We start from the raw sequence: 144179 nt of genomic DNA, 5'->3' as shown, positions 1-144179 counted from the left end.
TAACTTGGGTTGCGTGCTTTGGTTTTTCTTGTTGGATTATTCTTTGGTTGGTTAAGGTAGGCTCTGAGTTTACTTACTTTTGCCTTAGATTCTGTGAAATTCAAGGCTTATTGTCTGAACCTTGCTTGTTAGCTGTAATTACTCACTACAGGTATAGGTTCACCCTAGCCTTAGGTGTGAATTGAGGGGCAGACTCAGTACTTATTGAACTGACTTAAATTCGGATGACTCCGCTACAGACGTAATCAACATCTGGGAAGGCTTTGCTTTTGCTCTCAATCAGTTCATCTACATCGCAACTACTGGACTTCACAAACTCATCTAAGTATCTTCTCATATTCTCTCAATCTTTAATCTCATACATCCATAAATCAAGCATCTAAAATGTGCCTCTCAATTCCTGTCCACATATCCCCTCAATGCTAACATTATAGACATCACAAGCTCAGCAACGTCACTCATGTGCAACATTCAGCACCATCACAGATCATGGTGCCAATCTGTTGTCCAGAAGGATGATTTCATCTCAGCACTAGCATCCCTCCACTCCCTGGCTCTAACAGAAACATGGATCACCCCTGAGAACTCCTCATTTACCAATTCTCCAAGGCATCCCAGCAGGGGTGGTGGCAGATGCTTACTATTGTCTCTAGTCTTTCCATCTCCTCTTTTGAATTTTCCCAACAAACTTATCATGGTCATCTATGGTATTTTAGCTAATGCATTTATCCAAAGTGGATTACGAGTGAGTACAACTTGAGTAATTGAAGGTTAAGGGTCTTGCTCAGGGTCAACAGTGACAACTTGGTAGTGGTGGAACTTGAACCAACAACCTTCCAATTACAAGGGAAGTATCTTAACCACTGAACTACTACTGCCCTACCACTGTTTCCTCTCACCATACCATTTCCTCACCCTAAAATAGCCTCTCACCCTACAATCTCCTATCACTCCATAGTCTCCTCTCAATGTAGAGTCTCCTCTCACCCTACAGCATCTCGTCACACAGTCCCCTTTCATCTTACTGTGTCTTCTCACTATAGTGTCTCATCTCCCCCTACAGCATCCTTTCATCACACAGTCTCCTCTCATTGTGCAGCCAGCCTTTGTGGCAGCTACCGCTACAAGTACCTTAACCACTGAGCTATGGCTACTGCACTCCAGGTTCCCTAGATCACTTCATTGATGAGCTCGACATCCTCCTGAGTCAATTCCATATTGAAGGAAATCCACTCATTCTCCTTGGAGACTTCAACCTTCCACCAAACAAGCTACATTCCTCCTGCATCCTTCTGCTGTTGACAGAATTCGACCTCATGCTCAACCACTCTCTTCTGACTCACAAAGCGGGCAATGTTCTAGACCTGATCTTCACCCACACCACTACAACATCAGACATCGCAGTCACCCCCCTCCACCTCTCGTACCATCACTTTTTATCTTTCTCTTTCTCTCTTCCTTCTCTTTCCATCCAGTCCTCCCCAATGTGTTCCTCCTCCTTCCATCGCAATCTGCACTCAATAACTCTCAATAACACTCAATAACTCTTACTTCTATGATTTTGTCCACCCTGACTCTCTGTTTTCTCTCTCTTTGGATACAGTTACTAATTCTTTCATTTCTACACTCTCCTCATCAGTGAATCTTCTGTGCCTTCTCTCCTCTAGACCTGCTAAGTCCTCGTCACCTGCCCGCTGGCTAACAGAAACACTTCGCTGCCACAGGAGAGAACTAAGGACTGCAGAGAGGCAGTGGAGGAAATCTCACCTAGATTCAGACGTCAGCTCATACCAGTCTCTCCTTTCCAAGTAATCACTGGAAGTGAGAGAAAAATTCAAATCATCAGCATCCAATCCATGCAAGCTCTTCACTATTTTTGCTTCTCTCCTGAATCCTCCCCCTCCCCCTCCCCCTCCTTCCTCATCTCTTACTCCAGAGGATTTTATCACCTTCTTTGAGGAGAAGGTTGCAGCAAACCACCAGTCCTTTTCCTCTGTTCCCACTCCTCCAACCAGTGTACATTCCCCAACATCCAACTGTCTGACTTCTTTTTCTCTTCTCTCCTCAGATGAAATTCTTCAACTTCTGACATCCAGCAATCTGACTACATGTCCGCTGGATCCAATTCCTTCCACTCTGTTCCAGACAATCGCAATAGATCTGCTTCCTTTCATCTCTGTCATCATCAACAACTCTTTATCTTCTGGATACATGCCAACTGCATTCAAAACTGCCATGGTGGTACCAATCCTCAAGAAGGCCACACTTGACGGTTACGATGTTACCCACTACAGACCGGTATCACTTCTCTCTTTCCTCTCAAAAACCCTTGAACGAGCAGTTTATAATAATCTCTTTTCCTCACCCAGAACCAGCTGCATGATCCCAATCAGTCTGGCTACAAACCAACACATTCTACAGAAACAGCCCTCATAGCAGTAACAGAAAAACTTCATGCTGCTAAAGCTGCCAAACAGTCATCTCTTTTGATTCTTCTAGACTTTTCAGCAGCCTTTGACACAATGAACCACAACATTCTTCTGTCTGTTCTCTCCAGGCTTAGTGTGACTGGCTCTGCTGGGAGATGGTTTCAGTCCTATCTGGAGGGACGGTCCTATTGGGTGACATGGAGAGGATCCACATCCAAACTGTGTAGACTCTCCACTGGTGTTTCACAGGGCTCAGTATTAGGCCCCCTTCTCTATTCTTTGTATACTCTTTCTCTTGGTGATGTAATATCTTCACATGGTTTTTCCTACCTCTGCTATGCCAATGACACCCAATTATTTCTTTCTTTTCCACCCTCTGACACACAGGTTTCCAGATGTATCTCAGCATGCTTGACTGATATTGCGTCATGGATGACAACCCACCACTTGAAGCTCAACCCCAGTAAAACAAAGCTTCTGTTCATCCCAGGTACTCCCAACCCTTACCATGGCCTCATAGTTTCCTTTGAGAACTCCCTGGTATCACCATCCAAAGCTGCCCATAACCTGGGCATAACTTTATAGAACCAGTTGTCATTCTCAACTCATGTTTCTAATCTAACTCGGTCTTGCAGATTTCTCCTTTGAGAAAGAGACCACACCTGGGTAGGTTATGTTAATAGGTAACCTTTGCCGAGGGCTATGCAGAGTATGGAGAGAGAAGCAGGTGCAGTGATATCACTCTGGAGTTGGACAGGGGGTCCGATTGCGAGGAGGACCCAGTGATGGAGGTGGAGGGGGTACCTAGGGAGGAACGACCCTCTACGGACGACGTCACAACCTCCAAGGACGACGAGCCCCCTGCACCCACTGCTCCACCTAAGGCTCTACCCAGAGCCGGGCACTCTGGAGCAGGCAAGCAGCCTCTGGTAACTGCTAGAGCACAGGCGCTGACGCCTAAGCTGAGGGGAGGAAAGAGGACAGTGGCACCGGGGACTGCTTCACAATTAGGCAACACAGCCAGGATGCTCCCCCAAGCACATGCGCCTGGGTCAGGACAGCCGCCACCAGTCGAGCCTGCGAGGAACACTCCCTCCCAGGCTGGTTGGCAGCCACCCCAGCTGACAGCTGGGGTTCCCCCACTCTTCCCCGGACTGTTTAATTTGTGTAATGTAGTGCCTGTTCCCGTCACCGTGTCTGTCCCTGTTACGGTTAATGTGCCCGTCACTTTGTTCCCCTTTGTCTGTGTCTTTCCCTTTTAGTGTGTGTGTGCCTGTGTCTGTCGTCATGTTAGTCTCGGTGTTACCCCCCGCACTCCTGCTCGCGCTGGCCCGTGGCGGACCGCCCGGTTCTCTGGCCTCGCCTCGCCGTTTGGCATTGGTCTCAGGTCCACAGCCTGTTAGGTTGGTGCGCCGGGAGTTGTGCCCTTCAGGAGGGGCTCTGTTACATTACGGCCCCGCCCCCTCCTCAAACGTGTGTGTGTGTGTTCGTCTGTATTGCCACGTCCTCTTGTGTCATTTACCTGTTCTGTGTTAGGTGTAATCGTCTTGAGTGTATATATGTCTCCTGTGTTATAATACCTGTTGTTGGTGTTTGAGTTGTGTATAGCGTTTGAGGTAGTTGTATGTTTTGCATGTTCGTATGAATAAATCTGTGTGTCATCGTGTCTCGTCCCCGCATCCTGCTTATCCTCGAAATGTTACTCATATATTAAAAGTGACTCCATTTAAAAGCAATTTCCATTTCTTTGTGAATAATTTCATTACAAACACTGTTCTGGTTGAAAAAAAAGAGGAAATTTTAAATTTGTTTTAATTATCTAGTTTATAAAACAGAATGAGGTATCTGTAAAAAGACAAACACCCAGTGGCCTCATCTGTGGATTACTGACACATGAATAGGACAGTAAAAGTGAATAGGATAGTCAATCTGTCTAAAACTGACTGCAGAAATAATCCTCCCTGACACAGTATCAACCCACAGATATGCTTTGTAAGATGATGTCTTTGATAAGATGTCTTCTATCATTTGGGGAGCCAAGCATTCCCTTTGTAATAAACCACATAGCCACACAACTTTAAAGCAATTTTCTGAATAACATTTAGCTAATTTTGACAAGTAAAAAAAGCATGTAACCCACATTAAATGCTCACAGTGTGCAACCCATATTATATGCTCCCAGGCCTTATTCTTCTTGGGTCCAGATTTACACTAGAAGTTGTTAAAATGAGCACAATCAAGGAGTGTAGCTGCTCGGAAGACCAGTTCTAATTACTGAGGCATCCCTTACATTACTGGTGCTTCCATTATATGTCTTCTTCATAAGCAGTCAATACATGAATAAACTTTGTAGGTTTGGTGTTGGTAAATCATATATACCAAATCTGCACACATAACATGATATACTTCTTATGTTGGGTGTGTCTAACAAAATAATTTTTATTTCTTTTTTGCTTTTTATAACACTATTTATTAAAGTGCAAGCTACCTTCTTCATCAAGGCACTATTGTTCATGACTATTTTAATTATTTCAGCAGTCAGATTATAATTACTGCTTTCAATCAATCTTCATTCACAATTAAATGCCGGGAAATTTTTAATATCCCTAGTCAGTAGATACTGGCAATAGGATGTGGTCTGCTGGGAATATCATGAAATGAGCACAATTCTGCCCAGTCGAAGGAGCTCAGAGAACCAAAGACTAACAGTTTTGATAAACGAGGACCTGGGTGTGAGAGTTTAGCAGAGACAGAGAGAACTGTGACTTACATACATATCACAAACAGAAGCTGTGACAACTATGGATTAAAATGGCCAGAGATTCTTATTTTATTTGAAGATATCATATTGAAATACAATTATCTGAAAAGTGATTCGTTTTGTACAGCACTGGGCACTGTATACAGAATTGATTGGATGCCTATGTAACTTTAAGCAGATTATTCTAATGTAAAGTATTATTCTAATGTAAAGTGATTTTCATGTACAATTATCAAACCATTGTGGTTTAAATTAATGAATTGTGAGCTATTACATGTTCACTAGGGATCTGATATTTAAAAAAAATCCTTTTAACAATTTGACATCAGCCATAGACTAGCTGGGAAGTCTCAAGTATCCAATTTATATATGTTTATGTGTAATTTTTTACTCTACAAATTTTACATAATTGTAAAAAAAAATTGTAATCTAATTTAGTAGATGCTGTATGAATCATAATAGAAATAGTTCTGTCTCTATGTGAATAAATTAATCTGTAATAATAACTATCTCAATGTGTGTTTCTCTATTCATGCCACAGTAGCAAGTATGTGTGTCAATAGCTATGCCACATCAGCAAATGTGTGTGTCACAATTCATGCCACATCAGCAAATGTGTGTGTCACTGTCCAGGCATGGAAATCTTTCTGAAGCACTCTGCTGGCTATTTTGACATGCAAGGTAATAGGAACACTGCAGACACTATCTATGAGTATTATATGTTTGCAGTGGATGGTGGATGAGTTCTGTCAGCGGCCTCGCTGCCTTGTGTTTCAGGTGGAATAGACAGCCTTGTCCCAGTCCATGCCCTGCGGTTTTACTAGGACTGCGTGGCAGAGGCTGTTCCACATAACTCTGGAAGTTATCACCCCTGTTCTCAATGCTGCACGGAACCACAACTGTGCTATTGAAGTCTGATATCTCAGACTTTGTACTAAGGTGCATTCTGGTTTCTTGTAACTTGTGATGTCATCTACGCAAACACCATACTCATACCATCCTGTGGAGGCAATATAATGTACAACAAATGTACATGGAGCTGTGTTAATTCCACATAGAAATTGGTGCTTTGACATGTGATATCGGTTCTTGTGCTCGAGAGTACTATCTCATATATTACAAGACCAGGGTTCTTGATTTGCACCCATCCCTGCCTTCCTGGCAGCCAACTAGAATTCAAGTAACCACAACTGCATTAAAAAAATAGCTTCTTGTCAGAACTTGGAGTAAATTTACTGACCTGGAATGATGATTGTTTGAAGCCAAATACAGACTGAATTAAGCATAGCATTACTCCAAATGTTTTGCATGCAATATAAGTTTATAGATCTACATATCTGGCAAGAGGTTGTCAGCTAGTATAAAGAAACTAAACATCAGGCTAGCATCTGCTATCTTGGCGGCACATTTTAGGATACGAATATTCATGTTATTATTCAAATATACATGTTAGAGTCACTGAGTGTATCATTAAGTATGTAAGGTCAGTGAAATATGGATCAGCAGAAATGGGTCTGTCCAGAGGATAGGACGCCACCTGGCAGATCTGTCATCTGTAGCAGTGCTGCAGCTATCCTTAGGACAATAAGCTGAGAGCTGGGAACAGCATGCATGGATATAGAATCACCTAACACTCTCTTTCCAGAGGACTCAGGCCTACCGGGAAAGTGTCCTAAGTGTCTGAGTAGTTCATTAAAATGTAAAAAAAAATGTAATCAAAGACAACTGTTTAATGTGAGTGCTTGGACATCTGCACTTTAGATTTTTTTTGCATAATGATTAAGCAAGCACGCCTGGAATTAATGGGCTGAAATGGTTGAAACACTGAAAGTAATGCTAGATGATCCCTTAGCTTATTGTTTATTTTATATTCTCACATATATTCAATAGATCTAGAATATAATTTGTTTTATGAAAATGTTTGCAGCTTTAGTCATTCCAGTTCATAAGCATCACAACTACGACAAGTAAGCAAATCACAACTCAGTTCACTTATACGGGCATGGATCGATGTGGAAAGCCATAGGGATTTCAGTCTGTTGAGAGTTTTTAAAATGGAAGCAATGAACAGTATGGGCTGAAAAGAACATCTGCTTCGAATGGGCACTACCTAAATTGAATTCTGGGTCTGTCTGTAAATTAATCAAAGACTGGTTCTCTGAATAATCATGTTTTACAAACCATGTATTCTAGAATTAGCCCAGCCTAGCCTGGACCAGGACAGGCTAAATATGCCTGCATTCTAGAAAGGCAGAGTGAGAAATGGACCATGTCCGAATAATGGAGATGAGCTGAACAATGGGGAATGAACAGCCAGGCTGTGGCATATGATAAGAAAGCAAGTCTGTCTTTGGGGGTTGGTTTGATCTCGTGATTTCTGATTATCTTGTGCAGAACAGGGAGCTGCTGCCAACTCCTACCCCCTCCCAAACCTAGCAGCCAAGACACAACTAATCTTCCAATGAAGTGCAGCCACAGAAACGATGGTGACAATAAGAAAGAAAGTAGGGACACATCAAAACAGCAAGAAAACAGAGCAATCAGCAGCATTCAGACTCTCGGGGTTATCTGGAATTGCTCTATTGCCTGCCGACCTTTCTTGGTCCAAATTTTGACACAGGGCTATAAAGGCCTTACATATTGGTCATTACTCAAATTCTGAAGATTCCGAGAACGCTGAAAGTAGAAAACACATCACTGGCTTTAAGGGAATGAAGAACAAGTAACTATAAGTTCTATACATCAATGACATCTGTCTCCTGCAAGTACATTACATATTACCCATAGATAGAACACATCTAATGTTTTATGATGATGATGATGATGATGATCATGATGATGATGATTAGTAGTGTCACGGTACGGCCTCTCCTCCCAAGTGTCTGTGTTTGTGTGTGTGCGCGCGCATGTGTGTGTGTGTGTGTGTGTGTGTATGCTCGTCCATTTGGCCATGCCCCCCATGTGTCTTACCTCTTTGTAATTGCTTTTTATTAACGTGTGTGTATAAACTCCTATGGTTCTATTGTCTGTTGTTAGCTCAATGGCTACGTAATCCTTTTTCTTTGTGTAAATAAATGTATGTTCTTGTTTTCTGTAACTCGTCCCCTCATCCTGCTTAACCTCCTATCATTACAGAAACACCGACTGATGAAGGATGCCTGAGAAAGGTAAAAGAGGAAGGGAAAGAAGGGAAGTAAACGCCCTCCTACAGCCCTTGCAGGGAAGCTCCCCGTGTTCTTGGGCACCCTCCTGACTCCCTCAGTAGGGGAGAGTGGTCCATCTGAGTGGGGTCCAGGTGAGTGTGGTCCAGGTGAGAGAGGTACAGGTGAATGTGGTCCAGGTGAGTGTGGTCCAGGTGAGAGTGGTACAAGTGAGCGTGGTCCAGGTGAGTGTGGTCCAGGTGAAAGTGGTACAAGTGAGTGTGGTCCAGGTGAGAGTGGTCCAGGTGAGTGTGGTCCAGGTGAGAGTGGTCCAGGTGAGAGTGGTCCAGGTGAGTGTGGTCCAGGTGATTGTGGTCCAGGTGTGGAAGCAGAGGAGTTGTGTGGAACCACGTTGGGCTACTGGGAGTGGTATAATGATTTCCAGTCCTCAGAGTCGGATTCCGTGGACTCCTCCCATATCGCATAGAGACCTTTGCTCATCCTGGCCTCGCTCCATGGGTCCACAGTGGGGGAGTACAGTGTACAGTGACTGACATGCGGTCGGACTTGGGGTCCGATTATGGGGAGAATTCACTGATGGAGGTGGAGGAGGACCCCCATTGGGATTCTCTCATGGACAGTCAAATTCACTCTGTCATTTCCGGGAACGAGCATCTGGCATGTACGATACCATCCAAGGCTTCTCCCAGGAGGTTTTGCCTAGGCGCAAACGAGCCAGTGCACACGGAACTCCTAGAGGCGACTTCGTCCGAAGAGGAAACTCCCTCTACCAGGGCATACAACCCCGGAACTCGTGCACTTGTACCTAAGCTTTGTACAGGAAAGGGGGAGGTGACACCAGTGCCCACCCCAGAGACTGGCAAAGTAACTCCACAGGCGGGTAGGACTCAAGCCCCGCCGACGACTGGGGGACAGGCCGGGGCTCCTGCCGGCTTGCCTGGACTCTTTAACAGCCCTTTATGTAGTTTTGTTCCCGTCCCCATCACATTGTCCGTCCCAGTTGCTTTGTCTCCCTTTGTGTCTGTGCCTGTGCCTGTCAGTGTGTCTATACCTGTGCCTGTCAGTGTGTCTATGCCTGTGCCTGTCAGTGTGTCTGTGCCTGTGCCTGTCAGTGTGTTCGTTCCTGTGTCTGTTGTTGTCCTGGTCCCTCTCCTTCCCCCCTCTGTCCTGCTTGCACTGGTCCATGTCGGGTCTCTCGGTCCTCCAGCTTTGCAATTTGCAGTTGGCTTTGGGGCTGTAGCCCGAAAGGCTGGTGTGCTGGAAGGCGGGGCTCTGTCATGGTATGACCAGTCCTCCCAAGTGTCTCCCTGTGTGTGTGTGTGTGTGTGTGTGTGTTTGTCTGTGGGGCCACGCCTCCCAGTGTGTCACACCTGTTTGTAATTGCTTTTCATTAACGTGGGTATATAAATCCCTATGGTTCTGTTGTCTGTGTTTGATGTTACGTTAGCTTAATGGCTACGTAATCCTTGTTCTTGGTGTAAATAAATGTATATTCTTGTTTTCTGTAACTCGTCCCCGCATCCCGCATCCTACTTAGCCTCCTATCATTACAAGTAGTAGTAGTAGTAATATTTATAAGTGTTAATCAGGTCACAACACAAGACTGGTCAGAATAATAACAGGTGCAAAACCATATTACAAATTCCAAACACAGGCAGGCAGTGTCTTTTATAAACTGCATAGGGCCATTTGAAACCTCAATTTTGAAAGGTGGGATGCAGGCATGCAGTTAACATTGAACTGGATTTGACACAATGCCAGTTTAATCTCATCTCATCTCATCATCACTGCTTAGTCCATTTCAGGGTCATGGTGTCTAAAGGGGGAACAGAGAAGACCAGTAATCACCATCCTCAGGCGCTTCCTTCAACTACTCCTGAGGGATCCCCAGGTGTTCCCAGGCCAGCTGAGAGACGTAGTTCCTCCAATGGGTCCTGGGTCTCCCCCAAAGCCTTCTCCTAGTTGGCTGTGCCTGGTATACTTTGAAGAGGAGGTAACCAAGGGCATCCTTTAATACCAATATAATGCCTAAACTAATAATATCCCTAAGAATACATACACATTCTAAAGCAAATCATGTATGGTAATAAGTAAGTTAACCAACTTACAATGCATTTTTTTAAAGAATTATCATGCGAAAACAAAAATCTTGTTCCATATTGTATTTGTATTTTTATTGTATTGGTAAGCAACATCAAGCGTAATCATCAGTGTATGACTGCCTTTTCAGTTGGCTAATATTATGTGATAGCACTGGAAATCATGTTTAAAAAAAATCAAATAATAGATTACAGTTATTTTCACACATATGACCAGTTGGTACTTTTGGCCCCTATACGAGTGAATGGAACAGCAAAGCCTTTATCTGGTAGTGCATCCAAGGTTGTCTCCAGGAACCCTTGCACACTGGCAGTGTAAAGTGACTGCACTTAACTTATAGGACACAGCACATTGTGTCACACAGTCACCAAGACTCAAGACTGTGAGTTACTGCCTTGTTGTTGTTTCTATAGGTTTGTGCTTTTTCATCTAACCATTAAACAGGCCTACGTTAACTGTAAGCTTATGCATGATTAAGAAGTCAGCACATTCATGCAGGCACTAGAGAATTAAGAAAAGTGCATGCACAGAAAAAGCAATTGGGTCAAAGACTTTTGATTAATATTCATTTCTTTAACAACATATGCATACATGCTAAACAATGCTTTTGAGTGTTTTCTGAGAGCTCACTTTGACCCTGAAAATCTTCAGATTAAGCTGTTACTTCATCTTCTGGCATCCATTTAGAGATGAAACTCAAATGAGCTGAGCTGTGGTATGTTCATCCTGCCCATCCCTTTTGGCCTGAGCACAATAGCTCAGAATGGCTCAGTCGAGGATTCTGATATTAACTGACCCAGAGGCCATTAAATGAATTCATTTTTGCCCTCCTTGCATTCTTTTCACTTTTATGTGTATTTGACCTCATATCTCTCCCAGGCTGTCAGTGTGGAACAGACAATGACCACATTACACTATGAGGAGTTAAATGAATGGTGTCAAGATGATTGGATTGGCTTGTGGGACCATGTGATTGAGAGTGATGATTTTCAATATTTGAATTAAACAAAACCTTTCCATTAATGTCTGTGTTATAAATTCCCTGGGAAGCTACTTTTACGACTGCTGATTGAAAAGAAAAACCTATTCAGAGTGTGTTTTTATTATTGCTGTTATCAGTGAGACTGCAAAATAGGACTTGCGGACGTGACAGTTCCTTTTCTTGTTGTCTCATCTGTGTCTCATCTTGTACTCTTGGATTTGCCCGTTGAGTGTCACAACGACTCTGCTTCTTCCAGATGTCTCTTCTTCACACAGAGTAAGTAAAGGAAATGTTTGCTATGCAACTGTTTACAGGTAAACTGTCATACTGCACAAATTACTACATTTAAACACATAGATTTGTGAGTATTATTTATTTACTATTACATTCATTAAGAGCATTCATTTAAGAGCTACTTTAGGAAAAGGAGATGAGACCATTTGGTACATTTAGGTTTTAAATATGATTGTCCTTGTGGTTGCTCCCAGTGGCTTTGTGCCATACAAAATGCTTTATGATAATGATAAAGTAGGAATGGCTCTACATAGCACTAAAGTGCTCTCACAATCCTAGCTCACAAATGGGAACTTTTATCATCTTGAGTTCAGAGAAAGGGCCAGAGAAATGTGGACGTCTGAATGTGGAGACTTGCGGTAGCTTAATGGATGCTACTTGACTATTTCCACAATATAAATGAGCTTCTAAAGTTAATAATAAAACATTCTGAAAAGACACCATACTCTTCTTTTTAAAACAACTTTATTGCTTTTACATAAGAACAGTGAAACACACCTGTGCAGCCGTACACACACACATACACGCACACACACACACAAACACTATGACAATGACACACACACAAGGACACAAGAATGCACAAGAATCTCACACTTGAGGTAATAGTAAATGGAGGTGGGTATCCTTTCCAAAAAAAAACAAAACAAGGTATAGGTATACAAAATTTAATAAACAATAATATGGTACATGCAAATATACTGTTATACATTATTTGGCAACAAATAACTACCTACTGTCTTTTTCAAGTAAGAACATGTGTCAAAACAGAAAATAAAAAATCTACCCCATCTGATGTAGGTTCCTACCTAATAGGGTTGATAGCAAATGGGACTTGTCCACACAGCTTCAGCTGTCTCCTCCTGATTCACATCTGTGTCTTTGTTCCTGCATGGCATTTCCCACCGGAGTAATGATTATAGATGGTTTGTTTGCACTGTCGATTCCTGGGAGATCAGAATAACTTAATCTTATCCCACCTACCGAATCTGTTTACTAAATTGGAGCATTGGAGGACCCTGTATGCCTTTAGCTGCTCCTGCTGTGCTCAGCACTGGCTGCTGATGGATTCATCAAAGATGACATTAGCACAGGTCCTAGAGGGCCTGGTCTTTTAATAGACTAATGAGGTCTTCCACGTTCTCGTGGAAGACTTGCTCATATATTCTCCATTTGAAATATGTGTTTACTGTTACTTTTCACTGAGTGAAAGTGTATGTATGATATTTATGATATTTTTATGATATTTATTATATTAAGTTGTAGGCAAAAATCATTCCCTGTCATGCATACCGCAGTCTTCCTGTCAGTCACCTTGTCTTTTATAATATGGTGATTTAAAGTAATTTTACAGAGGCACCCTTCATATAGGCATGAGTCTGGGACTGAAAGATTGTCTTGGGAAAGCTCTTACTTGGAAATATGCAACCATGAACTACATGTGACAAGTGTAATTTTATGTGCAAACCACTGAATAAAGCATGGTTTCAAACCACAGATGCTGATGTGTGAGAACAGACATACTGTGTCATTTTTAACAAAAAGGAACAAATGATAATTGTAGTACAAACTAATTGCAAAGCAAATCTTAAATTAATATCTTAAAAAAGGACAGAATCATGCACTGTTTTTTAAGAACAGCACATGGCCACCAGATTCTTTTAGCCTTCTGTCTGGCTTCTTCTAGATTAATCTGGCGGTAATTAACACCTTTTGCACCTCTCTGTCATCTCTCTCATCAGCAAGGTGATAAGATTTTCTGTTTTTTTATTCTCTGGATGTGTTATTAAAACAAGTATCTGGAGACTTATCTTGCATAATTGCACAATACATAGATGTTTCCATTAGGAAATCATGGACTTTTAATCCATATATAAAAGTCATACAAAAATAGACATATAGACATATAGAAATGCTCCACAAGTATTCGCAAACAATTCAAGTTTCCACATGTGAACAGAAAAGCTCTGTAGCTGTGTCTCATCCAGTTAGTACTGTAAACTGCTTACCAGTACATTTTGCCTACAAAGTACTGTAGCATGTTTATCAGCTCAAGTAAGACTAAGTAAAGATGTAAAGAGTACCATCTCTGACATGCTTTTTCAATGGCATGTGCTGCTACTCAAGACCTGTGCTCCCCTATGGTTTTCCCTTTCATAGGATTCGAGGAAAACATGGGTTACCTTTTCCAGTAGCCAAACCCAAGATGTGAAAACACATCTTACAACTTACATCAGGCTTTGTCTTTTGCATCACAATCTACCCTGAACGGGGTCGACACGTTATCTCTGGTCCTCTGCCTGAACAGAGTCGTCATCTTGCAATTGCCTCGTAATGTGTCTGTCCGCTAGTCTGACAACACTTTGCTCCAAATACACCAAGATCAAGAGGTGAGATCTGTCTCACTGGAGGTGTGCAAATAGCTTTGGAATGTTCGCCTGAGACTACAGCCGCCGTGGCTCACACTCCGGTGATTGAGTAGCACTCGAAAGAGTCACACCTCATTCACATTGAATCAAAATGTGTTTTTACAGCAAGTGCGTTACCCAGGCAGGAGCGAGACCCTGGACACTGCACAGAGCAGAGCTGAGTGAAATGTATGTTATTGTAGCAGTAACCACAATAAGTCCATTTTCTTTTAAACAGTCTACTTATTTGAATTTAAAGGTTTTATGGAAACAGAGCTATATAGGTGACATTAATTCAGAAATGTAATGTTATAAATTTGAAATTAATTAAAAAAGCAAATAAGGAGGAAAAATATATGTATGCATAAGCTTGTGTGCTTTTACACACTTCGCCTTCCGAAGCAACATTCTGTTACACACAATCTGATATCAACAGTTACACACTCTCTGTCATACACACTCTGTTATAGACACTCTGTTATTCACACACTGTTATGCACACTGTGCTGATAATAGAAAATTAGATCAACTTTCTAATAGCAGTTAAAGGATTACATAATCATACATTTTTGCTTTTGGAAAATAAATTAATTAATAAAAATACATTTAATAATTTATAAATCAGTACAAGTGTAGTTTATTTGAAAAGCATGGGTCTATGAATTTAGTTACTTGGGGTTTTATATATATATATATATATATATATATATATATATATATATATATATATATATATATATATATATATATATATTGCACTCCTATGTTTTCAGTCATCTAAATGAATAAACAGCTGCACCCTTTATAATTCAGACCAAGTAGGTGTTTTATGGATGACAAAACACATCTAATCAGGGATTAATAGAGCAATAGAAAATCATTTATTACCTACCTCTGTACACAATCAGTATTCTTCATAAATGTACCTCTATACCCCTGGAGTTGCACTATATTTTGTTGTATTGTACCTGAAATTCATAATTGTACGAATGCTACTAAGGGAAGGATGCTACAATAGTGATCATTTTTTTATGCGATTCTGCTTTCATTCCAAAGGAATGTGGAGTCTCATTCTAAGCACTCACCCACTTGTCTTTTTGAATAAAACTGCTGCTGAAAAAAAGAGTACAGTGAAAAATAGTCTGTGTTGTTACTCTACTTTGTAATTAAGGCTCTGATGAAGGATGGTTTGGCTTTCTTTTCTTCTATGAGGAGAGCAATCAGACAGGCGGAAACACACCTACTTTTGCAGCCAACGCATCACTGGCAGTAAAATGCTGCACTAAAAGGCTGTCTCCTCAGCTAAGGACAGCTTCCCCTCCACTGTTCAAACCTTAACCCCTAAAGGCATGGGAGCTTCCCTAAGCCCTTCAAACCTTAACCCCTAAAGGCATGAGAGCTTCCCTAAGCCCTTCAAACCTTAACCCCTAAAGGCATGAGAGCTTCCTTAAGCCCTTCAAACCTTAACCCCTAAAGGCATGAGAGCTTCCGTAAGCCCTTCAAACCTTAACCCCTAAAGGCATGAGAGCTTCCCCAAGGCTCTTCAAACATTAACACCTAAGGGGATGGAAGCTTCCCTTCCTCACTTCAAACCTTATGCCTTAAAGCCATAGGAACTTCTTCTAATCCCTTCAAACCATAACCACTAAAGGTATGGGAGCTTCCCCTAATCCCTTCAAATCTTAACCATTAAAGTCATGGGAGCTTCCCATACCCCCTTCAAACCTTAACCCCTAATGTATTGTAGATTCCTCTACCTCCTTCAAACCTTAAATGTTAAAGCTATGGGTATCTCATCAACAGTATGTTTGTACATACATCAGGATGTTAGAGACAAATGGACAAATTTCTAGAAACACTTTGTTTTATTTTGAAATCTTGCTTGTCATAATAATTTTATTACATGCTACAGAACATGGTTCATAAATAATTTATGTATATTTATTTATTCTGCATCTTTGGTATTTTGTTATTGGTAAGTTATTAAAAACAAAAAAGTTGAGGAGTATTAAAAACATAGGGGCTTAACTGACAAAAATGGATGATGTAGATGGAGGTGGACATGAGGTCATTGCTCACTATGGCCATTAGCTATGCATTTATGTGTTAAAGGAACTTAAAAAAACAAAGCAAACATGGATGCAAATGACTTACTACTAATAAGAACTAATTAGTCTCAAGTTATAACAGCACGTGAACAGGGTTTCTGGGAGTCAAGGTAAAGGTTTCAAATGTTTTCAAGAAAATCAGATATGATAATGCAGCATTTGCTTCCTTCATCCTTCATGCATGGTGCATGAAACCAAAGGCTACATTCTCCTAACACTGAGGTCTCTCTATTACAACCAATCCATTGCTCTGAATTGCCAAGCAGGATAAATGATTCATAAGCCATTGGCCTTGTTGACGTCATGCCTTCTCACAGCTGTATGTAAACACTATTGATTGTTATTCCCTCTCTACTCTAAAGGCAGACGTTTTTTGCTACATCGTCATTTACCCTGATGAGGCCCTTCAGCTACTCCCACATAAACCCCCTCAGCCTTGAGATGTCAACAGGGAACTGAAAATGGTGATCTGGAAGGGCAGCTGCTTGCTCTGAAGTGAGACTTCATTGCTTGGCGTGTTTGACCGGTTCCACTGAGATGTTCTCTCCACACCTTGGCCTCTTTTAACAGAAAAGGTCAGGACTCATGGCCCACCTGCATTGATTGGACACTGAAAGCACTCTTGGATTATCACTGGCTCCTTTCATATTGAGCCACTGTGATACAGCTCTTCATAAGTCTTTGGCCTTTCACCAAATGTGACAAAAATATCTAAAATCTGTTTGCTATTGGTTTCTGACTTGCTTAATAATGTCAGAAGAAAAGCATGATCTATAATAACAGATGGCATAAAGCTGCTGACTAAAGCCACAAGCAGGAATTTGTAGACAATTATTGTTTACATTCAATTTAGAATACATTGATCCTCAAAGACATTAATCCTTAAACAAATACAAAACAAAAGCAAACACAAACATAAACAATGCAAAAAGCAAAAAATGCAAAACAAGAAAACATGATCAAATCAAATTAAAAAAGCAAATTATTGTAATCGTATTGATTGTTGAATCCTGACTTCAGGTTGATTCCTGACTTCCTATTTCAAAATTTATATTAAAGAAATTTTTGGTGGCAAAGAAGAAAAATCTTGTGCCATTACTGCAGTTTTGAAATATCTGATTACTGAGAGTCTCGTAATATGTTAAAATCCAAAAGAAAATGCCATAAGCAATATTTAAGTGTAAACAGTGTAAACAGTAGAATTAAACAAGAAGTAAGGATTCCCCTAGCATTGACTGAGCAGTGTATCTTTAACTTGTCTCTCAATTACACTGGAAGTACATTCTTGTATCTGGATTAGAAAATTCTGTCTTCTGCTGGCCAATGCAGGACTAGCTGTACCGCTTGAGATATTCAACTGCCTGGGGATGGAGCTGTCCACGGTGCTGAAGAGGATCATTATTTTTCATAGCTACTGGCACAGTGCTGCTGAGAGAGCTCACAAGGCCAGTATGGACGCTAAACAGCAGCGTGTGTGCTGCCAAAAAATCTGTGGCCAAGAGATAACATCTCGGAGGCACAGCATAGAGTCCCACACCTTCACAGAACACAAAGAACTTTCTGAAAAGGTTACCTGCTGTGTACTTCAAAGGTGCCTTTTTTCATAACAAGGGCAATATATTGGAAAACCATTTCATCTTTACATAATAACCTGCTGTTATCAGATCCTTCCCTTTGGAAGTATATTCATTTGCTTCTTCCGTGCTGGCTCTGCACCTCGCGCACTGTCTCTCTGACATTTCCGTGCTCGGAGCATGACATTCACTGCCGTGCATTTGGATGTGCTGGTAGATGGAATGTTTGCAGGGGGCTGGGGGTTCGGTGGGAGGGTTTGTAGAGGTACCGTAAGTGGCTTTTTAACATTTACCTTGAGTCATGCCTTTATTTTCATCCATTAGCTGGAGATTCACTTTTGTGCCATGCTGTCGATGCCAAACTCTTCCGTATCTCAGACGTAACTGTAGCATAGAGAACTCTTCCACTGAAAGCCTCCATAAGGCAGACAGCCTGATAGGAGATGGGGTTCATGTTGCTAACTGGAGTTGAAGCCTTGATAAGAACAGAAGTTCATTTGCATGAATGTATGGTTGTGTGCTTACATAGAGTAAGTGTGGCATACAGCAGCTTATAAATCAACAGGCCTACATAAACTTTTCAGCTAAAACCTTCTAGCACATTGCCAGAGATTTTGCTGGTGCAATGTAAGCAACGAACAATTTACCACATTTTACATGTTTACCACATTTGTGTTTGAATTATTTACATTATTTTTAATTACATGTTCTCTTTGACCATATGTAGAAATAATCCATTCTTAAATTGGAATAATTCACATCTATCATATTTGTTTTAAACTGGCTTCCTGAATTAATAGGACAAGATAAATTACTTAGGAATTATCCAGTGAGCACTGTACAATGTTGTGCCCAAAACACTAGCACTGTTAATAATTCTGCAGAGGATTTTCCACATTCATATCCTCATTCCTCCACATTTATTAGACATTGAACTTCTGCATCAAACTTATAATGCACACAGGATCCTTGATGGTTCACTTCAATCAGTCCCAGTGCAGACCCTTATGTTTGTCCTGTGCTGAAACCCCAGCAGATGAACATGTGATTGCATGCTGCTGTAGTTGAGGGGGACCCAATCTTCCAGATGCTAAGTGACATACAGTTTTAGCATGGGGATGTTCACACCACAGATGGCTCCATTCCAACTGAGTTCTCAAAAGACTGAACTAATGGAACATTACATTAATAAATGAAGTTGCTAAACATGAGAAAACTGTGATTCACAGCAGACCCTTAATGGAAATTCATTTAACACTAATCTGATTGGCCAATGGTTGATAACCTTAAAATAGATTGAACAGCCCAACATAGTCTTTACCCAAACATTCTATATTTTCTATATTTTACATTATATGCTTTATATACTTTACATTCTATGCTTTAAATTAACTGGTGAATGGTGTGGTACTGTATTATGTTTAGGGTAAGGAAATTGTGATATAGCTAGCAAACACTTATATGCCACCCAATTCAGTAGTGTTTACATACACTGTATGTGTATGTTTTCAGTGTTTACATATAGTGGAGTCCATTATTTAGTGACAAAGCAACATAGTGTTTGCTGTTTTACCTCTAGACTCCAACATTATTCATGGATTTAAAATGAAACGATAATGAATGAAATGACTTTTAATTTTACACCTGTATAGGGTTAACCACATTGAGATCACAACCCCTTTTAAACATAGATCCTCTTTTACCAGACACTGGGTATCTTCCTTGGTATATTAAACAGCAAATGGAGCCATTTGTCTCCTGAAACTAAATAACTCTCCCAGTTTCATGAAGACAACTGCACAGTTCATTTATGTAAATGCACTACACTTGAACCTCATGGTCATCATAGGATAGTGGAAAGAGTCAGTACAATAGGATGCATCACTGCTGGTTACGCACAGGATAGCCTGTCCAGTTACGCACAGGACAACCTGTCCAGTTACGCACAGGACAGCATGTCCAGTTATGCACAGGAGAGCCACTATGCTTTAAAGCACTAGCAGATGGTGGTTCAGCACAACACAAGAAACCAAATGAAGCCAAGGGTCACACAATTACATCAGTTATCTCCAAAATAGCTCCAAAATAACTCTTTACCCACCCCCACCCCCACAGGAATACAAAGGCAAAGCTAAATACTGCAATTAACTGCAACATTTTAATACATTAGTCCTGTCTCTCCAATCGCACACATTGGAAGATTACATCTCATTATCATGTAGATCTAAACAGGCATCCATAGAAGTACTATGCAGCATAAAGGACTAGTAATACTACTCTAGACCCACCCCATCATGATGGGTTTTTATGTGGCAATGGACCATCTCATATAGCTTTAATGCCATCATTACCAGATCATTGTAAGCATAATGACAACAATCATGGCTCATGTTAGTGAAATTAGCATGCGTGTTCCTGTCCTCTTCTAGATCCATATGGACAGGTCATTTAGGTTTTAATGGTACAGTGTGTCATAGGCCTCATTTATAGCTGCAAAGCAGATTCATAGTAATCTTTGAATATAAAGACTGGAAGACGGGGCAGATAAAAGATGGTCGTCACACTGCTTTTGTTTCAACCTGTGTTGTGTTTTGTCCCTTTTCCCCCAAGGGTTCATTGACCGGGGAAGACATGCAGGTCAGCCGTACGTTGGACTAATCATATTAACAATGTAATTATTAGCACTTTTGTACAATTATTGTCATTTAATGTGTTTCTTATGTGGACTAGTTAGCAACATTTGAATTGTACACATGTTAAAAGGAAACATGTGAAAAGGTGAACAACAACAGATGAAGCTGGTACATTAGGTGCTGTAGGCTCCCAGCAGAAATCAGAGCTGCTCTCCATTTTTTTTTCCACAGTGTTTCCACTATTCCCAGTGCACATCAGAAACACATTAAATGAGATGGGGGTTTAGGGAGGTGGGGGGTGCTGTGTTCTGAATCTGGACTGACATCCAGAGACACCCACCAGATTCAAGGTTTCTTTGGGATGTCTGGAGCTGATTCTGTCTCCTGGGGAGGTGGGGAGTGGGCGAGGTGATGGGGTGTGGGTGGAGTTCTGTCACACAAGTGCAGAGTAAACAACAGAAGCTTTACCTCCTCATGCTTAAATGGACTCAGGAGAAAAGAAGCCAAGAGAAGGCACAGCTGCTAGCTATTCCCACGTCTGTATAATACCATTACACTGGAAAACCTTTCCAGAAGATGTACTTGTTACATAGGCAGCGAGAAAGATAAATGACCCACCTGCTTGTAAAATGAATTAAGGCCTATAGCATGGCAGAAAGCAAAACTAGAGTTTGATATGGATTATTCAGTGAAACCATTATTCAGGTAGAACTCAACACAAACAGATCCTCTGTGAATTCCTCTTCTGTTTTAATACTTGGATTTTTTCCATCTTATGGGCATTGCTCATACCAGGCAGACTAGGGTGCAGAGAGACATTAATGTTAAATTACCTCTGTGCATGTAAACCTGATTCTTTTAGCTAAGCAGCATGATATGATCTCTCCAGAGGTCAATTTATCACTGGTTATTTTACTGTGTAAGTCACTGCTTTCAGAATATGTGCTGAATATGTATTGACCAAATGAGTGTGGGTTCTAGGACTGTAATATAAACTATAGCAACATCCTGCCAAGATATCAGTATTTATGAGAAATCAATAGCCTGGACTTTTATTTAGTGTTTGTAACAACAGCAGCAGCAACAACAACAACAACAATTATAAGTTTTTATGAGACTTGGATCACTAAGCACAAGAATTTTTTTACTTGTACTATATTATAGATAATTGTTAAATGCAGCATTTCACAGTTTGTGAATCAATACAGGTCTTTGGAGATGAAGGAAATTACCTCAAAAACAAGAATAATTTAATTCTGGGCCTACTGTTCCTATCAAACTCATTTAAAGGAAGCATTTCCTGGGCTTGTGCTGAAAGGTGTACAGTCCCCTCTTTTCTATCATTGAAACAGTAACAAATATGACTCAAGCTGCTACCCCATAACCACTACACAGGTCATTTCTTTTTTCCCTTTCTCTTTGGTAAGCTTACAAGAACAAACAACAATCCTGCAAGGAAAAACCATTGTAAGAATGTGGAAGTTACTTAGTATTCATACCCTACACTATGTAGAGACAAAACAAGCCAAAAACAAGAATCTGCTTATGACACACAAGCATCTGGTCCTCTTCTCATTCCAGGTTGGACTTCCTCTTAGTTCCTAGGGTTACTCTGAGCGTGGGGTTGGACAAAGGCAGATTTATATTCCTGGCACAAGGACAGAATCATCCAACAGCTTGTTGTTTAGCCTGTGGTGGGGGTGTGTGGGGGGGGGGGGCAGGGCACACATGGCAGGGCAAGGCAGTGCGAGCCCTTACACTGCTTCTCACATACGGCTGGGTTCCTCCTGAGATTCAAGATGCTCCTACACAGTCACTCTGCACAGGGTGACCTCCTGGAGCAAGTGAAAATTAACCACAGGGGTGCAGGTTCAGCTGCACCTGCCCCAGTGCAAGGGTACCTTCTGACCTTTCGAACTTTTGATCTTTGTGTTCAAGCATCTTAGTTCAAAAGGTGATTAAACAAAAGTTTACACAGTCTGCAAGAGCTTGACCTATGAGAAAGTAGCAAACATCGGAAGTATTTGTTTTACAGCAAGTGTTCTGCAGCAAAATTTGTGACTTTATGCTTAAATCACTTCACATTTACATTTTTAGTTGTCATTTTTAAAATAAAATATAAAAAAAAACTGATTGATATTACAGTTGCCAGATGAGTGTATATAAATATTGGGAAAAAAATAAAAACAAGTAAAAAGAGAGCTTGGAAAAGACCCCTTGTGTAATTATGTGTATTTACTGTGTGCTTATGCGCTAAGCATCATTACTAGCAGAAACTAGGCCCTCTGGTTGGGCCTTTGGCTACAAAAATGCAGAAGATTCAGTGACTCAGCTCCACTGTACCATCTGCTGGACCAAAACTGATTTAGTCTTTTCTTCCAACATATTGTTCCTTTAAGTCTTCCACAACTTTATAACACCAATGTACCAATAATATGATTAAGGTGGTTTTGCTTCAAGCATATTGGCAATTATCCCAAACCTGTTGTCTGAATATAAGAGATATAGAGTAGCCAGCTTGTATAGATAACTCACCAGTATTCCACCACACCACCACTGAGGTACGACACAAAAAACCCTAGTTTAGCATCAAGCACTCCATATCAGGGTCAATGACATTTATTGCATGGAGTGTGCGAGTAATGTCAGCTGATATTATCTAGTGCATGTTAATTAGCTGTAACATTCTATGAAGCAAGGAACTTCGGCTCTTTAAGCCTCAGAAAGGTTCTTGAAGACCAGGAACAACGGGTCACTTTGTATTTAAAGAAGATTATGGTATAAGAATGCTAATAACAGAGATTGGGAGCATTCTATAGAGATATGGAGTACAGTGTAGATATATTGGGTAGTGTGTAGCGATATGGAGTGTGGTATAGTGGTATTGAGCATTGTGTAGAGCTATAGAGTAAGGCATAGAGATATTAGGTATCGAAATTTGGAGTATGGTATAGATATTTAGCATAGAGTATGGAGTATGGTATAGATATTTAGCATAGAGTATGGAGTATGGTATAGTGAAACAGGCTCAGACACAGCACCTTCAGTGATAACAGACCTTCCATCTGGTATGCACGCGCGCACACATGCACTCACTCACTCTTTCTCTTCTTCACGTTTTGCCTCCCTCCCTTTTTCATTCATATAATTTTGTGTATGACATGCAGATTGTCAATGCATATGCATCTTGAGGTTGAGGCTGAAAATATGCATTCCATGTAGCGAGAGCCAAATATTTATATTTTGGCATGATATGCATAAACCACTGAGATGTGAAAAGGCAGTGTGTGACAAAGCTTGCTTTGCCAGTCAGCTGATGGTGAAGTTTTTACATCTCGTCATTTGATGTATCTTTTACATGAGACAAAATAGATTTAGACTGAACACTAGTCAAGCAAGAGATCATTCTTATCAGATTACCAATCTAATCAATTGAATGCCACTGCTGATGGCCTGTCCGTCATTTTGTGAACTGTAGGAAGATCAGATAACTTGGCTGAAGTGGGAGGGAGCTGACACTTGCACTTATCGATATAGGAGCCTGTGTGATCTCTCAGATTCTTAAAAGGATATTTTGATAAAAGCTGCAGGAAAATGCTAATGCAGTCGTTCCAGTTTTAAATATCTACATTCAGAGAACCAACTTTAAGAACCACATAATAAGACATTCATAACACCATTATATAATGCATACTTAATCTGCCCTTGTGATAAGAGCAGGGATATAAAATGTAAGTGTGTAGTGCCTTTTTATCCACATCTTCAACATAACCACTTGAACAACTTGAGACACAACATGACACAACTCAAAGACAGGAACAACAGGAGAATATATATGGAGCTAATATGACAACTGAATTACAGATAGGTCAGGGTTATCAAAGAAAAGTTATGTTCACTTAGAAAAAGATGGTGACAGGGGTTGTTCATGGTACACCCAGGCCAATTACATGTCATATAGAGATATTTATAAAGTCTTATGTCAACAGCTGCACATATAACCCTATTTGCAGTTGCCTATACTGCGTGCAGTTGTCTACCCAAATGTAAATATTATAAGGAATATCTTACTGTGAATTACACAAAAATGAGACTGTAAAAAGTAATGTAGGATGCACTGGTACATTAAAAATGAGTAAGATGCCTTTAAGGTTGATTACATTGTATTTTGCATAAAAGAATAACGTGCTCAGATGTGCATAATGTGTTGTAAATCTGTTTATGTGAACTTTATTCTGTGACTGATCTCATAAAACTGTCTCCAAGAACTCTAAATGGAGTTATATATTCAAAGATAGTAAGGAACCAGTGAAGATATGTGTATACTATAGTATGCACACAAGTGCTAGCACCACAGAGTGAAGCAGTAATCACTACAATATTCCAGCCACATGTGTGGCCCATGAAAGCAATTCCCCAGTAAAAGGGTTACCAAGCCTTGATTGACACATATGACCTTTTGCGTCTCATCACAAGTCCCCACTTGAGAGTAACGTCTGAGTGTGCATATGTGCCTAGGCATGCATGCATAAGGGTGTGTGTATGTGTGTGTGTGTGTGTGTGTGTGTGTGTGTGTGTGTGTTTGTTTGTGTGTGTATGTGTGTATGTGTAGATTCTACATCAAATTTGTTTCTAAATACAGTAATACAATAGATTGGCACTTCTTATCCAATGGCTTGTGTCATTCAACATTTCATGTGAAATGTCCAATGTAAGACACCTGGCCTTGTCAAGCTATAGACAAGTACACAGTTCATTTTCACAACCTATAGACATTAGTTACAGTGGCCACGAAGACTCATCATGCTGCAAATAAAAAAGCTCTGTACTTACACAAAGCATATTCATCAAAATGAAAATATGTGCTTTACATTTTTGAGAAGCTGTGCAAATTCAAAAAATTTATGCAACTTCATAAATGCCACAAATACAGCCACAACATAACAGAAGTGTTCCCAGAGTACATGCAGATGGACTCCTATGAGACCAGCGGTAGCTGATGAAAAATGTTTATATGTGTGATTACCACTGTTAATATCATTATATTGGTTAGGAAAGAAGGAAAAACTGACCCATTCATGCTCTGCCATCTTGCATATTTACTGTTTCTAGGTTGTGCACAATACAGCCTTAAAGAATGCTGATAAACATCCCATTAAATACAACTAAGTTTCTGCCTTAATACTTAGTTAATGCTAGTTAGTTAGCTACATTCAGTTACTAATTTACAGCATAGGCTATGTTTTCATTCAAGTTTGATAGTTTAACTGGTCTGCTATAATGACCAGTTTGGTTAGATGGTCTGATACAATGCCCAGCTGGTCAATTGTTTTATTCTGACTATCTTATCCTATTAGCTACATACAAAATATGTTATATTAGACAGTATTTCATTAGGTTGAATTGGATTGTAAAATAGTAACACACTCTGAATGTAGGTTAGCTAGTTATTTACTGGCAGTGTCAGGTTTATATTTGTATTAAATGAGATTTTGTTTTATCAGAGTTATTTAAGACTGCATTTTTATAACATAGCAGTAGCAACATTTATAAGAATGCAAAGCAAAAATAGGCCAATTGTTCATGCTGTACCATAATACCAATTGACAAAACCATGGTAATTGCAAATTACTTACAAGTTATTTACTTTTCACTAGCTGTAAGGTTGTCCATCCCCTTTTCATGTCCTCAGGAAACAACACTTCTGTTGTGTTTTGGCTGGATTTGCAGTTTTTGAAGTTGTATGTGTTTTCTGAATTTCCACCTCCTTTCCGAAATATAGCGCACCTGTTTTCATTTTGAATACAATATTTGCATGGCATTTCTGAAATGTAATGTATGTGTTGTCATTTCGATTAATATGTTTTATGTGGTTACAGCATGTTTTTTAATTTGCAGCACAATTGGTAACTTGCAGTGCAATGAGTCTTCTGGGCCACTGTAATTAGTGAATTTAATTTGCTCCATTATATCAAATGCATGAAGATACAATAGTATACAATGGATTGTGTAAAGACATATATCTGCTTATATATAAATATAACATTTATGAATGTTTACTGAATGTAAACAACCACAGGCATTGCAGTCAATTGTGTTATGTTTGCTGTTGCTGACATAGCGGTTCAGAAATGGAGATGTAGGATCTATGAGTGATTCACAGTCTTTGTCATGAGTGATTCGTGAAGTTCATAAGTAGAGACAAATCCAAATACATCATCAACACATTTTGCTCAAGTCAATAACACACAGCATAAACACTAGTTACCGACATCCTATCAGTGTCACTTGGGTCGCTGCACTGGGCAATGCTGACAGGAGGGAGACCCTGACAAGCTGCTTAAAGTGTGGTGTCCAGTGACTTATTGATCCTTACTCTGCCCTCTCAGAGCCATTAAGAGTCACCCTGCCCTGAGTCTGACAAGCATGGTGAGTAACTGTGAAAAAGAGTGTCTCCGCTAATTGAACTCTGTGGTGAGGGCAGGGTTGGGGGTGGGGGGTGGTATGCATGGAGAACAGCAGCATGGAGAACAGCAGCAGGGAGACTGGAAGAGAAGGGAAGAACTTTAATGCAGGAGAACCAACAGACATGAGCACATTGGCGTGGTGCTGCTGAAATGCTGGTGCCATGCTATGCATTACTTAAGCACATATGTACTACAAATATGAGTTGCAGGAAAGTGGAAAATGGCAAATCAACTGGTTGAGACTGTGTTAAACCCAGTAGGATTTTAGAAACACTTGAACTTATAATAATGAGTTCCATAGGGGTTCATAAACCAAAAGGGAAAACCCTTTGGCCAGCCTCCCTTGCTAAATGTCTTATCTTTTCTGCTTGCTATAGACTGAACCTGAAGGCCAGTTCGAGTATTTCACCTGTATTTCATGTGCTCAAGGATTAGTCTTTGGAGCCCATCGCCCTACCGCAGCACATACGATTTAGCTAATGAAGGGCTTGATAATTATCTGATAGACTAGATCAGGTTGGACTTTCAGGACTAGAGCCGAGCGCTCCTGATCTACAAAAAGGCAAGTCAATAAAATTAATGTGTAATATTGGCATTCGTATTCAATTCTAGTGTAGCACAAGTAGGAAGGGGTGGGACTTGCAAGGCTGGATGACCAAAGGCATTTTTTCACACTCAGAATGTGATCAATTGATCCAATTTAAATGTAATTATTTATTTATTCCCACAGGTCTAAGTCTAAATATGTTGCATCTCAGGATATATAACAGCCCTATTGGTTTAGTGAGTAGTAATCTGATGCAGTTACTCACTTGTTTGTGCCTTTGCCACATACTCAAAGAAAAAGGTGGGAAAATGTCATCAGATACGACATTCCAAGTCCATCAAAACCTGAAAGGCCAATTATCATCAGACACTAAACTAAACAAGACTCTTTTGTGGTATTTTGTTCTCCTGAATAATCAAATAAATTTACAGAGCCTTGAATGTACAGCTAATGTTTTACTTAGCCAAAGTAATCAAGCTGAACTCCACAGCTTTCAACAAAAAGCGAAGGGGTATTTTAATGACAACAGATTTGGGTATTGAACTGGAGCAGTGAAAGTTATCGGAACACACTGGAACATGGAACATCGCTTAATTTAATGAACCACTGAAGCATCCCGTTTGTGAATTGTTAATCCTTTCCTCCAAGTTGGCTTCCACATCCTTTGGGCTCTTTCTGTAACGAAGGTGTTCAGCTGGGGTGCCTACTTCTTGTTCTTCAGTCAAAATCGTAGTCTGAATTATTCCTTTGGTGCCATTATGCCTTCAGCTGCCATATTGAGTGTTAATGTCAGTGCTTTTCCTTCTACAAGTGCACTTGTCTTGAAAAAATTAACAATGAATACAGTGCTGTTGGCATAATTGCACATAACTGTGCTGTTAAATAAGTATTTGTGTTTGAAGGATCCAAAACCATTGAAGAACTGCCTCTTTTTTGTGTATGAAAGAAGCAACAGAAGCATTTTATATTTTGACTGTCACATGTCTGTCAATGTCTGTCTTGTTTAAGTTGTTGCCATTTCTAATGATTCTTCAATCATTAAGCTAACTACAAAAATCCATTCGCTTGTCACTGTCAAATATTTTCCAAAAAATAGTACTAGATTTAATTAGGTAATTCTGTTTATTCAAATAGGAACATGTTTTAGGGTTGAAAATTTTTAATACCGCAACATCAGAGTCTACACTGAAGCAACACTGCAAAACTTGTTTTTTATTAATCCAGTTGACCAACACAAGCATATGTGGTGTTTTAACTTTTTTTTTTTCTAAAGGAATGTGTAATATAAATGAATTACTACCTCCTGAAAATGTGCTCCAAGATCCTGGAACAGAATCCCACACACTGTGATGCAATAGCCTGAGGTGTATGGAACTTTTGCCCATTGAAATCCAAAGCCAACTAATTAACTTCATTTGTAATATGTCTTGCTAACTGCGCCTTATTGTGAACAAAATGTGTCATGCAGAATTATCATAAACACCCGAAGGAACCAAAGCACAAACATATCTCAACTCAGAGAGCCACAGTGCATTACAAAATGTACAGTGCATTTTTTAAATAAGTAGCTTCATTCATTTACCTGCACTTAAAAAGGTGATTAACCATGAACACATAAACAACACCAATAATAATTAAACAATATTTTTTTCCTTGCTTTGATATGTTCTGATTTCTGAAGACTATAGTTATAGCCTCAAACAAAAGGCTTCTATGGAAGGGCTTTTGAAATGATATGACAAAAATAGATAACATGGTTATAAGTGAATGAAAGCTGTTCTACTTAGAATTAACTTATTAACTTTCCCCCAATTGCCTTTCTTCATTATTTGCACCTCTACTTTTTTTTGTCATGTCAATTTGATGTAACGTTTTAAATCTCATCAGTGCATCATTTAAGTGAAAGCTGAGAAGTATTGCTTATACAAGTCATACAAGGTGTATAATTTCAGAGCTGCTTCTACTCTACACATTTTCCCTGGCATATGAATGGCTCCCTTGTTGAGAGATTATTGTAACAATCATTACGTTAGTGGAAATGATCACTTGAGTGCAGTGAGGACAAGCATGGCATAGTCTGAATGTAAAACTTTGATGCCATAGGTTGCTCTTTTGGTTAAGTTAAATGCTCTTTGGGCTTCATACAGGGACAGGTGACCTCTTCTCACTTGTTTTAATTTTTGCATTATATGCTATGATTTTGTCCTTTTTGACTGAGATAAGAACTATTGTTATTTCATTTACTATATCCTTTTACAGAAAAATAATAGGTTCAGTATGGAATATGTAAAAACTATATTAATATGCAAAAAGTAGATTAGACTTGAGTGATACTATTGGATTGGATTGGATGAAGTTGGTTAGTGTGTCTTTTTAGATAAGAAATACTGAAGAAATACTTTGCCGAGAGGCACATTAATCAGTAACTACTATATATTATTCAATGCATAATCATGTAACTATAATTAGCAGTTATTCAGGATTGACAAGTTCCTTGTGTGTAAGGAGTTAAATGGAAATAGAGAAAAAATTACATGTAAATAAAACATCTGTCATGAGCATTGTGCCCCGTGCACATAATGTGGAACCACAAACACAGTGGAACACCGCATGTGTAAAAACAATTCTCTGTACTGCTCTCGAAACCATTTGTTAGTGCAGAAACGATTGTTTGCTCCAGTTTTAGTGTTCTTAGGGGATGGGAGTGGCAGTTGTTCAGTGAAACCTGCTGGTGTCAGCAAATTCATTTTTGGACCCACTGGTTCCCTCTGGGCTTGGTGACAGCTACATATCAGTACTGTGGTCTTTGTAGTGTAGGTCACTGGCACACACGCTTTCATACAGAATCTACTTTATAGACATGTGAGGATCTTACTTTATGTGTAATGAGAATGTGTAATGAGATGATGCACTGAGATCTCTAAATCATTAAAAGTGTGACCGAAACATACTTATGCATAGGACAAAGGAAATACCAGTAAGAATCGGTGTGCAGTTTTAATACACACAGGATCTTGACACATGGATTTTGATTGTTTTTACCCCCCTCAAGGATCGCAACCTTGTCATGGTGATGGTGTTTGTGTACTTCAGTGAACCACAGGTTTATATCATTGGTAGGGTATTCCTTGGTAAACAGGTCTGATGGGAAATGTCAAACAAAAGAGTGGTCCAACAGACCCCCGTGGATATGATCTCATGTAAATAAGAGTAACCTGCCCAGATTAGGGACATGCAGACATGCCCCTGGAGGTAGACCTGAGGTGGTGTCCACAAGCAAGAGTCTGGTGGCCAGGCTTAGCCCAAGAGTGTGGAGGAATCACCACCTGCACGGTGAAGGGTGGAGTTCAGTTCAGTGCCAATCGGGAGTCAGGCATGGGTTAAATAGTTTCAGATGGACTAAACCTTGATGATGAATAATGACTCTGGGAAGGTAAAACATCACTTCATTAGCAGGGAAAGAGCCAGTGGTGGTGTTTAAAATGGAAAAGTATATACTAGATATAGTTAACATTATATCCACACGCAGTAGGGGATCCAGTAATAAATCTCTTAGTTGAGGGTGGTGTCTCTTCTACTCCAGAGTTTCCAGGGAAGATAGGTCCCAGATGGGGGTGAGGATACTCACAATTCCCAGGCTGAGGACCACTCAGCTGGAGTTCATCCCGGTGGACAAGATTGTCTCAATGACATTACAAGTCTCCGAGAATAATGCTGACTTTTGTGTGTATGTGGTTCAGAGTACTCAGTCTTCTTAGGGAAGATGGGCCAGGTGCTAGAGAGAATATGTCCTACTGACTCCATAGTCCTGCTGTGTGACTTAAACACCCACGCTGAGAATGGCACAGTGATTTTGAGGAATGGCCTCCTCAATCTGAACCTCCTTGAACTGAACCTTAATCTGAACTGGAAATTAGACTTCTGCTCAAGTCATGGAATGTCAATAATAAACACTTTGTTTGAACATAAGGATACTCATAAGTGTACATGATAACAGAGCACCTTGGTTTTCATTTTTCTGTATGCAATAATTTATGTCATGAAATGTAAATATCATGAGTACCTAGGCATGGGTGACCAAACAATCATCTGTGTGACATTTTATGAAGACCATGGCCCTTTACTTTCACCTTTCTGTCTAGATTAATCTGTTGTTAGAGTGAAGTAGTAAGACACTTTTGTAATTTGGTGGCACGGATTCAGTTGTGGATGATTATGGAAATATAGCAATGGCAGGCAAAGTGAAGGGTTAAGCTCAAGACAAAATAGCTCAGACAGAATGGAAATGGATCTTCCTGAGGCCATGTATTATGACAAATCTCCAGAAGAATGAGAACTTACTGTGTAATACATCAGAGAGCAAGATTAGTGGGGTACTTCAGACCAGAATTCAATTGAGAATGCCAAAACTTTGAACCCCCTACCCCTTTTTTCTTGTCTTTAAAAAGCTGAGATGCCAAACAATGGAAAGAAGTCCATCAAACAAACATTTAAATCTTTGCTGTGGCCTTGTACATAGGACTGGCCACCGCAGGTGGCCCCTTAGAGGAAAGGAAAAGGTATAAATTACCTTTTAGCATCAATGAGGCCTGAAAGCTCACTGGAATAACATTTTTCATTTCTTTTGTCTGCTTCATCTGTGATATCCACAATATTCTGGGGTAATGATGCTTTTCTTCAAATGTGTCACATATCATTCTGTTTACAGTGATTTGAAAACTAATAACATATTCTTATACATTTCTATTGGATTATATTTGAATTATACCTTTCTATGATGTATACTTGAATTATACAGTGAATTCTCTTACTGAATGTCTGAAGTGAATCCTCAGTCTCATTTGTCCAACAGTGACACAGAGGTTACCAGTCCTGGTGCTGATAATTAGCTGATGACTCAAACAAGACATGTCAGGTGTAGGAGTAACTGTGTAGACTATAAAAATATGTAGAGAAATTGCAGACCACATAAAATAAATTGTGAAAAAGGGACACTAGTTGGCTGATGAATATCCTTTAATGCTTGAATATACAATAACTACAGTGCAATTGTGGAGATTATCAGGTTTTGCTGCATATGGTTATTCAGTAGAGAATGCATATTTCCACACTGGGTGAGCTAGTGCAGCAAGCAGCACTGTGCAAAGCCAGATATTTAGTGCATGTGATCCAAGCTGAGGAGGCTGTATTGAGTCACACGGCCTCAGATTCAAACTGCACACTCTCTTGTTGTGCAACATGACAGGCAATATGATGGCTTTATTGACCATCTGCCAGTGGGGACCTTCAGATGCCACAGGCTGAGCCTAGACTTGACTGACAGTTCTTCTCTTGTGGTGCTCATATGACGGTGGCTTTTCCTGTCAATCGATCATGGACTGAGAGAAAAAAAGATATTATGATCCTACATATCGTGTGATATATGTAATGTAGTGGAAAAGCCAAATATATTATGCAACGCTTTGACAATGACAGGGACAAACGAGGCCAGTTCTCTTTCAGGCATGAGTGTAAATAGGCAGACATATCTTCACTCTCTCTCACTCTTTCTCTCTTTCTCTATCTCTCTTCTCCCTCTATTCCTTCTCCCTTTCCTTCATTTGTTGGTCAATCAATTAACCCATGGGATAGGAAACATGGGAAATATAACAAACTTGTTTGTATAAGGAACTGGTTTATGAACTAATGTATAAAGGTCTATGGTAAATTGGGGGAAATCCTTTAGTTTCCATATGGAATATCATGCTTAATGTATAATCCTGTTTAATTTATTTATGTCATCTTAATTTATATATTTCATTTCTTTTCCCATGTATACTGAAAATGCTGACTATAATGACTTATACCTGTTCAGTGTACTCAAGTATATACTTATACCTCTACAGTGTAATCATCTTAAAAGCAGTTATCATACGAGATAGTGATTTTTGCACAATCAGCCACATTATTTGCAAGGACACATAGCCAGGTCTTGAAAACACCAATATGTTGCCATGCTATCAATATGTCGCTGTCTTTGCACATCCATGAAAAAAGCAAACTGAATCATCCATATAAAATAATTTGCCTTCAGATACCATAGATGAAACAGTAACAGCAGAACAGGAGCTTCTTTATGAGGTACAAGTCTAGGGACTGGTAGAAGGTCTGATCTCAGCTTTCCTGGTAAAGTCGGTGCTCTAAGTGGCAGGCAAATGTATTTTTCATGTACCAATCAATGGTTGTTCCACCCTTCTTCCATTATCTTTCTTAAAACCATTCTGATTGTTTTTATGATTAAGACTTGACAAACTCCCTAATGTGTAAAAATGTCACAAGTTATTTAAGCACTTAGTGAAATTAGTGGTGAGAATGCCTTATATACTATAATTACTTTGTATCCTGCTGTACCTTTAATAATTAAATCTCAGTCATTAAGTCTTCATTTCAACGACCATACTGTGTGCTTGCATGTGAAATATGAACATCACTGATAAACTGCTCTGCTTCTTAAGTAATTTACGGGTTGCCTATGAGAACACTCACCATGCAAAGCTCATCCAAGATGTTCAAAGGAAAACACACATTACATAATTATTGAATAACAGCTTGCTTGCAGTGTTTCGCAAGAGGCAACACACAATCAGCCTCTTGCACTGATCATGCATGGACTAAGTGGCACTATGACAGACAAATAATAGCCCCGGTATGGGGCCAATAGGCACATTCAGGATGTGTGAGCAGTACACATGCAAATCAGCAAGTATGTTCCACTGGTATAAATAGCCTCTCCATATATGGTGTCATATAGTATTATGCTGCATATACAAACACTCATGTTCATGCATTAGCATTTCCTTTGAAGTTTTTACTTTCCCTGCATCATTCTTCACCCATTTGTCTTGAAGGTGTCTTAATATGCAAAGTAGGCCTATCGGTCCCGTGTTATCACAGGATGCGACGTTTTGCATATTCAGGGCCTAACTGCAGCCCTGTCAGCAATTGTATGAATATTCATCACATTTAGCTGCCAAATGACCTGTAGGAAGTCACATCTCACCTCACAGCTCCCTTTTCCTTGACTGATCACTGATCAGGAAACAGTCCTAACAAGGATAGGAAATACAGTCCAAAGACCATCATCAAACAGAAATAGTGCTGGGCTCTAAGTGAGGCAGAGTCCAATGTATGATGCCCTTTCAGAGAATTTAAATATACATTGAGACTCGAACATTTGTAAAGCTGCTTTGGGACAACATCTGTTGTAAAAAGCACTATATAAGTAAATTTGACGTGACTTGACATTGAGTGGTCCCTGAGTTATCACATACACTATACCTTCATCTATAATCTACCAAACCTTCTGTTGGTCAGGTCTGTGTTCCCAGAAGCTAGCTGACAGATAGCATTTCTGTGCTCTGTCCAGTTGTGCTATGTTTCCAGTGACCTCATTTGTGAACAACCTGCTTTGAAAAGCAGCACACGCAGTGTCTGGATATTTTTGTATGCACAGTACCAGTCAAAAGTTTAGAGACACCTTACTGAATGTTAGGTTTTCATATTCTTAAAGGCATAATAATCTAAAGGTTTATGTCTAAATTAATTTTTAAAACAAATTTTAATACTGAAGTTGCTAACCTATATATAAATTGAGTATAAAAATAAAAACAAAATAAAATATATATTTATATAAAATACAATTATAAAATGTAACAGCCCGAGTGCTGCAAGGCAAAGAGCAGGACGTACAGTCTCCCTTGGCTATGATGTTGATGTACGTTAAAGACAATGGCATTCACAAAAACAGTAAACACGAACACAAATAACTTGGAACATCGTGAACGTGAACACTAACACTAACACTAACACTAACACTAACACTAACACTAACACTAACACTAACACTAACACTAACACAAGCTACGACAAATGTAATGACTGACAAAGACGCACACACCAACAATGGTTTAAATACACACAAACATCACAACACTTAACCGTATGCAGGTGTGCGCTGACAAAAGGGGCGTGGTTACAAACAAGATTAACATAAAACTCCCATTGCATGTGACGGGCTGAACCAAGCAACCAGTGGGAAAGGGAGCATTCGGTGACATAAAATAATAATACAATTAAAAATGTATTAATTTTAAACACTCCCTCAACAAACTGTTTTAAACAATAACAATATTTGTTTAAGAGCATAATCATATATGTGCTATTTCATAGTTTTTATACCTTTGGTCTTTTTGTAAAATGTAGAAAATAATAAAATTAAATGACAACAAATGTGTCCAAACATTTGACTGGTACTATATATATGTAACATTTGGACAATCGTGCAAGTGAGATATAGCAAAGAAAAAAAACATTTTAATGAAGAACATAACAAGAAAACAAAGAAGAGCAAATTGAAGGCAAGATATAAAGAAAAAATACACAGGATAAAAAATCCAACAGACAATGGAGAAGACTCAGAGTCCTTTAGGCTTCGTGGGCATAATCTCAAAGGTGAGAAGGTCGACAGGAAGCATTGACAGGAGACACGTCTGGTCTTAAATAGGGGAGCTAAAACAATATGGAGGTGTATGTAATGATCAACAAGTGGGTAATTGGAATGTGGAAGTAAATGAATGACTGGTAGATGGGCTGGTGATTGACAGGTTGAAGGTGGCTGTCTGGATAATGGAGATTGGCATAACTGACACAATTGTGTGGGTGATTACAGACTATGTGTATGTTTTGGGCTGGGTGGGGGCTGGAGCTTGATAATATATTTGCAAAACACAGTAATCAATGTAAAATAAATGTGCCAAACTGGCTAATTAGCAAATGTAATTCCCAAGGACTCATGTTATGGTCCAAACACAATGGACATTCTATATAAATAGCAAACTTTCAAAAGAGCAAAACTGTTTATAGTTTATAGACACACACACACACACACACACACACATACACACACTAGTAAACTATTTTCCTTCGCATTGCCCTGACCTTGTTGACCTGGATGACATCCAAGCCAGTGTGACTCTTTTGTTTCTAACTCTCATTGTTAGGTGGGCGGCTATCATAAAGAACCTTGCCTAAGAAACCATGCCGGGGATGCAGAAAGGCATTGGCAAAGAACACCAGCAACTGGTGCATAAAACAATCACTCGAGACTGTAAGACCAGACAGATCAATCTGTGCACCAACAAGACTCAAGAACTCCATGGGGCTGTGGAAGACGACCCTAAAGGCCAACTCCAGGCCAATAGCATGAGTCACCATCAAGTGTAGGATTTACCAAGGAGCTGCACAGGCCTGAATCCCCTCCGTGAGATCATCACCAAGCGTGGCTATGGATACTGGCTACGGAATGTAGCAACCATCAGTCACCTCCTGTTCCTGGATGACATCAAGCTGTATGACAGAAGTGAACGAGACATGGACTCACTAATCCATCTCACCAGGATACACAGCAATGACATCGGAATGTCATTCGGACTAGCTAAGTGTGGTCGTATGGTTACAAGGAGAGGAAAGGCAGTCTGAACTGAGGGGACCGGACTACCAGAAGGTAACATAACAGATATTGAGGGCAGCTACAAGTACCTTGAAATCCCACAGGCAAATGGAAATTATGAAGAGGCCAGCAGATCCCAGGAAAAACATCCAAGATCTCCGTCCAGAAAAGTGCAGTCCTGGAAACAGCAAAGATACTACATAGGAACCCCAAGCTGCCAGGCATCTGGTAGATGTAACGCAAGGAGGCAGAGCAAGGTGCTGGGATGATTCGTGTGAAACAGAACGAAACATTTATTCGCACAAAACATCGAATGTAAGATTAAATACTAACAATATTCACACTTAAACAAAAGACATATACTAACACACTAACAATACACAACGAGGGGCAGGTGTGAAACACGGGGGGCGTGGCCATATGGATGAACACACACACACACACACACACACACACACACACACACACAGGCTGACGTCTGTATACCCCTCACTCTGGTCATACTCCCTGTAGCTCTCCCAGTAGTCCCAATATGGATAATAGGACCCTGCAAAGTCCAGACCTGGATACTGGTCTTCATCGTATTAGTTCCTATAGTCTGTCAGGGGCCTGTAGGACTCTTCTGTACAACACCCAGGCCCCCCCAAAATGTTCCAGGAACACTGTCCCCTGTTGTAGCAGTTTGTTGTAGTATGGGGGATTTATTCTTCTTTTTACTCTTCTTTCCTGACATCCTTCAGCGGTCGGTGTTTCTCTAACACAAGGAGGCAGAGCAGGATGCAGGGACGAGTTACTTGAAACAGGATGAAACATTTATGCGCACAAAACATGGAATGTAGCTCTCAGATTAAACACTGACAATATTCACCCTTAAAAGACTTATATACTCGTACAATGACAATACACAATGAGACACACACACACCTATACACACACACACATGCATACACACACACACACACACACACACACACACACGCATACACACACACGCATACATACACACACAAACTCACATGCATACATACACACACACACACACACGCATACACACACACAAACACACACACACGCATACACAGACACATGTACACTCACACACGCATACACACACACACACACACACACACACGCACACACACACACACACATACACACACACACACACACATATACACAGGGTGACGTTTGGGAGGAGGGGCCATACCGTGACAGTAGAGAATCTGAGCTTAAAGGAAAAATACAACCCAGGAGTTTTATACATATGTATAGCACTAACCTGTATTAGGCTGTTTAAGAAATATTAAAAAGTGTTTGCATAAGCAGCATTTACAAATGGTTTCACAGTTAATATAAATAAAATGTTATATTCAGCCTACACCTGCCGTTTGACCTCAACCAAGTCATGAAAGTATGTTTCATTCAATGCAAGAATCATATTTTTCCTATCATGTTGTAGTTTTACAATGTTTTATAGATGGTTGCTTATTTTGAGTTTGCAAGTTTTTCAAAGAAGTTTTTTTATTCTTTTCTCCAGCAATCTGATATAATCTTCAGATCTGATATAAAATAACTGGATTAAGGCACAAGGACCATGAGGTTTAATATCAGGGTATTTATGTTTCAGATGGACAATATAGCAACCATAGCTCTTTTTATGAGTCATTAATCCATTCTAGGGCCACAAGAAACCTGAGAATTAGCTGCTTCACTTGTTTCTTGGTCAGCTGTGTGCCATTGCATTATTAATTCACATAACCATGCTATCAATACACAAAAGAGTTGACAAAAGGTAATAATCAAGGCTGACGTTTTGCACTTTAACCTCAATGTCTTTTTTATTTATTTGAAGCTTGATGTGCTGAAGTGCAGAACCAAAATAACAAGAATTGGCCAATTACTTTACTGTGGATAGGGAGTTAGAGTCAGAGAATTACCTTCACATGTCACAATTATGCACTTGGATTCACTTCACAGAGCTACTCAACATGTCTACAAAACATGATGATTTCCATTGAATTATAGGTCCTTCATATTAGACCTACTAGCAAACCTGGCATATAGAAATGGGGAACCTTTAGTGTGTGTGTGTGTGTGTGTGTGTGTGTGTGTGTGTGTGTGTGTGTGTGTGTGTGTGTGTGTGTGTGTGTGTGTCAGACTTGCAGATTAATTTGACCTCTTTCGATGCTGATAGTACTGTTGCTAAGGCACAATTTACTTTCACTATGTGCTAAATCAGATTATTAAAAACAGACATTCTGCTTAGAATGCAATCACTCAGAAGCATTTAAGAAATGTGTAAAGGATTGTGAAATGCAGGTTTGGAGGGGTTTATAATCATGAGGAAGAGGATGAGGAAAATAAAAAAATCAAATATAAAACCAAAAATAAAACCCATGGTACATACTCCTCATATGGTTTATTCAGGAGAAGTGAAATAATTTTAAATTGGTTCATTGGCAAAAGTTCAAAATAGAAAATTCCTGGGCTTACAGTGAATTGAAAAAATATATACTTTGTGTATTGAAAAATATTTTAATATTTAAATCTATGTCTATATTCAGTTTTATTAGAACATCAAAACCACATAGTTACCTTTTATCAAACTAAACATTCCACGCTCTAGATAATGACATTTTATGAAACCATAATGGCAAAAAATCATAACATTTCCATACACTAAAATAACTTTATTGTCTGAGTGAGCATAACTGTAAAATTATAAAACCCTGCAAACAAGTCTATATTTCTTATATTCTTATTTCTTGTATGATCACCAGTAGACATCAATATAGATCTTTCCATGGAACAGCCCTTTCTGTTAACTCATTCCTCTTCTGTTAATCTATGTTAACCTAGTCGTCTTCTGTTAATCTATGTTAACCTAGTCGTCTTCTGTTAATCTATGCTAACCTAGTCCTCTTCTGTTAATCTATGTTAACCTAGTCATCTTCTGTTAATCTATGTTAACCTAGTTGTCTTCTGTTAATCTATGTTAACCTAGTCCTCTTCTATTAATCTATGTTAACCTAGTCATTTTCGGTTAATCCAGATCTTTTCTGTTAACCCAGTCACTCTCTGTTAAATCATTCAACCTTTGTTAATCCAGTCCCTCTATATTAACCCATTCCTCCTCTATTAATCCAGTCATTCTTTGTTAACCTAATCCTCCTCTGTTAACCCAGTCACTCTCTGTTAATTCAGTCCCCCTCTCTGCTTGGTCCCCTTGTGAGTGATTGTTGGACATATCTGCTTCTCTCTGAGAAGCCAAACTGTCATACTCCAGGAGCTAATATGAACTCAGAAGCTTTAAGGCTTTCACCTGTAAACACACACACTCACACACACACACACACACAAAACATACACCGGTCTGTTCATGGGCAGCAAGTTCTGGTAACTGTGCCCATGGCAAGCAATTACAGATTGTGTGAGGTTGTGTGCTGGAGGTCTCCCCAGAGGGCAAGCAACAGGGCTATGGACAGAAGCAGAATCAACAATAATTTCTTCTGCCACCTGGAAAAATGTACTTAAAAAATGGTCGGCTGGATGATGTTCTTTGGTGGCTCTTTGTGTAGCTACATTAGTGCATGTAAATGTGTGTTTGTTGGTTTGTGGGCTTGGGTGGGGGTTGGAGTGATACTGTGACACTGTCACGATAACTGACAAAGAACCAGAAAGATCCCCTGGGCTCCCAAATATAGCATGAATATATATTATGGCACTGTAATCAAGACTGACAGTAATGCAATTTGTTGTAGCGCATGTTATCTTGATCCAATTAATTCGACATTTCAGCACCATGCAGTTTGTGGTGTCATGACCCCAATGATTCTTTATGATTTCTGCATGAAACCTTGACACAAGGTCCCTTTATTGAGTGTCAGTTCACTAGTGAAACATTTGGCTTGTGACTCTTGTGTAAATCTTTTTTCACACTTATAACGCTAGTGCTGATCTTTTCAGACAGCACAGTACATGATGAACGACTTTAAAGGTCAAACTCAGCACATCAAAGACCATCACCATCAGGGCAAAGTGCTTCCTGATCCCCAAGCCTCTCTATGGAAATAATTGTATATTAACATGGTGAAATGGAGGGCTTGTGCAAACTTCTGAATCTAATTAATGTGAAGAAGATTTGAAGGCGCTCTGCATCTGGCATTAAATTTGGAGCATTTCTGAAATAATCTGAGAATGAACTCACATTTGAGTTTTTGCACTCTCTGAGGTAATCGAGGTAATTAGGTAAGAAATCATCCACGCAAGGCCAGCTGCAGTCTGGGCTCCAGGGTGAAAGGGGCTGGGAATTAATCATATTGAAGACTGTGATTAAGTGGGCTGGTGGGTTGTGGGTCGTGAAAGTCAAGACTGTTCTATTATAATACCTCTTGCCACCCTAAGCAGCAGTGCTTTTCACTGGGAGGTCGCATTCTCTTCTGAATTTTCTGACTCGGCATTCTTTGATAGAGTTTATGCGGTTTGTTTGGCGGGCCTACATTGTGTCATCATGAATGATTTTTGACTAAAAATAATTTTGCCGTACACACAAACTGGACCCTTGAAAGTGATTCTAAAAAGTAAAAGTAAAACCAACAAATAATGTCTTCAATCCCTGCCAAGCCAAAATAACATAAGAGGAGAAAATATGCAGTCCTCCAAGTAGCGTTTGGAGAAAGAGCCACCTCGTCCAGAGACAGAACAAACAAACAAACAAACAAATACACAAAACATTATGTGGTTCTTCACTTCAAAACACAAGTGAGATACCGCATGCCGATCTCCTGCAATCAAATTTGTGAGTGAGAGCTCTGTACCTTTAATCCTGAAATTTGGCAAGTGGCAGTGGAGGAGGGTGGTGGCACTGTGCCGAGCCACAGGTGTGCGCAGAGGAGGAGGGGAGGCAGGGCTGGCTGGGTCTGTGTGGATGGAGCAGGATCCTCACTGTCTGAACTGCCTCTGGGCTCTGGACAGAGAGAGAGAGAGAGAGAGAGAGACAGACAAAGAGAGACCAGGCTGCATACTACAGGAGCTGAGGGAAGATATAATAAAGAACAAGTTCATTTTTGTGTATGTGTGTGTGTGTGTGTGTGTGTGGTCATTTGTCTTTTTATAGCCATCAAATGTCATTTCAAGGATTTCCAAATTATTCCAAAATGTTGAATAACTTAAGATTTCCTTTGGGTTACTTTAGGTTATGGCAGGGTTTGAAAAGATTTTGAGAATATTACCAAGCAAAATTCACATTACTGTGCAGGTAAAAAAAAAATTGAATGGTTGTTTACCAAACAATTTACTGTAATGATGCTACAGCCAAGCCTCCAACAATTTAAATAATACACACATTTATTTATTTATTTATTTATTTATTTAAATGTGCAATTATAATTGCATGAATCTGAAAATTCTAATTCAATACACATTACACCTATGTACCATGTCACTAACCAAAGGAGAGCCCAGTGGTACATTTTTGTTCATTATCAGATATAATCACACCTCCGCTGTAATTATGACACAATGCCATCTGTGGCATCCTGCTGCTCGGTAAACAGAATTTACCGACGCATGGCTCAACCGAGAAGAAACTGATTCGGTATGATTCCATGGCTGTCATTGTCAATGACAGCATAAAGGGGAGATCCCATCAGCTGGTCTCGAATGCCATAAAACCCATATGGGGGCACACAAGCAAGGCTTATGCTCTCAAAGCAGAAGATATGTAATCTCACTTTCTCTTCTTTTTTTGGGCAGCAGGGTGGGGTTGAATCGGGGTGTGTGTGGAAAGGCCCCATCCGGCTCTGGAGGGTGATGGCAGTAGACCAAGGGAACAGCTGGCAGCCCACCTGCTCCTTTTCCTTTCCACCCGCTCATCCACATACACCAATAGACAAGGATGAACCAGTGCAGTGGCTGCTGAATACGTTTCTGATGTGGAAAGTATCTGGAAGAAGAGTATTTGTTTCCTGCACACTTTAAGCAGTGGTTTTAATTACCATCACAGAATCACTCCATGGGCCAGATAGCAGGCTAATCAAAAGAGCTTGTGAGCAGTTTATTTCTCCACGAAATTTCCATATGACCCTCCACGACAGAAGCAGTCAGTCTACCATAAGAAATCACATATACAGATCAGACTGGATTAAACCGAGTTCACTAGAAGAAGGACAAACTGTGTAGGAACAGATGAGGAGCAGCTTTTTCACATCAGATTGAGACACTGATCTGCATAGGCCATGTCAATGAACCTTTGCTCTAAAGACAAGAATAGGTTGAATGTACCTAACCTTTCAATCAATAGGTTACTTTTGGACCTTTACTGATTAGCTTTCCTTTTTGTGGCATTGATGCCATGAGTGTCTATAAAAAGAAAGATTTATAGTATGTTTGTGAAGTAACTGTGCTAATTGTGCTACTTGACAGTACCTAATCAACAGCTGTCAGTGTAAATACATGTATTATTATACATTAATTGTGTTTTTATGATGTTCTTGAAATAACACTGACGGTCTTACACACTGACATCAGTAACTCAGCATGACTAATTGTTTGTATGTGCTTTGGCTAAGCAAACTTTCACTTGGCTTAGTTATTCATAAGAGCAGTCTTAACAAGAAAGGCCAAATTAAACAGTAGTTTGATCAACTGAAAGCACATGTAAAGAAGAATATTGACCACAGCTCTTCTTTCATTTACAAAGAGTAATAACACTTGGAAGTCTAATGCACTTTGTACATTAAAATATGCCGATGTGACTAAAAGAAAAAAAAAAACTCTGGTTGTACCACTTATCAGCTTTCATTCCTCTTTATGCATGTTAACATTTTTTTGTCCGACTATTCTATTATATGATTAAAGAGATGATTTAGGAAACATTGTCTTTAACTGCATGATGACTCAAAAGACAAAGCAAACTGAGGTTCTACTGCCAAGTCTAACACAACATCTCTCCCAGGGACAGTTTAAAGCTTAATTAATGTTCTAGTAGTCCATCTCTCAGCGTTTTTATTACAACATGGTCAAGGTCGAACACCAGGCCCTTACCTCCATAGAGGGTTCCTTCTGAGTACATTCTGTGTGAAAGAAACCCAGATACTCTGGCTGCCATCAGTGGAAGGTACCTATGGAGAAAGGGAACTCATTGATCACTTGCACTTCTGACACCCATCTGAGGTGGACTTTCAACATTTCTCTTCCCTAAATATCTGTGGGATGGAGTGCAGTGGAGAAGTAGGAATCTGGAGGTCCTGAGTGAAGCTACCTTACTCCCTTTGAATAATGACTCGGAGAGATCACCACACTACACTGTGTTGCAGGATTCAGATAAGGAAATCTGATTGCACTTGGGACATGCTGTTCATGTTCACATTAACTTTGATTAAACTTTTATCAAAATTATATATTCCTTGAGTGTACATCACACTTTCATAGAAAGCTTAACCTTTGATGCCACACACTTTTGAGCACATGTACTTTCCTTAAATTTGACAAAATTTCAGCATTTCAAACAACATTTGCATGCTTCTTTGCATGACGTGCGTCGGCTAAAACTCAGGTCCAGAGATAGTGGTTGGATTTGTCATTGAATCATCCTGGAATTAGTCTCCATGTGTAAGCTCAGCTCTTCCATTCCTGTTAAGGTAAGGTAATGTCATAAAAAGAAATAATATACACGGGGAACTCAATGCAGATGCCTCCATTTAGCACTGCTGTCAAGGCCAACTTTAAGGGAAACATATTTGTTCTTATAAACCACAGGAAATCATGATTTTCTTTCTCAGCCATTTGAGCCAAACTTAGAAAGCATGGCCTTTGTGGCTGCGATTTTCAAGAAATATCCACAAAAGTCACAGGAAAGACTTCCTAACAAAAACTGCTGTTGCTGCTATTTGTGCACAGGAAATGGACCATGGCAGTGATCTTATACACTGAGGATACACTATTAACTATGGTAGTATCAGTTTCATGGATTTTTGTGTACATCTGTCTCTGTACATTTATTTAATTTTTCTGAAGTGGGTGGATGGCCCTTCTCACTTTTTCCTCCTACTTACAACTTCTGCCAAGTGTTGGAATGGCTTACAACTGGTGAAAAAAGCCAAAAGGAAGAGAAGTGAAAACCAAATGAATGCACAGTCTAGCTTGAGACAAAATCTGAATACTTAGAGCACTGTTTGCCTTATACTAAATGATACTCACCAGCTGTGATCGAGCAATCATTTAATTTAGAATGAAATGCATTATAATAAAGAAATACAATCTGCAAATTAAGGAGCACAATAACAGGAACATACTTTGTGGCAATAAGGTGCTTTCCATAATATGCATGTGGTGTGGTACATTAGTTACCTGTACATTATAATGAATTTGGTACATTGGTTACATGTACATTAGTGAATTAGTGAATGTAGTATATTAGTCACCTACCTAGTTTATAGTGAATGTGGTTGCATGTACATTATTGTGAATTTGTATTACAGATAAAAAAAGGATTACAGAATTGGTGTTCTGGTTCTGTGGACAGGGAGGCATGATAGCAGTGTAGGGTTTCAGATTCAGATTTCAGAAATTCACAGATTTATATATAGACACAAGCTTAAATAACTCTCCTTCACCATAGACATACACACAAACATAGGATGCCAAGAACAGGGTATTCATATCATACTCAGATAATCTCACCTAATACTCTGCACTATGACAAAACAAACATGGCTCTGTCCCTGTCACAATCATAATCACATTTTTGCATCATTTCATAACAAATGTACATATTGATTCAAGATTGCAGGCAAATCCACATCGTTTCAGCACTGCCTCAGTCCAACCCCGATACCAGACAGTGTGCCAAGGCTATCGGTCATAAGCTGCTATTATGGCAATGATGGGTGTCACTGAAGTAGCTATAAATCACACTGATGAGTGGCCCTTGCCACATTTGCCCACTTTGAGCTAAGCTGATTTCTCTCCCTTTCTTTAGCCAGCAGGCTGCAGTGAAGAATGAATGGATTATGTTACTGAAAGAGAAGGAGGTTTTATTGCCACATTTAATGATGGCACTTGTCCCATCCTGGAGTTTCTCCATCATTTGGGATGGGCAAGTAGGGACTGTCTGCCCTTCACTGGCTTGCTCACCTGGATATAAGCCACAATAGGGATCACAAATACAAAACACCAGAGGAGACTTGTCAAGGAATCTCAAGGTGCATGCTTCATAAACCAGACTTTATAATTAAGAAAGGCGCTTAAGTAAAAAAAAAAAAAAAAAAAAAAAAAAGAAAGAAAAAAGGGGCAAATGCTACCATTATAAATGCTAATACTGATTAGTATTTCTAATTCGCAGCTTGGTGTACATTTGACATTAGAATACATTCCCACATAAATCCACAAGAAAGTTACAGTTCAAGCATATCACACTTGATAGATAACTGAGCATAATTAATACACTCCTTAAGGTGCCAGGTACTGTTTTTCTATTTATTTAGCACTATGTTCTCTATACATAATGCATATGCTCAAATCCATAAGCCATATGCTTTAAGGTATTGAGGGGACATGGAAAGAGTTGAAGAGGATAAAAGGGCCATAGAGAAAGTTATTTGTCAATCTCCAAATCTATGTATTCATTCTATTAATTTATTAAACATTTTCTGCCAGTTTTCCAAGTCCAGTACTTTAAGCACTGATTGTAAATTTTGATCTCACTTCCAGAGAGGAACTCTTTAATCAAGCCAAGGAAAATTGCTCAACTGCAAATTAGAAAACACTGCTGCTTTATTGAAATGTATATGCACTTTTAAGTACATGCCTGCAAAGTACAGTGAGTCAAAGAAAGCAAAGTTCTTAAGGGTCTTTCACTCAGACATTGTTACCACAGTTGACAGAGAACAAAGTTTGTTTATCTCTTCAAAGTCAAAATCTTCATTTATAAGTGTACAAAGTACAATGAAACTTTTAATTGCCTTATGCTTTATTTCCAAGACTTCAACAATGAATACAACTGCAGATTTCAATCGTAAATTCAATGCAACATGTGTCAGTGCCTGTCTTACAGTGGAAACAACAATAAAATAAACTTTCCTTCCCAGACCTCTGAAACCTACATGAACACTGTTAAAGGGGTTCAGTGCCATCGTAAGCTATTTTTGGCTGGGAAAGATAATGATGAAGTGCGCATGCTCAAAGCTTACTCCCACCATCACTTATGCAGTCCTGATGAATATGGTAGCAGCATTTGTATGGTCCCTCATTGAAAGTGAGGAGATCAAACAAAGCTGATCAGACAAGGCTAGGTCTTCTCTCAGGTTGCCTGAGGTGAGAGGCATTTGCTTTACCCCTGGGGTTCTATTCCATTGTTGGGGAAAAAATACTTTTTAGTTTTACAGAACTGTTAAAAAAAATGTAACACCTCAAAGTAGAGAAAGCTTAGCTGAATCAAGAATAACTAAGTGTTTTGTTTTATTCAGTGGTGCAGTTTCAGACAATACAATAGTGGCATGTGAGAAGAATGCCTTTGTAATATTGTCTGCAGACCACAGACAGTAAGATGACTGTCAAAACAGTGCTATTTTTGAAACTGATAAAATTCTAAGACTACGAAGAAATACCACATACAACTACACATATCAGCACCACACAGTGAAATTTGCAAAAGCAGAGCACTTCATGTGCCTGTGTTTTCCAAGAGCTTTCAGTCCAGATGGTTTTGACTGCTTCTTTGTATTCAGAAGAAACATGTCAACATCCTGGCATGGTTAAAATCCATTTTAGAAGCCTCATTTGTTGTCCACTGTTTTTTTTTTTTGTTTTTTTGTTTTTTTGCTTGTTTGTTGTTGTTTTTTTCTCATTGAAATAAAGTGTGCATCTTTAGAGTGGATTTTCTAAGAACATTTTATTGCCAGGTAGAACCCTTGGTTATTTATAAACAGGAACAACTCACAGATTCAAATAGAAAGGGTTTTATCTGTCTGTATAATATGTATTTTCCCCCTTATAACAAATATCCAAATTTGTACTGAAGGATGTGTACATTGTAGTAGCTTTGATAAGGCATGGACAGTGCTGCAAAGAAGTGCCTGTCAGTCATCTTACTCCTTTACATTTTCATTCATCACTGTGGAGTCACAGAGGGCTTTCAAATATTCAATACCCTGTAACCTTTGAGGGCTTAAAATAAAGAATACATTTTTCATGGAATTCCACACTATGGAAAGCCAGGCACATATTTGGAAGGATGGAACAAGGTGGCCTTGTAATTTAATAGCTCTTCAACATAGACCTCATAACTTGACACCCAACCAGAAAAAGGCTTGGGGTTAGATTTTAAGGGAGAGTCTATTGAGCTGGTAGATAAATGAGACCTGAATGCACTTATGCAGATTGTGGAAACGGAACCTTCTGAAGTAGCAAGCAGATGAATCACTATTTGAGGGTGCATTATGCAAATGATTGGGTGTGACTCACTAAATTCGATACACAGGCAGGGGCTCCAGGATGAAGATGATTTTTGATGTAGATAAAAGCATTAAATGATGTGTAATTATTCTGTGGGTTATCTGTAAGATGATCCTTTTGGAAGATACAGTCCTAGAGACAAAGTTTCAGTGAAAATCTCTCTATCATAGCTGCCTGAGAGGAAAGCGACTGGTAAAAGGAGAAAAAAACAGCATTACACTGTTGTACTGTGACAAGATGGAGCATTTACAGTTTTGGGAAATTGCACCATTAGTGCTATGTCAAAACACCAGTGTTCATGAGGCTCTTACATAGGTTGTGTGGAATAAACAAAGACAGCAATATGGACTTCCCTGCCTATTGATTATTGTGGGTACACATTCACCACAGGGAAGGGAAGAAAAGTGCTAAGCATGCATGTCTTTAGAGGGAGGAAGTGACCTCTTTCAGTGGCTGGCAGAAATGAACAAGAACTGTAGCATTGATTAGAGCAGCTTTAATTTTCGGAGAAAATATACTGAGGGATTTTGACTTAGTTCAGCTCACTTACACTGCAAAACAAGAACTAATATAGAATCCCCTTATGCACTTTATAATGTTGCCCGAGCGCCGAAGGGTGTGGAGCAGGACGCACAAACTCAATTGACATGGACGAACATTTATTACATACAACATAACAGCACTCACATATAACACGAATGATGAACACGAATATGTCTAACAATAATGAGACTAATCTTGACATCAACACGCTACATCAACAATGACCGACGATACTGCACACACTAACAAGGGGTTAAATACACAAACAAGATGAGGTACAGGTGTGGCCGCAAACATATCCTCCCAAGTCATGTGACGGGCCAAACCCCGTGACTCATGGGAGGTGAGCGTTCCATGACAGAACCCCCTCCCAAGGGGCGTGGCTCCCGGCGCGTCCATCCAATGAATGCGAACCTCCAGGGGCCGTGTACACGTAAACACAAAACAGAGCACGGCAGTGCCCGGTGCCCACCCAGTACCAGGTGAGCCAAGTGCCACCAGCAAGGGAGACCTCGCGGTGAGAGGGAGAAAGGCAGCTTCCCTGACTCTCTCAGGGCAGTCCGTTATGCTCCTAAACATTACATTGCACCTGTAAAAACAAAACAAACCCACACACAAACACACAACGCGCTGTGACGTGGCACCTGCCATCCCCACAGGTGCCTTGATGTGTCCGTGGCCTCAATGAACATGCGGGGGGTGCATGTCCGCCCCGGTTCCAAACGTGCTACCTCCCCTAATGGTCCTCCTCTCTCCTGCTGCTCTAGGAGCCTCCCAGAGGCAGTTTGCCTCCAAGGCTTTGGGCAGACCCTTCCAGTCTTGCTGGCGAGTCCGCTGAAGGGAAGGAACTCAGGAGATCCCGCTGGCTCCACCCGACTGCCCTCTTTCTGGTCGTTGTGGTGCCCCTCGGTCCTCCTCGACCCAGGCTCAACAGCCTCAGGCCTCCCCCAAGAAATTACTGGGGGTGTTCCCCTCTGCTTCCGGAGAGCCGTCGCGGTCCTCTCCCCAATGTCCTTGGATCCAGTCAGCAGTGCGGGGGGTGCCTACGCACCTCCCGCTAAGAAGACCCTTTTTAGCCGTTTTTAGCCGTTTTTAGCCGTTTTTAGCCGCGGGAGCTGACGTCCTGTGGTGGTTGGTCATTCTGTAACGTTGCCCGAGTGCCGAAGGGTGTGGAGCAGGATGCACAAACTCTTTATCTATGTGAAATAGGCTGTGATCTGTCTGCCTTCACTGATTAACTTGGATTCACTTTGGATGAAGAGTCATTAATTCATCAACCACCTGCTACACTGATAACACACTTCCTACATTTCTTTAGCCTAAAGATGGGACTCACCTCCTACTCAGCTCCTTATACATGTAATTTTCTGCCCCGTCAGCCACAGTCCAGTGACCTTTAGAATATGAATTTTGTAATTTCATATGCTAATGTAGGCCATTTTATCACTCCTGACTAATCAGACATCTTGTTGGCAGTTAAATGGCAGTAACTTATTAACAAATATCTAATGAGGCTGACAGGTATAATATTGACTGATGGAGAACACAAAGTAGGCTAAATAACCAGTGAGACCTGCAGTTTAACATATGGAGTTACTCTTTGGAGTACTCTGGAAAGGAGCAGGTCACTGTGTTCCTTTTCTATTTATGTGTTATAACTACATATTCATAATTATTATTATGGTCCTTATTACTAAATAATAACCACAAACAAACAAACAAATAAATAAATATTAAACCATTCATAAACCTTTTATGATTTATGGAACTTACTTGGATCTGAACGCCCACATCATGCCAGGCAGGCAGGCACTCCACAACTTTTCTATTGCCTTTGGTATCACACTGTAGAAACTCACCACTAAATGAACAAATATAGAAAGAACACCGACAGATATGAGGATGGGTCATTTTCTGAACAATTAGAGGACAATCCTTAAGATCAGAATCTTAGGATGTGTAGACTATTAGCTCTCTAGGGGCCAAAGTTGAAAATGTTCAATTTTTACCTTTTGGAAACTGCCACCACCTATCATGCATAGCTTCCTCTACCAGCAGGATTAGCCTGGCATTAGCAGTAGCAGATTTAGATTGGCCACCCTGAAGACAGCTGACTTCCTTTCCCCAACATTCCTGGAACAACCGAACTTGTGCAAAGCTCAGCTTTTTTTGTGTGTGTATGTGTTTTTCTATTCTCCAGCCCACCTGAGATACAGCAGACACTGCCTACCTGTCAGTCCAGCCAGTGAAGCTGCATAACACTGGCCCTGTCTGGTGCAGCTCTTAAGCAAGCAGAGGTCTAATGGGCTGCTCTCTAGGAGGCAGCTTGCATGGTGCCTAGAGTGAATTATTCTAAATCTCACCTGGTGCTCCCAGTATGTTATAAAATGCATTTGTGGGCATTTACAATACTTGGAGAGTTTAATTAACATTAGGCAGCAGGAGAGTATTTTAAGTGGCAGAAGAAAAACAGCTGCCATTTGAACTATTCTACTAATATACAATATTCCAGTTTTCCAGTGAATTTCCAGAGAAGTAAGGAAAATACTACACAGTGAAAACCATTTAGTTTTTCATGTGATTCATGATTAATTGCTTTTGAGCACTTCTTATTTTCAATAAAGAATTTCTCACAGCAATAAACATTAATCGATTTCTTATTAAGAAGAATGTTTATCACATGACCTTGAATGCTCAGTGAAGTTAAGTGGCTGTTTATTAATAAATAATCAATAACTGTTATGTCAAATAAGAAATGTCAAATGCACCTACATATAATTAGGAACACAAGTGCGAATTCATCAGACACTTCACTATACCTGAGGACAATATTGTGTCTGAAATGTTGAAATTGTATGTGTTTATTATTATTTTTGAGGTAACATGTTTGAATGTGCATGAATGTGAACTAAATGCATGCATCTACTTTCATGTATAAAATCACATTTTTGTAAAGTTATCAGTTGATGAACCTTAAATGATTTTTCATTAAGTTTCATTCAGTTGTTTCTTTTTTTGCGGGGGTGGTGGTGGGGTGTTGTTTTTTACCAGGTGAATAGTATTTTAATGGCATTGGACAGGACTCGGCATATAGCCCAGGCTATAGCCTCATTTCACTTGCTAAAACATTCGAACATAAAGTCCTTGGCAAAGTTGCTGCCGTGAGCGCGCATTGTCACCCTCTAGGCGATGTGTCACTGGTGATATGTGTCAGAGATAAAACAAATTGAACAAAACCGAAAGCTTTTCCAAATATATAGCTGTGCTATCACTGGAACTCCGCGTAACTATCTATGGTCCTGAAACTGTGCCTCATTAGCGTCTCTACGCGCGACATACCGATGCTCCAAACTGTTTAAATTCGCACTTTTTTCCGTTCCTCTCTGGTTGCGTTTGTTTTGGAACATGAGATAACGTCATATACTCAATAAGTGTGTCTGTGCGTGTGTGTGTGTGTGTGTGTGTGTGTGTGTGTGTGTGTGTGTGTGTGTGTGTGTGTGAGAGAGAGAGAGAGAGAGAGAGAGAGAGAGAGAGAGAGAGAGAGAGAAAGAAACGGAGAGAGAGAGATGCCGATGACGGCGCTTTGGGAGCAGTGGGTGTCTTTAAGAGCTTCTCTCGCGTTTGGTGAGCATTCTGCCCCTTGACGCCTCGCTGGTGGCAGGATAGAGGAACATTAGCTACTGGAACTGAAACGCTCGCCTGCGAATCACTTTGGAAATACATTTATTTTTGTACAGATTTAGGATATACTGCCGACTGAAGCCTTAAGCAACATGGAGTTGGGAAAGTCGTGGTCTTGTGTCGTCACTTTGAGTCTGCTCGCCGTCTTCAGCTCAACAATAGGTGCTATTCATTGTAAGTATTATTGGGTGCATGGGGATAGTTCACTGCCTTGAAGTTTGAGTTTTTTTTAATGAGTCTGAAATTCAGTTGTTTGGTTCCATCGGCAGTTGTATCATGTCATAGATGTCATAGGTTCCACATTAATTACGTTATTTTATTAAGGCGTTCAGTATTTATTCCATGGTGTAAAATGGTATGGTATATTACCAGCGAAGAATTTTTAAATGGCCCACGTGTAAGACTTCCTCGAATGTTACTCAGGCCAAATTAACTTTCAACGAATGTGACAATTCCGGTCCGGTGACCCCCCGACCAGGCAACGAGGTGTGATGCAGAAATTACTCCCTCACCATACGAGGTCACGAAGACCCAGACGGCTCCAGCATAACTGTAGATTTCCTTGGCACATATGTGAGAAACGTATCGAACTGTATAGGCTACTGATATGTGAAAAGAAACACTCCCACGTGTAAATGTGTGTTTATATGCTTGTTTGATGACTGTGAGTGGTAGGTTTAATTCAAAGCTGTTTTTCTTAGCAAACTATGGGAATTGCTTTTTTATGTCTACTAAGCCTAGGGCGTTCTTCTTTTTGTCTTATGGTTTAAATTAGAATCGCAACGACATGTAAAATGAAAAACTTAATTTACGTAGATAGCTAACAGAAGTCGAGATGCTTCTATTAGCTGTAATCGTTGTTTTGAACACTGGTATCCTTAACCAAAATTAAACCAATAATACATTAAAAAATACATAAAATAAAATAAAATAAAATAAAATAAAATAAAATAAAAATAAAATAGTGGCTTTTTAGCAAGCCGTAATCCAGGGACATTAGTAATTAGTGCTGGTCTGAACTGTTTGCTGTAACTAATATAGAATGGAAAACTCTTGTTCTCAGTTAGAGCGCTTCTCAGCATTGATCGCAATATTATTCAGTTACATTGCAAGTTCAGTTTCCATTCCCATATTTCTTCGGTAGTATTCAACTCTAACGCATCGCATTAGAGCAGCAATTTTCTTTCCTTTCATTACTCTCTACAACATCCGCTTTATAAATGGTTCCCTCTGGGGCAGCAATTGTGAGGCTGGAGAGGACATTGTGCGTTTTCTCACAAATCCGTTGAGCTAATGAGAGCACTGTAGGAATCAAGACACTGAGTGTCTCGGGCAGACTGCATCTAAAATCGCGGTGCTAATAATAATCTCCGTAAATCTGGGAACTGTCATGAGACAAATATTCCTCTGTTCACACCTAATATACCATAGTGTTTCCCTCAGAAACCCTTTAATGTACAAAGGACTTGACATGAGATGGACAAACAAACAAGCATGTAATAAAATATATAAAAGATAGAGATTAGATGAATTAACCTGCCATAAGAAACAATTGGAAATGTATTTTGTTTTACAATAAGATTTAGGTTTATAGCCCTGTACATTACAAAATTGCAGAGTGGCTTAATAATCAAGTTACATCAAATATTTGAAGAAGTCTCATTTTTCTGCAAGCCACAGCTTTATGTCCCAAAATATAGCAAAACAGGAATGGTAAAAACCTTTTCAATCATTTATGAGTTATGCATGCTTACTAAGTATGCCCCGTATCTTGGCTGACAGTATCAAATGAAATGGCCAGCTCTTCTTTGAGGACAAGCAAATGGATGGTCTCAAATTTACCACAGAGACACCAGAATAAAGCTGGGGACCCATCATGGCCGTGTCATCTGTGTCAGGTGACAAAGATAATGGCCGCCACTGCCTCTCAGAGGAAAACATCTAACATTTCTGAGAGGAATAACGAGGGGATGTCCTTTCAGATCTGGTGTCCCTGGGAAAGCAGCTACACACCTCTTATTGTGACCTCTGGGACAGCAAAGGGTCCCAACATGACACGAGATGAAAGCCTGGTTTCATCTGGCCAGGACAACAGCAAAAGTGGGTTTGAGTATTCTGTGTTTCCAAAACAAGCTGTCAGTGGAGCAAAAAAAAAAAGATGTCACTAACTTCTATTTTTTGTTGGAAGGTTGAGTATATAATTTTCTAAACTTTTGTTTGTTGATTGTTTCTTTTTATTATTGCTTGAGGTTTTAACCTGTTTTAGCTTTAGATCTAATTGGGTGGGAGGTTGTATTTCATGCAGTATTTCTGCTTCTACTCTGTCTTCTACTGTGATGGTAGAGGTGTCCAGTGTGTATTTCTATTCTTCCAGTGTGTAGAACTGTCATCTCAAGTAAGCCTGGAGGAGAACTCCAATCATTTAACAACAACCAAGTTCTGCCCACACAGTCAAGTAGACATCTGACTGACTTGTTCAGTGATCAGTAGTAGGAGACAGAGGTTCCTTGCCATCTTCGCCTGCCAAGAAGAATTTGATTAGTACCACAGTTGGAGATCCAGCATTAAAATAACACACATTGCTGGTTCAGTGCTAAGCAGTTTGACTGTGTGTCCCAATCAGAGGTCCGTAGAACTGATCCTTCTGATATTAATAGCTAGTAACAGTTTTAAATTTAGGCGGACTATTAATCATACCTTGGATCCCCTTCAAACATCCTGACACAGCATTTTAAAGAGGCAACTCAGATTGAAAACTAAATCCACATTTTTTTCAGGTCTGGTATCTGGCTTAGACCAATATATGGTAAAATGAATAGCATGTAGATTTTGAAAACTATGTTTCATACAAAAGTAAATTACTTGCTTTTTTATTTATTAATTTAGGCATTCAGAAAAGACAGTATACCTACTAACTTAATCTTGCACAGTGTATTTTTATACAACTTGGAACAAGTGACCCAACTATAGCATGTTGATTATAGCATGTTTGGTCTTCTAACATCTTGAATAACTAAATTCTTGAATACTGAGAATATATAATTAGTCTCTGCCTGCCAGGAGCATGTCTGCTGAGAATGCTAAGTTGGTTGCTGGTGCTTCTTCACAATATTGTGCCTTCTTGACCCATATAGAGAAATTAACTTTGAGTAAAAAAATTTGAGTAAGTGATATCACCAATAGGCAAGTATGTCTGCAACGTCCTTTCTGTTCGTTTTACTGGGACAGGAAAAGGTTCTCAGGTTGTGCCCTGTGTTAATAGTCAAAGAGTCTATGAATGGTAGCCGCTGCAAATCATGAGTGAAGCTCCTGCCAAGCTAAGGTCATCTTTGCAATTTAAAAGTCCAAAATTGATTTGGCCCACTGTTACTGTAAAGCTACTAGCAAGCCTGCGCTGTTAAGCAGAACACATCCATAGTCAGTCCTTCACAGGTTTGATTGCATGTCACAGTGCAGCTTCAGTAGAGTTAAGCTAATTTAACATTCTAAATACAACTCTTCCCTCAGTAGGGAAAGAAGGGGGTGGACTTTTGACTGGAGCATTAATGTGATAGAGTTGTTCATTTCAACATTATAAGGTCAAAAGTAGGAGGCTTTTTGAAGGCAGCTTTCTTAGTGAGCAGGTGAGTATGAGTTTAAGGCTTGCTGTAGGCAAAGAACAGCAGGAGACTTTCAATACTGAAACCATGATTACATACCGAATCTTATGACATTCTGGGGTTAAGAGTTGATAGCAGTGGCCCTTTCTCTGCTGGTCTGAGGCCATTTTGGGAGTCTTCTCATAAAGTGAGAGGTAAATGGCTGTGGACCTGTGATGAAGCGCAGTCTCTACCCAGAGCAGCCACACCTCAGCCTGGCTTCACAAACTCTTGCTTCTCTGCTTCTTCTACTCATTTGCTCTTTGGGAAATTGTCTTCTGGAAATTCTGGCTTAGACTGATTTGAAGTGATGAAATACATTGTAGTTTTTACAAAAGCCAGAATGTATTCAGTGACTGGAAGGCAATATGTTGAGAATAGAATCAATAGTGTTTAAGCATACTGTACCTGCCCACCAACAGGTGGTGTGGGCCTTAGTGCATTAAATTATTGATGCTATGAAACATTACTGATCTAAAGTGGAGATGCTATTGTGTATCATATCTTTTTAAACTTAAGATACACTACAACTAATAGGAGTTAAGAAGAGATTTCTTAATCAGAGAATGTGCTTTCCATATATGCATCTATTGTAAACAAGCACAAACTTAGAATTCTGAAGTTAGATTTAATGGTTAGATAGATGGATTAAAGGGTACATTTCTCTTTGGTCTCTTTATCCTCTAGTTGGATTCACATATCACCAAACTGAATCCTACAGTTGGATTCAGATAAAACTGGAACCTAGAGTAGCACTCATTTCATATGATCACCATATTAATGCGTTAATATGACAGTGGGGCACCCGTGGATATAAGAAAATAAACGTATTCTAAGTCGAAGCTGAGGGCTGAAATGAGTAAGCAAATAAACTGATAGACTCTGATGCTAACTGTTATGTGAGATAAATTAATTGAGGACTTAGAATTGCAATGTACATATAAACTGAGATTATACTGTGGTTTAATGCCAAATTTAGACTAAAGCACAGAGCTGAATTTCCCCATGAAGACCTTATCCTTTGAGAGTCACAGATGCTAAAAGGAGACCAGCTCACATATTGAATTTTCTTTGCTAAGCTTCTTCTCTTTGAATGCCACATACTGTCGATGGCTGTTTCGTACTCTTTTATGTCCCACACGCCTTGCTGTAGTTCTCCTTCAATTGCTTTAGTATGAATGCAAAGAGAAAAAAGGGAAAAAAAGAAAAGATCTCTTTCAAATGTCTTTCATAGTGGTTGGATATGTTTTTAGTTGAAAGGCAAGCACTGACCTAGTGTTCCTTCTCTGTTGGGACAGAATTAAAGTGTGACCTACAAGACATGAAATTACTTATTTGCAAACATTATTGTGTGTTTTTTAAATGCTTCACTGCTTCCAAGTCAGGTGTTCCTAGCAATTAAAGCTCATTTTCCTCATTTACATTTAAAATAATTTAAAAAGTAATTTATTTCACACAAATGCAGAGACTGTAAGCACTGTCAAAGTAACAGGAAAATGTCAGGCAATATCTCTTTAAGAGTGGTTTTGCAGATCAAGTAATATTCTTCTGAGGTTGCCATGTCTTTGCCTTTAATGGGCTTTTGAGGTGGACACATTCCAGTTTCAGAGTGGAGGAGGGTGAGGGTCTTGACATACCAGATGTGTGGCCTTTCATTACTGCTGGGCTTTCATCAGATAACGTCTGATGATGGATTCTTGAAAATTATCTTGTGGCTGCAGAATGAAGCAGCCAGCCCGTCTGGGCATCGTCGTGGCGATTTGTGTGGCTCTGCATTTATCATGCCAGTGCTCTCATTTGAAAATTAATTATCGGAGATGTGTGTTAAATTATGCTTGAGCTCCCTTAAAGAAAGAGACAAAAGACCCCCTTGGTGTTGCACATAAGGTCTAAGGTGATGTGATGGAAGCGGTTTTACGGTGTGATCATTCTTGCACAGTCAGTGGATGGGAGGAAGCATCTATTTGATAAATGTATTGCCTTTAGGGGCCTTTAGATTTTCAGTTGAGTATTCAATTACACTAGAAATCCACCACTGGAGGTGCAGGCAGCTCTGTGGTTGATTTTTGCAACCCTCAGTCCTGGAGGCCAGCAACCCTGCCCTGGATCACGATGTCTCTGCTCCAGCCCACCACACTGAAATCATGAATTAATTCATCAAAATGAATTAGGGTTCTTAAAACCGGGTGTCCCAGCATGGACATATAGACAGACCCCATATTCGCTCTGTCCCAGTTCCCAGTGCATATAACTCAGACAACCAGGAAGACTGAATACCTGGTACAGGTGTTCTTGGAGGTGGGAAAAAACTAAACTGACTGGACTGTCTGGGTGTCCCTGTGGAATGGATAGAGAAATTTTGATGAATTGATTTGTGAGTTTTTGGAAAGCCTCCAGCTAGGTATTGGTATGACCCTCCAAGAGAAGGATTTGAAGACTGCCTTATGTTTAGACTGCCTTATGCTTTGTTGATAAATTCATCTTACAGAGGTGAATAGATGTAAGATAACACGTTATTGATCCTTGGTGGAAAACTGAGATGTTACAGTGGCCTGGATTGATTTATTGCACTGGAATACACACACCAGTGTGAATTTTGCATATGGTTCTGTAAAAAAGTCAACCAAGACAATTTTGTAAAAATCTGTTTATCTGGGCAGTATTTGTTTGCTCAAAATAAAAGGACCCATGGTGAATTCTGTCCTGCTGCTTTTTGTTGCATTCTTTGTCCATGCGACCCCACACAGATTCAGTTATACTGAGGCTGCGCTTCTGTTCTGCCTAAACTGTAAATGTGCCATTGTACGTACAAAATTTGATTCAGTGCTTTTATAATCATAAGCTTGAGAACCAAACCTTTCTGCAATCTCACAAGATATCAACAACATTTAAGAATAAAAAAACAAAGACAAAAGAAATCCTGTTACTCTTTTTTTGTATTGATGTTTAATTGCATAATTTCGATTGTGGTAGGTTTTACACTATTTTTAATATATTTTACATGCAAATGGACACTCCCATAAAAAAGAGTAGTATAACAACAGTATACCTCAGTAGACTGAGGTATAGTGCAGAGTCAGTAACCATCTTAAGGTGTTCTGGGATAGTAAGTCTACACTACGAGCACAAAATAACCAGTGAACCAACCCCCTAGTGCACTGAAACAACACAGTACAACCAGAGGCACTGAAACTACATGCACATTGCTATGTCTGAAGCTTCCAAATCAGTACTGATCAGCCTCATGTGACAAAATAATGCTTTGTTGACCATAAATGTTCAAAAAACCAATTAATAGTAATGAAAAATTTAACAATGAATAAATAAGTTAATGAGGGGAAATAATGTTTATTATTTATAAATATTATAATGTTTATTAAACTTGTCATCAGGGGCCTAATTGATATAAATACGGGAAAATTCTAAATCTTGGATCACTTGGAACGCTGACATTTCCACAGTGTACCTTGTCTAATGTTCTAGTTAAATGATGACAATGCCTTGAATGCATGCAAGCGCCAGAAATAATGCTGAATACAGTTCACAAAGAAGGTGGGTCCATGCTGAATTAGAACTGAGTACTCATTACTTCATAAAGGGAGGGGGATAAGAGATCAAAGGATAGAGGCTGACTGAACTCTGTCTGTTGGGACTGTTAAAGCTCACTGCAGAGAGACCACCACCAGTGTGTCCTCCTCCACGCTGAAAATGTCACTTTGCATGAACACTTCAAAGCCCAGATGACACTTCAACTCCACATAATTCCCATGCACTTCATTTGCTTATGGAAGGGAAAGGCCCCTGGCATCTCGCCAGCTAGGCACAGCTGAAACAGTGCCACGCTCGCCTGAGGACTGTGAATACAGTGGAGTTAATGTCACTGATGGAAGCAGGAGTTCACAGCTACCTACAAACTTCTGCTTACTAAGGACAGAGACAGATGTCCCTCATGTAACTAGAGGACAACCATACTCAGATGACATGTAGGAAACAGGTAGTTTTATTATTAGTATGAATAAACACTGTCAGTTACCATTTGAATTACCGCTTGCTGCTGGTTTTGCCTATGTAGCTACATGGTAATGATATACCATCCGGGCTGGCAACAGTCCGGGCTGGCAACAGTTAACAGTCTTGATTTGGAGTTTTAAATTTCAGGAGTTTTAGAAGAGCTGTAGGTCATATGTGGTCTTCTAAATTCCATACTGGTTCTTTTGATATATGTGGAGAGGTGTATAACAGTTTTACTTACTTCCTAAATCTCTATTCTAGTCATATTAATATTTTAGTCATATTAATAGTCATATTAATACTTTCTTTTTTTATGCTCTTTATATTTGCCTTTGCATTTTATGTGAAACACTTTGATCTGTATTTTTATGCATGAAAGTTTGTCTGTACAAATAAAGATTTTCAAGCATTCAGTGTCTCAGTGACTTAACCAAGGCAGTCAGATAGTAAACGCTGGAGTGGAAAAATCATTAAAATGTTTTTATTTTCTGTATTGGGAAAAGGACATAGGATAACAATTATTTAGCAAAATGTTTACACAAATCTCTGAAATTCAGAGAGAGCCAAGGCTGAGATGAAAAGCACATCACTACAGTCTTAACATCTGAATGAACCATCTCCAAAATTATTCCTCCTAACTGTTTGAAAATAAGTCTGCCATATTGTAAAGACTGTCTGTGATTCAGCATAAGTTGTCACTTTGTCCCCAATGCATGACCCCGCTTCTGGCAAATCCCAATCGAGTCCAACTTGATATATCAGCTGAGATGTATCTACTGTGTGGCATCCACGTTTTTCATTTCAGCTTAAATGTGCCATGTGTTGGCCTAGTGACATTGCCATAAGCCACCCGGAGGGGTGGGTGGGGTGGGGTGGGTGAAGTCATCTCAGTATTTGCCCCACCATCTGGGGCTGATGGGATACGAGCACCCCCGACTGTCAGCTTCCTCCCACCGGAGTCCCACTTCCTTTGATATGCTGCTGAGCAGAAGTTAATAGGACAATAACCCCAGGCCTCACTCTAACTGTGAAAAACACAAAGGGTAAGAAGGCATTGGAGCTCAGGGTAGTGCATGCAAACTTGAATCTTGAGACTAGCAATTACAGGAAGCAATCATTTTAGCCCTTATTTGGTTATTGTGAGTTGTACTGTATCCAAACCATGGAGCTTGCACAGATGTCAACTGCATAATGTGATGTGAAAGGATGCATATGTATAGCTGATTCTTACAGCATGCCTTTGATCTCACAAGGTCAAAAACCATAAGTCTCGTATACCACTGACTCTGAATACAAGAAGCTAAAAGGATTTCATGATTGCTTTCTGTTTGGCTACTGAGTTTCTTCCTTGTCAGCTATCAGGTCTGTGAATACTGCACGATTCAGTTACAGCATATTAAAGATAAGCTTTGTAGCCTTGTAATTTATCTTTGTGAATAAGACTGATCTATCACTGGGTTACGAGGCTACGCCTTTTCATTCCATGCACATGCTCTGTCAGCTCCCTTTTACTCGTGTGTGATCCACAAGTCACTCATGAGCAATGGCTTTACTTAGCCGTGCTTTTCGAAGGTGACAGACGCAGGTTCGATAGCTCCTTTCCCCAATCCCGTGCAATTGGCTCGACTCCTCATTTGGGTCCTAAACAAACAGAGAGGTTGATGCCTGTCAGAGCTACTTCTTCAATCTGGAATGAGAAGAGTGAAAGAAGAAAAGACAGAAAAGGGAAATCTCCACAGGGAGACAGAAGGCAATTTGTCTGTGTTATTGAGTCAGATCCCTTGAAGAGCCATGTTTGTTTTGGTGAGGAGAGAGCTGCTTAATGAGAAGATAGAGGGATGCCAATCCACTGTAGGGCTCCATGAGTAGATAGGGCACACAGTAGAGGGTATTTGCAGCTATTAGGCGGAAATGCTGACAAATAACACTGACAGATGTTGTGAGGCTAGTGGCCAAAACTAAATGTGGCTCACCTTGGAAAAAATGGAAACAGTCAATGGAAGCAGAGGCTCATTTTAAGAAACCATGTTCTTTTTTTTCTCTACAAACAATGATCTAAGGAAGCATGAAAACAAAATATCATGCAAAAAGCCGAAATGGACAGCATCATTACTGCCACTGCCCGTTGCTAGGCAATTGTGCATTGCCTATTTATCGCTTCATTTGCCTGAGAAACCACTGTTCACACTGATAGAACCATTTAATAGAATGATGGGTATGTTTATAAACCCAAGGATGCTCATATGGTATGGGACATGAAAAAGATCATCAGAGGGCTGTTAGGAGACCAGCTTTTTCTGACAGGGACATGGTTCCATGTCTTTATGATTAATGTGAATCTTGTAGCAAGGGTCACTTGGTTCCATTTATAAAGCTAGCTGGAACTCACCATTGCCCCTGTGCCCTTCGGAGGCTGCCATTCTCATTAATTCAGAGCTTCACATGAAACACAATCCAACTAGAAATAACCACTGCCAGTGTCTCCTTAGGCTGAAGAGCAGGCTCAAGTGGTATTGGTGCAAACAAAATAATGCTAAATTCACAGAAATGCTGCATGTTTCATCAAGTCACTGCATCTGTCACCTGTAAAGGGGATTGAAAGAGGCTTGGTTCCATCAAAAATCTGCAATATGCTGGCAAAGCCAATGTGTCCTTACTTAAAGGAAGTAGGACTGACCTCTCTAGTTAAAGTCCTGCTACTCTCCTGATTGCTGACGCTAAGTGACAACATGAGGTGGTGAGGGGAAAAGCTGCCATTTTGTTTGGAGGTCAAAAAGTCCAAATGTTTCCACCGTCCAGCGCTTTAATGACATGCCAGCCGCCATCAGTGTCTGCATCTAATGTGCTGACAAAACTGAAACATAATTAATGCAGCCGCCAGCCACTCAGGCTGTGTCGCCGACACAGCGTGCGAAGATAGCAGGAGTCCAGGAGGCTGAAGATCGACGATCACATACAGGTCTACAATGGATAAGGAGCGGTAAAGGATTATCTGATCCAAAACTGTTAGAGTAGCTGATAATGGAGGAATGCTCACAGAGGCTAGGCAGAACAAAACAGACTTTGCTACCATCTTTTATTCCCTCTCTGACTTATATTAGCTGTATTGGTGTCTTGGGGCTATGTATTCAGTTCAGTTTTATGTGAAAAATTGGGAAAATATGCATTCATAATAACCCAAATAAATTTATCTGGCAACAAGATAGGTAATGCATTCAGTCAATGGCAAAATGATTCGCACTGTGATGTGTAATAGTGTAGCAATATGATGTGTCATACGATTATCTTAAAGCAAGATTCCTTTGGGGTAAACCCCTTGTTACCGACGTAACAGAAGGTCATTGGATGTAACAGAGAAGCAGAGCAGTAGTGGATAGTATGATAAAGACACAGTGAATACATCATCATGGGGTGGTTATGTAGTTATGACTGCAGAAATGATGGACTGCCCTGGTATTTGGTATTTTAATAGCAAACTTTGCTCCTCATATATAATTTAGCAGTGGACATTAATACTGGGCAAACATCACTGCATATATAAAACATTATAGTAGCGACCGTATAACATGAACAGTCAAAGTCATTCCATGTAACAACATCTTTCATATGTTTCTTTTTGTTTGTTTGTTTTTGAAAATGCACATGTGGGGTGTTTTTTCTTTTATCTTCATGTAATAATTCTTAATATAACACAACCATGTTGTATTTACAGTATTTGGAATATGCTCTCATCCAGAGAAACTTACTTATTTATCAGTATGAATGTAGGTTTGACACTGTGTCATGGCCCTGGTGTTGCTAGCACCTCACTCTAGATGATCTACCAGAGGAGCTGTAGTAGCAGATGTGGATATGTGCTTTAATGTTTGTGCATTTCACAGATTCACAATTTATTGCCAACAGAGCAGCAGCACATCATATAAAATAATTGAAAAGATCCATTGTCTTGAAGAGGGACAGTGCATCAGAGGAATGTTTTAATCATGGTTAGGATAATCATCATAATCATCTCAAGAACCCGTCCTTATGGAATATTAATACATGACACCAACATCTCAGAGTATTAATTAGATTGCTAGCTATGGTATGAAGAAAAGCCTTCTGGGTAGTCAGGTTTTATATATAAAAAAATGGCAGACTTAGTTACCTCTTTAAATCTTTTTTTATAACATTACACAGATTTGTTGACTGCTCCTTTTTATCTGATCATATGTATCATATCCATGAAAGGGCTAAAAACACAAACACTGAGTAAATAATATTAAAAAAGAACCTGTGAGGGCAATTTAAAATGATACAAAGACAGAAATAAAGAGCAGGAGACAGAGAGGCTGAGGGATTTTCTTACAAAAGTAGGTAAATGGTTCAGCAGTGCATGCAAAAGGGTAAAGTCTGTATGAGTTTGATGAAAGGCTGACATGTACTCTCTGAGGAGTCTGCTTTAATGCTTTAGTTTTTATCACCGCAATGGACACAAGCAGGTAATCATCTGCTTAGACATATAAAACCACCTCCTCACTTTCCCTTCATATCACCATTAGAGACATCTGCTAGGGGGAGAAAAACAAAACATAAAAAATAATTGCCACCAAATCATGTTGCATGAACTCTCATACTACCTCTCATCACAGTGCTGACACACTTAAAAAGCCATATTTGAAAATGTACCATACTCTCCAACCCTCTCCATTGACTCTCCATTAGCCTCTCAATTCTCTGTGGTGCAGGGGTTCCATGATTTGAGACGCATATGGCTGGAGTGTATCCACCTCTCTAATCACAGTTCCAATAATGGCCACATCCATGTTTGCTCCAGGCCAGAGTAGCATGACCTTTGAGCCATGAGTTGGCTAACAGGGTGAGAAACAATAAAGATGGGAAGCACCACATTCCAGCTGCGCTCACCCCAACTCACCACTACTCACCCCAACTCTCCCAGGGACAATGAGGAATGCTTACTTACTTGGATCTGTCTTGTTAATTTGCTAGGTGGAAGGCCTGACATAATCCTAAACTAACCAGAGATTAATCACAGACCCTGGCAAGTATGTGTCTGCAGCACCACTCATCGTTTTTGGGGAATGCTCTGGAAGATGTTTCTCTGTACATACATCGCATGTGGGATTAGGATATTTAGGTGCACCCTTATGTAATTTGCTCAGATAGTTTTGGGTTTAATCTGATTCTGTGATGCTCAGATGGAGTGCATTAACAATAGCAAAAACAGCAAAACACAAAGTGCTCACTTAAAAGCTTCAGTGACAGTTTTGCTTGTTCAGAAAGTTCCTTTTCACACTGCTGGGGTCTTTTACTCCCCATATGAATAGCGGTGGGTGCTTTTAATGCTTACAGTGTTCAAAGAACATTGAGAGCAGCTGCTTCTGTAATTAATCCTTTGTTGCAGTGAGTTTACTGCCTTTCAGCTTTGTTAATGTCAGTGCTGAAGGCCATCACTATTTTTCTATGGTAGGTCATGGAGCTCCAGCTCAATGGACAAAGATGTAAGTTAATTGCTTATCTCTTAGTCACAGAAGACTGAACTTTTTCTAGAACAACATTATCTCGTTTAGTGCAAGATTTTTTAAAATCTGTTCAAAACAACTGACATTTCTTCCTTAGAAAAGATCTCTGATATTTTCACAAGTGATAGAATGAGCAGTGTGACACATGGTTTCTAGTATTGACATTTATAGAGGAATTACATGGGAAACTGGAGCTTTGTCTTTGAATTTCTGTAAAGGTAAACATCGTATGTTTGCTAACTAGCCAAATATATGATGTCTAAATTTTCAGGCATGGGTGGTTTGAGTGTGCTTTGCATTTGTCAGTGGCAATATGTAAGAAGTAAATTATTGGATTCGGTTTGATAAAGACTAAACATGTTTAGGTAACTTAATATAACATGGAAGATAAAAGATGCTCCATACTGACATTTGCCCATCCACAACTATCAGTTCACAAAGACTTTTAGTCTAATTTTTTTCTTTTATTTATTAATTTTGTTTGAATTTAGTTTCTTCAGTCATTCCAAATGTTTCACACTACACAGAGGAAATATATTAAAGTACAATTAACTGGAAATTAATTTAGCAGTTTACATCAATAGTGGACCTGCTTGACCAGAGGTTCCCATCTTTAAATATTGACAAAGGGTTATCCTAGCAGGTATCTCTTTTCCCTGTAGCTGAGACAGGGAGTCTCTCTGAGCATTAAATGATTCTGCCATGCACTGGCATAGTAAACGGCCCCTGAGAAGAGAAGTGGGATGGTCTCTTGTTTGGACACTGGAATTTATTTGGGAATTAACTCATCTGTGAGAGTACAGTGGGCCAAAGAAAATCTTCACTGAGCTTTCCATGTGGTGAGGCATTATACTGAGGAAGACAATGATACTCCCAGGGCTGGGACCTCCTCACGCATCTACATTCTTTCATTCTGAACCATGTGCTTGCACTGTGTACATGTCTGACTGTTGTTGTTGTTGTTGTTTGTTTGTTTGTGTGTGTGTGTGTGTGTGTGTATGTGTGTGTGTTTGTGTGCAAAGTCAGTAGTGAAGACTTTGCACAGTACAGGCCATTGTTAATTAAAAATGCACCACTGAGTGGTTCAAATCACAAATGCGGCCATCTAAAAATATATAGAGTAGACTCTAATCATACTCTAAGCTACTACTACCATACATCTTTCAAATTTTGACCTAGCATTCCACATTTAACAATACAGTCAAACACCACTGGATTTTAACTCTAATTTGTCCTCTTACCAGTGGACAGAGCCATATCTCCCATAGTTTCCATAGCAATAACCTTCTATGCAGCCTGTCTTGACCTAGAAACCTGTTTCTCATTACTTTGTCTCTCAGTTTCCTGTCTGGGGCATTTTTCTTCCCCAAGCCCTACCTTTTAATGCACTTCTTAATAATAGTCTGAATCAGACTGTCAACGATGAAGGTTTAGTAAACAAACAAATAAAATAATCAATTTCATTTGTGCATAATGGGAAGAGTGACAAACACAATAACAATATTGGGATATTGGGTTTCAATTTATTTTTTATTAACATTTAACAGTTACACTTTTATTGACAAATATTTGAAGGGAAAATATGGTATCACTCTCCTAAAAGTAATGAGTTTGCTTTCTTATGTTAGAGTGGTATAAACAGCCTTGAAATAACCTTGAAAAAGAGCTGGTATGGCATACACAGGATAAAACAATCTTCTAATGTAATTTTAATTGTTTTAAGTTCATATTGACATATACACTGACCCTTAAGCACAGACCCTTGACATACAAAGAGAAAAGAGAGAGAGAAAGAGAGACAGAGAGAGAGAGAGAGAGAGAGAGAGAGAGAGAGAGAGAGAGAAAGAGAGAGGCATTTAACAATAAAGAAAATACAGGAAAGGTGAAAGGAGACACTGTGAGCTTGTTGTTGCTATATGTAACATTTCTGATATGTACACATTCACTGATAACTTTATTAAAAATTATATCCTTGTGATAAAATCTTAAGGAGACTATAGATTTGGCCACGCATTCTTGTAATTCTTGCACATTCTTATCTTATTTGTGAAAAAAAAGAATCTAAGGTATCTCTATTAGACTTTAGACTATTTCTATTCATCCATGTAAGAATTTAGACTATTTAAATTAGTCCACTCATCATGAAAGGATGTAAAGGCCACTGTATAAAAGGAAGTTAATATCAAATGATTAAAAAAAATGTTTTCTTATTATAACCATAATATATAAAATGTACTTACATTTCCAGACATGGTTCCATAATTCCACAATGGGTGACCTCTGTAAGCGACCTTCCCAGTAACATAACAGCATAGCCTCCTGGCACCACCTTTAAGGCATATGTCATTCATCACCTGGAACTATTGTATCACCTGCCATTTCCTGACACAAGAAGTGTTTGAGGAGCTGGTGAACAAGTAGAAATGTCTCTTTAATACCCAAGACCTGTCTACGCGATTTGTTCATTTGTATGACCATTCCCACTCAAATACAATCCTTTTTAACCCTTAAATCAAATAATGTAATTAAATAAAAGACTGCCTGGTAGATCACTGCTTATTCTGATGTATATACTTATAGATTCATTATCTATCTATTTATCTGACTATCTATACTGAGTACACCAGAATTTTAAGGATAAAAATTTAATATCAAAACATATAGTCTGGCCAACATGCACTGCACCAGGTGTGAACAGAGAGAGAATATTAGAACAGGTGGTGTGGATGAGATGAGAAATGCTCTTTGATGCTGGTCCTCCCTGAAAATCAGTGATCCTCAATTGAGAAGTCTGCCTCCAGGAATTTGGCTGGTCTTGAAGCCTCTGGGATATAGCTGGTCCTAAAAGGAGATGTTCAAAAAAGGTTTTTCTTAAAGATCCAAAGACATAGTAAGAATAGAGGATCTGTAATTACCTAACAGAAGTGTAGCTGATTGAAGCAGATGTTCCAAAAAAGGCTTAGGCAAAAAAGTAGTGTGAATTCAGCCTTCTGGAAGGCAGCTTGGCTTGCCATGTAGGTGAGGAGCAGAGATCTCAGTAGTAGTACAGCAAGGATGGGCTCTAATGAGGCCAGAGGAGAAGGGAAGCTGGGAAGGAGATCACAAGAAGAGTGGGAGACTGAGCTGAGAAAGAACGGCAAAATCAGGAGTGACGAGCAAACTATGGGAGACTGACATGACAAGTTGGCCTTGCCAGCTTGACAGAGATGCCCTAGACGTGGTGTGCTCACACTTCGAGCAAATCGCTATGGTTTTTCAAGCTCTACCTTCCAGGACTCTCTCAGCTTTTCTATGAACAACCCACTACTGGATCACCATGCTTTCTATCATTAAAAGCAGTCACAGGTAAAAAGATGTGGTGTGCAGGTGAAGTCTGTCTTCGGTCCACGGTGAGACACCAACTATGCCTCCTTCTTTCAACTACAAATAACTTTGTCCCTAACAATTAGGGAGATATAATACAAGCCCTTTTCTTCAAGCCCTTCAGCTTGACTTCAATTTGTAGTTGGTCATTTAAAGGGTCCTTTATTGTTTATTTAGAGGGTCCTTTGTTGTTTCATTAGTGCTCAAAGATTCATGTACCTTCTGAGATAGCAGAAATATAACAGCTCATTTAGATGAATTGGAGCCTTGTTTCAAAACAAATGTAAATGCCTAAGAGCCACTGAAGAAGTTGCAGCATTTTTCTGGTTTTTATATTACAAAAAAAAAAATAGAATAGACATATGGTGTTAAGTTAATGCAAAGTTGCTGAAAGCTCAACAGAGTGTGCCATGAAATTAAAATAGTTGATTTTTATTCCCTGAAAGGGTTTTCCTGTTAGCTTCATAAACTTCCTTTCATTTAGGCTTAGGCATTTTCTCTAACATTTGTTTCTTCTTTTACCCAGATAGCTGCGAGGGATCCCTATCAACTGGCCTGCCTCTAACCTCCTTCCAGAGTTCTACACATTTTTCAGAGAGTCGGGCTGCATACTTCGCCAAGCTCAACAGAAGAGATGGTCAGTGTGCTGTTGTGACTGTTACCATTCTCATTACATTATTATTACATATTAGTTTTACATATTAGTTTTACATAGTTTTACATTTACATATTAGTGTGATTCTGGTCAAGGGCAATTGTAAAAGCAATCTCGAGTTTGGGGGCGCAGTATTTCACAGCTGAAAATAAACTTAGTACTGTTAACATTTGTTTTGACAGAACTCTGAAAAGCACAGTTCATGAAGCTTTCTCTAGTCAGCTAGGAAACAGCAGCATGATGCATTTCCTCTGACAGCTGAAAACAAGTGATGAGTAGCAAATGTGTTAATTACAGCAGGTGTCAAAGGTTTAACGGATGTAAATGTTAACAGTAGTTAGTACAGAATGACATGTTCGCACAAGGTAATCTGAGAAAGCTAAGTGGCTTATGGAAAGCCTTCTTATCATACCCCATCAGTATGTTCCGCAATCATTATGACATGACTTTTAACACAATCTCATTAGAAAAAAATAACGACAGGACTGTGATCAAAGGGTGCACAGGACTGTAGTAGAGAGAGCATAATGACTAAAAAAAAACAACAACTCCAAGGTGCAGAAATAGAGTCAGATCTTTATGTCCTGTGTACTTTCGCATGCACGAGCATAACACCTGACAGCTGTCACACAGCATCAGACGATTCAACAGAACAACCAGAGTGTGACACATGGCATTTGGAACTCAGGAGGAGATCAGTACACCAGCAGCTGGGCTTTGCAAGCGTCATTTATAGTGCTGAACATGCAAAGCAAGTCGAATGGCCAAGGTTTGTGCGTTTGAATGCAGGATTCCATGCATTGTTTTCAAAGCCACAGCAAGGTGCCAAATAAAGAAAGCGACAGGCAGAAACTTGAAAATTAAGTGGAGAAACTACCTACAGTCTGTTGGTTTGTGGACAAGGCCATAACAGCAATAGTGATTTCCACTGTTGTAAATAGACTCTAGGCTGCAGGAACATGGTAATATTTCTATTTTCCCTTGTACGGTGTCTGCATTTTCCTTAAATACAAGTCTTGATAAACTGACACTGGTAAATTAGTGACAAGATACTCTGTTTGTAGCTACATCACTTTTGTCTCAGCTACCATTGTTGGAACCTCATAAACCTTAGCTAAATCAGGGAAAATGTATAACAAGACTTTTGCAATATCTTAAACCGATGGAGTTATTAAAAATCCCAATGAAAACATAAACATCACTTACTAATCTGTCTACCCCTACCACAAAAATGTATGTCCTATTTAATCTAGAACAAAGTGTTCTTCCAGTGCAGCTAAAGATGACCCACAGTAAGAGTTAATGTAGCTACACTTAATGGCTAGACTAAAGTATTCTAACAAAATATATAGCCTACTGAAGATGTACCTAAATCTATTTTTTTTTTGTCTAGTAGATTTCAATAAACAAGGTCATAAAATGCAAATGTTGTCTTTTTAACTGGCAAACAATGTAAGAAAACACACCTTCCTCTGCTTTGAAGCAATTAAAATAAAACAAGAACAACCCCCCCACCCCTGTTCCCAACCGCCCACAGTCAATAGCACATTTGTAAGAGCTAAAAAGAACATCTTTCTTCTTCCCTTGGTCCTCTATTTTCGGCTGTGACAAACTTCCACTGTGTGGTGAATGTGTTGCAGGCAGAGACCAGCTTCCTTCCCTAGGGGTGGAGGTGTTGGGGTGAGAGGGAGGGTGGGTGGGGTTGGGGGAGAGGGGGCAGGTGGCGGCAGCTGTGTAAACGCTACTTCCCATGAGCCAGAGATCTCCAGTTTGATATTCCTCTCTCATCTCCCCATGTAGTGTCAACCTCCGGGTAGCGAAGGTTGAGTAATGAACCTTTCCCTTGGAGCAAGGTCCTCCGCACCACTCCATATGGAAGAGAATAGCAAGAAAACAGGGGCCTCAAGCACATCTTTATGGGCCACGTGCGGCCGGGGGTGCTGGCCCCTCCTTTGTGCCAACACAAAGCAGACCGCTGTGCATGCTAACTAAGGTCAAGATGTCTAGGTTTACCATAGACATCTGGTTTGAAGGCCAGTTTGAATTCCTATCCCTAATTAAAAGAGAGATGTTTGGGTGTAACAACTTATCCATTGTTTTCTATGGTAATTTAGACCAAACTCATTCATTATGGTCATCTATCTATCTATCTATCTATCTATCTATCTATCTATCTATCTATCTATCTATCTATCTATCTATCTATCTATCTATCTATCTATCTATCTGTCTGTCTGTCTGTCTATCCATCTATCCATCCATCCATCTGTCTATCTGTCTGTCCATCCATCCATCCATCTGTCCATCTCCACGTCCTGAACTATCTAGATCGGTTCAGCATTCTCACTCATTCTCTGATTTCACTTATTTCACCAAACTGGCCTTTCAGGAGGAGGAGGGTGGAGCCCTCAGTTGATGGACAGGTCCCCCTGGCTGCAGCTGGATCTCAGGGAGCGGATGGAGGTGACAGCAGTGGCCACTCAGGGCCGCTATGGCAGCCACGATTGGGTCAGTGCCTACATGCTCCTGTACAGTGACACTGGCCGTGTCTGGAAGCAATACAGGCACGAGGACATCGTAGGGGTGAGTCTCAGGTTTTTATTACCTCCTATTGACATTTCCACCAGCAATTTGTGGTGCAATGGGCTTCATGACTGGGTGGTTTTTGATTGCAGTATTGATAGTGATTAACCTCGGAGGCTGCTTGAGAGAGAAGTAATTGCCCTCGTGACAACATCCTTTTAAGATCTTCTTTTAGCGTTCAGCTTTACTCAGCCAATCAATTACACATACCCAGTGCTGGAGTGGAAAATTAAATCAGGTTTTATTATGTAATCCAGTTTATTATAACTGTGTGATTATTGAAAATTAATCAACCAAAAAGAAATACATTTACTCCATATTTAGGGAGCCTATTGTGACATCATAATAAATATGCTAAGAATGCTAAATATAGATTTAGAAAATACTTTTTGAATTTAAAACATTTAGAGGTAAACACTTTCTTTATATAAAATATAATTTTGTTCGCATTGATTTTTTCACCTACCTATACTTAGTTTTGTTTTCTTTTATGCCAAAAGTGCAAACACACCAATTAAAGCTTTTAATATTATACAGTGTTGGTTTTAAAGGTGTTTCATATCATACAGTGTTGGTTTTGAAGGTCTTTATATATAATACAGTGCTGGTTTTAAATGTGTTTTTTATGTCATGCATTGTTGCTTTTAATGATATTTTAAATGTCATATAGTTGGTTTTAATGGTATTTTAAATGTCATATAGTCAGTTTTAAAGGTGTTTTTGTGCAGCATGAATTGTTGGTTTTGAAGGTGTTTTTGCCATACACTGTTGGTTGGATAGCTTGTAGTACACTGCCCTTTGCCTGTTATATCAGTGTTTTACTACCTGCATGCTGTCTGATCACAGCAATCATGTTCACAATCCAATCAGTGCTTTGTCTATCTCATAGGTGCCTCTCTTGAGTTTAACTAGCCAGTACATCCCTTTGAGAGTTTACTGTGGTATGTTATGTCTACCATGGAATATTTACCTTTCCCAATAGAATGAAGTGCCTGTCAAACACAGGCAGTATTGCCTTCTGGGGATGAGGCAGGCTGATTGGATCCAGTTTCTGTGTTCACACATGTTCTTTAAATGCAGTTTCAATGCACATTGCAGACTGATCCCTGATGAAGGACACATTTTAAAACCAAGTGTACATGAGACCTTGCAAAATCCATTGGCAGAGGTCCTACTTTGTGTATTTGTGATACCTTTAAGGAATCTTAGTGTTCATTTTATGATGAATGATAAAGACTTCTTTCTTGCGGCCACACTGCCGTACTTATTTTCTGTTTTATTATGATGGAGGAGAGTGTCTACAGAGAGATTCATTGTCTCATATTGCTTCTAGGCAATTACATTCAAACTGTGATGCCTCTGTTATATAAAAGGAATAATGACATTTAGAAGCTTACCTAATGGCAGAAAGATATTACAGTCAAATAAGAGATTATTTATTCATAAACCAAGTAAAATGCCGCATGAAGTTTCTGTAGAGTTAATTCATTCATTGTTGTCAGTTGGTGTGCCATAAAACTTTCCAGCTGCACAGGAAGTGTTTGAATGCTCTTAAAACTAACATCGCTCCTCTCCACTGTTATTTGCAGGTTGTGTAGGTGCCTGAACAGGCAGCATGTTCCAGCAGTATCTTTTTCTTTTTAAATCATACAGCACAATGCAGATGCACTTGCAGAAAAATAAAGACTAAAATGACAGACTGCTGGGTATGGCTAGTCTGTCACTACATCCGTTCAGAGTGTAAACACTTGCCTTCTGGGAATGTGGCAGGCTGATTGGATCTAGTCTCCATGATCACACCTGTTCTTTATACAGACAACTTGCATTTTACTGACACCTCTTGAAATACCAAATTGGGCATAGAAGTAACTTAAATCTTCAGAAACGGTAAAATATGCTGTAATTGGCCAACATCTGTGCTTGAAATGTTGCATGGGAAAAATATATGTCGTAACACATTTGAAGTGACCAGACTTTGCGGTGGAATTGTGAGGTTCCTTGCCAGAGATAAACACCTTGGGAATGTGTGGCAAAACCTATCCCATGTCACGTACCAGACTTTAAGAATGTCACATTCTCTATTGTCAGTGAAATTTCTTTGTTAAGAAAGTGGTGTCTATTTAGCTAACATAATTCATTTTCCTTTCTCTCCTCATACTTCAAAGGAGAGCTTTAATGAAAACAGGCTTTTTCAGAGAGCAACTTGAGAAAATCCCAAAAAGGTCTGTGGTCAGCGAAGGGGACAGAGTGATACTGTCAAGTGAGCCATATGACTCCTCAGTCAAAACTGAGAGTCAGCACCTACACATCTCTCCTTGGTCTCCCCGAGGGAGGCCTATTAATTAATTTATTTATTAGAACCATGCACTGATGGACAGAAATGTGACTGGCATTTAGACAGGCTGAAAGCGTCATGTTGAATTTTGAGATTAATGCAGGTGAAATGCAACAAGCATATTCTGAATACCACAACCATACATCTTCCCCTAGCTACAGGCTCTTCTTCACAATGGACTCACTAAGGTATCATATCCTGCTCTCTCTGTTTGGCTTAACTTCTGTCTCATCTTGGTGCTTAACAGGGTCAGGTAGTAACTGCGATGATATTTTCACTAAGCATTAATGCATTATGTTATTTGCAGATGAAGAGTTTGGTGTGGGATGAATAGTAAATATTAATAGGCTTGATCCAAATTACAATTCTTTATTATTACTCTTATTATTATTAAAGCAAGTAATTATTTTTAAAGAAAGAAATTGCTGTCAATAAGCCTTGAACTGTGCTTATTTGATAGAGAGTATCTTTTCTGGTCAGTTTATTTATTTTATTTATGCTATTATATTATGTTTTTATTTATGTTTTTAAGTTTAAAATAACCATCAGCGTAATCAAACAAAAATAATCTCTCCTTAATTTTCGTGCTGTTATTTTTAATCGTCACACAGCTGATATGCCGTTATTCCTCAAGCTGTCTTCCCCTCCACAGCTACAAACTCCTTACTTGTCAAACGTTGTTTTAATAGAATCACTGGTTGTGGTTCCTCTGTGCAGCTTTGCAGTAATTCATGCATTTCTTTACTGGTTAAATGATGCTGGGATTACTTGTCTGGTAGTGACAGTTCTGCTAAATTCAGTGGAGCTAGTATTCCCTCTATGTGTCAGAGAAGATCTTCCAAAAGGTGTGAATGAGCTCCCTGAAGAGAGGGATAATTGCAACCACCAGCATTCAGTGCTGCTTCATATGTTTGTATATATTGAAGAGAAACTGAAAGAGAAAAGTTAAATGTAATGCATATCCCATCGGATATAGCCAATCACTGTCTCAAAGAAAAAGTTGATTAACATATAACTGTGTAGAGACTACAGTGTGTGTAGTTCTGCCACATCATGAGACCCCTGTTAAGTAGATCTTGTGGGTGCCTCAAATTTATTTTCCTACTGGGCAGAGATGAGCCCTACTGATGGCGCCTGAGTTCAAGTTGTGCCATATGCTGTCCATGGATCGAGGTCCACCAGAGGTTAATTGTCTGTGCACTCATCAGGAGGAGGAATGGCAGGGTTCCTATCTCCTCTGTAGATGTAAGTGACACGTCATCAATAGCAAGTTGGCCAGTTAGCGTTCACATTCCACAGAGCTAAGCAACTCTGCAGTGATGTGTAGCCAGTAGTCAGCGAAGATACGGTGAAAATCAGAGGAAGGTCCGTTAAAGCTGAGATCGGGGTTGGGGGTGGAATGGTGATAGACTTATATTTAAAAGGCAGAAACAGCTGCTGAGATGGATGCACTCCTGTTGGCATCCCTCCAGCCCCGACTATAAGTGCCAGCCGGCTGAAAACGACACATTTCACTCGGCACCTCCATCGCCTCTTGTCCTGCTTGGCTGTCACCTGGCAGGCTACGGGCTGTCGTGGGGAAACTGCTGAGCAGAGAGGCTTGTGCAAGAGTCTCGGCACACTTACCGCTCTCTTTCTCCAAGCTGCTGGGGAGGATTGAACCACACCACTGCATACACATCCATGTTTGGAGAGTGTATGTGTGTGTGTGTGTGTACACTCCCAGATGTGGAGTGATGCTGAAGAACATTTTCATTTTTTTCAGACTAGATGCAGAGAGCCTTTTCTTTCTTGAGTGGGTTATTAAAGGTCTTTGTAAACAGACTCAAGTAGGGGCAGTACTTTTAGTTATTGTGAAGTTATTTTATTGTAATGTAAGTGAGGTGAATGGTGTAAAAGAGCTGTTACATGTAAGCAGAGAAGCGTAGGAATTTTGGAGATGCATTTAATATTGTACTTGGCAGATTCTAACATGTTCATCATGTTCTTAACAAACATGAAAAAAAAAACCTACATTCGCAGCAAAGCACACCAATAAACGAATCAATTAAAATCCCTTTGTATCACTGATTGAAGTGAATGAAGGAGTCAAAGAGGTTTTCACTCATTTGTTTTTTTTAAACCCATGTCTCTATTAAATTCTGTGCTTCTGAATCTTAAAGTTCCTGTAAGATTCTGCCACTTGAAAGCAGAAGTGGAATTTGTTTTAAACATGGTTGATCCGATCCTGGCATCTAATTCCTGATATTCTTCTCACCTTCATTTGGTGTTGCTGGAGCAATTATCTTCGACTGACTACAGACCTCTAAACCAGACAGCATTCCTTGCCACCTCTCTCATCTTCCCTCTATCTCTAGACTCTACTATTACACAGATGCTAGACTAGCCCCCAGGTAATCAATATGAAAGGCCTGCCATTTTGATTAGGTACCTTTGCTCAAAGCAGGAGCCTGTTAGTCGTTCAGGTTCCACCAAGTCTAAGAGTATCTACAAATTATTTAGATTATAAAATAATTACAAATTATTTAGCAGGTCAAAATCAGAAAGTAATGTCACAATTTATAGTCAGTGGTCAAGGTGAACAGTGTAAAAAGTGTTTGGCCCATAGTTGTCAATTTCGTCTGAATGTCCTCATTGTTTCTGTGCTGCTTCTGAAAAGCACAGCTCATGACTCATTGTGCACTTATGTACTGGAAGACCAAAGTAGTGGATTTATCAGGCTGCTTTATGACTTTCAGGTGAACTTTGACAAGTGCACTCTGCTTCAAACCTCAACATCATTGGGATTTTTAGTAGAAATAAATTAAAAATAAAGCTAATAACAATAAGATTTATTTGTATATCACTTTAAAAACAATATTTGTGATGTCTTTTACAGAAGGATGCATTAGGAATATAATGAACTAGAACTAATTAATAAAACAGAAGATAAATATAAAGCAATGCCCAATTTAGAGAACAAAAATAACATAATGAAAATTGTTAAGAACCCTGGAGTCAGAGGGTTTTTCCAGAGCTACAGTAGAAACAGCTGGCCTCATCTCTCTTTAGTCGGTTAGCAGGTAGAACCAGAATGTTACTGTTGGTACATCTGAAAGTACATCTTGTGGGAACATACTTAATAATCAACTCACTGAGATACAGTGAGGTGAGACCATACAGTTATCATTTAAAGGTCACCAAGAGTATCAAAAACTCAATTCTTAAAAACACAGGTAGCCAATGCACATGGCATGTATCCCTTGTTTTCATTTGTGCCAAAATTCTCACTTTAGCAATTTACACTCTCTGTGCACCTTATGTAAGGGATTGATAGATTTATGAATGTATTGTGACAGTCTGCTTTGTGTGGATAAGAACATGTTACACAAGTCATTTGGTGACATTTTAAGGACATTTTAGAGTCACTCTGTGTGACCTTTGGCTAATATTAGCTGTAAACCCCAGTGTTAAAATAAACTGGACTTGCTATAAGTACAATAGGTGTTAGGTCAACACTGAGTCAGCATTGCTATGGTGCAGTGCTATAGTGATGAAGGCTAAAAATTCCAGTGTCTGTTTTACACAAATGAATAGTGACACTAACTCTCCGATGGTGCATTAATAAATTCCAGGACCTGGTAACTTTCAAAGCTTGCACCTCAAAGCTGGAATCAATCTCGGAGAGTCTGCTGGATATTTGTGCTGATTTGAACTGAGAGAGCATCATCACAAACACATCAAAGTTTAAAATTCTGTGGGTTGGAGTTTGCAAATATTCTGCAGCTGGTGCCAGAGGCTCCTCTTACACCTTCATCTCTGAAATCAATAGGCAGCATAATAGCCCAGTGACCCGGCATTTCTCTTTCTTCTCCATTATGAGGCTTGGATCCATTCAGCTGGATCAGAGTTCGCCACTGAGACTGAAGGTTGAGGCCAAATGTGCACCGCGTGCCAATACCTGTTCTGAGTGACATCCAAATGAGCCTCTGTGCTGTTAACTTGCTGATGCACATATTCAACAATCAATTTCAAAGCATGCTAATAATTATGCATAATCAGGGCATGATTAAGTACTTATCCTTGATGCAATTCAAGAGCCTTTGCTTTTGCTGTTGTCACAGAGGCGTTAATGTAAAAAAAAAAAAAGAAAAAAGAAAAAAAAATCCCTGTGATTCAAAATTGTTTGTTTATACTTATACTCAATGTATACAGTAGATTAATGAAAAAGCCCTAGGCTACTAATCTCCTCACTTGCCATACCCTGTACTCAGCATTGTGCGATGGAATCATCACCTGTCAGGGCTCCAGATCCTTCTGGATATTTTGTACTTTTTTTCTAGTTCACTGAGCAGCAGTAAATAAAACATGCACTCTGCTGTTTCTTAGTGTAGGAGGGCAATGACCATCAGAGGTGACAAGGGTGCAGAAGAAGAGAGATGGAGATGAGGACAATGTGGGCAGGATGAGGAGAGAAAGATACAGAGAGACAGAGAGAGAGAAAAAAGAGGATAGAAAGAGGGAAAAAGAAAAAGATGGAGAGAGATAAAGTGAGTGGAAAAATTAAGTGAGGGAGATAAAAAACTAAAGAGAAAGAAAGATGGACAGGCATAGATAGAGAACGGGTGCAAAGGAGAAAGAGATGGAGGGAGACTGTCTGTTTAGCCCCTGGGGACAGGTTTCCTGTCTTAGCTCCCCTGTAAAGCAGCCTCTGAGTCTCTGAGGTGTGCTCTCTATTTCTAACTCACACTCCAGTGCTCTTCTCCCTGGAGGAAGACAGAACAATTCATGAGGAAAGGGACAGAACCAGTGGAAAGCCCACTGGAACATATTAAAGCGGTGTGACTCAGGACGGAATAATTCTCCTATTGTTCACCCCAGGCCACCTCTGTGAAAAAAGTCATGCCGAAAGCATGTCTCCATGTCTTTTGTCCACTTTAGGACAATTGTTGTGTGCACATTTTTATTACAGAGACTTCTCCCTAATCTACACTGCTTGTTGCCCTCTGGTTCCTTTCCCAGCCTAGACAGTTACCTACTGATCCTACCTCAGCCTGCGAAGCAGACAACACCGGCTGTCCTGTATCTCTCCCCTGAAATTATGCCAAACTGTCTTTATTTCCATGCCCTCTACTCTCGAGGGACCCGCTCACATCACCTGGGCCTCCGGCGTCATAGAAGACTTAGTGGCGTGTCAAACGGCACTGAGCCCAGGGAGCCCGACGTCAGCTTGAGCAGAACTGTGCTGATGAAACAGGCCTTGGGGGAGCATGTCACCACGCAATCGGGCCAGAGCAGGGCAGTGGTGGAGCACAAGCAGGAAGTGGAGACTGTGATGGAGGATGCGAGGATAAGCGCTAATGAAGCGTTTAGGGGATGCAGTTTATGTAGGCAGTGCGTGTAAGTCAGGCCCTCCCTGCTGGTGCTGCTGAAAGTGGGCAGTGCCTCTGGTAGGGGCAGGGCAGGGGTGAGTTGTCGCAGATGGGTAATTGGGAGGATGTACTGTTGCCAGGTTTAGTTATTTACTTTTTTTTCCGAGGTGGCTGGAAAGATGCAGGTAGCCTGGGAAAACTCAGAATTTCATCATGAATGGAAATTCAGCGGAGGACGGGTGATGATGTAATGGAAGCGGTATCAACAGATCTTTGGGTGAAGGAAGAATCAACTGGAGGATTCTGCATCTCACTGTTTATTACAACTTGTCTCTAGAATGCATAAGATGTTATATACTTGCCTAAACAATATATGGTTTTTTTTTTAGATTAATTTTGAATATATTTTGTTTTGTTTGCAACATTTGAGTACACATTCAGTATGAAAAGTAATTAAAACACTCAGTAGTATATATGGATCTTTCAGCAATAAAGTATCTGGTTATTATTATTATTTTCTTTTTCCACAGTCCTTTTTGGAGTTCTGTTATACGCATTTTGAGCAGCTTCTGGGGGAGACTATACCGTTTCTAAAGAAGAACAGGCCAACTATCCCTTTTGAACAGTTGGAAGCACATAATGAGTGTGTAAATCTTCTGTTGCTTTTTCAAAAGAAAAAATGATTCAAGCTGTAGAAACAGGAGAGTAACAGATCGGGCACTAGCCCTTTGTTCTTTGTCTCTGAGGACTGTTCTGTGCTCACTGTAGAGGGAAATGTTTGTTTGTATGTCTGGCTGCCTCTCTGTCTTTTTGCATGTTTTTCTGTTTGAAATATGGCCCTTGGTTAAAATGGTAGCCCTATCATAAGTAACAGCTCCTCTTCGGTGCTAATGATGCACAGTTTGGGAAGTGTCTGGTGGTGGAGACTATAATATGTTGTTATTGTTCAGTGTTTTTTTAACAACTATTTTTCACCATCAACCCAGACTCAAAAACTGAAGTGCATCTTTTGAAAATTTTAACAAAAGAAACATTGGAAGTGGTTTTAGTAATACCAGTGTTTAGTGCTTTTAGACGTAGCTGACATATTGCACTCAAAAATATTTTTCATTGAAACAAAGCACAACATGCTATTACATGTATCACTATTTAGTGTAAAGTCATTAGGGCATATCCAAAAGGAATGTTCACATTTTTATGCAGATACATGCAGAAGCATTATGCACAATTAATAAACAAACAAACAAAACTGGGTAAAGTGGCAGAGAAAAGAAAGACATGGTGATTAATCAGTGCCATGTTACTTGTCACTTACCTTTTAACCAGCTGTGCTATACACAATGGCTAAACACAAAAAAATGTTAAGGCAGTGCCAGGATTGTTTTTTAAAAGATGGGACAGATGCATATGTGTGAGCTGCAAGCCCGACATATGATGTGTCCCATTGCTCCATTAAACAACAGCAAATCAGGTGGACACAGTCTGCTCACCATCATAAAGGAAACTATCAAAAATGAAACCATCAGATCTGTGTTTTTATGCAGCTCTGAAAAGACCTGGAAGCTTCATAATTGAGTAATTTGAGATTCGGAGCTCTTCTACCTTACATACATGAGTTAAGGTTGAGCTAATTATAACTCATTACATATAAGACTCCCATTAAATAGGTTGTTTAGTTATATTATAAATTATGTCAGATATAACTGATTTAATATGTATATTACATATAACATGCATGTCATGGAACGCTCACCTCCTGCGAATCACCTGGTTTGGCCAACCATGTATAGTGGGAGGATCTGTTTATGGCCACACCTGCACACCTGAACCTTGTTTGTCTATATGTATTTAAACCCATGTCAAGGTGTGCAGTGTTGGTCATTGTGGATGTAATGTAGTCATCTAAGCCTCCACTATTTGATGAAACTGCTGCCAATCAAGCAGCTTGCCCTGGAAACTCTTGAAAACACCTGGAACTAAATGCTAGTCACCCTCCGCCCCCTTCCCCTTTCACACATAGGTGTGAATTGCTGTCACTCCAAGACAATGGCACTGCAACGGCTAATAAAAATCAATATAAAATAGAAAAAAAAAAAAAAAAAAAAAAAAAAAAAAAGGGGGGGGGGGGGGGGTCTAATGTTCTATTCAGGAACAATTTTACGTCAGGTGCGTGCATTTTCAGTTAATAAATGTACGTCCCAGACATTGGAGGCTGTGCGTCCTGCCCCTCGCCCTGCAGCACTCGGGCCACCTCGCGTTACAATGTATATAATGATATAACTGTTATATACTTATATAAGTAAGTGTCATAATTACATTTATTAGGGGATTACGCCATGACCTGATGTAATTACCATGCATGTTATGTCTGGTATTATATGTCTATGGATATTATGATAGAGTTTAGATATCAGAATAAGCATTTGAGGTGAACTATGCATTGTCTACACACACCAGCCCACTCAAATATGTACATTTTGGCTCAGGGTCCAACTCTACCCAACAAACACTATATTTGTCATATTTCTCTACAAAAAGACAATACATCTGAGGAACAGTGAATCTGAATCATAAAACGTGAATATAACCATGATGGTGTAATTAAGATTTTAAGTCCCTGTGAATACCCTTAAATTCAGTGTTACAGAGAACAGTAACTGCATTTGAATATTGTTACGTTGGATCCTCATATATAGTGTTATATGTAGATAATCCAGTGGGTGTACAACTGCAAGTGATGTTCGAAAGAAAGTCTTGCCAGCAACAGAACAATATCTGGACACTGTAGGTGGCTCAACAGATTTCTGAGGGAGGGTGTTGCATGATATTGTTCTCCCATGTTATTACGTGTGAGTCATTTATCACAGTTTCTTATCAGGCCAAGTGCAGTATGCTCAAAAAATGTTGACATTTTCCCACAGTTCCCACTGTTCCTTGGTGATTCATTAGGGACCATGTGGGTTTCTCTTAATCTGTTCTCGTATTCCACACATATCTCAACAGTGGGGTGAGTCAAACCCTAATTACAGAGGCATTAGGAGGATTAACAGATGAAAATACGGTGACATTTATATAAACTGTCGAGGCTTTAAAAAAGTCAAAATACTGATTTGGTTCCAGTATTTCAGAACATAGAGCCATACACTGACCTTGATTTAATTATAGCCCATGGTGTTTAATTACAGCTATCAAATTTTCATAAATGGGTGCACCTCATCATCTGTGCATTGTCCTTTTCCTTCTCCTTCTGTTTACAGAGACTGGTGGGAAACATGAATTCAGACAGTGTGGTCCACCACAAGCTCAGTCATTCTATCAGAACTCGCTTCCTGCGATTCGTCCCTCTTGGGTGGAACCCCAGCGGCAGGGTGGGATTGAGGGTGGAGGTCTACGGATGTGCATATAGTGAGTAACTCGCCTGCTCTGATCGAAAGGCCAATATCATATACCACTATATTTTTTCAGCAGTGTTTGCTTTTGCTTTGCATCCGAATGTTTCCAAAACCAGTTGCTGTCTCCACAGGAAGTTGAAAGGAAACTTCCAAGACATCAGGCTATTAATTACATGTGAACATTTGTTTGAATTGCTCTGTTTTTGCTTGCATTCTTCTGAGAAGATCAGGTCCATCTTTGGAAATTACCAGTTCACTGGACAAACCCTGCCTGTGTCTGTACTTTCAGTATAATGCAAGGTGAAAGGATGAAAAGCATACAGCATCTTTGGGGGAAAAAAAAGTTAAACTCAGCTCACAAGCAAAAAATCTAAACAAATTATGATCACACACATAGCATGTCTAATATTGTTATTATTATTATTTTTTTGTACAAAATCAATTGAGGATTATAACATAATAGTTTTCTATATTTCTGGTATCCCTCATTTCTGCCAACTACTTTTCTAAGCTTACAGGTATACACTAAATCCTAGCTAAAAGTACACTTAAGGCTCATTCATAATTTAAAATTAGATACAAAATATTTGACAAAATCATTTAAATACAAATAAAATGTACTAAAATAACAAAATTGTAAAGAGAGTAAAGTAAACAGTGGTGAATGGATAGAGAGAATACCATTAACTGGCTATATATTAGCACTGACCGAGTACATTTAGATTGGCAAGGACCGACTAGATGGACAAAAGTTTCAGTTCAATCGCAGATGTTGTTGGCATTCATCTAACTGTCAGTCAGGCAGCCTTTGTCATCACACATTTTTTCCTGCATGTGTTTAATCTCTTTATCAAAAGGAAGCACTCAGTCTTGAAAATGTAAAGACATTTGTCTTGTGCTTTGTAACAGATTTCATTGTCTTTTTGGGGTAATTATGAGAGGCAATAGAATGATTTTACCTTAAAAGTCCCCTCTTAGCATCCCTGAGAGACACTTTGATTTTCAGAGCAGCAATATCTACCAAGATATACACCACATCATACAGAGCATTATTTAGCAAAAGGCATTTTGTAGATGAGGGAATGGTCTGAGGAGAACACGTAGTGTATTCAGCACACTTCAGCAATGTTGGTATTTGGTGCTAGTTCATGATTTGAACTGCACTCTATATAATGATATAGGACTCTAGACCGAAATCAAATCAGTCATCTATATTTGCAGTAATTTATATAACCAATACAAATATGCTTAGGAGATAAACTCTCCCCTGAACTCTTCTTATTCCTTTGGGATTTCCATTGTCTAGTTCCACAGTGTGAGGTTGTAATGTAGAGACCATAATATTCACCGAGAAGCATATTTGTTCTCCCTCTAATCACTTAGGATCAGCGCATTTTGCTGACCCTACACTATTCCATCGGCTGACAGCAAACATCAACATGCGAAGGTTCCGCGGTCGGCCTCTGTCAGGCTAGTGCTAAATAAGTAAAGAGGTGTCTCTAATGATACCACTGCATGCATAGCCAAGCAGCACTAAATGGATCAGTTGGCGAATTACTGCACTGTAAAAGACATTTATAATTATCCCTTAGTGAGCGTTTCCATTATTCCACACGGCTCCATGCCGTGATCCCCCATATTAAACTTGGATGAATGCATGCTTCACTGATAAATGCTGCATGAGGACTGCTCCGGATCAACTCCCCTTAATAATGTAGCTTCACAGCACATGGACCACCTAAAGAACCTATATGGCTATGACTGATCTCCAGAGATGAGCAAATGTTTCCTTTCTATCATGAAGATAGCAGGTCTGAGATGCACTTAATCCATTATTTGCGCATAGTAATGAAGTCACAGGCACATTGGACTATCTATGTATTCATCAAATATAGTGTAAGTAGACATACATAAGAATATTTTTGATGGTGTGATCTGACGGTTTCACTGTTCAGTGGCAAGTGTAGACAATACCTAAGCGTGTGAATTCACATGTCTGGCATCTCCCATTAATAACGTGTCTGGGATCAGAAAACCAGCGTGACGTGTAACCCCAAGTTGAACTGAAGCATGGCTTAACACTGGCTGAGTGTCACTGTCTATCAGCATTGTTATATTGCATTCTCCACACTCTGTTCAACTAACTGGCTTCCTCATTTGGTTGAAATGACATGGTGGCTTGTTAGCAAAATAGATATCCACCTCAGAACTAGGCACCATTTGCCTGTAAGGTTTCACTATGAACAAAATTTTGCAACATTTCTTTCATAAAAATGCAGTAAGCAGAGACTATGTTAGGATTATCTCTTTTTTATCTTGTTTCACTCCCTTTCTCCCAATCTTTCTTTGCGCCCCTCTGATGAGTGATATTATCAGTAATGAGCAGAAAAATCATCCAGATCACAAGAATTCCACAAAATAACTGTAAACAAGCATGAGAAATAATGACCACCTCTTTTCCCTCTTCTCTCATGTCCTTTTGATTCTGTTTCTGTGCTTTTGTGTATATGTGGATTGCAGGCGACATTCCGAAACAGCACACTGACAGAAGTTCCCAAAAGCCTGTTGTACTGCAACACTCGTGTTTTTGATGGGCCATAATGTGACCAGTATTTTAACAGCCTCCTGCCAAATATGCCAGCTCAAACTTGGCTTTCAGGATTCAGTTCCGCAAAATCTCTTGTGCTCTCTTCTCTTCTGCTCTTCATTGAGAAGTCAGGTGCATGATGGAGACTGCATTATTTATTCAGACAGCCATAGCCCATACAACAAAGAGGCAAACTTTGGACATCACCTTAGCAGAATATAATTGGTTGATATTTGGGGCATATCCAACATTGACAGGGGCTAAGACTTGGATTGCATAATATATTGATATTCTTCCAACATCTAGAATGTTTAGAAACAGATTTCACAGAGTACTAGATCCCAATGCACAGTCAAACATCAATTAAATTGTAGTTATTAAAACTACTAAAGGTGTCTTGATTAATTTCCTCTAATAAATGTTATCCTTTTTATAAGAAAAAAAGAGAATGTGATAAGAATTCTCATCCCAACGTATTTTAACCCTACATGCTCCAAGATAGAGCATAACATCCTGAGCACTGCTCTAACCTGCTTTTGATCAGGGCACATTATTTGAAATTTGGAACCTTCACATTTCCTATGTACCTTTTTCATTTCACTAAGAATCATTTGTGGCGGACTTTGATGGCAGAAGCTCCCTGCTCTACCGATTCAACCAGAAGTCCATGAGCACCGTGAAGGATGTGATATCTCTGCGTTTCAAGAGTCGTCAGGCAGAGGGCGTGCTGTTGCATGGGGAGGGCCAGCGAGGAGACTACATAACACTGGAGCTACATCGGGGAAGGCTAGCCTTACACCTCAACCTGGGTGAGTTCAGCCTCATAGTCACTGAACGAAAACTGGCAGTGCTCATTTTGTTTATTGCTGGCTCATTAGCCAGTTGGGATGAATTATTCTTATAAGGTGGACAGCAACCAGTAAAAGAAGAAGAAGAAGAAGAAGAAGATTGTTTATAAGTGCATTTCAAGGTACTCAAGGACACTGCAAGAAATTACAATATCGTAATAGTGTAAAATAAAGCACAACTGTTTAAATACAATCCTACAGAAGGAAACATAAATATGTGTAACTCTCAATGTCCTTTTCAAAAATTTGGACCTGGTACTTTTTCAAAGCCTGCTACCTCTGTACTTTTCTCTTATTAACTATGTCATGAAAGCAAAGGTCTCGCCTACAGTACCTTCCTCCTGTTTGTCTCTGTGCCTTTCTCAGATGACACCAGGGTGAGGTCCAGCAGTGGCCGTACGGTGGTCACACTGGGCAGTCTGCTGGATGACCAGCACTGGCATTCAGTGCTCATTGAGCGCTTTAACAAGCAGGTCAACTTCACCTTGGACAGACAAACACAGCACTTCAGGACCAAAGGTGATGGAGACTCTCTGGAAGTCGACTATGAGGTAGAGTTCTTTTTTTTCTTAAAAGTTAGACCAATGTTAATTCCAAGAATTGGAAACTCTGGGGACTTGGGCTTGTAAATTGGACAATTCAGGGCACATACATGGTAACAAAATCTAGATATTGTCTAATAAGCAAAGTAAGGAAAAAAAGATGATTCTTACTTCAGTTGAGGTCTTGCCCTGCAAACAGAACCCCTTCATAATAATTTGAACAGACATCAGATTGTGGCGGTACTAATGAAGCCTGGAGTATGTTTTAATGTTGTTTATTTTCTGTTGTAATATAAATTGTCCCTGTAGACACTTCAGATGTTTCGTAACTGTGAATAACTGCTCCCCAAAGCTTAGCTTCGGTGGGATCCCACTCCCTGGAAAACCTGGAACGTTTCTCCGAAGGAATTTTCATGGCTGTGTGGAGAATCTCTACTATAATGGAGTAAACATCATTGATCTCGCTAAGCGACGCAAGCCTCAGATATACAGTGTGGTAAGGCTTAATGCATAGTGTTTTAGCTTATTAAACACAACAACACAAGATAAGGGTTATATGATGAATCATGGATAAGCAAATAAGATATTAACTATTCCTGATACATGGCTGGAGACAGATAACCAATTTCAATATGACATATCACCATTAAATGTAATTTCTTACCATCAAATATCACTATTTTTTATCAACTTATATTACACCTCCAATGACCAAGTCAGCTTGATTTGGTGCTGGTACAAAGGACCAGCATCTGTGGTAAATTGTTCACACTTTTCACTTCCTACTTTTCTCCGTGATTTCTGAAATGAGGCCTTCAGCGGCTGCATTTACACGGCTGAATCCAATTTACCTCTACTGGAGTAAATTTAAAGCTGCTTTTTTTGTACTGGAAAAATAGTCTGCTTACTAAAAAGACATATTCTCCACGATCACCCTCATATTCTTCCTTCTATCACTGCATCTCAAGAGAACATCCACCTGCCCCTGTAGCTTTCAAATCAAATAACAAGATAGTTGAGTCCTTTCAGAGAAGCTGGTTGAGACAGAAAGGCTGTCAAACTGACAGAGCTTGTGAGGGAGTGGGTCCTCCGAGGCCCGAGTTCACTGATGAGGGCTGCGTATGGCCCTGTGGCACTGGGATCAATGAGGTGTTCACCTAGCACTGCGGTAACCTTTTCACGCCTACGTGAGCTTCTGTCCCGCGGATGTGCTCTCAGTGCTCCTGCCGGTCTCAGCGGAACTGTGCTGGTGACATTTATCCAGGCTGTCTGCTCCCTTCTGTGGGTTTCTGCCTGTCTGGCTCACCCTCCTTCTTTTTATTTCTCTTATTTCCCTCTGCTCTCCATTCCCTATTCCTATCAACTCTCCTGGCTTCCTTCTGGGGAGTCTTCTACTATATTTGCCTTGCTGTATTTTCTGTCTGCTTTTCTGCTTGTGTATTTGTCTGTCAGAATAGATACTATGGAAATGCACTCATCTTGGCGGATACTGTAACAAACAATTTACCACATAAATTGACATTAGTAAACCGTAATTTTCAGCAATTTATGTTCAATGGCTCTTTCATATCTGTTTTGGGTTTTTTTTGTACAGGTATTTTATCTAAAGTTACATGTGATCTACTAAGAATTTTTGTGTCTGAACATGTTTCGACATTCCCCCGTTGACATGTAAACTGACATGTGGCTTGGCTCTTTCCCTCATCTCCCAGGGCAATGTGACCTTTTCCTGCTCGGAGCCACAGCTGGTTGCTGCTACCTTTCTGAGCTCCAGTAGCAGTTTCCTGTCTTTGCCGGCCCCACTGCCCACTCTGGAGGGGCTCTCCGTGCGCCTTCAGTTCCGCACCTGGAACCCAGATGGCCTACTGCTGTCTAGCCAGTTGGCCTCAGACTACGAGCCTCGTTATCTGCTCCTCCAGATCAGCAGTGGTCGACTCCGCCTCACCCACCAGACATCGAGCCTCAAGACATCTGAGGTGTCTACTGGTAAGCTCGTTATTATAAAAACAAAAAGTTAAATTGACATTTGTGGAGGTAAATCTGTTTTACATGCCTCAATTTTTTATTATCTGGAGATAATCCCAGCTCTGTCTTTTAGAAAATAGCCAACATTTTTTTCCCCTTAAAATAATAAACTGCATTAATAAAATTTTAACTTCACATGCCACTTCTCTAAAGGAAGTATGCTTTTTTTTTTTATTTCAGACTGACGTGTCATGCAAGGGTAGATCATTCTATTGCTTCCACCACAGAGCATAACACTTTTCCTGTTTCTGAAACAGCCCAGGTTTCATCTGTGTTTAATGTTTAGTGCTGTGCAAAAAGACCAAAACCATTTGTGTGACTTTAATTTATCACTCACTACACAAAACCACAAAGCAAAATTGTTTTGGTCTTCTGAAGATAAATGTGAGGCATATATATACGGTGGTGGCAACCCACCCAAATCAGATTAGCCAGTTGCACATGCTCAGACAGACAGCTGCAAATTTCACCCCAGAGGTGGGGCCTGATGTGGCATTCAATGACAGTCAGCAATAGGAGAGAAAAAGAAAGCCACTCTCCATCTGTTACCTTTCAGGGAGCTTTTCTGAGATTATATCTAATTCCAGAATACCTGTGGCCCTGTGTTCTTTTTTTCCCTTCCCAACACCATGTGTATTTTGACCGAAATGCAGTGCTCAGTAATTATGGTCAATGGGAGACCGAAGAGTGCGGTGATCCCAGTCGTACCAAGGCCCAAACATTAGATCAAGCTTGAACGGCTAGCAGATGGCTGGCACAGAGGGGACCGTAGGCACACAACGGCCCCACACAGCTAGTGTGCCCTTCATGTGTAATGGCCAGAATTAATTAAATCAAACCACATTGAGATTTTTTTTTTTTTTTGGCTCAGTGTTTGCAGGCAGGTTGGCTTTGGTACCACTGCATATCATGGATAACATTGTTTGTATTGGCTCGTCTTCTGCTTTATATTGTGTCTGATTCACCCGTACTTTAAAATAACAATTTTATATTTATAGTTCCTAAACCTGCAAGGAATCTATTAGCTTTGCTAACAATATTAGACAAATTAACTGGCTGGATGGATCATTCAGTTATTGATATGGTTAATTAAATTGAATTGTTATTGAATAGGCATAGATCATCCACTTGTTATTGAGTTATTGTTGAATAATACAGGAATACAAATTTATATTGCTACTGAATTGTTTACAAATGAAACATTGTTTATACCTGCAAAATATGTTATCAGTTCATTTTTGGACAGGCAGTGACTCCATCGTTGTCTATCAATACACCACTATGGCATTTAACTAATATATTCTATTTATGATCTCCTTGCTTGGCAGGTCAGAGGGTAAATGATGGTCTGTGGCACATGGTGAGTCTCAGCAGCAGAGGACTACAGATTGCTCTGACCCTGGACAACGAGCCAGCCTCCACCATTCAGCTAGAGCACTACCTGGAGCCAAGGGACAATTATTATTTTGGGGGTATGAAAGTTTGTTTTCAATTAACAGCAAAAAATAAGATTCTTGACTTTTCCCAGGATGTTTTACATGCAATGAAACAATTTTCTAATTATGTTAGTTGTTATTCATGATATCTATGACTTAGTGTTGGTTTCTTTAGGCTAATTCATGTGTTGTAGTGCAGGGGTCTAACTGCTGTCAAAAAATCTGGCTGCCAAGAGAACGTGATCTACATTTGTGAGAAGAAAAGGCTGTTGTGTTATTACTGCTTGAGAGCTTGTAATGATGCCATAAGAGATGGCACTCTTCACACTGAGCCACACCATGTCTTCATAATCGGCTTTTCTTAGAATCCAAATAGAAAACTGTGAGTCTGTCAGAATTTGCATATTCAAAATAAATGCCATTCCTTGTGTTCTAGTGAAAACATAATGAATTCAGTCTTTTCAGATGAGCTTATAAGTACATGTTTAGATCTCACTAAACAGCATCCTGTTAATCCATCAACAAATCCATAGCAGATACAACTTAAGCCAGTTCACTTATATGGGACATTAAAAAAATAGGCTAGGTTTTGTCAAATTAGAGATTTCCTCATAAATAGTCCACATTACAAAAATCACATTTGTTCCAAGTATCTTTAAGTAATGGATGATCATTAAAAGTGTAAATCATCTACAAGTACTAAAAAAGTCAGCTGGCGAACAAGCAGTACCTCCTTATTGCCTGTAGCTAGGATGAACATAATCATGAAACAGGAACAGAAAATTAGCCAATTAGACTTTTATATTATACCAAAATGCTTTAATGTCACCGCTGCCATAATGTGAAGTGGGTTATTTGACTGAATTACGACTGCCACTGAGGGCCTCTTTTGTACACTCTTTTAGGTTGTCCAGTGGCTCATAATGACTCCAGCTGTATGAACCCCACAATGGCTTTCCAGGGTTGTGTTCGTCTCATCCTCATCAATAACCAACCTATGGACCTCATGCTTATCCAGCAAGGGATCATGGGAAGATGGAATCAACTACAGTTTGACATGTGTGGCATTCAGGACAGGTATACAATTATATGTTATTCAGCTACTTCTGAAAGAATTTTAAAAGTTTAGACTGTAATGTCTTTTTTGATGTTAAAATTATTCTTAGAATTGATAATAAATTTCCTCGCTCTGTAAACCAATATCTGAGTCAGCAAAAATGAGTTGAAAACTATCATGAAAACTGGCCTGAAGCTTTTCACCCAAATTGGCTAATAACGTCTAAAAGCTGGTGTGTACAAAATAGCATGATTCGTTAGTATGACGAGTTAGTATAACTTATTTGCTTAATACTAATTAGATTCTACTTGCTTTTTTTACTGTTAGCAATATAAGCATTTCTTGGTAGCAAGTAACCCTTGCTGTTGGAACACTGGAAAACAGGTCTTGGTTTAACGCTGGTGAGCTATGTTTGTGCCAGTGACAAAAATATCATTTTGTACTACCAGTGCCGTGGCTCAGTGCAGAAGTGCCATCCTCACGTCTTCACACCTGTCAGTGCTTTATTTGTCGTGCAGGACTCCAGCAGCGGCAGTAGAGCTGGTCCAACTATCAGAGCCCTTATTAGAAACAGGAAGACGTTCATTTAGTAATGCCACTCAGGCTAGCAGCCCTACTAACAAGCTCCACGCTACACCCTCTGGTGTTTCTCATTACCAGTTCTGTAATCGGAGGGGCCCCAATCGACTTGCCAAAACATGGCAGCCGGTGTGACAGTGGACCGCAGGGGTCCCGGACAGGGGGAAACAAGCAAGTAGGAAAGTGCCTTGTTTTCTTGACTTCTCATTAGCTTTCTTTATGGGAAGATATGACATGCAGTGTGGTGTAAGGAAAGTGTCAGAGAGTATTGTGAGCGTTTGCAGCAAATCACCCACTTGTGATGTTGATATAAAGTTCCCCCTGCAATGTAACCTACCCCTACATCCCTGACTACAGTGTCTTACAAGCAAATTTGCAGCCCCAACTGTTCTTGGTAGAGTTGCTAGAGAAAAGTTGTTTTCTACACTATGAAAGTGTTTGCATATAATACAAAAATGTCTTCAGTATTTATTCAGCTAAGCTAGAGATTAGAATGATGGAAATAATAGATTAATTATTCATAATGGTACCAGTGAATGTAGAATCTATAATATATTGCATTCAACTCACATCAGCTTCAGCAGATAGAATCATTAAATACACATTGTAAAAAGGTTTACTTGCTAGTCCAGCAATAATATACAGACATAATCTATATGCACAGTCAAGAAGGAGTTTTCTGTCTATGGATATACTTAGCAGGCAATTTTATAGCTTTAGTTATGCTATTAAAAATAATGAGTAAAAACACTGCATCCTTTAGAAGAAACACTGGATGCTCATACTTACACTCGATTACACTGACTCTATTAAATCACATCGAAACCACTGTCCTTCACTAAGTTCCTCTGACATCCAAATCTCCCTGCAGCAAACTCCGATTACCGTATTCCCAGGGAGAGCTTCCATTGCCGATATGCTGATATTTAAGGGCGGGGGTGTCTCCTGCCAGCTTGTCTGTGGAAAGTGGTTTTTTTTTATTTATTAATAGTGAACTTGTGTGAACATGATGAGACCCATCCGTCGACAGTGCCTCTAAATCATTCATGAGCAGCTGTCACAGTCGGCGGGGAAGGCGGCGGTTGATGGCCTCGGTGTGCTCCATGGCAGCTCTGGAGTCTGCCAGGGGCAAAAGTGCCAGAGACCGTTAGACGGTAGTCCCTCGTCTTCCTCCGCCACCCTTCCCTTTGTGTGCAGCCTAAAGCTTGCTGCCAAAACCGGCTAGGTCATGCCACAATCCCACTCCCCCTCCTTTAGGTTTTAGACACTGTCAACAAGTGCTCTGACACTGATAGGGATTAGGGGTTGGAGTGGCACAGACAGTTCTAATAGTCAGAATGAGAGGCCGGGTTTGTCATTTGGATTGGTTGCTTTACTGAATGGAAGGCTTAGAGTCTTAGTGTGGTCTGCGGTGCAGAGTAGTGCACTTCTTTTTTGACTTTGACATGTCCCTTTGTGTTGGAGAGGAATTCCCTTGTATAAGTCCAGTGTAAAGCAGGGGAGAGGCAGGCAGCCTTTAGTGCGCTGGGAAGCAGATGTTTGTTCCTCTTTTTCATGTCCAGGCTGTAAGGAAACAGATTTAAAGGAATGGTTTGGTCAAATGAGACAATGTTCTAACCAAGAGTGCAAATGAACAGCAAACAGCATAATGCAAATTACACCATGCTTACTGGTAGCCACAAGCTTCCATTCATTATCATTTACATTTACATTTTTAACTGAACTGTTCCTTTAATGTGTAATTTTTAAATTCTGCTAATATAGCAGTACTCTTCTTTAAGCATCCAAAAAAAAAGGTTTTCATTAGACAGTGTGTACCCAGAGGCAAAAGGATAGTGGTGTTTCATCTCAAAAAGACGCCTTTACATTTTTGTTAGACCAAGGGGTGGTTCAGTGAACCCTCATCATAACATATGTCACAAAAACTCTCCCTGAAAGACGGAGGGAATGCTTATCATTCTTATGTAGATGTAGATCAGTGCTTGAGACGTGCCCTTTAAGGTTCTTGTGATTTTCAGTGTCCTCTCCATGGATATTTAAAACAGGATTTTATGGATTGTGTTTATTCCACAAATATGTTTGCCTTATCTAATACTCTAACATCACTGTCATTAAAAAGCTGTCTAAAGCCTTGTCATAAAGCTTACATTAATAAGTGGAAAAAGCTCATGTGTAAAGGGAGAACAGTTGTCAAATCCACCTTTGTTACTACTAGTGGAATGTTTACATTTTTCCCATCAAATTTCTAAAGCATTCCCCCTGCTAATAAATAGCAGTCCATCAACTATGTGTTCAAACATTCAGCTCCACCACTCACCCAGGCGTCTAAAGCTTCACTGACTGCTTTATTGCTGGTGAACTGTTCTGCACATTGGTCACCATAATTTTATGGTCCACCAAAGTCCTTTTCCTGAGCCTGAGTAGAAATAGCAGAGCAGTAATTAAACCATCACCTGAAACATTATCCAGAACACGGTTGACTCCCTCTGTAGAGGCTAATGGCTTCAGCATTGTGCGAAGAGCCCTCGTAAAGGTCTCACGGGAGTGGACAGCAAGAAGCATGCTTTGTGAAATAATATATGCAGGCCTAAAAGGCTGGTAATTGTGAAATTTAAGATGCCTGAGATGAGCATGCTATTAATCATAATGTCTGGAGGAAGCCCATACATTTGAACGCTAGGCGTTTGGTTTGTTAAGTGTTTGTATGAGGTTTATTGGCAGGCGCTGCACCTTCTCAAGGCTTTTCAAAGTTTTTTATTTCACTCAAAAAAAAAAAAAAAAAAAAAAAAAAAGCATAAATTACTGCAAAGCAGTTTAAAAAGAATAATTTTACACAGAAAGTGTGTAGGTACCAGGATTATACTGTGTCCTAAGTAAAATATTATGTGCTTTTAAAATTGTAATGAGTTTATGTTACTATTTTGTCTGTAGATCCGTTGTGGATGTTTCCTTTTTTATTTGTATTAAATATATTGATAGAAAAGGCACATATGAAAAAAACACATCTTGTGCTTGCAACTGGGTAGCATGAGTAGCATGAGCTACCTGAGCTACACGTGCTTCTGAACTGCATTTAAAACTGTGTTTAATAATCAAGGGACAGGTATTTAGACACAAACTAGGAAATGTGCCTTAATCTGAGGACCACACTTTTATGTTTTATGTATATATTATATATATATATATATATATATATATATATATATATATATATATACACACACACACACACACACACACACACACACACACACACACACACACACACACGTGTGTGTGTGTATGTGTGTGTGTGAATGAATTTATTTAGCCCTTGTTTGGTTGATTGGTTGAGCCCCATTTTGAAATATCCACAATGCGCCATACCAGCAAGTCAAATAGTTCTCTTTTGCAGCTTCATTTGGTTTAGCAGATGGTTTAACTCTCTCTGTCTCAGTGTTTCAGATCAAGGCCAATTGTGATGCAAACACATTTGTGTGGAAGGCAGGTTAATAGAATGCAGCCATCTTCTTTCAGTTCCACTAAATTGTTTTTTTGAATTTGAGACAAGACTTGTGCAAACAGGGACTGTTTTCTTCACTGCATTATTTTATTGAAACAGAGATTGGGTTTCAAAGGTAAATACTGAATGAATTATATTTAATGTGGTGTGCCTGATAAGCCACCCTCACTTCATTAAAGCTGTATATTTTGTTTAATAGTTTGTTTTCCACGTTATTTGTGTCTGATGTGTTCCTCCCTCTCAATATTTTTAAAATACATTCTTAGGTGTCTCCCCAATTTCTGTGAAAACGGTGGCCGATGCTCTCAGACGTGGTCCACATTCTCCTGTGATTGTGCTGGGATTGGATACAGCGGAGCCACATGCCATAACTGTAGGTGCACATGGGGGATCCTCGCAAAGGTCAATTTGTTGAACTGTTTCAGTCTGGATGATTCTGGTTAACATGCAAACAGTTGTATTTTTAATATCCCAATAACACAAACCTACACAGAACCGATTTTGTGGTACAGATATATATCAGTTTGGCTTGGATTACAGGACTCTGTGGCAAAAGTTCCTCAATATCGACCACAAGGCATTTGTCTATGATTTGTCTATTATTATTCCCATTTGTACATCTTTTCATGGCCATACGTTATTTGAGCCACACAGGTATTAGAAGAAATCCTCAAACCACACAAAATGAAACATAATAATGTAAAAAAAAAAGGCATTTGCAAGGTCATCCATGTTTGATTGCTGAAATACATTACCCTTGCTTAGCCCCTCAGTATGGATCATGGCATAATGCCTTTCATACACACATTCCTCTCTAGAGGTATCCACTCAAGACTGGGTATGAAAGGAGCATAGTCTTACACAGACAGCATTGACCTTTTCCCCTGCCTGTTACAAAATTTCCCAGTGTTTACTTATCGTTAAGAAGTATCTGTGCTTCACTGGATCCTCAGACCCTGATTTTTCCACTCTCTTTGCCCTTTTTGTCTTGTTATCACTTTACTTCAGCCATCTATGAAGCCTCATGTGAGTCCTACAGGCTTGTGGGAAGCACTTCCGGCTACTTCTCCATTGATCCTGATGGGAGTGGCCCTTTGGGGCCCATTCAAGTATACTGCAATATGACAGGTAAGCTGCTACATTTTTTCCCCACAGTGAAACATGGAACATACTAGTTAAACTTTAAAAACCTCTCAGTTCTCAGTACAATATCAGTGCCTCTCAAGTTGAGAAGCCTTATCCCAGAGAGCAATTAGCCCTCTGTCTTTAAACAGTAATGTTCATCCAGGCATATATCATCATCCCTTATTTTAGTTTGTATTATTCTATTATTCTATTATTCAATTAATTATTCTGAATAACATTGCTAGCTGCAGCTGACAATTCATAACTTTAATATACTTGATTACTTGTATTTTTGTACATACTATATACAAGAAGTACAAGTAAAATAGTAATTCACCCATCCCATGTCTCACTGCCTACTGTTCAGTCGACTGTCCTATTTCTAATGGTTGTTTAATCTATTGTATCGTGCTTCTATTCTTTTTTATAGTGTATGTATAGTTGATTGTATTGTGTTTGTATAGTCTATTATATAGCGTTTGTATGGTTTGATGTAAAGGGATCTGTATGGCTTATTGTATAGTGTTGTGTATATTTTCAAACTGGTGCTTGTATTTATTGCATCTATTTTCATTGGCATTTATGTCTGGTGTTGTTTTATGTTAAATGTAAACCACATTCTATGAAAACTATCATTAATTTCTCAATCTGTATGTCTGTGGTAAAAAACAATGACTACAACGTTGACTTTGGCTTTGACATATCTACTCTTTTTTTGCATTTGGTTCCAGAGAACAAAGTATGGACTGTAATTGACCACAACAGCACCGGGCAGGTAAGGGTTCGAGGATCAACCCCAGAAAGAATATACAGTTCACGCTTCGACTATGGTGCCTCTCCAGAGCAGCTGGGGGCCTTGGTGGCCGAGTCGCAGTACTGCCAGCAGAGACTCACCTACCGCTGCAGGAGGTCCCGACTTTTCAACACATGGGGTGAGTCCTGGGCTTTGTCCTGTGGTGGATTCGGGGCTAGGTCCTGGGCTGGGTCCTGGGTTGAGTCCTGGGCTTGGTCCTGGGCTTGGTCCTGGGGTGAGTGCTGGGCTGGGTCCTGGGCTGGGCCCTGGGGTGAGTCCAGGGCTGGGTCCTGGGTTGGGTCCTGGGCTGGGTCCTGAGCTGAGTCCTGTGTGCTGAGTTGAGCTCAAGCTTGCTCTAACAAAGTTTTCAGCAGAGTTAACTGCTTCATTCTTTTTATAATCATGCATATATTAACTTTGTCACTATCTTTAGTACTGAGAACTTTATCACTCCCCTCCTCCTTTTCACTGAGGCCAACAGTACAGTCATGTGCAATCATTTTATGTTTATTCAGGACATGGTCTGTTTAACACTAAACCTTAATAGCACTGTTGATTAAGCTGCTCCGGTACACTCCAAATATTTGTAAATCAAATATAAGAGAATGTTCAGCCTGGGACTCAGTGTTTCTCAGCAGTGCATCTAAAAGAGATTTAGACCTTTTCTATAGGTTTCCACATTTCAGAAGGAGATTATTAAGGTTACTGAAGGTTACTGAAAAATCACTCAGTTGAAATGTTTTTAACTCCAGTAAGGAGCTGCAGTGCTGCAGTGAGTTTCTCAAAAACTAAAGCTGTCAGCAAGGTTGTGCTAGGCTGAACTACCGAAGATGGGAAACACTTTTTAAAAGAGGGAATGGGTTAAAAAATAGCAAACCTATCATTTGAAGCAGTAGCACTTTCATGGTATGTTGGCATAAATATTAAACCATTAGCATGCTGACTGCTAAATCTGGCTTCATTGTTAAACCTAGATGTTAAATATAAAGCCCTCACCCTACAGCCAAGTCTAAGGCTTTTTTAATGTTAGTCACCAAGGACTTGACCTTTAGCTCATGTCATGCAGTAAATCACCTTCATAGCCAAGCTTCCCAGAAGCATCATAGTGAAGGGATAGTTTGAACTATTAAAAGAAGTCTTGAAAATTACATTCGCTCAACCATTTTACAAGGATCTTTTGTGCTATCATGCTTTGGAGAAATTGACCCTGAGGTTGTCAGCTAAACCATAAAGTTCTCAATTAGTTGGTGCTAAAGAAATGGTGTGGCCTTCTGTCTGTTCTTTGGAGCAACTTTTTAAATGGAATAAATAGTCCAGTGTAACATGTTAATTTTCTTATCGATTAATGAATAATGGTGGGGAGGCAGTTATTAATTATGCAAAATAAAATAATTCAGGTGAAACTGGGGTTATTCCACCCTTGTTTCCTTTGCATTGTTCAACACGCCATCTTTTTTTTTTATTATTTTTATTTTTTTACCAGTTTTTTGCAATTAAATGCTCCAATTAAGGCTCTATGTTTCAGAAATTTTGGAGAAATGTTGTCAGTGGTGTATGGAATAAATCAAATGTTTATTTCACTCAAGCACATACCTGTAAATAGTAAAACCAGATAACCTGATCACTTTGCAGTGGTGTTTTCAGATCATTGGTACATAGATACATTGGTGGCCATCATGTTGTGGTCTATCACTATTCCACATCATACACAGTTTGTACAAAGTGTGCATGGACTCCACCCTAAGAGCAAGAAAACAAATCTCCAGAAGCATGTGTACCACCCTAATTTAGAAAAAACTGGAAGAAGCCCCATTCCCCTAGGGCAAATATCATGTCACTGCAGACAATAAACAAGATTTTTATTCCCCCAACATTAAAGGGAAGGTCACTTTTCTTCTTCTTCTTCCGGTTCATTGGACATTGGAGAGAAAACATAATTAGTTTCATTGTTTTTATGAAATGCCACATAAACCAGCTCTCTCTATATATCACACACACACACACATGCACACACACACACGCACGCACACACACGTACACGCACACGCACACACACACACAGAGATACAGACACACGCACACACACACTGCGGCCCTCTTCTTCTGTCTTACTTTCTCACTATCACTCCATCTCTCTCTCTCTCATGTCTCATGTTACTATGGAGTACACCATGTCTTGGTGTATTGTGGGCAGATAGAGATACTTTTTTCCCTCAGACTTCTAGAGACCTTCAAAGTAATTTCCTCTGCACATAATCAAGATCACGTTTTGGTCTTGTGTTACATAACTTGCTTTATGTGGATACTCATTTGTGGTATATTCCTTGCCTGATGTGTTCATGTGTATAATGAGGAATCAAACGTTCAACAAGCTGAATGAATTACTGGAAGCATGAGTGGTTTAAAAGAGTCACACCCTCACAAACACACACAATGTGTGTGTATGTGTGTGTGTGTGTGTATAATGTATGAGATGAGATAATTTTAAATTAGTAGTAGTAGTAGTAGTAGTAGTCTACAGGAAGTACTACCTTTCATGGTTTTCATAGTCGACATGTGCATGTTTAACTCCCATTTACATTCAGAAAGCATTTAATACATAATACATTTAGAACTGAGATGCAAATAAGTGTTGAGCTGAGAATCTGCCCTTGACCTCATATACTTTTTTCAGATTTGGAGATTACTAGAGATCCCCATTCATAAAAGAATGTACTTTCAATCTAATTTTAAAAATACAGCAAGTATTTTGTCTTTTCTTTAAATTCCATCAGAAACAGAAAACAAACAGATAAAGCCTGTTTGGCTGAAATTATTTCAATTTTCATCATAAACAATATACCAACAGCACGGATCTCAACATTTAGGAAGATAATTAAGGATTATTCATGGCCCCTTTTTTGATTTTTAATCTGGCAGTTGTCCCAGACACCCAATAATTACAACCCTGATAAAATTCCACTTGACATTAATGGAGACTAGGCCAGAGATTTATAGGAGTGTACCATGATTACTGCACTTTATTACAAACATTTGGATTTGCAGCTTTAAATTATCTGAGTCATTATCAATATCAATCACTGTTTCCAAGTCTCTATGCATCTGAAGAGTGCAAACGTCATCCTATCATAAATTAAGACCTTATCATATTAAAGACATTCAGTGAAAACTGAGAGATATAGAGATGCATAAATCTGTCTGCTATCAACCCAATGCTTTCATTAGCTATTTTTTAATTACATTACAAGTAATAATGTTCTCCCATGAGGTATATGTATAGCAAGGATTGCATTCAGTCATTTATAGAATATACTGTACTCTATTGAATAGAACGTTTCAGTAGTTAATTTTTTTTCTTGATAGTAGAAGTCTCATTCAGTAAGTCTGGTATGATAGTCTCAAATGTACAATTAAATAATTTAAAATGTATCAATGCCTTCTCAGAAATCAGGGAGGGGAAGGAAAGACTTTTGTATAGTTACTGAAAAAAATATTTTAATGATGTTGTGCAGAGAATATTGCAGAAAAGACCCTGTTCACATAACCACATTGAATTAATTTTCATCCATTTTTCCTTTAGTACACAGTAATGCAATTTTAATAGCTAACTATGTGCAATCTTCCCTGATAGAGGTGATCGCGAAGCCCATAGTTAAACAGAACTATTATATAGAGACAAAGAGATTAATTCAGATTCATCTTGAGGTGTACAGTTGGCCATATTTATATATTAGTCTTAGAGCAAAGAATTACGTGCTTATGGCTCATTTTATTATTTATTCTGTGTGCTCCATCAATCAAGAAAATTATTATATACTGAGATCCTGAACTGCAGAAATCATTGCTGCTCAAAAGACCATGCATTGTGTAATTTTATAACACTTCTCTGTCTATATTAACTGACTCCATTGGTGTGGATGTATATTACTGGATGTTTATGACAGTGTTGATAGGCATAGTAATGTTTGTGATGTTCTACACTGTGGCTGAGTGCTATGGAAGAATAATCCTTCAGAATGAGAAACAAGAAGGCTGATGAATTCAAAATGTACAACCTTAGTTCCTCATTGTTAAGAAACTACAAAGATTGCAAGTTTTGCAGGTGTAGGGCCACAAACTAAATTGCGCTGCAAACAAAGTTTTTATGCACCATGGTTCTAATATCCTCATTCCTCTTCTCACACTTGTGATTGTGGTAAAAACACCTAATGTTATGTAGAAAGCATTTCTTTCGGTTATGTTCAGCTGAGAGAAATTGCTCTGTTTGTTTGTTTGTTTTTTTACTAGAAAAAAGCCAAACTTATTTGTAAAAATATGGAGACAACATCATACCAACAATGATATATATGTTTGTCTTTTATTATGGTTCTCTGAGGGGTTTCCTGAAGCATATACTTTTGATCCAGATCGTTTTCACCTAAAGCTTGGATTTGTGTGTGCATGTGTGTGTGTGTGTGTGTGATGCTGCAGATGGTGTGCCCTTGTCCTGGTGGCTGGACCGCAGTGGGGAGAGGAAAACGTACTGGGGAGGCTTTCTGCCTGGCGTTCAGCAGTGCGCCTGCAGCCTGGAAGAAAACTGCGTTGACATGAACTTTTTCTGCAACTGTGATGCAGACCGAGACTCATGGTACAGTAGCAAAAGGCAGCTCACTGTGCCCATTAATTCACATGCACTGTGTAGCAACTATCCACAGACCACTTTTTATCGGTTGTTTGTAGTCTGTCTCGCCTGTTCTATAGCCTATTACATGTTCCTTTCCCTTTTAATGCTCTAAATATACAGCATCTATAAATAGCCCTGCATTCGATCTGCTTCGTAATTTATCTGTTTAACAATTTGTTCATCCATTTTATCCACTTAGTATTATACAGCTTACATCTATCTTCGTATTCAATACAGTAATCAGTGACAGAGGTGGATGACTCCTGAGGTAAGACCCAGTTTAGCCTCTGTTATTGCTCACAGGGAAAATGATACGGGGATCCTGTCTTATAAGGCTGACCTGCCTGTGAGTGGGATAGCAATAGGAGACACAAACAGGCTGGGCTCTGAGGCCTTGTATAGTGTTGGGCCACTGGAATGCTCTGGTGACAGTAGGTGATCTTTTCTTTGCTCCTTTTCTAAACTAGATGACAGGACATATAATCTCCTGCGCCTAATTAAAATCCAGCTGTGACTCAAATGTATCCGGCATGAGAAATCCTGTGAGAAATCACTCCTGTCCCTTTTCTGTCAGAGTCTCTGTGGAACGCAGCGTCTTTCTATGAGGAGACGTCGTACTTGCATTTTCCTGCCTTCCACATTGAGTTCTCATTTGACATCTCCTTCTACTTCAAAACCGGTGCCCCCTCAGGGGTCTTCCTCGAAAATCTGGGGCTCCGTGACTTCATCAGAGTGGAGCTGAGCTGTGAGTATGTCTCATCAGCCTATTTCCACAATCTGCATATCCCATGTTCATCAATAATGCACACTACCCCCAATAAGGGAACTCTTCATGCATGTTTCCCAGCCCTGCCCTTGGAGTTCCACAAGCGGTGCACGTTTTCACTCAGTCCCAGCTTCCAACTGTACCAGGTGTTCAGTATTCCTGATTTCTTCCAGTAGGACTGTCCCAGGTGTTCAGTATGCCCGATTTCTTCCAGTAGGACTGTCCCAGGTGTTCAATATGCCTGATTTCTATGTATGCAGGAGCCTGTGAAAAAGCAAAAAATGCAGGATCCTAATGGACTAGATTGGGAAACACTGCTCTATAATGCCATTCAAAGAGCATACAGCACAATATTGTGCAGGGCTTACTGTTTTCCCATAACTCAGTTTCTTAATGCTTGATAATTGACTTATGATCTGGTTTACACATGCTGAAGTGGGGAGAACACCAACTGCGTGTGTTCTAAAGGATGCTATGACTTGATATATTTTAGTGTATGATATGGATTGGCATGGTGGCGAGATAAAGTCTAGGTTCATTTTATCAGCCTTGCAAATCCACTGAGGCACTTCAGCAAACCCCCTAATTTGAAGAACTGTGTTCTGAGCTTGACAGTTTTTCCAGCACAAGGCTCGATAACACATCCAGATCTGCAAATTACAGACATGGTTTGAATTTAAAAAGTCAATATACCTGCCTTCAAACAGGGAATATAAAATCAGATTAGGCTGATATGAAACTAGGTTTGGTATTTGGATTTCTGATGCTGCCTGGAAACACATCTTTGTCTCAAAAGTGAGAATCACCACTGCATCAATATTTGTCAGTATATATAAGGGGTTTACCAGATTTGCCCTGCACTGCAACCCAGAATGCTGTCCCGCCCAGCATGTTCCGCCCAGCATGTCCTGCCCAGCATGTCCCAGCCAGCATGTCCCACCCAGCATGTCCTGCCCAGCATGCCCCAACCATCATGTCCCCCCAGCAAGTCCCATCCAGCATGACCCACTCTGCAATGTCATCTTTAAATCCCATTCCATTCCAAACGTTGGAGCTCACATATGAAGGCAGGACTCAGGCCGTGGCCCCTATGCCCCTCCCTCAGCTCCCTCTGCCGTGACATTCTCCTTCGACGCGGGTGATGGCCCAGCTGTCTTGTCCGTCAAGTCCCCCGTCCCCCTCAACGACAGGCAGTGGCACTGGGTGCGAGCTGAGCGCAATGTGAAGGAAGCCTCCCTGCAGGTGGACCAGCTGCCCCTCCGCTTCCTTCAGGCCCCAGCAGACGCGCACCTTCGCCTGCAGCTCAACAGTCAGCTGTTTGTGGGTAAGACACAGCAGCTCAGACACTTGTGAGAGAACAGGGAGGTGGTTTCATACTCTGAGATGGTCACATTTCTGCATTTGTGCTCTTGCCTGGGAGTTTAATTCTAGATGCTATATTGTTCATGTAAGATTCTAATTAGGCATTGTATGCATTAGAAATAATCAGGTTATGATTATAATTGATTTATTGAGTTATTTGTTACAAAGTAGCAAAAATATTTACAGATCATTATAAATTCATTATTAAGAATAAGCTTGATTCATGATTTATAAAGTATTTGAATGTTTTTAGTGTGTGAAATATTTCATACTCGTGCATTAAAAATGATACAAAACTGCTGAATTAAAATTTAAGATACTTCAAGGACTTTTTAAAAACACCTTAAAATTTAGATTTCAAGAATATAGGACAAAGGGCTCATAAGTAGGAAATATTTCTATACCGATGTTATTTACATCTCTGTCAAGGACATGATGTTTAAGATGTTTATGACTATAGTCTGGAAATAGCAATGAAATGTTACAAACAGCAGAAATAGTCTTGCTGCACAAAATAACAACACATTTAAAAGAACATAAAATGCCAACTGAATATTTCATAAGTTGAAACCAAATTCACAATTGATGGCCTGATCCTGGGTTTATATAATATCTATGCATGGTGTGATACATTTATTTTAAAGTGCTTCTCAGTTCTCTGTCAGGATTGCTATGACCTGCACATTTTTGAAAGGCTCAGCAGTTACCTGTTGGCTTGAGCCAAGTATGTTTGACCAGAGGTGAAAAAACAACAACAACAAAAACAAGGTTCCCCAGCTTTGGGACTGTTTACTTAGACATGTGAGGTTGTTTTCTGGCAGAGCATAGAGGGCTGTGCTGTTTGCTACTGAGCCCCCCTTTGTTCTTCAGGAGGGACAGCCTCCAGGCAGAGAGGCTTCCTCGGGTGCGTGCGAGCACTCAGTGTGAACGGAATTACCCTGGACCTTGATGAGCGGGCCAAGATGAGCCCCGGCGTGACTCCGGGTTGCCCCGGCCACTGCAGCAGCTCCGCTGGCTTCTGCCACAACCGGGGTAGGTGTGTGGAGAAGAGCAGTGGCTACACCTGCGACTGCACTCACTCTGCCTATGGAGGACCCTCCTGCAAGGAAGGTAAAGTCTTTGTTAAAGAGTCAGCACTTCCAGTGTACATAATGCATTACAAGAATATTCATAAAGTTTATAAGGTATTCATAATGCATTATAACCCATCACTGCATATAAAAGTCGATAACAAAATACATAATACATTATAACTCTAGTGTTTTTCTGTTCTATGGGGCCTTCATTTACAATGTACTACTGTGACATGTCATGCACAGGAACAGGATGTGAGTGAGTAAGAATGGCACAGTCTTTTATTTATAAAATAATTAAACACTTGTAAAAGTGTAGAAGGAAAAGTCTGAGCAAAAGCAGTAGCTTTCCCAAGGCAAGTTCCAGGCTTAGTGCTGTTAGGTTGTAGCAGGCTAAATGCAAAGTGTTGGAGGACAGAACCTGTGGGAATAAAATAGTGTGTGGGGAAAAGAAGAGGTAGGTGAAGGTAATGAGTGAATGCAGTGAGGGACAGGTGATGGGAGTCAATCAATAAGTAGGTGACTGGGAATAGAATAGTGGTCTGCTATGTGTGTGTGTGTGTGTGTGTGTGTTTGTGTGTGTGTGTCTGTGTGTGTGTGTGTCTGTGTGTCTGTGTGTGTGTGTGTGTGTGTCTGTGTGTCTGTGTGTGTCTGTGCGTGTGCATGTGTGTGCGTGCATGCGTGTCTTTTTGATTGGGTGGCGGCCAGGGCATGACACAGCACTGATTTTGTATTATTTAAGGCACAGATTTATTCCTTTAATTTATTCCTTTAATGAATAGATCTATAATTACAGATGTGAAGATTTATAAGACATTTTAAATATCTTAAAAGCCTTTGTGAATTAACTTAAAATGTATCAAGGGTGCTGGGAAAAGTAAGGGGAGAAAAAGGAGAATAATAAAAACATGCAAAAGTAAAAATTAGGCTTGGGTAAAGCCTGTTAGTATACAGCAGATGCAGGATTGCCTAATTACATAGTATTTAGTGTCAGAGGATTCACGAGTGGTTTCTTCTTAATTAATATCACAAAAATAATCTGATGAAATATTCAGAGCGTCTCTTTTACAAGATTGTAAACACTGAAATACAGCAATTTCTATCGACTGCTGCTGCTGGACTAAAGTTCCAGATGTGATGAAACAACACGGTAATTTAATCTTTGTCAGGATTTTGGAGTAATTTACATGAAGGGTGTTTGCCATTTTAACAATTTATACTAAAAAGGAAATTGTGTTATGAAATCAGCATTTTTTCTGCTGCAGAATTGGATGGCTTTGATGTTACAGAAATGGTCTTCAGAAGTCATGGAAGTCCCTGAGACATGCACTCTGTGTGGGATGTTCAATGCGTTGATGTTTGAAATTCGAAACAAAGCATCTTTCGAGTCAATAAAAGCCTGCCCTTCCATCCTGGCAATGCAATAAAGCAATATTGACTTATCCTAACCTTGTTACCCGTCTGGAGGTGATGGCTCCTGCTTTTCACGTCTCAGCTCACGTGGGTGTAGTGTTCTCACTTTAATCTCTAAACACAGTCACGACTTATTACAAATTTACACAAGACATTTATAAACAGCAAAATTTCATACAAAACAGTGAAGTTTGTATGGGCAGACCAATAGGATTGGTGGAAGGACTTACGTCAACAAATGGAAATTCATTTAGGTGTCCAGAAGATCTATCTGGCCCCATCTGTTCAGATTTAGATCTTTGTCAAGTGATCAAAGGATTAGACATGAATGCCAGACTATATGGTTCCCCTTCTTTGGGTCATCTTCATGTGAACCACCACTAATCTCTCCCCTTATAATCATTTATATATAATTTAAAATCAAAAGCCAACTTAAGACAGCCAAGTTATTTTTCATGCATCTTTAGCTGTACACCTCTTCTGGTCTATCTATGAGATGCCAACACTTTGGCAAACCATTCTTCAATTATCAATTTCAGATTGACTCTATAACTTATATACTATAGCTTTTTGTCATATTACATCATTAAGAAATCTAACAAATATGCAATTTCCTTTATCACCCAGAAGTGTCAGTGTCCTTCGAGAGGGGCTCATCAGTGACCTACACTTTCCAGGAGCCATTCTCATTCATGCAGAACCGGACGGCCCAGGCCTCATCTGCATCCTCGGCCTACCCCAAAGCCAGAGAGCACATGGCTCTCAGTTTCCTGACCACCCAGACTCCTGCCATGCTCCTCACTGCCAACACCTTCACCCAGCAGTACCTGGCTGTCATTTTGGCTCACAATGGTAAAGGCAATTCAGATTTAGTCTCCAAGAACTTTAAGCTAAGATGTTCTTCAAAAACATCAGTCAGCTCAAAACAGCTATGCTGTTTAAACAGTTCTTCAGTAGATGCATGTGACTGCACAGCTGAAGCTATCAAATACAATTTATGTCGCACTCAAACACTCAAATTTACTCATTTGTCTAAATATGAGTAGATGAGTGTTCATTTGCTTTATTGCAAGTAGCATTTTATGCTTGTGTTTTATGCTCTTTTTTCATCAAACATGATCTCTCTCTCTTCTTTAATATGCTCTATTTACTATCTCAAGATGCAGCAAACATGTTGATTACTAATAAAGAGAATAATACATGATTTTAAGCTACATTTGCAGAGAGAAGAATAAACCACCTTTTGCCCATTTCCCTCTTCTTCTCAACTTCTGGCTCCACATGTTGTACAACAAAGGCTACCTTAGTTTTCAGCCCATTAATAAGAATATATTAAAGGGCTATGTTAAAATCAGTAGACATGCTGTAGCCAGTAGCCCAAGGTTATTGGTTATAGTTGTAAATACCTTACACATGGAAAGAGTTTGGGAAAATTAGTTACCAAGTAAAAGATGAAAAGGGAATCAATAGGCATATGAGAACAGAATGAGTCTACTCTTCTTACCATGGCCTTAAATTACTGTACAAGTGATTTTAGGGTGGAAGTCATAAACAGAAGAGGAATAAATAACATAGATGACAGCATGTGAGGACAATAAATAGGGGGGAAAGTGTGAATGTAGGCTGTAAGTATAAAATGTTGTCAAAACAGTGACCTGCTTGTCTCAGAAAGCACACAAGCTTTCAGTCTGTGCTCCTCGATGATAGTAATGCAACTCAAAAGATCATGTGCAGAAAATTAGCCATCAAAGTAGAGAATCAGTTATAAAAAGTTAAAGGCAAAATCAGGTCTATCTGATGAGCTGTTGTAAAAATTGTTGACGAACCACTCTGAATTTTGACTAATTTTGCCACATAGTTTAAATGACAGGTTGTTTGTTTGAAGTTATTAGCATGAAGCTTCACACCAAGTTACAAATAACTAGTTTCTCAATAACTCGTGGAAGTTGGAGAAGTTTCCCTTCATTCTGTCATTGAAGCAATGTAGCAAATTTTAGACTGAGCATCCCCAAAAGTGTGAAAAAAGTGTGAAAGAACCTATACTAAATAATTCTGAAAAAGAAGTGGAATGGCTTGAAACAATTTGTAATTTGAAAGCTCTTGGATCGAAAAGTTGGCTTTGTCCAGTGAATTTATATGTGTACATCAGTTAAATGATGGTGTGATGTGGTATAAGTGTGATTTCACTGTTAGCCTTAAACAATGTTCTTGAATTCATAATTGTACTCTCACTTTTTGCCTCAAAATTAGTACAATCTGCAGGCATCATAAAAACTCGAAAATTACCTCTCACAACCCCCCCCCCCCACACACACACACACACATACACATTGTACTATGTATTTCAATCTGAATCTGTTTGGTCGTTTTTAATTATTGGCCTGTATATCAATGTAACTAAATTACCAAGTAATATAAAAAATAAATAAATAAAACAAAATAAATCATTTGATCCACACAAACTGTGAAACAGAGTATGCACATATGCATAGATGCCCTTCAGATCCAGTGAACTCAGAGCTCCTTTGTGCTAAATCCAATCGCTTGGCTGATTCATGCCTTTGTAAATATTGAAGGATGTAGCAGGAGCACGTTATCCTCTGTAATCCTTGGCACACAAGCATAGTCAGGCAGTCTCTGAATACAGAATAATACGGTGTATTTTTTTTTTAAGGATGAGAGGGAACTTTAAAATTGACCCTGCTCCACTTGATAATTCAACTATCTTTTGTTTCTCAGTGGCTACATGGTGTATGTGTTTGTGTGTACGTGTGTGTGGGAGGGACAGCTAAGGGTGTATTGACACATTTAAGACTGACTAAAGAGCTAGAGGCGCAGATGGAATTAATATTTATAAATCTTTTAGAAGACTGCTGGGGTCTGGATCGAACGGGCTATATATAAACGCTTTGTGTTATTGTCTTAGGTAGTCTTCTCCCGGGCTGGCCACTTTGTTCTCCTGGACTGGCTTTAGTTATGTTATGATAACATATCTAAGGTGTGATTTCAGTTTTGACTGTTTACTCAAGGAAAGAAGCACTCTTCATATCCAAACATAGCTAATTTTTTTCATCTAATTTACATCATTCATCATTATACAAGCATTCAAACAGTGACTGGGATACTTCTGACACACTTCTAAACTGGCTAACAGTGAACAGAAACCAAGTGGACATGAAATCCAGCCTGTTGCAGTGTAATCTGTTGAGTTTTGTGCCATTGTTAGCATCCATTCATCTTTTGTTTGTTTGTTTGTTGTTGCAAAACTCTCTTATTAGGTGAACTTGGGCTGCATGTGGATTAAATAACGGGTCGATTCTCTTCTATAGGTAGTCTTCAAATATGGTACCGGCTCCATAAAGAGCGAAGTCCCAGTGTGTTCAGCCCTGTGTCCACCAGCCTGGCAGACGGACTAATCCACCGTCTACGACTACACAGGGAGGGACAGGACGTGTACGTGCAGGTCAGCTTCTGCTCCAGGTCCTGCACCAGAGTTTCTGTGACTGCCATAACTAGTCTAAAGCTGATGTTCAGAACACTAGAGCTATATAAGCCATCCTTTTAGCTTGAGGCAATTCTAAAATGGTTGTCATTGTTAATTCTGTTTACTGTGGCATTTTTTTGTCCTACAGAATACAATTATGTATAATTTGTGCAATATATTTACATATCAGAGAAGAGAAAAAGAAAGACACCATTTGTACTGCTCATATATCCTGATCTGATCTGTGTTTTTTCTGCCTCTCTGCGGTAGGTTGATGAAGACAATAAAAAATATACCCTCTCTTATGATGCAGAGTTTAACTCGATGAGATCACTGACCCTGGGAAAAGTTACTGGTAAGATAATAAATGTCTGATGTTGTGATGCTGAAATATTTGATGCAGGATTGAAAATGTTTAGATTCATGGTCTTATTTAAATTGCAGTATCTTAAGTAAAATAATACAGTACCACAGGACCATTATTGATTATAAAAATTACATTAAAATGAAATGCTAAAATTTGTCCCTCTACTTCTGCAAAAAACCTTCAATATCCATGCAAACATTCACTTTGTCATTAAGTGAAGGCCAAATCGATTTTTAAGCACACTGTGCTTTTTCTCCATGGAGACATTAATCTTTTATTCAGTAACTCAAAGTGTCTGACTCTTATTCAGGAGATTAAATATTAATTCATATGACAAAACAAGGTTGTGTTCCTCAGAGGCTGTGGCAGCTTTGAAAAGACTCTTTTTCAAAACTTACAGGCTTTTAAAAAATGACCTTATATTGGCAAAAGTCCTCAAAACCTTTAATCATTTGATTTTGCTTGCTGTGTTAAGTCATGGATACACTTTTTATTTTTTTGATTTTTTTGATTGGTCATTGGTAATTTCATTGGCCTTCCTAAATTTTACAAATTTACACATTTTTCCTGCACAACATTTTACAGTGTATTTTATCATTTTTGAATTTTAAATGACAGCCATTGGAGCCTTTAAAGGAAGAAATTATCAAAAATGACCTAAAGCAAACAAAAAACTGTTTTTTCTTAGCAGGAAGTGATGCTCTGGATGAGGAAGTTGCACAAGCAGGATCCAGAGGCTTCATCGGCTGCTTTTCATCTGTTCAGTACAATCATGTAGCCCCTCTGAAAGCAGCTCTTCTGAACCGTGGTAGCTCATTGGTCAGCATACGAGGAAATCTGCTGGAGTCGAACTGTGGCGCACTGGCTGATTTATCCACCTCTAAATCCCGTTTAGGTATGTCCTGAGATGACTAATTTGGCAGTTTTTTAAGCATGAAACTTTGTAGTCTATTAGGGTCACCAACTCTGAAGAACGAATCTTGAGGATTTCCTGAGATATTAATATATTACCTTTTTTTGTTCCCGCTCGGCAGACCATGGGGAAGAGGTGGGGAAAGATAACAAGGCCCATGAAGATGACACCCAAAGAGATTCAGCGGTAATCGGAGGTGCGTTTTATTACCTCAATCTGCTTTATGGCACCATTTGTAAGAGTCAGTGAAGTGTGAAATGAGCAATAGCTATCTTACAGGTTCCTTAGTGTTCATCTTTTCTCTTAGCACATTCTGTTTTGAAATGTGTAATGACTATATTGATTATGTGTTGTGTGCTGATAAGGGACCATGGTAATAAAATTCCCTGAGAAACTATCAGGAGAGACTGGTCTCAGGTGCTTTATTGTTGTGACGCTGGTGGCACAGAGGGAGCAAGAGGCGAGGTTGCTAGAAAGTGCTCTTTATTTTCCATAAGTAAAGGCATGGACATTTAGCAACATAAATGAAACAAAGGTAGTCATGGTTTTCCTGGCCAGTTCCCCAACAGGTACTCCATTAATGCCCAGCACCGTCCCTGCCGACCTGCGGCTTGAAATAGGTGATGGGAGAAACAAGGGACAGGTGCACATGGCTAGTAGGCTGGTGATTGGGAGTTGGGTAGGTGTTTACTGTGGTCCTCCCAGTGAGTGGGCATGGTCCCCCTGCTGAGGGGCCGGCCCTCCATGACAGAACCCCCACTAAAGACCCTGCCAGGCACCTGGAGCGTGGCTGGCCCGGCCTACGGGGAGCAGGTTTCTGTGGGTGCTCCCGGTGGAAGGAGACGATGAGGTCAGGGTCCAACACCTGGGAGGCCGGCACCCAGCAACGTTTCTCGGGCCCGTACCCCTCCCAGTCCACCAGGTACTGCAACCCCGAGGTCCTCCTCCGAGAGACTAGCAAGGCCCTTACCCAGTAGGCTGGCTCACCCCCAAACTCCAGCGGTAGGGGTGGAGCTTCTGAGGAGCTCCCCTCCTCCATTAGGGGACCCTCTGCCATGGGCTTCAGGGCAGACACGTGGAAGGCCCTGGAGGCCTGGCTATGTCCTGGCAGGCCAAACCTGTAGGTCACTTCATTCATCTGACTAGTTATGGTGTACGGACCCTCATATTTGGCCTGCAGTTTGCAAGAACGGCTATCCTTGGTGGCAACCCATACCTTCTTTCCCGGCTCGAACTGGGGGGTCGCTCCCCGCTTTCGGTCTGCCTTTCTTTTGTAGGCTGCGATGGCGGAGTCTCATGTGGGTCTCCCCCCAAACTTGTTCGCTGTGTCTGCACTACTGATCAAGAGCTGGCAGGTCTGACGCCAGTGACTTCCAGGGATAAAGGGGAGGCTGGTACCCTAAGACACATTCGAAAGGTGTTAGCTCAGTTCCAGCATGACTTGTGCATATTCAGCCCATGCAAGGTATGCACTCTAGGTCTCTATATGTCGCTGGCAGTACAGGCAAAGGAATTTGCCCACCTCCTGGTTTATCCTCTCCACTTGGCCATTGGTCTGGGGATGGTAACCTGACGTCAGACTCATGGTAATATTTAGTTTCCCCAGCAGTTCCTTCCACAGTCTTGAGGTGAACTGAGCCCCCCTGTCTGAGACAATGTCCTCAGCCTGCCCAAACTGCCTGAAGACATGGCGGAAGAGCAAGTCCACCATCTCCAAGGCTGTGGGTGGGCCCTTTATAGCAGGACAACCCTAACCATCTTGGAGAAGCACTCCACAATTACCAAAATGGTTGTGTTCCCCTCAGAGGCGGGCAGGTCCGGTGGAGTAGCTTACTGGCAGGAGGAGTCCATGGAGTCTTGCTGCGGGCGCAGTCGGTGCACGAGGAAACGTACCTGACGACGTCCCTGGGCATGGCAGGCCACAAGTATCTTGCGCTCAACAGTTGCATGGTGCGCATTGTTCCCGGATGTCCAATCCCCACAGAGGTGTGCGCCCAGGTGATAAGGTCCCCACGATGTCCAAGCAGGACATACAGCCGTTTGGGTGGACATTGGGGATGTGGATTCGTGGCCTCTATTCTGCGGTCGATGTTCCAGGTGATGGCGGCCACAAAACAGGACAGAGAGAGCACCAGGTCCTGACTGGAGGACCGAGCCTTGGCATGATGTTGTTGGAAGAGTGCGTCCACCCTGATGTTTTTCTCTCCCAGCCTGTAGGTGATATAAAAGGCAAACCTGGAGAAGAAAAGAGACCACCGTGCCTGCCTAGAGTTCAAATATTTTTCATTTCAGAGGTACTCTAGGTTCATATGGTCAGTGATAACAATGAAGGGGTGTCTCACTCCCTCTAGCCAATGCCTCCACTCCTCTAATGTGAGATTCATCGCCAGGAGTTCTCTGTCCCCGACACCATAGTTCCACTCTGATGGGCTCAGCTTTCTTGAAAAGCGATGGGCCCTAAATTACCTTCCTCCCCTCTCGTTTGAGACAGCACAGCTCCTACTCCCACATCCGAGGCATCTACCTCCACAATAAAGGATCTCTCCAGGTCGGGTTGTTGCAATACAGGGGCAGTGGAGAAGGCGGTGTTCAAGTCTGCAAATGCTCTCTCTGCTGCCTCTCCCCAACTTAGCTGTTTAGGTTTTCCCCTAAGCAAGCCAGTGAGGGGACCAGGTACTCATAGTAACCAGAAGATGTGCTAAAGTCTTCCATTCGTCCCCCTCCCTGATCCTAATGAGGTTGTAGACACTGCGCAGGTCTAGCCTAGTGAAATATGGGGCCCCCCTCAACAAATGCTTAAGTGCCGCAGAGACCAGGCGGAGGGGATAGGGGTACTTAACCAGTATTTTGTTAAGTCCCTGGTAGTCCACACACGGCTTCAACCCTCCATCCTTTTTCTTGACGAAGAATCAACATCGAAAGGGCTAGAGAGGAACTCACCAGATCTTTCCCCCTTTTTTGCTCTCCACACTGGCAATGAACCCTGGCCCTGCCCAGTTGCATAGGTTCTTCTGAGGTCTCCATTGTCACCCTGGTCTCTCGACCCGACAAGCCTCTGGGAAAATCTTGCTGTTTGTCCTACAATAAACGGTTGTAAGTAATAGCTAGGTGTACCACCTTGTTTAGCGTGGCCACCTCCACCTTGCAGGCTAATTCAGTCTGTAGTTCAGCTCTCAGTCCATTCAAAAACGTGTCTATCAGCACTAGTTCATTCCATCGAGGTCCTGTCGCCAGTGTTCTGAACTCCGTAGCATAATCAGCCGCTGCACGCAACCCCAGCTTTAGCCTAAGTAGGGATTTCCCACAGACTCTCCCCTGTTGAGGGTGCTGGAAGACGGCTTTGAGTTCTCCTATGAATGAAGGGTAGTCATTCAGGACGGGGAGGAGTTAACCACCAAAGCAGTTCCCCAGGCACGAGCTCTCTCTGTCAGTCAGAAAATCATGAAGGCCACATTGGCATAATCAGGCAGGAGGGGCTGGTACCCAAAGTACAGTTCACATTGTACCACGAACCCCTCACAGCTCTCTGTATCTCCCCCAAAGACCTCAGGGGTGGCGATAAGACACCTTACCCCTTTTGAGATTGGTCTGGTGGTAGAAGTTGTCGTTCGGTTCTCGGTGCACATGGTAATATTATTCACGCATTGAGCAAGGCTCTGACTCATGGAGTGGATCTCTCCAAATTTGATCTCTCCTGTCTTTGCTGTTCTAGTACCGCCATTTGAACAGCTAGCAGGCTAGCCCAGTGAGGGCTGCTTGCCATGCACCCCGAGGGCTGCAAATTCTGTGACACTGGCGGCACAGAGGGAGCAAGAGACGAGATTGCTAGAAAGTGCTCTTTATTTTCCATAAGTAAAGGCATGGATGTATAGCAACATAAATGATACAAAGGTAGGTGCTAGTTGTGGTTTACCTGGTTGGTTCCCCAAGAGGTACTCCATTAATGTGCAGCATTGTCCCCGACCTGCGGATTTAAACAGTTGACGGGAGAAACAAGGGATAGGTGCATATGGTTAGTAAGCTGGTGATTGGGAGTGGTGTAGGTGTTTACTGTGGTCCTCCCAGCAAGGGCGCATGGTCCCCCTGCTGAGGGGCCGGCCCTCCGTGACAATTGTATGTTTCTCAGCTAACAAAATTTCCCTTGTAACTAAGGCTAACAAATTTCACATGTAAAACAAAGTAATAGGCAATAAATATAGAATAAACACAAAAACAAATGAAGATCTTAAGACCTTATAAATTCAGCAAGGTTTTCAACCAATATTAATTCTTGGCTAGATTTGTTGAATCATGGCTGATTATTTTTCACACATTAGCTAACTGAAGTTAAAACCAAACAAGCATAAGAAGGAATTTGAATGCACTGATATTCTTTATTCAAATCAAACTCAAATGCAAACAGGGTGAAAAATTCTAAAATTCTCTTCTGAGTCACCAACCCTAAATCTCCTCTGTGATTTTAGGTGTGGTCACCACAGTGGTCTTTATTACACTGTGTGTGGTGGCGGTCATGACACGTTTCCTGCTCCAGCACCGGCAGGTCCGGAGAACTGCCAGCATCCAAGAGAAGGAGCACCGACACAGCCTTGAAGCCGCCTACAAAACCGAACTCCACCTACACAACTGCGTGAGGGACAATATGAAAGAATACTACATCTAACAGATGTACAAGGCCTGTAGCCACTGGTCGTTTCTACTTTCGTTTAGTCCTTCTGCACCATTGTGGTGCAGACCTCATCTAGCAATGGTTACATGGAGGAGATCCTTCAGAACATTATGTGGAGGAGATCCTTCAGAACAATATGTGGAGGAGATCCTGCACTGGTGGAGTCTGGAGAACATAGGGATCTTCCAATCTAGGTAGGTCGTAGCTAGTAGATGCCCAGCCTGTTAGCCCAGAGAAGTGGGTCCGGGTTGTGATGTATGGTGATGGTGTTATGGGGGAAAAGCCCCTGCATTTCTTGGACAATATCTACCTGAGGGAATCCTTGAAAACCTTGTTATTTTAGAGAATCTGTTCATCCCTGTTGGGCTTAAAGTGTTGTTACGTTATGATTCACAAAATCATCTCTACCCCTACTGGACTGGACATAAGCAGTAATACTACCTTCCTCAAGAGGTGTTCGGCAGTCCATCACAGTTTGATTTAGTAATTATTACTCTTCATTGTACTTATTATTTTTAAGTACTCCAAAATGATTACTTCACTGTCATTTAACACCATATGTAGAGACAGTTATCCAGGAAAGTTAGAAAGAAGATTGTAATTCACCTTTCTTTTTCACATTTTTACAAACTAGTGAGTATAGAAGGTGAAGCTCATATTAAAAAAAATGGAAAATGCCTCAGAAATGTGACAACCCTTTAAAAGTAGTCTGTTCTTTTAAACATAAAGTAATATAAAACAATATATCTGTAAGACTTCATGTTCTAACAAAAATAAATAAATAAATGCAACAATGTTGTAATGTGTCATGTCATCTGCCTAGTCACCGATCTTGACATGACATTTTTGCTACAGATAAGGTCCAGTAATTTCATTTGGAACCTGTTTTTTGTTAAAATTCAGGTTGGCATGCTTGTGGTTACAGAATGTGTAGAAACCAATGCCGGAAGCTTAAGAATAAAATTTATTTAAATTTAGAAACAAGGGTATACCTGAATTACAGCCAATGAATTTAATAATAATAACTCTGAGAACTGGATAATTACTGTTTGCACTGTGACAAAACAATTGTGCCAGATTACTTACTTTTGAATTTTCAAATTATATTGCCACTGCGGCATATTTAAATGCAGAGCTTGGCTCAGTCCCTGTTGCTTCTGTATTATAGGCTTATATTTCAACATGAAATCCTTCTAAGAAATGTTTCTGTCACAGATACAACAAATTACGCACAGTCCTCTGAAATTGAACCTGTTATCTCTAGCAGTAGATCTACTGTCCTTGTTTCTGAGTGATAACATGATGAGCTGTGTCCTCTGGGACTCCTGAACACGGAGGGTAACCAACATGACTGGCACTTAAACCTAAATTAACAGATGTAGTGCTTTTACCTACTGAGTCCTTGAGGTAGGTCAGTGATATGCTTGCATTTACTTGGATAATCTATTCTCAAAATTTAAATTGAGGTTTATTTTCATATTCCCACATCTTTTATTTATTATCTTCATATCATGTTAATGTCAATTACTTACTGATTTTCATGTTTTTGTTTGTTTTATATGGAAGTGTCCTTCAATATGTTTTTGTTGTTAATCTTTTATATGTCTATTGATACTGGTTATTTTACAGGGCCTGTTTTGTATAATTGTACAGCTATATTGTAAATATATGTTTAATAATAATTAAAAAAAGATTTTTTCAGTCTTTTGTCAGTGAATGTACTCATTTGAATCCAGTCAAGCAATTCAGTAATTTATCGACAACAGATTTATATTATTGTTGTTTTAACATTTCCTTTAGCTTAATTTGAATGAAATCTGTGGACATTCTTCTTTAGAATAATTGTAAATCCTTGGTGAAATCAGATTTTATAAGCAAGCCTTCAGACACGAGGGAAGAGACCTTCAGTAAAACACTTTAAAAGTGCCAAAAATATGCTGCTGTTCCCACACTGTCTGCTGATGGACATGTTTTATTAGCATTTGTGATCATAAACTCTCTTCATATATTGTCAATCCATTGTTACTGAGCCAATACATGTGACACCTTGTTCTATGATTAGTGGCATCATATGATATTAACTGTTCTATGACACGAAAGCTGTAGAACACTATTTTCTTCACTACTTCTAGTATTCTACAGAATGATCAACTAGATTTAAATAGACATATGTTTATCTGTCAGGTCTTCCTAGTGATATTGATTGGCAAATAAGTTGACTGGTTAGGATTAGGATATACTGTTAGGGGTAAGAGTTTGGGTTTAAGGGTTGGTTTCATGTTTAATTTTGTGTTAGGGTTAGGATATATAGTAATGTTTTCCAACCAGGGTCCTGGAGTAGCCCCTGCCCTGCACATTTCAGTTTTTGCCCTGCTAACACACCTAAGCAAGTTGGACAGCATGTACTCCAGGACCAGAGTTGAAAACCTGTGATACATAGGAAATTAAAATATGGATGCAATAAAACACCAATCTGTTTTTCGGTCTCAAATGCACCTCTTGACACCAGGAAAAATTAGCTTTCAGACCCTAATAGAATGATCCACTTACACTATATAAAAAAACAATTTACACCACATTGAGAAATAACTAACATGCAGTTGAAATAAAAATGCCTTCAAACTAAATACACACCATGCTTCATGTGCCAGAGAGCTCAATGTCAAAACTCCCTACTTGCCTGAACATGTAAATTGTTCCCACTGTGTTTTACATAGATGCCTATGAGAAGTTAAGGTCCATTCAAAATATTTTCCAAAATTAAACATATACATTGGCTCATCTCACATATGCAGAATGATAGAAGAGTGACATGAGTGTGCCACCACAGTCACTAGAGTGAACATCAGAGTTGCTAGTTTTTCAGTAGAGATTTTTTGGTAGGATCTTATGTAAGAGCTATAGAGATGTGGGAGTTTCTGCCTTTGAAATGTCTACTGACTGACTTTCGGTTCCATCCAAGCCACAAAATACAATCTATATGTTCTAGATCCTGTCTCTATGATCCTCCACTTCCTTCTTTAACAGTTAGACTTATGGTGTTTTTAATGTTATCAATTATCTAAACATTTATTAATATAATTTGGTGAGAGATTATATGGGGTACAAAGTATGGTCCTTCATTGCAGTGGTTAAGATGCTCTTTGCTCCAATTTGCAATCATTTCTGCATCGTTTCTACTACAGTGTCTGTGTACACTTACTACACATCTTTATTTTTTGTCTAAGTCAGCCGTCTGCAGGAGTGAACATCAACCTTCCCACTTCTTTCTAACTGCTGAGTGTTAAAATTCCACAATTCAGCAGTTCAATGTCGTAATCAGTCGTTCCGCCCTTTCTTACACCAGCTGACTGGTAATAAATGTGGAAACAACTTTTCAAACCAACTGCTCCAATTTCTCGAGCAGTGCCTGGATCAGCATTTTTGTTTACATGAAGATCATTCTGGAACATTGTGCCACCTGTATCTGAATTCAGAAAAGTATTCAAGTTATACTATTCAGCAGTTTTGCCCTTGATCCATGTATTGTTTCTGTCTGCAATGTCCATGAGCATCATATCATACCTGCATCCACCAACAAATAACTCAACCTCCAGTTATCTGAATTAAACAATGACATCCACTCTTTGTTGTATTCCATCTTCCTGTTCTGTAGACATGTCTACTTTTGGTTATGGGTATAGCAGGAAGATGTCCTCAACAAAAGCCTAGAGCAGGGTAAATGTCAGAGGCATAGTGCAGCCTGTCTGCTTCACTCCCAGCAGCCTGTAGGCCATAAACAAGCTCTTAGTGGAGAACTAGACCATGACTATCATTAAAATGAGTGTCTTCTCCTTATCTAACCTGGCAAATGTGTTTGGGCTTTTAACAGCCTGCTTTTTAGACTTATAATCACTGCTATGATGAAGAGAGTCAAAAAGGTATTAACCATATTAAACAATGATTAAACAAACAAAAAAAGTTGTTTTTTGGGAATTATTATAGAGGAATTATTATAGAGGTATTACAGTAAGTACTGTAAATATGTCACTAAAATTACAACTCATCGTTTTCTCTTTTTTAACTGTAATGCAGATCACATGAATGCTTTGAAAGCATTGATACTGTCTTAAACTGTAAGGCAAGACAAGGTTATTTGTGTATACTTGTATTTAACTAAAATTAGGTATAGTTTATATAAAAATAAATTAGAAATATAAAATAGGAATTTAAAGAGAAAATATAAAAAGATAACAAAAAATATTAAATTAAAAATAAAATGAATTTACAGAAATAAAATAGTGTAAAAAACCTTTATAAAGAAACAGGTAATAGAAGAAAATAATAATCAATTATAAGATTATATTATAAGATTATAAAGACTAAGATTCTGTGTGTGTGTGTGTGTGTGTGTGTGTGTGTGTGTGTGTGTGTGTGTGTGTAAAAGTGTGTGCAGTGCTTGGGAAAAAATAATCCTAAAATGGCAATTACTGAAATTATAAAAACTTGGACAATCTGTTTCTAGTCTTTATCAGCAGACTGTTAAAGGCACCAATGCAGGATGCAGTAATTCTCCCCAGAAAGCAGATTGGTGGATTAAACTGTGCTAAAAAAAAATAATAAGACTGTAATTTTATGAAACAAAGTCTTATGGATAGATAAGACTAAGCAGTTAAGCACCTGCTGGTGTGATAAGAAGCAAAGACACTTTAAAGTTTGTTGAAAAAGAAACAGATGTATTATTAAGTTCATTGTTGCCTTCTTGGTGACCACAGCAGAGACTCCAAGGTTCCCCTCATTGCTGTGTGTTAGCAGTAACTAACAGCTAGCATGTTAGCAAAACAACCAAAACAACACACGGATGTTTATTAGAAAAGGCCTCCAACCACTGGGTTGTTCTATGTGGGGAAAAAAAAGAAATGAGAACAAAAATACATTTACAGAGGTTCACTGGTTAATATACTATTCTGTTAAACTGGTATTAATAGATATGACATTAGTCAAGTTTATCTGATTCATGTCACGGAACACTTGCCTCCCGCGAGTCACGCACCTGTACCCCATTTTGTCTGTGTGTATTTAAACTCACGTCAGGGTGTGCGGCGTCGTTGGTCATTGTAGATGTAATGTCTAAATGCAACGTGTTTGTTAGATGTATCATTGTGTTCGTTTAACGTCAATCGTTTCTTGTTCATGTTTATCGTTTGTAATGTGTGAGTGCCGCTGTCTTTTATGTTATTAAATGTTTGTCCCTGTCGAGGAAGTCTGTGTGTCCTGCCTCGCGCCCTGCGGCACTCGGGCCATCACACGTTACAATTCAGAGGTCATGAAAAATAAAGTCAGTGACAGAGCTGGATGTGCCTCTTCTATAATGGCCTTCACCTCAGTGCTTTGATATGTACATTTTCCTGATACTTGCCAGATATGTATATTTGACTGATATTTGCCCGTGGGCTCAGTGAGTGTGGAGGAGTTACAGTTCTTGGGATTTTCAGGAAAATTAGTAGGCCTTTCCCATTTTGCCATATATATACCCCCCCCCCCCCAACACACACTCACACACACACACACACACACTCACATACCTGGCACTTATTTAGAGAAAAGAGAGCATATTTCACATAAATTACAATGATTTTCTCTAGGCAAATGAAATAAACAGATGACAAGGCTGTAATTACATTAAGTCATCCAGGGTTTGAATGAAGGGTATAACTATTTCCCTAAACTCCATTTAAGCTGGTGCTCTAGGTAACCGTAGATGATCTGAAAGTAACCATGCCATTCAAAAGAAAAAAAATCTACTAGACATTTTAGGCTTGTTTATGAGAAAAAAAATCTAACCAGTTCTCAGTAATGAAAATACCATAAAGTGAGGCAGTGCAAGATTTTATGCACTGTAAATTTTAAATTTTAATGCTGGCTAACTGTTTAACTGTTACACTGCCAAACATTGACTGCTGCTTGCAGCTGGAATAATTTCTGAATTTCAAGGACACTTTGCATTTGGTATATGCAGTGACAGACCTAGACAGAAGCTTTATTTCATTTTTACTTATTTATTTACACCTCTATAAGATCTGTATTAAACTACAGACAGACAGATAGATAGATTTAATAAAAATTGCAGTACACAAGGTTTCCAGATAAACAGGAGGTTTCTGACAGAGGTCCTTTATCAACTGTGCAAACAAAATGCACATACATGTGTGTGAGATCCAGGTGAGATTTGAGACAAGCTGTGATATTTTTAAATGATATTTGGTCCTAATAAAAGGTGTATTAAATCACATTATAACAGTCCTTTTTTTGTAGATCTGACAGCATTTGTTGAAAACTGGTGAAAACTGATGGATTTCATTTCAATGGTTCATTTTGAGCAATCAATGGAAATTTATGCACTGCTGTACGCCATCATTGGAGGATCTTTGGATCTCATCAGGGCAATGGTAAACATACTTATTTTGTGCGTGCTCCCTTCACCATGTGTGCTGTACAGCCTGCCAAAATAGGTAGAGACCAAGGGAGGCACTTTGAACATTTAATTGTTCCTGTGCTCCTGATCATATATTGGCTTTGCCACAATAAAAGTGACTATCATCCATCTTCATGACAAATGTAAAACATGTCAGTTTCACTTTATACAAGAACCATGTTCATAGGAGTGCGTGACATCTAAATAAACCTAGATCTAGACTAGATGTTAATCTAGATTAAACAATCATCTATGTTTTTTTCTAGACTACATGTTAATCTAGCCTACATCTCCTCTGCTGTTCTTCATATATTCTCTAAGACAATGCTTTTTAGCACAAAGGCCTAAAGAGATGCATCTCAGAGCCAGCCATGCTTCCTTGAATTGGTATTGTGACTCAAACCTCAACTTCACAGAAAGAGCACACCTCTGTGGTGATAATTATCAGTTTAACAAAAAAGAAAAGAAAAGCATAGTTTAACCTAAAAGCAAAAACATATATATGTGATTTGCACTCTTGATGCCACGACTGCCCCTTCATTGATCCAGGTGTTACTTTTGCATGTGATAGACAGGTTAGACAAGGCCCATTAAAATCATTTAGCATATACCACCTTCACCTCCTATTTGATTGTGGTGCAACTATGTAACTGTAACTGTGTAACTGTTCCAGGATCAGGAATAGGACAATTAGAGGTGACTGCACTGCTACTGTAATAAGACATCAGTGATTGATTAACTGAGGCATTAATTCAGGTGGGTAAACTGTTGTAAGCTATTTTTTTGTAGCTTGTTCCCCCTCACTGGTGCTCTTTTAAATATTTTTCTCTTTTTTTCATTTTTTTGGTCACTATCATCCAGTAGACAAAATGAATATCCAGCAGTCATTGTGAATCTTGTTTGTCTTCAATCTCAACAGTTCAGGAAAGCATAATGCCTTTGCTAGACATCCTTGGCTTTCTTATGTCACTTGCTTAATTTCTGAAAGTTGTCAAATTTTTGCGGTAACAAACCAACTTGTGCTTATCTTGCATTTGGTGCTTCAAATAATATTTTACTTCATAAAAATACATGTTCAGTCTGGTATAAAAACAAAACTATGGTATAAGTGTACAGCCGCCAGAATATATCTTCATTATATCTACGTTGCCCTCAGGTACTGGGATATCACATCACTAGCTTTAAACAACTCCACTGATCTAAATCAAAACATGGCAACAACTGCTAATCTCGATAACTTTCAAAGTGGGCAATACGGGGTTGTACACATACGCTAGGGTGTATTTGGTGCTGGGTCTCCCTTCTACACTGTTTTCTAGGGCAGAATGTTCATCTACATGCGTAGAGATATAAAAAGGACCGAGCAAGGCACTAGTCCTGTCTCCCATCATCAGAAACAGAGCCATCTGAGGATGACTCATGGTCGTAGCGCAACTGCTCTCCTCCTCCCCAGCAGCCTGTCGAGTTTAGCTTTACTGTACTTTGCACACTTGTATGGCAACAAACACATAACACTAACAATCACCTCTGCATCCAAACTGAGAAGTGTTGTGTTGCTGTCTGCTTTTGGGCCCAGGATAGCCGCAACGTTGTAGAAACGCTGGAAGCAGCTGAGTTGCCAGTTGCTAAATTTTCTCAGTGCTTTATGGCCGTACTGTACAAATGCAATTGGAATGAACATGAACGACGAGGGGGAGCGTGCTAGATGCAGACTTTACCGTAATGTGGGATTCAGATAATAGTACCCCTATAAAACAGGAAATACCCCTGAAAAAGCCTGAAAATCCTTTTAGTATAGAACTATGTATGCCTTTTTAAATCGCTTATGGTTTCTGTTAGCGAGTGAATGCAGAGCCAATGTGGGCATTATCTACACACTCTGTGTTATTCACTGAGCGATTCATTGATTCATCTTTGCTCAGGCAGGATGTCAAGTGCTACTGGTGGGAGGAGGGTAGAGAGGCCCAGCCCAGATCAGCACAAGTGAGACTATTTGTTTAAACCAAAATGTTACAGACCTACTAGAGATCTCTTATGTAGAAAAGCATCCTTGATAAGAGGCTTTCAGCAGCACTTTACATTAAGTATTTAACTATGACATGAACTCTTAGGATGCCAGAATAACATTAGAACTCTGCAGTAGATTCATGAAAATAAGGATCAATCACAGAAACAACAACAAAAGAAAATTGTAAAATCCAGTCTTGTTTGTTTGATGTAGCAGAAACTTTAATATGATATAAAATACGTGTTGACTCAAAGCTGTAGCACAGAACTGCAATTCCAAACTTGGGAAACTCGGGAAACGGCAACTCCACTCCCAAAACAAAATGCTGATTACATTCTTGTGGAGTGATTGTTGACCACCTCATGTTTCACATCACAGTGGCTCTGATCACACAGCATCACTCACTATTCCATCAGGAAAATCAGGTTTTCGCTGTCAGATTATGCTTCTCGATTCCTTGCCCAGACACTCGTCATCTCACACCTGGACAAATCTGGCTCCCAACTGGCTGGCCTGCCAGCATGCATCACCAATCTACTTCAGATGGTCCAGAATGCACCAGTCTAACCTGAATGTTAGCACTACATATGCCATCTCTGTCTACTATCTCCCTGTGGCCAGTCAAATCAAGTCCCTGATGCTTTGCCTTCAGAGCATCTTAGGGTGCTGTTCTCACCTACAAAAGGTCTCACACCACTGGCCATGTTTTTATTGCAAATGATTCCATTGTGCAAATAAACAATGGTATTTGTATACCAGTATTGTATACTGGGTCTTATGGCATTTGTAGCCAAATTGATACTTGTACTGGATTTTTGCCTGATTTGGCAGTTGCTTTGGAAAAAAAAAAAAAACCAACAAAAAAAAACATCTGCCAAATGAATAAATGTAACATATTTGTAATTTACTTATAAAAAGTCCCTGGACTGATCTGGTATTGTGGGTATTTACACATTCATAAATTCCATAAGAAAATAATTAATTTCTAAGCAAATGCAGATATTCAGCTGCTTAACTATTCAAAAGAAACAGAATGTTTGATAAAGTTTCTATGCATCATAGGAATTACTCTGCCAGGAAATGATGCCTGAGTCATATCAAACCCAGTTGTTAAGATAATTAGCAGAGCTGTTGTAAATGGTTAGTTGTGTTATTCGGAGGAATTTAAAACAGTGACTTCAAAATGAATAGTTTGGTTGTTCTGTCATGGAATAACACAAGGAACATAGCTAATGCTCACACATACATATTGAGGATCATCGATTGCTCCTGCATGCCCAGGTGACCTGCCAAATAATGTTTTTTTCTGGAGATTAACTGTCAATGCAAGATGCATGCACACTGTTGACCTGCTACTGGACGCATATGTGTCCATTCTTGAAAGATATTTTTAAGACTAGGATTATTGATATTCTGTAAATACCTACAGGAATGTATTAGCCATATTAAATTTTTTCTTCTTCTTCTTCTTCTTCTTCTTCTTCTTCTTCTTCTTCTTCTTATTATTATTATTATTATTATTATTATTATTATTATTATTATCATCAGTAGTAGTAGTATTGATAAATTAATGTACTGTGATGTTTGATAATAATATTAATCGTGTCAAGCTGAATTGGCTGTTCCTGCAATTGTAGGGACTGGTTTTGTTGTGTTCCACAACTGAAAGTAGAATAGAAGGTCAACAGTACAACTACATTGGCCCCTCCCCCTGAACGTCTCCTCGTGTGTGTGTGTGTTAATCAATGTGGCCACACCCTCCCTGTGTCTCACACCTGCTCCTCATTGTGTCATTAGTATACATGTATAAATGTCTATCGTTTATGTGTCTGTGTTGTCGATGTTTGAACACAATAGCCTGCATGCTACATCATGTGTGTTAAGTGTGTAAATAAACGTATGTTTCTGTTCAACATGATTCGTCCCCGCATCCTGCTTAGCCTGCTCACGTCACAGAAACATCAACCGGTGAAAGATGCCTGGGATGAAAAGCAAAAAAAGGAAGGGTAAGAAGGGATGCAAACGCCTCCCAGAACCCTCGGAGGGAAGCCCTCCATATTCCTGGGCACATCCCTGACTCCCACAGCAGGGGAGAATGCAACTGGGGGATTTGGAGGGGGCCCTGAGTGTGGTCCAGGTGCAGACTTGGTAGAGTTGGACGAACCCACGTGGGGCTTCCGGGACTGGCACAGTGATGTCCAGTACTCGGAGTCAGACTCTGTAGGGTCCTGCTACCCTGCAGAGAGACCTTCAGTCATCTTGGCCTCACTCCATACCCCCACAACAGGTGATGAGGCCAATGGATGATTTTTGGGGCACCCTGGTTATGGTCCAGGGTCGGAATCTGCAGAGTCCTACAGACCCCAGCCGAAGTATGGGGATCAGCACCTAGAAGTGGACTCCGCTGGGTCCAACGACTACATGGACTACTATGAGGGTTAAGCAGACAGTGGAGAGATGGAGGAGCACAGTGACATTAGTCTGCAGTCGGACTTTAAGTATAATCGTGAGGAAGACCCATCAAAGGAGGTGGAGTAGGTCCTCCATATGGACCCTCTCTCTTATAGCGACACTGCAGACTCCGAGAGCGGTGAGCCTCCAGCACCCAAGGCTCCACCTAAAGCTTCACCCAGGGCATGCCACTCTGGAGCAAGCAAGCAAGCTGCCCCGGGCGGCTTGCAAGGAGGCAGCGTTGTCGTCAGAGGAAGTCACTCCTCCCCCTAAGGCAAATAGCCCCAGAGTGCATGTGCCTATACCTAAGCATTGTAGAGAAAAAAAGGCAGTGGCACCAGTGCTTGCCCCAGAAATGGGCAAAACAGCTGGTTCTCTTCCCGACACGCATATGCCAAAGCCAGAACAGCCGCCGCTACCCAAGACAGTGAAGAACAATCCCCCCCAGGCTGATCGGTTTTCGACTCAGCCAACGACTGGGGGACTGGCTGGGGTTCCATCTCCCATCCGTTTCCTGGACTGTTTTCCGACCCTCTGCGTGGTGCTGTGCATGTGCCTGTCTTCGTCACCGTGCCTGTCCCTGTTACATTTAATGTACCAATCACTTTGTCCCCCTTTGCATCTGTGCCCATCCCCGTTAGCATCCCTGTATCTGTCGTCATCCTGGTCCCTGTGCTTCCCCCCGCTGTCGTGCTCACTCTGGCCCATGTCGGGTCGCTTGGTCCTCCAGCCTCACCATTTGGCATTGGTCTCAGGGCCACAGCCTGTTAGGCTGGTGCACCAGGAGTCACGTCGTTGGGGAGGGGCTCTGTCATGGTACGGCTCCTCCCCCCAAATGTCTACTCATGTGTGTGTGTGTGTGTGTGTGTGTGTGTGTGTGTGTGTGTGTGTGTTTGTCAATATGGCCACACCCTCAATGTGTCTCACACCTGCTCCTCATTGTGTCATTAGAATAAATGTATAAATGTCTATCGTTTACATGTCTGTGTTGTCGATGTTTCAACAAAATAGCCTGCGTGCTACATCGTGTGTGTTAAGTGAGTAAATAAACTGATTTTTCTGTTCAACCTGACTGGTCCCCGCATCCTGCTTAGCCTCCTCACGTCACATGCATATAAACCTTTAAGTCTGCATGTCAACTGCATCTATCAAAATCTTCAAATATATGCATCAAACACAGAATATATATATATATATATATATATATATATATATATATATATATATATATATATATATATATATATATATATATATATATATATATATATATATATATATATGTGTGTGTGTGTGTGTGTAAATATATATATATATATATGTGTGTGTGTGTGTGTAAATATATATATATATATATATATATATATATATATATATATATATATATGTAAATAAATAAATACATAAATATATATGTTAAATATATATATATATATATATATATATATATATATATATATATATATATATATATATATATATATGTAAATATGCAAATAAGATTAAATATAATATATATTACCAGAAGGCAGTTCCACAGCATCATAACAGTCATGACTACCAAGGCAGCTGAAATTGTGAGAAAAGGAAGGAAAGAAAATAACATCATGTGTAGCAGAACACAGGTCACCCATGACCAAGCATGTTTTCTGCTTTAAATATGTCTTAACGCTACTTTACTTAAATACAAGTGTATCTTTTATCGATAGAAACATGCCTGCGACACTGGCTTACCTGTGGCAAATTTTTTTTTTTTATCAAACTGGAAAATTGAGAAAGACACATTGGAAAATGTAACTGTCAGGCTCACACGTCAGAGATTTTGGTCATGAGAGGTTTGGCTCTGTGGAAATCGCAGAGTCAGCATGGGCTTTGAAGGTTTTCTCCTGTCTTCCTCCTGGCACAGTGCCACTACATGCCTGATTCAGGTTACATCCACTCTGAGCACCATGCCATATGCCAGAGTTCTTGATTTTGAACTCCACATTGATGGGATAGGGATAATATTTGCATGCTGTCCTCTGGCTCCAAAGACAAATTAAGCTAGATGAAAGAAACTGTGTCATTTTTATTTAAAATAGGTCAAACATTCCTCTGATATAACGCCAGGTGGTGGAACTTTACATGTGGAACACTCACTAACACTAACTTTTTAAACTGATGAGGTAGATTTCAGTTTTGAGAACTTGGCTAAAAAGTTTCATTATTATTAGTTCAGTATAAAATATTACCAATATCTACAAATTACTTCCTGACAACATGACCACTGTTGTATGTTGGGTGCTTAACAATTCCCAACACAGTAAAGAAACAGACATTGTAATAAAATAATAGCAGCTGTTGTACCGGTCTATCAAGCATAGTAGTTGTTGAGGAAGGCAAATGTAGCATAGGAGACCTTGCCCAAGTATTATTTTTAGTATTAGCATGGTAGACCTGCCTGGATGGGGTATAGAGTCCCAGTCTGCTACATGGAAAGCAGACATGTTACCCACTATACTACACCAAACATGTCACTGCTGCATTAAGAGTGATCTGCTGCCAAAATATTCATTCAGCAGTTCAATGGTCAGAATTGACAAAGAGTTTGAGGATGTCTAAAACACAATGTGCCTGGCAACCAATGGGATAGAGTCTCTACACATCTACAAAGAAATAGTGTTCCTAATAAAGTAGCTGATTTAATGTAAAACAAATTTAATTTAATCTAAAACAACTTTAGCAAAGAAATTAAAAAAAAGACTGTTAAGCCTAAAAACAAATAAATTGCCCTTTAAATCTTTCTTGACCAGCATTAGGAAACTCATGGCAGGTCCCATTAAGGTGTTAGTTTTGCAAGTACAAGGTCTGTGGAATTTTATTAACATTTACACTTTCAGCTGATGTGACCCCCTTTTGGATGCTGTGCAATTACAAAGCCTATCTGACAGAATTTGAAAATAACAGGGCATTCAAAAGATGATACCTCTGCTCATTTAGACAGAAAACTAAGGCATGTATGTATAGACTTTAGAATAAATTGAGATGGAGAATTATATGCTTATATGCTGCAATTTCTTTTAGCACTGCCATTTTAAATAACTTCTTATCTTCTATATCTTCAGTTCTATAAAGCAAATTGCAGTAGTATACATATGTCAACATTTGCAATTCTTGCTGTTTGCTGCAACAATTAAAAAATAAAGCATTGTGCTGATAGTTTTACTTGCCTTTCTTAATACATCCAACTGGCTTCTGGTTGCAACTGAAGCTGTGATTTACATAACATTCTCATCCTACTCCTCAACATCTCAGTAATGAGATTTCCCGCTCATTATCGGTTTAAGCTTGGGCAAAACTCTTTGGCATCAGTATATAAAAACGTGTCCTTTTGATTCAGATTATGATGTGCATGGCAGTACCATAGGCTTTATACTAAGTTCTACTGCACCCAAATTTGATGCTGATGGCAATATGGAACACGATCCATTCGTAATGTTTAAAGTCAGATTTGTTTAGAATAACCTATTATTGGTTTGTTGAATGTTGACTTCATGTGATTTACAATTTTAATTATAATTATTTTATTTTAGCAGACCTTTGAAATAAGTATCTAAAATGGTTTTCAAAATCCACTCAAACTCAAAACGTTTTATCATATATTTGCCAAACAAGAAACCTCAGTCTGTTCATATAGTAAATTGGAACTATGCAAGCTTTAACAACTTGTACATATTTCATATCAACCCAGTCTCAATCCCATTTGTAATATAGTAGAGTATACAGGAGAATGTATTTTGTACCATAGACACATATCTTTTATTATGAGACAATATTAATATACAAATTCCTGTTTCAGGGGTTTTCTCATGTTATGTAACAGTACCAAAAACACATTTCTCATTTTATGTGACAGTACCATGATTGAGTAACATTATGTACTTAATTTTGTTTTCTGGAAAATTAACATAATTTAACTTTTTTTTAATGCTAAACTAACAAAGTTAAGATGAAGACTAGAAAAATGTAATTATTCTTTTTCTAACATGAGGAGTTATAGAAGGATGCGGAGATGAGTCGCACGTTTTATTGCACATATATCATACACATTGTAACACACAGACAATTAAACCCAGACAACACAAATTCGTAAACAACAGACTTTTATACATACATGATAACAACACAATGAGGAGTAGGTATGAGACACAGGGAGAACATGGCCACATTAACAAACACACGCACACACACACACACACACACACACACACACACACACACACACACACACACACACACACACACACACACACACACATGAGGAGACATTCGGGAGAAGGAGCCATACTGTGACACTTTTGGAATTAATGAAAATGAATGTCCAGTAGGTCAGGTGGTAATTGACAGGGAAACATATTTTTCTTTCATTGCATTGGAATGACAATTTATGATAGCTAAATCATATCATGCTTTTCTCTATGTTATATGAGAAACACAAAAATATTTCCTAATATCCGAGTATCAGACTTCAGGTTGTCCATGCATATGTTCTCTGGAATTCAAGATTGTTTTAATTCACTAAACTAACCTATAATATGTTTGTTACCATGGATGCTACACACTCCAATATCATAGGTGGCATCTTGACAATTTCTGGCCAAGCACCAAACCAAAAGCTTATATGCTTTATTTTAGGATATTTTATGACAGGTGTAGGGGCAGTGGTAGCTCAGTAGTTATGATACTTGACTTGTAAGCAGATGGTTGCTAGTTCAAGTCCCACTGCTGCCAGGTTTCTGCTGTTGGGCCCCCAAGCAAAGCCCTTAGCCCTCAAGTTGTACCCAATCATAACTGTAAGTTGCTTTGGATAAAAGCATCAGTTAAATGTAATTTTAATATTATTTTATCATTTTTGGTACCATGCAAAATGATACATAAATGAGAACAGTATTGACATATGTAAATGGTTGCAGGATACATACCTTTCAACCTTAGGCCTTTAAACTTGGTGTTTGCCATCCACTTAAGGCCTGGTTTATGCTTGACAAGTTTGAGACCCCTTGGTCAAATAGTTGGCATGCAGGCCCCAGGAGTACTAAATTTACAGTGCTGAGGTCACACACTCTAATATTTCTCCGGACCACCTTTAGCTTTAATTACGGCACACATTCACTGTGGCATCATTTCCACAAGCTTCTGCAATGTCACAACATTTATTTCTGTCCAGAGTTGCATTAATTTTTCCCCCAAGATCTTATATTGATGATGGGAGATTTGGACCACAAAATCTTCTCCAGCACATCCCAAAGATTCTCAATGGGTTTCAGGTCTGGACTCTGTGGCCAATTTGGCCAATCCATGTGGGAAAATTATATCTAATGCTCCCAGAACCACTCTTTCACAATTTAAGCCTGATGAATCCTGGCATTGTCATCTTGGAATATGCTATCAGGGAAGAAAAAATCCATTGATGGAATAACCTGGTCGTTCAGTATTCAGGTAGTCAGTTGACCTCATTTTTTGGGCACATAACGTTGCTGAACCTAGACCTGACCAACTGCAGCAACCCTAGATCATAGCACTGCCCCCACAGGCTTGTACGGTAGGCACTAGGCATGATGGGTGCATCACTTCAGCCGCCTTTCTTCTTACCCTGATGCACCCTGAGTGCTTCTTACCCTGAGTTCTACTGTTGTTTTTCTACGATTTGATTTCACCACATATTTAAGGGATCACTGATCACCATCATTCAAGATTTTTTAATAAGTAGCTATGGGTTGTAAATTTGCCTGGATTAACAAGAACATTGTTGTAATGAAAACAGACAATGAACCTGACCTGGAAACTCATCCCTGGTTCATGGACAGGAGCTAGGACCCCTCTTGGCATGATGATGCCAAAAATGGTCTAGTTGATATCTTATCATGATGGACTATCTGTCCAAGTCTTCCTCCTCTTCTGAGGTGTCATAAAACCCACAGATTGGAAGGTGGGAAGCTCTTTCCAGCCTGGTTATACTTCAAGGAACTGTGACTATAAATTCCATCAGACTCAAACCCTTACCAGGACAGCAACGTTTTTTTCATCCCACAGAGATATGCTCACAGATGTTTCTCTTTTCCACAGATTCACAAAGTAACACCTTACGATTTAAGATACTAACTATGATGTCAAAGGGTAATCACCTAGTAATTTATGGCTATTTAATATCATCTCCAAATTGTGATGTTCACTCCTATTATTTGATAAGTGTCTATTGTTTAATTATTCTGTTCATTACTTGTTCCTTATTCATTGGCATTATTCATGCTGATCACTTCATTTGTATGTTGCCTACCTCATGCTTATTGTAAACAAATTGTTAATAACTCCTAGTTGTGCTTACTAGAAATCTAATATGAACCAATTATACCATCAATAATTTGTAAAGTCAGTTTGTAACTTCTAGAAAATGGAATGCAATTAAGTTGATTATCCAATTGCTCCTCCAATCTCAGGGTTTGTTTTACAAACTTCATTCTAAGAGCAGGGGGTAGAAAAGGCTAGTAAATGTAGGATTTTTTTTTTATTATTGATTCATGGTGGATCTACAGGAATTCTTTTCACCCCATGATGATAACAAAGGCTATTGAATACGCTGAACCAGGCATGCCCTGTCCCCCAATATATACCTGGATAGTCTGACCCCATTCTTACTCTAGTACGAGTTTGGGGCTGGTTTCCCCCCCCCCCCACACACACACACAGAACATATCTGAGGAGACCAACACTCAAAATATTTCTTTTAAACTAAGCCAATAGCCTCTCACTAAGCGGATGTTATCTTAGTTTTGTTTTTTTTTTCTGTTAATTGGTTTGCTAATTTGTTATAGTTCGTATGTGTTCATTGGAATTTGCTCATCACAGCTTATATCTAGTTCACCTGGTTGTGTTGATTAAGACTGGAGTCAGAAAATCCTACCCTCAAAGACCTATGACTCTAACTGAGCCAGCATCAAAGATCCAATCCCTTGGTCCAAGAAGCCTGGTCATTTCATTGTCATTGACCTTCATTGCTCATGCACTGCTGAACCAGCAAAGTTGGGGAAACTGGACACTTTCAGTGCCATCCTGGTGATTTGATGGAAGATGGACACTCTCTCAGTGCCATCCAGACAATTTCAATGGAAAAGAGACACTCTCTTTCAGTGCTATCCTGTCTGTTCCATGGAAGATGGACACTCTCTTTCAGTGCCCTCCAGACAGCTTGAATGGGAAATGGGCACTCTCTCTCAGAGACAACCAGACAGTTTTACATGGTCGAGCCAGAGAGTCGTAAGCACAGGCATTTTCCTTTTCATGTTACCAGTTGGTATCAATAGTATTTAAATGTTTTTTTTTTTTTACATCAAATCAGATCAGTTAACTCTTTTCTGTCATCTATGATACAGCCTCTTAAATCGTAAAATTAGTTCTCCCTCTGGCTGCTTCACAAAAGTTTCCCCTTTCTCTCCTGAGTCTTCGATTATACTTTGTCATGCTCTTTTACCATGAATCTCGGGTCATTCCCACAGGTTGCTTGAGACAGTTTTCTATTTTTTTTCCCTTTTTTTTGTTTTATTTTCTTTATTAGCCTAGTTAGCTACTTTTTGTCCACCACAAATTGCGTTAATTTTGATTTGGTTCCATTGTTACATTTGTTTATTATAGTGATTCTACTGAACTTGATATCATTAGTATCATTAGTAGAATCTAACATCTGTGATGTTGTAATGTTTGATAGATGATAAATAATCATGTATTCAACTGGTGACTTTCATGAGTTGAGACTGAATTATTAATCATTAATAAATTAATTAAAATGAATACATTTTCTCTGTTAATCATATCAAATCAAAATTTAATTATATAGCATGTTTTACAACAGCTGTTGTCACAAGGCATCTTTACACATATACAAATCCAAGCCCCCCCAGTGAACAAGCCAAGGGTGACAGTGGCAAGGAAAAACTCCCTAGAGCATATGGAAGAAACCTTGAGAAGAACCAAGACTAAAAAGGGGGGGGGGGGGGGAGATCCTCCTCTGGTCAACAATGGTCACCACAATAATAACAATTTTAAGAGAAAAATAAATAATAATAAAATGAAAAAATAAGCAATTAATGTCTGTCTTGTCCAATTTACTAGAGGTCTTAGTCTTGTCTTGATGGTTAATCATGGTGGTGTCCCAATTAGCCTTATCAACTGTGAATGACAATTTATTAAAGTGTTAAAACCACTACATTGTAATACACAGTGGTTTCATCTTTGACCAGATCATGCTTTTTGTGATGAGGTCCATGGACAAATCTTAATACATGCTTTCTCTACTACCTGTCATGGTTGGCTCCTCCTAGCATCCTGTCGCCATGTTTTCCCTGTCTCATGTCTCAGTTCCTGTTCCATTCCTTGAGCTGGTTTTCACTGTTTTATTAGTTTCACCTGTTCATCATTTTTACCTTGTTGCCCTCTGTATTCATACCCTGTGTGTCCATAGTCTTTTTGCTGGTCGTTGTTTGTCCTAGCCCTGTTTTCACATGGCCAGTGTTTTGTTTTCCTAGCCTCGGTTGTATGTACTAAGCCTGTATTTATTGTTCTAAACCTTTGTCGTGTTTTAATTAACAGTATGGCTTTTAAGGTTAGAACTATTTCCATGTCCTTGATACATCAATCTGTTAATATTACCTTTTGCTATGAAGATCTTTCTACTGTTTTATAAAACTCCTCCACACCAGCCTAGGTCTGCGCAATAAGCCTATTGTCAAGCTCATCACCTCCTAAAGGCTGTATTTACTTCTTGTCTGCCAAAAGACTAAGGCCTTGGAAGAGTATGTGGAGGATGCTTTGAAGTTAGGGTACATTCACACCTCCTGTTGCTACATAGATGGGGGCTCAAGTTAGATGTTAGATAAACATGAGATGCGAATAAACAGGGAGAATGTCAGGGCTGATAAGGAGTGGCCCTACACTAAGAATCCAAGAGCTATAATCTGTTTTGTGATTTTGAAAATTTTTACAGTCAGTTTATTTGGAAATTCAGCTCAGGAACAACACGACTGATCTCAATTGCAAGGAAATTGCAAAAAGCCCCAGTGGTCTGATCAGTGGTCTGATTAATCTCCCTAAAGGCCTGTTTTACCATGTTCAAGCATCCTAACCTAGGTATCCCTTTCATGGTGGAGATTGATGATGAAAAAGTATTTCCCAACTGCTCCTGAAATCTCACCTGGCAGAACAAAACTTTTAGCCAAGAAACCTGCTTTCATGGAATGGAGACAATGGCTAGAGGGTACTTCCACAAGGCTCAGTACTTGGTCCTCTCTGGTTCTCCCTCTATACCAGCTCTCTTCACGAAGTCATATCCTGATATGATCTCTCATACAACTTTTATGCTGATGATACACAACTTTTCCTTTCCACCCTCTGACACTCCGTTTACTCCTCGTACCTTGGCAAGCCTAGCAAGTATCCCTTCATGGATGGCAGTTTATCACCTGAAGCTGAGCCTCAGCATATATGCTATATATCACTGATGATGTTTCTCCAAGTCAAGACCTTGGGATCTTACTAAAGACCTCTTGGATCACTACAACTGGAAAGGCATGCCACCTTGCAATAACTCCTCATAATGTTAACTTGAATTGGTCATGCAGGTTCCTCCCCTACCACATGAGGAAAATCTGGCCATTTTTCTATATGGTTCAGCACATGGTTCATGCTTGTTCAGTCCATTGTCATCATGAGATTGGACTACTGCAACTCACGTCTGGCAGGCCATCCCCTCTGTGCCATCAGAACCATGCAACTCATCCAGAATACAGCTGCATAGCTTTTTCAACCTCCCAAAGTTATCGCATGTTTCACCATTCCTGCATTCCTACCACTGGACAAATATAGTGGCTAGCATCAGATGTAAAACAATAATTTATGCAGAATAATAATCACAATATACATTTTCTACTTTTAACTATTTCTGTTTTAAAGTGTGACCTGAGAGGAAACACTGAATTAAGCTGAGTGTGTGTGTGTGTGTGTGTGTGTGTGTGTGTGTGTGTGTGTGTGTGTGTGTGTGTGTCCATGCTGTACCCATCGCAATCAGGAAGAGATGAAAACACATTCCAACACCCAAGAAGAGGGCAGCGAAACTTGCTAAAAAATTTAGCTCATACCAGTACATGTCTAAGAGCTATATGTGATAAGAGAGGAAAGTAGAGACATCTCTGAGCTTAGTCTGAACCAAAAAGAGGTGCTATCTGCTCTAGCTGCAGTCTGTACTCTGTATTATTTTTGCCATTTTACTTATCAACAAATCTATGTGGCATAAGGAAAAGAAACCTCAATGGCACCTACAAAGGCATAACTGGACCAGCTCCCATATACCTAAAAGCACTAATCAAATCCTGCTCTGCATCATGCCACCTTAGAGCTCCTGGCACAGCCCGTCTTGAACCAACATTCCCTGAAAACACAAAAAAAGACATGCATCAAGATTTTTCTCTATCCTGGCACCCTGCGTACTGCTGATTGCAGCCTCCTTGGTATATGGCTCACATTCCATGTCTTGCTGTTTAAACTGCTCATATTCCTGTCCATGTTTTTAAGAGCACTTTAGGTACTGCTCCACCATCAGACACAGACGGCATCTCTGTGTTTAGTGTTTGCACCCTTTTGAATTCAAGGCAAAGGGGTGGCGGTATGTTTTAGTATTTTAATACTTTGCGGGGTAAGGTCTGGAAGAAAGGTCCTGAGTCCCAACCCATCCCTGATTTCAGAATCCTACTGCGACAGTACAGATTGCATTGCTCACATTGCCTAGGGCTCAGAGCCTGTGGAAAGAACTGGGGTTGGGGATCTGTCGTGACCTTTCCTGGGGTAACCTTCCCACACCAGCGGAGGTCCCCATTGTATAACTACTTGCACTCCATCATCTCACCTGTATCTAAGTTTCTACTCATTAAACTCATTGACTAGTGTATATAAGCATTGCTCCAGTAGCTGTTCTTTGTGAAGTCTTTGTTTTTGCCTGTCAAGTTCCGAGCCACTTATTGTCTGTTTGCCTATTCTGTTTTGACCCGGTTCTTTGATTTGATCAGATTTACCACTTAGATTACAATTTGGCACAGACTGTTCTACAATTCTAATTTCTCTTGTAATCTACTTTATTAAACACGAGGGAATACTGAAACATCCAACATCAGCCAATGTAAGCACTGCAAACATGACCCATGTCTGAAATAAAACTATACGCTGTTTATCAAGTTATACACTCCTTGCTAATCTATGTATTATGATTGTGCCATTTAAGAATGACACCATGAAACAATTAGTTAATTTCCATAATACTGAATGATGCTGAATCCACTTACCACACAAATTAGCTTTTATAAGTGTCTTATGGCAGATAATTTGGGAACAGGTGTGCTCATCCACTTCACCAAGTAGTCATGTGACACCCCTGTAGAGTACATGGAGAGTAAAAATGAGGGGGGGAAAAGAGCTATATTTTCTAGGATCAAATAGGGTCAGATGTGTGAACTATTTTACATACTTCATGGTCTTGTAAATATTTTTCTTACTTGGAGAAACAAGACAGAATTACAGTATTTAATTAACTTTATATGTAAATGTATTTAATACGCAAATGTAAAAAAAAAAAAAAAAAAAAAAAAAAAGAAAGGAAATGTATTTGAAACTGAGAGGTCAATATTTTAAGTCAGTCCGGGTATATATAATTTCATTAGTACACTACACCATTCCATACAGGACTAAACTGAATCCAGCCATTTAAGCTTGTTGTTACTATAGCCGATAGCTTACATGCAGCTGAAGAATTCATGGTGATAAGTATACACTCTATGTTCTCCACTATGCAAATGTGGAGCCTCAATTTACTTAATTAACTCAACTATATAATTGACAAAGCTCAGCCAAATGCAAGCCTATTGCCTAAAACACAAATGAGCATTCCATATCTTTCTGAGAACACCCACTCTGTAATCCATTAACTCTCTAATTCATGGTTTGGTTTAAGAATATATAATGTAAACATTTTACATCAATAGACTACCATCAATTGCACTACCATGTGGAAATTAGAATTCACCTTCAGACTGAAGCTTTCTCTGAATCTAGACTGACACCAGAAAAATGTTCCATTCAAGAATATAATTTTGAATTTAAAATACTGTACACTTATCTTCCAAAAGCAAATCATATAAAAATAAGGGTACTTTAACTTTCACCACCAAGATATAAAGAATTATCAAATACGAAAACAACAAAATGATACATTCATTGAATCTCATAATTTGTATTAGGTATAAATTAGTTATAAATACTCACTAAAATCCTAGTTCAAATATTCTATGATCTTTAACTGGTCTCAGGAAGAGGTCCCAAGTGTGCAACACTAAATGAAGATTGAGTACTGAGTGATATTCACTTGCAAGCATAGCAAGATTGAAACAATTAACATTTGTCTCAAGACCAATGCTTTGATTCAGTACCATTTTTAATATGCCCTGGTTCACCTGGCCTTATCAATTCACCTCAGAGGAATCCCTGATGCTATCTAAAAACAATTCACTTAGTTTATTAACAAAGTGAAGTGTGTTAGAGGGATGACATAGACTGGTTGTATGTGCAATGCATGTGCACAGCCTTCTCTGCATGCAAGTTTAAGCTTAATGCTTGAAATTTTGACAGCATCATCGTTTTTACATTGCACAGATGTACAAAGTTATACAACTCTATACATTATCCACACACACACGGTAATGGCTAACCAAGTGGAAACAGTAGTGGTGCATAAACAGAAGAGGGCAATGGCAACCGCAAGAGATAGAAACATCAGGAACAAGGAAAAAGAAAAGCCTGAGAAATACCAAGGGCTGAGAGAAGAGCTGGAAAAGATCTGAGCACTAGAGTCTGTGACCCCCAAAATGGAAGAATGGCTCCAACAGATCTCAGGAGCAACATCCCAGATCTCCATCCAGAAGAGTGCAGACATGGGAACAGCTATGATACTACACAGGACTCTTAAGATCACAGGCCTCTGGTAGAGGACCCGACCTTGGAAATAAAAGACCACCAGTCCAGGTCTATTGTGGATTTGTTAAAATCTTTATATAAATAATATTTATTTCATGATTCTCCAAATATATAACAATATGGAATATTAATCAAAAATGTATCACTTGTCATATTCATCCATGGATATTATGATGCACGCACGCACACACACACACACACACACACACACACACACACACACACACACACACACACACACAAAAAGGATTTGCCAAAACGTTTGCATGTGCTTTGGAATGAACACAATCCATTTAAAACAAGTAAGCATAACAAAAAACCACCTGAACCAACATTTTTGCAATAATGAAAAAGGCTAAGGAGAAGTCAAACAGAATATTTTTAAATATTTAAAATGTCTGAAGTGAGAGTCTTCAGTCAAGTGGTGACAGAGAACCTGAATATGACCATCTATACCATCGTTGAGAAGGAGAGGGCAGTTCTGTTGAATTTTATTCCAAGTACAGTGTTCATTGTCAAACACTTCCAGATGAACTTCTGGACCATGGCGTTTACCTGAGGAGGCATGTTTATCTACCAATGTAGATATATGAAGTCAATGGAGAACATGGGGTTGTTCTCCATTGAAGCCTGGTCTAGGCTTCGTTTTTTTTTGTTTTTTTTTTTACCATACTGCCTTTCAACAGTGTCTTTTCTTTACCAAAATACAACTTTCTTAGATTTTCCATCTGTGATGATTTATTCTGTGCTTAGATTAATCAATGTTTTGTTCTTAGGTCTCTCACAGTCTGTCTTCAGGCAAGAAGTGGTGCTTTTGAGAAAAACAGCATGGAACAGGTTAACCCCTATATGCGCCAACGCCTCCTAGCGGGCCAGCGGGCGGACCCAAACAGGCATACTCGGATAAATTACTTGTTAACATCGAATATTCTTAAAGTACAGTACATTTATCAACATAACATTCCTTAACTTATACAAGTACCAATTTACCAATTTTCAGCCATCTGCATGCATCCGTTTGCCAGAAAGTACACACTGAAGATATCGTGTTTTTGGGTAAAATTTCCACAAAAACATGCCTACCCTTTTAAGTTGCCTTTTAAAACATTCTTCTGGTATAAGATAAGTTCAGATTTTGTCAGAGAAAATTCAAGTACCATCAAAACAACTGCATGACATGTTTAAATGGTATACGGAGCGTTAGTAAAGTTGTTTAATTGCGTGCTCACTTCTTTACGTAAAAGCAACGTTTTTCTTTCGGTTCAGTTCCTTCGTAACAAACCCAAACTACGCAAGCCTTTGGTTAACTGAAAATGCATGCTACTGATGTAAAAGTGTTCCTGAATAGAGCATTAGACCCCCCTTTTCTATTTTATATTGATTTTTAATGGCAATTGCAGCGCCATTGTCTTGGAGTGACAGCAATTCACACCTATGTGTGAACGGGGAAGGGGGCGGGAGGGTGACATTTACTTCCAGGCATTTCCAAGAGTTTTCAGGGCAAGTTGCATGATTGGCAGCAGTTTCATCAAATAGAGGAGGCTTAGACGAAAACATAGACCCCTCACTTGCCTTATTTAGTCAACCCTTTAATGTTTAAAGGTCTGTGCACCGTGTACTCTCAGAGCTTCAGTGTTGTTTGCAGATAGCATAGCGCATTGGTTTGATGATGTTGGGCGAAACACGTACAACCATAAGAATGATTTGATGATTTTGCCAATACGTTTGGACATCATGGAAAGGAAAAGACTTATTTTAGCTGAAGTTTGTGGAGTTGTTTGGGTGCTGCTAGCATGGAATAGCTTGGCTGCTAGCATAGACTAGCTTGGCTGCTAGCATGGACTAGCTTTAATGTTTGCATAGCAAATCACTGGATGTTTCCATTCACTGCTGGAAAAATTCGTAATCCTGCTACAAATCGTAAGTATAAATGAGAAAGTATACTATTTATGTACAGTATTACAGCATTTACAGTATTTCCCCCAGCATTTACAGTATTAGCTACAGTATTTTCCCCTAATGATGCTAACAATGATGCTATGAAGCCAATATTGTTGTGGAACTTACTAAAGTAACTTACTGTGATGTTTTAGCAAAAAGAAACATGCAAACAATATATAGTGATTAACGACTTTGTTTTCATTGAGAGGTTTTTGGACCCTTCAGAGAAGTCTAGGACACCTAGTGGAAAACATTGTGTAGATATTTTGTCATTTCATGTATATGCTCAAAACTCTTCAATTTATTAGACAAGACCCTGGTGAATCAGAAAACGCAGAGTATGAGTGAAAATCAATCTCCAGCATCAATAGACACATTATACACCAAAAAAAAATCAAAGGCGTTTCATGTTTTTTTGACATTTTCTTCTGTATTAGATGAGCTCAAATGGAACCTAAATGATGGACAAATAAGCCTGGATGTGAATGGATGTCTAATCACAATTGTCTACTTCAATTTGAATCCTGAATGATCATTGTGCTAAGTGTACAATTTCAGATACCTAGTGTTAAAGTGAACAAGTACAAATCGTTCAAAATTGATCTTAAAACTGCCAGTGCGTAAAGGGGTGTGCATGACATTTGGTGTATGGAAGACCAGGGCTTTCAGTAATCACTGAATAATTTAATACTAGATTATTATTTTATCAAAAAATAATGGAGAGTGTGTTTATTTGTTGTTCAAAAGTAAAATTCTTTTAAAGTATATGAACCACCTATATAGCTCTTGTTAATATAACTTGATGATGTTTTAATAGGTATTGATGGGTTAGCTCTTAGTGTTAGTCATTGGCTTTCTGCAATCATACCTGTTTGTTTATCATCCTGTATAATTATATTTTCTCTATTGATATTTTATGTGTCCCAGATTGGCAAAAAAATCTTTTTTAATTCAATGCTGTAGTTGAGAGCAACATCAGTATTTTCTGTTCTCTTTATCTTTCAATGCATTGTTTCTATTTTTGTGTAAGAGTATGTTTTACTCTACAACTTTTATTTACAATGAATGTATAATTTTTTTATTGACTCTGTACACCTCTTAATGTCTGTGGCATTTAATTAGTGTTTGTTTTAATTGACTAGTGATGTGTAAAGAGAGTTTGGATGTCAGGAGTAGTGTGCATAAATGTTATTATTAGCACTCAATCTTTAAGTGGCAATAATCTTATCTAGAGTATGATGAGCCTCATATTCATAAGACGCATAGTAGTTGCATGCCAATATCCTCTGATGATGATTATGATGATGTCATATTGTTTCATCTGCTCAGAGGTCATAATTAGGTAACAATCAGTTAGACCTTCTCTCTGTAAGAAAACACTCCACATTACATTTGTCATCAGGAAAAACAGTCCGGAAAAAAAAAAAACAGTCCAGCAAACAATGAAAAATGATGGCATAACTGTTATGAATAGTAACATGACTTTGAAGGATAACCTCACAATTACCAAAAAAAAAGAAGCACAAATATGCTTGATATCAATAATTAAAGCTCCGTGTTTCCTTTGAAATAATGATACAGGACTGTCTAACAAAAAA

General features: G+C 39.6%; 1 protein-coding gene across 4 annotated transcripts; it reads left to right on the top strand.

The window, feature by feature from the left end:
- Positions 1 to 52535: 52535 nt before the first annotated feature.
- On the top strand, positions 52536 to 118381 carry cntnap5a (contactin associated protein family member 5a). 4 transcript variants are annotated; one of them, XM_081720374.1, is made up of 25 exons: positions 52536 to 52803; positions 54612 to 54729; positions 69690 to 69800; positions 72208 to 72401; positions 83345 to 83492; positions 86672 to 86875; positions 87281 to 87465; positions 87809 to 87952; positions 89169 to 89442; positions 90810 to 90953; positions 91823 to 91994; positions 96322 to 96428; positions 97064 to 97183; positions 97912 to 98112; positions 102444 to 102600; positions 102940 to 103067; positions 103211 to 103381; positions 104508 to 104726; positions 105635 to 105874; positions 107878 to 108102; positions 110580 to 110713; positions 111005 to 111089; positions 111790 to 111996; positions 112136 to 112210; positions 116478 to 118381. In XM_081720374.1, exons 2-25 carry the CDS (start codon positions 54681 to 54683, stop codon positions 116672 to 116674), a joined length of 3891 nt encoding a protein of 1296 aa, XP_081576500.1. In that variant the 5' UTR covers positions 52536 to 52803; positions 54612 to 54680; the 3' UTR covers positions 116675 to 118381. The 4 variants fall into 4 exon arrangements, with proteins under 4 accessions (XP_081576500.1, XP_035378683.1, XP_081576499.1 ...); XM_035522790.2 differs by lacking the exon at positions 54612 to 54729 and having other exon boundaries at positions 111793 to 111996; XM_081720373.1 differs by lacking the exon at positions 54612 to 54729.
- Positions 118382 to 144179: the final 25798 nt, after the last annotated feature.

The sequence above is a fragment of the Electrophorus electricus genome, chromosome 9 (assembly GCF_041902795.1).
Source record: "Electrophorus electricus isolate QZ-2024a chromosome 9, ASM4190279v1, whole genome shotgun sequence".
NCBI lineage: Eukaryota > Metazoa > Chordata > Actinopteri > Gymnotiformes > Gymnotidae > Electrophorus > Electrophorus electricus.
Note: the sequence above shows the minus strand (reverse complement) of the source record. Positions and strands in the feature narration are given on the sequence as shown.

What these genes read in the sequence shown, in the direction of transcription:
- cntnap5a (XM_081720373.1), top strand. Translation starts at nt 52,722, where the DNA reads ATGGAGTTGGGAAAGTCGTGGTCTTGTGTCGTCACTTTGAGTCTGCTC. An exon ending in CAACAGTCAGCTGTTTGTGG is followed by an intron (nt 104,727 to 105,634) that starts GTAAGACACAGC and finishes TTTGTTCTTCAG; the next exon opens with GAGGGACAGCCTCCAGGCAG. An exon ending in CACCTCTAAATCCCGTTTAG is followed by an intron (nt 111,997 to 112,135) that starts GTATGTCCTGAG and finishes CCCGCTCGGCAG; the next exon opens with ACCATGGGGAAGAGGTGGGG.